Genomic DNA, 144,179 nt, shown 5'->3' on the forward strand with positions numbered 1-144,179 from the left:
GCAGAGATTGTTACTTTCTCAAATCTATTTTCCCCTTTCTGCTCAATAGCAAAATATTGATTTAATTCAGGACAGTGACGCGTTGCAATTATAGATTAAAGTTTTAAGACTCTTTTGCACCAGTTGTGATGATAAATTCTAGCAAATGTGATAGAAGTAAAATCCAGTGAAAATTTGCCTCCCTTCCTTGCCAGCTCCCTTTTTTTGTGGAACATGGAAGTCATGGCTGAAGTTTTGGCATTTGGGACTTTCAAACAATTTCAAAGATGGGCACTACATACTGAAAATAGTGGAACAGAGTTGAGCCCAATTATTCAGCCCACTACAGTTCTCAATAAAAATCTGCCACATGAATGAATGCATATAATAGCAATTATAGGTGACTTGTGTGGTAACAGTCCAATTGAACTAGACATTGCAAATGCCAGAGAAATACCAAGAGATGGTGCGAAAATTCTGAGAATTTTAATTGTGGAGGTAATCAGGGGCAGAGTGATGTTTGGATATTTATGGCGTATTAATCAGGACCCCACAGGAATGATGAGGGGGCAAGTGGAGACAAAGGTGACATGCTAGAGTCAACAGGAACTACAAACAAAAAGTGTACCACCAGTTCAAGACAGTAACTAAAAAATGATGTGTTGGTTCCAAATGAACCTGGACTAGCTATCATCTTAATCCCCTTCTTCGCAAAACTTTTATCATTACTTCTTTTTTCTTCTTTTCATGGCCATTTATTACTCAAAATTTTACCTTCTTCTTCTTCTTCTTCTTCTTCTTCTTCTTCAAGAACACCCTTTAACATTTCTTGTATCACAACTTTTTGGGAAATTTTTTTTTTCTGTAAGAAATACACTTTCTATTTTATAATGATACTCCCAAACTTGATTCACTTCCTGAAAATTCAAGTTGACAGAAAGCATCACTTTGCTTTGAAAGAGTGTAATAATGAACAAGACAGAAAAATGAGTCTCCCCAAGTAGCTAAGTAACATCTAGAGAACTACTTATGCATGAGGTAAAAATCAAGATCTAAGAATAATCACCACTTGCGGACAGGAAATATAGCATTTTGATAGTGAATACATTCACTAGAGCCATTTATCTTGGGTTCAAATACCAGGCAAATCACTTTATAAACAGGGAGTGATAATAACTATACCTACTTCATAAACTATTAATGAGAATTAGATAAATTATATAGCAAATGATTTAAAATAATAAGGACTTAATAAACATCAACTATTATCATAGACAGATGTTTCTATCTTCTCTGGTCTATCTTTGATAGACCAGAAGGAGCAGGTAGCATTTAAGAGTAATGACCCATACATCGTTAAAATGCTTCTCTAGTAGGGACGTCAGCTTCTTGAAGAGATAGATGGATAGACAGAGAGACGCAATCACCTGTGCATGCATATACATGTATCTCTGCACATCTGTCTAGAAATATTTTTAGAATGAACACAAACACACATTCTTAAAATTCTTCTGGCTTTCTCCTTTAGGAGGGAATATTCCAAAGTAAACAACTTGGCAGTTTTATAAAAAAGTAACATAAAATAATTATTTGTGACTTTTTTTTACTTTTTTAAAATATATTTTACTGATTATACCATTACAGTTGTTCTATTCCCCTCCACCTTGCATACCCCCTCCCCCACCCTTTCCCCCCTTTAGTTTATGACCACGTGTCTCAAATTCTTTAGATTCTATATTTCCCCTACTATTCTGGCCCTCTCCCCCTATCTATTTTTTACCTACCGTCTATGCTACTTATTCTCTGTACCTTCTCCCCTCTTCTCCTCCTCCTACTCCCCTGTTGCTAACCCTCCATGTGATCTTCCTTTCTATGGTTCCACTCCTGAGCTAGCTGTCCTCTTGGTTTGCTTTTGTTTTAGGTGCGGTTGTTAATACCTGTGAGTTTGCTGTCCTTGCACTGTTCATATTTTTGATCTTCTTTTTCTTAGATAAGTCCCTTTAACATTTCATATAATAGGGGCTTGGTGATGATGAACTCCTTGAATTTGATCTTATCTGAGAAGCACTTTATCTGCCCTTCCATTCTAAATGATAGCTTTGCTGATAGAGTAATCCTGGATGTAGGTCCTTGCCTTTCAGGACTTGGAATACTTCTTTATAGTCCCTTCATGCCTGCAAGATTTGTTTTGAGAAATCAGCTGACAGTCTTATGGATACTCCTTTGTAGGTAACTAGGTCTCCTTTTCTCTTGCTGCTTTTAAGATTCTCTCCTTATTTTTAATCTTAGCTAATGTAATTATGATGTGCTTTGGTGTATTCCTCCTTGGGTCCACCTTCTTTGGGGCTCTCTGAGCTTCCTGGACTTCCTGGAAATCTATTTCCTTTACCAGACTGGGGAAGTTCTCCTTCATTATTTATTCAAATAAGTTCTCAATTTCTTGTTCTTCCTCTTCTCCCTCTGGCATCCCTATCATTTGTGTGTTGGAACATTTAAAGAGGTCCTGGAGGTTCCTAAACCTCACCTCATTTTTTTGAATTCTTGTTTCTTCTTCCTTTTCTGTTTGGCTATTTGTGACTCTTTATTGGCTACATTTAAACACTGATATTGACAAAATAATGTGAAAATAAGAAAATAAAAGAAATGTGGAGAGTATTGCATATCTTTTCTTGATGGTGATTTCTGAAAAATAATTTATATGTTACTTCTTTGAAGCAGCCTTTCCAAATTCTTCAAAATTAAATTTAATTTGATTTCCCTGATATTGCTGTATTATGTGGTTGGATACTCATTCCAGCCTTCTTAATATTAATTTTTTAGAAGTCTATAATCCCTATTACATTATAAGTTCTGGTACATAGGATGGTTGTTTAATAATAATGATAATAATTATTATGAGTGATATTTTAAATTTTTTATTTAGTTTAAAAACATTCCCTACATACATTTTTCTCATTTTCCTTTTTTAACTTATAAAAGCCTTGTAATAGCTTGGCATTCTTGAAGCACCACATACAATATATTTTATTTAATAGGCTCTTAAAAATATTTTGGGGTCTAATTAAAATTAGAACTGGATTGTGTGAGTTAAATTAAAATGTTCCCAATTCCCTGAACTTTTATTACTTCTAAAGCAATTAAGAGAAATATTTTGAACGCTTTAACTTTGTTATTTGTATACCACCAATATATTCCTAAGACAAAAAATTAAAAAGGATTCATGTGACTATTAAAATGGCATATAATGACATCTAAACAAAACAGGTTCTGAAATGTTTGCTTATGTATGTGTTAGGGCAGAACACCTTGCTTTCCCTGTTTCTCTTTGATTGCTGACTCGAGTCCTGGTTGGCACTGTGTGAGCTCCACACTCAACGGTCGCTTTACGGAGGAGTGAGGAACTAGACCAACCTTCAACTGTATGACTCTACGAACCACTTCACCCAATACATTTAATTTTAAAAAAAGAAAAGAAAATCATTCTATTAGCAAACCAGGACCAAGTCCGTTTTCCCCATTCAGTAGTTTTTCCTTTAGAAGCCAGAGCTTTCTATAGCCTTTTGGATCCTGTTTACATTCTGATGTTTTTCTATTGGAAACGAACTGAAGCTATCAACCCACATTTCATTACACAGGTATCCTTCAATCACTAGTAAGTATAGCTGAATTATTATCTCATATGATAGCTACTCCACATGACAAGAGCTTCCTCACCCACTGTCTCCTCAAAGTCATCTGGTTTCATGGCCAAGACTCTTCTATTTTCATCAGCAATTTAAAAAAATCACAAATCAGAAAATAGTTCACCTCCTATTTAGTTCTTTAAGTCATCTGTAAGCAGTTTCTATACTATGTCAGAAAGAATTTCTTATTTTTACTGGATTCAAATCGCCAGTGTTTCTCTGGAATATAAAGACCATTCAAATTGAAATAGAGTGAAAGGGAGACTAATAGCAAAAACTAGATTTTTTCTTATTAAAACTAAAATTTGAGAAGAGCCCTAGAAGCTAAATATTATTAGCATGAGAGGTTAAGACCTCTGGAGAAAGAATAAAAACAGAATAGACTTGAGTAGCAGAAAGGGAAGCAATGCATTAAAACATGATTAATGGTATGTGCATGCAAAATATATGCAAGAAGAAGAAAAAGAAAGAAAAGAAATGGTCTTGGAATTCCATTTATAACTCAGACTTTTTTCCCATGGGCTTTGAGGACATACTAAATAAAAGGAAAACTCTGCCAATGGTAGTGGCTGTGTTCCCATAGGCCTCTGATAGGCCATATTCCATGTTAGGGAATTCCGCAGTAATAATGAACAAGATAGTCCTGCTCACAGCCTAATGGTGGAGACATATGTCCGCAACACAAAATTACAGAAATTAAAAAGACAGAAATGCTTAAGTTGATAAAATAGAAATACTTTTAAAACAGTTATGGGGTCACAAAAGTGACAATTCATATTAAGGGGATTAGAAAAATCATCATAAAAGAGTTAACACTTAATTTAAACTTGAAAAGAGTAGAAATTCGTTTGGTAGAAAAGTAGGGAAAGTGTATCCTCCGATGAAACAGTAAGTAGGCATGCAAATGAATGCCACGCTCAGGAAGCGGCTAGGAGTCCCCCACAGCTGGGAAGTGGGGCCAGAAGAGGTGGGAGATGATACCAAAAAGTAGGTTGGAACTCTATAGAACCAGAAAAGGCTTTATGCTAACTGTGACATGATCCCATTTGTGTTCTAGAAGGGCCCTCTCTGGCAGCTCTATAAAGAAATTATCAGAAAGACACAATGAAGAGCTTGAAGCCATTGCAATATTCTAGAATCTAACACAGATTCAAGGAGTCAGCAAATAGAAAAGGCATTAGATCAATCCTTCTGGCCTTAATAACTCCTGAGCTATGGAAGATACCAGGAAGCAGAAAATGAAGGTAGGAATATAACATAATTTTATAATTCTAGCTGTTAGATATACTAATTAGGAAAATAAGAAGTGAATGCCTGGTAAGGAGGGGCACCGTAGAAGGGGCTGACTTGCACTCCGTTGAAAATGTCGCATCACCAACATGAAGGCAACAGATGGGTCATAGGAGGGGCCCTAACATGTTACAAAGAGCCATATTTTTATAACTTTGTGAAAACACATTTTTTGCTAATTGACAGCTTGCTATCACAACAGTTTAACTGAATTCTGTTCTTTATTAAGTACATTATTAACTTCAGAAGCCTGGAGATGTGCAATATAATGAATAAGGGAGTCCTTTGCCAGCTTAGAGCTCAGGAAATTTCTGTTATTCAAACAGAATGTCTATTTTTCTTCCTCATTACTGAGCTCTAGGGATCTTTCTTACTACCCTTCACTGAGAGAAAAATAAAACATCTCATCGATCTACCAGAAGCCCCCGTCTCTGCTGCACTGAACCATTCTAGAAGGCCAGGCGCGCACAGCAGCTTTCAGCACAGGGAGGTAGCTCCTCCAGGGGCCCACCTAACTGGAACCTAACCGAGTTGAAGCATCAGACACCTGCCCACAGGAGCCATTTTCATGTACATGGGAAAGAGCTCTAGCAACTTTGTATTCAGAATTTTGTATTATTTTAGTATTTACAAAGGAACACAACATTTTATAAAGTCAGATCCAACAACACCTAGATTGGCCTTCACCGATACCCCCCCTGCTGTTCTGAGAGTGGCTTCTCCAACTCGGCGGAGGAAAAAGCAGCCTCTTGCCTCTCTTCCAGTTTGTGGTTGTGCCATACCATGGCAGACCTGGGTTTCTCCGTCACAACCCTTTAGTGACAGCAGCAGAGTTTGCGGACAAATGAGGGAAGCGCACACTGGCCTCGTCTAAGATGCTTAGGTCACTACAAGATGTGTAATGTGCCACAGTGGTTCCCACGGCAGCCCCGGATCTGGATGGAGTGCCTGTCTCCAGTCCCAGCCTTTTCTCTGCCAGATTTCCTGAGTCCTCCACAGTCTTACTGCCGTCTGACCTTAGACTATAACGCCTCAGTAATCAGGATCTCCTTCCTACTTTCCCCCAAAGGCTCCTTGGCCTCTCTGCAAATGTGAGTAACCTCTTTTTCCCCAGGAACCTTCAAGAGTAGTCGCTTTGAAGATCAGTCAGCCAGATGCTTTCTTCCTTCAGAGCTGACGTTCCATGCCTTACAAGCCTAAGGGGGAAATTTTACACCTCTTTATACCTTCCCTCCACAGAAATCGATGCCTGTTTATCCTATGTCAATATAATGAAATGGGCCATTAAGATGTCTTCTTCTCCCTGAACAAAGAAAGGAAGCTTCAATCGTATATCTTCCTGGATGTAAGGGCACGGGTGTTACAACCTTCAAAAAGCTTGATTTCATTCCCTTTCCCTTGTTCTCTCTCTCACCCTCACACCTTGCACCACTAAAATTTGGCTTCACTGAATTTTTTTTTCCAAAGGGATTGCATAGACATAAGTAAATTTAATTTAAAAATTTGCCCTGACTGGTGTAGCTCAGTGGATTGAGCGCGGGCCTATGAACCAGAATATTGTGGTTCGATTCCCAGTCAGGGCACATACCTGGGTTGCAGGCCAGTTCCCAGCAGGGAACCCACAGGAGGCAACCATACATTGATGTTTCTCTCCCTCTCTCCTTCCCTTCTCCTCTAAAGATAAATAAATAAGTAAAATCTTAAAAAAAATATTTAAAAAAAAATTCATCTAATACAAACTAGGGTAATCCACACCAAAGGCAACCCTATACAACTCTGGTACTTGTAAGATTCCTCTGAACTCCCAAAATATCACCTTGGCTTTACCACAGAGTGGAAGTCCCTGGTTCTGATTACACTGTGCACAGTGCAGTCAAACCTTAACTGCAATCTAAACTGAAAGTGGCTGCTTTAATCTAAACCTCGGGAGGGGTGTGAGCCATTAAGGCGTGTCCAGGATTTACCTTTGTTTCAGAAGAATAAATGTCTCATGTATTCGCTTGTCTTCTAATTCAATTAACCTAAATGATAGACGAGGTCATGTTTCAGCTAAATATGATTTTTTCACTATTGGTATTTCTTGAAAAAAACAAAACACCAAAATCTTACCATATTTGATTTTAAAAATGTTTCCAGAGGCAGTTTTCTTAATCTTCTCTTTCTCAATCTTTAAAAAACCAAGTTAGGATGGACTTTGTGTGTTATACTTAAAATTTGGGAGTAAGTAAACTCTTAAGTAAAGTATTAAAATGAAAAATGGCAAAAATCTCTAAGAAAGTTCTAAAAATGAGTAGGTGGGAGGAAATTAATTCTACAAATTATTAAACTGTCATCAAGTGAAACCAATCAGTGTAGCACTGCCAAAAATGATCATTAGTTGTATATTAGCTATTATTTCCAATGATAGTGTTATGATAGAAACTCTCTATACTGCGGTCCCACCCCCAACAGTTGAGGTAACTTAGATTTCTGAGTCTCTTGAGTCAGAATTTCCAGTTTACAGGATTGCACCTGTGACTTTATTCAAGGGTAAATGTTGAATGGTCCTGACCCAGGTCTTCTGCCAAGTGTCTCTAGGCTCCTTGGGCTGCTAGTCCTTATAGCCTCTAATGTGAGATTATTCTTCCTGGGGAAATTCACTTTTTTGAAGAACTCCTTTTTTGCCTCTATGCCAGTCCCTCAGCTCTGTTGTCTCATGATGAATCTGTTTGTCTTGGTTTTATGAGTTCTAGAAACTTCTCACTATTCAGTACCGGTGGTGGGGTCCTCCTGAATTTCTAGAGTTGGTATGTATCCTATATTTTATTTTTATTTATTTTTATTGTGCTTTTTTCCCTTACCATTTCCCTTATACCCCCAACCCACCACCTCCAGCCTGCAGTCACCACACTGTTGTCCATGTCCATGAGTCCTTTCTCCTTTTTGCTCAATCTCTCTATCCTCTAACCCTTCACCCACAGTGGTCAGCCTGCTCTCTACCTATGAGTCTGCCTCAGTTTTGCTTGTTAGTTCACTCTATTCATTAGATGCCATATATGAGTGAAATTATATGGTATTTGGCTTTCTCTGACTGGTTTATTTCACTTAGCATACTGTTCTCCAGATCTATCCATGCTATTGCAAAGGGTGAAATTGTCTTCTTTTTTGCAGTTGAATAGTTTTCCATTGTGTAAATCTCTCACAGTTGTTTTATCCACTCATCTGCTGATGGACTCTTAGGCTGCTTCCATATCTTGGTAACATTGGAAAATCAATAACATTGCAATGAGCATAGGGGTGCTTATGTTCTTTCAAATTAATGCTTTGTATTTCTTTGGATATATTCCCAGAAGTGGGATCACTGAGTGAAAAGGCAGATTCATTTGTAATTTTAAAAAGTTTTTGAGATAAATGTGTCCTGACATTTCAATGGGATCTAGGATGGAGAGGTTTTAAAATGTGGGTCTGGTCTACTTTCCTGAAGAACTCTTTAACGTCATCAGATTAATTCTTCCTCCTCCCTGTAATGAGTTCCTTCTTTGTTATTTACTTCTATTTTCTCCAGATAACTTTTGACATTTTATATTTAATTATTTAGCTTTATTTTATCCCCAATACCTAAAATATCCCAGTACCATTTATAAAATTATTTGCATCTTTTTAAAAAGGGAACTCATATATATTTTGATATAAAAATATGTCTAAACTACAGTAATTGAAAAAATAAACTTGGTGGTGTATTTGAAAAAAAAGGAAAAATTTTTATGTATAAGTTGCTATATATTGTGCAGTATATATAGTTATATATGGATAGAAACTTTATAGAAGGTTATAAATCAAACTGTTAATTGGAGAGGAAATCAGAGGCAAAGGAAGAATTTCCTCTGAGAACAATTTCACAATCAGGGGCAGTGTGATCTAAGAGAAGCAGCAGCTGGTAGGTGGTTGGCAGAAGAAAGGGCTTGGATCAGCTGACTCCAGAAATTTGCTCAAAAATATAACAACAAGTGCACATATGCACAAACTGAGTACTAGTAGAAAACAACAGCTAACATGAATTGAATTCTTACTATATGCCAGAAACTGTTTTAAGAGCTTTATATGAACTGACATTTAATCCTCATAACAACTCTGTGAGGGAGGCACTACTTTTCACAATGCTAGAAACAGGGAAACTGAAGCACAGGGCAGTTAGGTAAAGTTCCCAATGTCACGGGGCTACACCTGGCAGAGCCTGGACTCACCCACTCGACCTGGTATTCGAGCCCACCTTTCAACCCCGTGCTCTGCGGCACAGTCTAAATGACCCTCTGCGCAGCCTGCAGCCTCTCTCACACCCTTCTTACAATCACCAGAACCAAAAGCACAACCTGTATTCCAACAATGGAATGAAAAGCCTCTCTTGGATAAAGGCCAAAAAAACCCCAAAAGACAAAACCAAAACAAAACCCACCGTACAGATAAATACTATGTTATCTAACCATTTATCTAAAAGTTACTCTGGAAATGGAAAGGCACCAAATATATGAGAAAAATCTACAGCAGAGAAAGTATAAACTCCAAAAAATGGAAGAATTAACCCTCAAGGAAAGAGTTAAGAAAATAGAACAAAATATTTTAAAAGTATAATTAGTATTTTTAGAGAGATACAAGGGGTCATGTTCATACAACTCCACACAAATCAGAGTTCTTTGAAATTAAAAACATGATTAGTGAAATTATACACTGATTAACTATGTAACAGAATTAACATAAATGATCAAATTAGTGAACTGAAAGACTAAGGAATTCTTTCAAGATGTTCTGTAAATGCAAGGACATAAAAATATTAGGAAAAATGTTGAGACAGAGTCAGAAGTTCTGTGATAGAATAATGGCCCCACAAAGATGTCCACATCCCCAGAACCTGTCATAACGTTACCTTATATGGCAACATGGACTTTGCAGATGTGGTTAAATTAAAGGATTTTTGACATGAGGAAATTATCCTGGATTACCCATGAGGGTCAGGTGTAATCACAAGGATCCTGCTAACCAAAAGAGCAAGAAAGGGCTTAAAAACAACAGGAACGTATTATCTTACAGTTCTATAGTTCAGAAGTCTAAAATGGGTCTCATTGGGCTAAAATCAAGGAGTCAGGGCCACATTTCTTTCTGGAGAATTCTTTAGAAGGAAAATCCATTCTTTTACCTTTTCCAGCATCTAGAAACCATCCACATTTCTTGGCTCTTCACCTCTTTCCATCTTTAAATTCAGAAACAGTAGGTGGTATTCTTATACCTTCTCACTCTTAGTTCCTCTCCTGACTTCCTCTTCCACATTTAAGGACCTTCAGACCCCCCCTACCCCACCCCAGATTGTCCAAAATAATCTTCCTATTTTAAGGTCAGCAGATCTACAAGTTTAATTCTGCGATCTTCTCTTTTACCAAGTAAGTAACATAGTCACAGGTTCTAGAGAACCACCTCCAAATTCAAATGCCTATTGCCTTTACAATAGATCATTTCAGTCACCAAACTTCTGCCTTTAAACTTTCACGTTCTAGTACACCCTTGGAAGGGGTGGAGGTGGGGGGGGGTATTAGTGTAGGGAGACATAAACGTACTAGATATCCCAGTCTAGTGCACTCCTCTGGGTTACTTCAGCTTTTCATGGTCTTTGAGCTACTTTACAATTCTTTAAATTTTAGGAAACTAGACAACTGATAGTAATACAAATAAGTCTTATAGAAATGCAGATAGTGTCCAGAGGAATGCAATTGGTCAGATATCGACCAGTTTTGCCAGTTTTCTTCCATTTGTCAATTCTTAAGAAAACTACACATTTCTTTTCTTGTTGGATTATCCTTTGAACCAGTTATGATATTTTACTGTCTCTCTCATTAATTTATTTGTTAAATAAAATCTTTGACACTTTTAATTGACTCCAGAATTCCAAAATAGTTACATCAGACAGTCTACTTAGAGCACTTATTGTCTAGGTGGGAAGAAAAATTTCTGGTATTTCCCACACCACCATTTTCCCCAGAATCCTCTGCAGTTTTTAGAGATCACATTTTGATGTCTCCCGTAGAAGACATTTCTCCTGTGGATCTATCTACCTTCTAACCATCTATCCTCCTGTCCTGCTCTGTACTCACACTCTTTTGACAAGTTACATAGCTGTTTTCTAGGATCTCACTTCACTGCTCCCCTGGACTAAGGCTGCTGCTTTCTCAATCCCATGTTGTCTTCCTCTTGCTCCGTTGGCCACCTAGATATCAGGGTACATCCTCAATGGCAATTATATTTTCAACTTCTGAAAGTCTTCCATGCTCTCTAATTGTTCTTTTTTCTAACAAAATTTTATCGATTTTTCTTTGCACTCTCCCCCATGAAAATATCATGTAGAATTACTATTTTTAAGTTCTCCATCCTTTAATTTTCTCTATTTCTTCTTGAGTCAGTTTGTATAGTCATTATTTTGTCTCTATTGGTCCTCCTTTTCATTTAGTTCCTTTTCCTCAATTATCTGGTGATGTTTTGTTGTCGATTTATGTCTTTGAATGAGAAACTCAGTTGATTACCTAGCAGCTGATGTGGGTTCTTTCTCCTTGAGTGGCAGAGTCGATGCTCCTTGAGGGGCAGGACTCACATACCTGGGAGCACCCCGTTCACTGGGAAGCTTCCCTTTATGGTGCCTGGGCATGGGGCAGGCAGGCAAGCTGGAGTTTCCAGTTGCTAAAATAAGAATGGCCTTTCTCTGGCAGTGGCATTCTTTAGAGTTTTCTGCCTCCTGACAGGGCTGCCTCACTCAGACCTCTGTCTCAGACCGCTGTAGCCTCCCCAGGAACTCTCTCCCACCTGATATATCACTTTGTTTGAGGATATTTGCCTCAGGTTAACACTGCTTTTCTAATTCAATTGCTGGGGCCGCTATTCTAACTATATTGTTATCCCCTTTATTGGCTTAGCGCTCTGTCCAGTTCTTCGTATTTGTTCACTCTTATCTTTAGAATTTCAGTGGATCCCGTCTTATCTTCTCAGTGTTTTCCTTCTGTACATATTCAGGTTTCCTTAACTCTTGTCCATCCAAACCCATTGTCTTTCTTTCTTCTGGGTGCATCTCACAATTTCCGGTCTGTGGATGGTGACTTTTCTTACTTGCCAGTATTGATATGACTATACCTACACACATTCTGTAAAATTAAGGGTCTTGGGCTCAGTATTTAGATAGACATTCAGTTCAGTTCCCCCATTTATTTACTCTCTCTGAGGCCATTTAAGCTAATCATTTGCTGGGATAGTTTTAATCTTTTATTTTAAGTCACAGTGTTATTACCCTCTGAAAATGTTACATTGACCTTTTTATGTATCTTTTATATACACTTCAAATTCTATTTAAATTTTTATTTAATCAACTACCCTATACATTTCTTGTAAAAATTCAACTAATACCAGTAATACCAAGTCCTCCCTGTCATTCCAGTCTTATCCTAAAGATAATCGCGGTTCTCGGTTTTCAATGTTTGCTTGCAAAGCTTTTTCTATACATGTATAAAGCTACAGAAAATTACATAGAAATTATAGTTTAATCTAAATTTGTTTTTCTGTTGCATTTTTATTTAATAATGTCTTACAGTTTTACCCATGATCAGTAGATCTAGCTCATTCCTTTTCATTGCTGTGCAGTGTGGACTATGGTGTATTTAACCTTCAGTATTAGTTTTGTTTTCACAACAATTATCCTGTATGTTTCCAGTTGTACACGTGTGTGTGAGGATTTAACTGGTCAAGAACTCACATTGCTGCTTATAAGGGTATCCACCTTGAAAAGCCCCACTGAGGATTTTTTATCTACAGAAAAAGATTCTCTTTACTTTTGAGGAAGAAATCATTATATTTAATGATGTAGAGATGTAAAAGCTTTTTTAGGAAGACGCATGAATATGCTGTCTTTATATAGTGTATAATACATAAAACACTATATGTTTAGGGGGACTATATATAATACCATATTTAAAAACTAGAACAGCCCTGGCTGGTGTGGCTCAGTGGGTTGAGTGTCCACCAACAGTTGCCAGTTCAATTCCCAGTCAGGGCACATGCCTGGGTTGCAGGCCAGGTCCCTGGTTGGGCTTGTACAAGAGGCAACTGATTGATGTTTCTCTTGCACATCAATGTTTCTCTCCCTTTCTTTTTCCCTCTCTTCCCCTCTGTCTAAAAAATAAATAAAATCCTAAAATAAAATAACTAGAACAATATAGGACTACAATCTATAACACTGAGTTTCTCGTAGTGGTTAGTAGGTTCGTGGGTTTTATTTATACATTTTATGGTCAAAATAAAACTAAAAACAAGTAGGTCAAGGATTAAATCTTTTCTACTTAATTCCAATGTAGGAAGATTAGAGATCCCTGTTTGTAGAAAAAAGGAAAATGCTTACCCAAAACGCAGAAACTTACAACTCTGGTACTAAGAAACTGTATCAACCTGGAGAATACTCAATGAGAATAGAGCACTTAGGTGGAGAAAAAAAGCTTGCCAAGTAACTGGAAACCTGTTATAGGTACCTTCATGAATCTCATGAGAAGTCAGTAAATGGTCCCTTTTTCTAGGGCTATGACACTTCCCAGAAACTTTAAGTGTCCGGACCTCTATATCTACACATGGCTATTGCTCTATGTGGAGTTGTATTTCATGTGTGTAATTAATAAGCCACCAATGTCAGAGTTCATGATGCCCAACTTGCTCTACTTGGAGAGCAAAGATATCTTTAAAATGAGGCACTATTTCTCCCATCCAAGTACTAACCAGGCCCCACCCTGCTTAGTTTCCGAGATCAGATGAGATCGGGCGCGTTCAGGGTGGTATGGCCGTAGACTAAAATGAAGCACTATTTCTGCTTTTCTTTGTAGCACTATAGGTCCTCATAGATTCTTGAGTCAACTATTGCTATTTCTTTAGCATAACAGTCTTCAACTTTTTAAACATCTGACACCTTCTGACCACATTTTATTTTAATTTTGGAAAGACCCATCCTAGTAAAAGAGGATTTTTTTTTTTGTAATAGAAAAAAACTCCACTTCTTGCCCATTGGAGCTTAATCCACTAGTCAGTTCTTAAAAGAGGAACTGACAAGAATAGTAGCAAAATAAATTCCCAAGCTCAAAGGCCCCCCTATCAGAGAAAAGGCTGACCTCATTTCTGGACTGTTTTCTGACATAAGTTTTCTCAGCCATAGGATAGTTTAGAGAATTTTACATGACACACAACAGAACTGCATACCCCTGACATGTGACTCAGAGAGTCATGCTGTGACTTATTACTACACATACTTTTCTATTGTGTGTGATAGAAATGAAAAATCTCAAAATGAAACTTTGGAAAGTTGCTGGTGGTACAAAAAAAGGTGGCAGGGTTCTGGTAGAATTCAGTGATAAAGAAATTGCCTCTTACAAGTTTCAGAGGAGAGATGGCATTTTTCTGTTAAGAACTAGCAAATCACTAACTTAGAAGGGTGGAAGCTCAAATTCCCAGTCTTAAGAATATATTAGGAGTGTAATTTTAAGATTAAGATGTAAATCCACAAATATTCAGTGAAGGACACAGATAAGCCATGAAAAAAAATTACTGATGTTTCACTCAGTTAGCAATTCTTTCTGACAGGATGTTAAAGCTGCCTATGAGATTTCTTTGACTCTGACTCATTTGATTCATTTAGACATTGCCAGCAGAGCAAGCTACAACTAAGCAGATCCATCTTAACAAGCTCATTCCTGGACATCCTAATAAAGAAAAATAATTGAATTGCTGATTTTGATTTTTTTTAAAATTCACTCAGCATTTGAGTATTTGGCTTCACACAAAATAAACAGAAATAAATATATATTGCATCATCTTCTCCTCCAGAATGCATGGGGGGAAAACCTACTGAACTACCTCCATGTATCTTGTAGAATCATGTAATACTGAAGTATCTTCCTTGTGTTTAGTTTATTATAACCACACAAAGTTAAAATCTTAGTGTCTGGTTTAAGCAAGCCCGGGTTCTGGGCACAGAGATCTGCATGAATAGATGAATATGGGGATCTTAAGCACATCACAGTCAATGGATTTCTCAAAAGGTATCTGCCACTGCAAAGAGAAAATCTCCCACCTAGTGAGTGGCATAGAGAGCTGAAGCAGCAAGCTGGCGGCACAGAGATGTCTTATTCAACTTGAAAAGTTTTTTTTTAAATGAACCAACATATAAAAAACAAGAAATTTCACATAAGAATTTAGACTTGTAATTTTCTTGAAAATTTGCCAGGAGCTTCACCCCAAATCTACAGGAGCTAAGTGTCAGCAGCCTCGTCCATTGTTGACTTCTCGAAGCCTACCTCATGTACATCCCCTGCCTAACCTGCCAACACTCGGATTTGGGACCTAAGGCAGAGAGTAAAGCAGAAAACTTAGAATCAAAAAGACTCATATACTCATTCCATAGTTGGCACCAGGACAATATTCATTTGGATAAATATATTACCTGGATTTCACCCAAATCTACTGATATGGCAAACTGTGCATTATCCATTAAATGTTAGCTCTGCAGAGAAAACTTCTTCAAGTAATACATTATAGTACTTTATTACAGAGTGAACGGTCCCGTGTCCAGACTAGGGTGGGAAAGAAGGAGTTTATTATTAAGATTTTGCCTATGACTTATAACTCTAGATATTATCCAGTTAGAACCTCACAATAAGGTCAAAGGGTAGGTATTTTACAGGTTAGAAAAGCAAAGTTAATGGAACCAAAGCAACTCACTTGATATTAAATAATTACTAAGTGGTAGAGCCATATTCAAAGGCAGATCTTTGTGTTTTAAAAAATAATTTTATATTTTATCAAATTTACCAAGTTTTCTTATAGATATATCCTCCCTACCAAATGAGAAAAATATTATTAATCATTTGACTCTCAGTTATGCACTAAAGTATATTTTATAATGTTTATTATTAGCTCATAACAAATATTTCAAGCTTTAAATTGTAAAATTTTAGAGAAAGCCTTTTTTTTTTTTTTTTACCAATCTTCAGGTAAGAAGGTCTCCTTCCTTGTATTAGCTTAACAGCAGCCATAGCAGAGACCCTAATTAACAGTGGCTCAAACACACTAGAAATGTGTTTCCCTTCTCACAATAGTGTAGGAATAAGTCTAAAGCTATTATTGTAGTTTCAAGTGGTCAGGTCCCAGGTTCTTCTTATCTTGTTCCACTGCCCTAAATTGATGCTGTCATCCTCACAGTACAAGATGGTTTGTTACTCCCTCTACAATCCAGGCACAGGATGGAGAGGAAGGGAGGAAAACTTGCTTTTCCCTTGAAGGATATCCTGAAGTTGCCCAGGTTATTTTCACTTACATCTCATTAACGAGAATTTAACCAGATAGCCACGCTCCAGCATAAGGGAGTCTAGGAAAGATAGTCATTAGCTAGGGAGCCATGTGCCCAGCTAAAATTTTATTATGGAAACAGGAGGAAACCAATACTATTAGACAACTACTCATCTTGGGTGCAGCACTTATTTATTTATTATTTATTCATTCATTCATTCATGTTTAATCCTCAATAAAGGGTATGTTTATTGATTTGAGAGAGAGAGAGAGAGAGAGAAGAAAGAGAAAGAAACCATCAGTAAGTTGCTTCTCATAGGCACCTCAACTAGAGATCAGACCTGCAACTCAGGTATGTTCCCTGACTGGGAATCAAACCTGCAACATTCTGGTGCATGGGACAATGCTCCAACCAGCTGAGCCACCCAGCCAGAGCTGGGGCACAGCCTTTAAAACATACATGTAAGGTACCACCAAATCGCACTCTTCCTTCTGAAGTGAACACATCTCTGTTTCTTACAACATGACTTTGTCTATCTTCCTGTTTTTGTTTCACTGTCAAATCCTGTTTCTTTGAAAAGCCCTTTCTAGGTTACATCTTATGTCCACTTAACCACATCAAAGTTCTTGACACTCTGTTTTTCAGTGTTTCCCTCTCCCAATTCTGTATGTTTTATATATTGTACTCACTTGGGAATTACTATTCTCCTATGTGTCAACAAGTGTTAATCTACCTCTGGATTAATTCAAGACACATATTTCTAATATGCCCACGTGAAGATAGAATGATAATCTTAGGTGAGTATTTGTTTGTATGCAGTGATGTACTACTGTGAATAAAATAAGGCAAGACATTATGTTTATATCTCTTTGTTAGCATCAGGTACAGGGATGCATTGAACAAGTAGCAATCAGTAATAGCAGTGATCCTCACATTTAATTAGAATCACAGGGCATCCATTAGGCAGGCCCAATTGCAACAGTCATCACCAACAATTAATACCCTTTTGCAAATTGATCTGTAGGGTCAATCTCACCCTCATCAAAATCTCAGCAGGCTTTTTGTAGCTATTGACAACCTGACTCTGAAATTCGTATACAAATGCAGAGTACTCTAATAGCCAAGACAAGAGCAAATTTTGAAGGACAACCACTACCTGATTTCAGATCTCATTATCAAGCTATAGTACCAAGACAATGTGGTGTCAGAATAGATAAATAGGTCAAACTGAATAAAGAATCCAGAAATAGATCCGCACATATATGGATGACTGATTTTCCACAAAAGTGTAAAAGCAATTGAATGGAGAAAGGATAGTGTTTTCAGGAAACGGTGCCAAGACAACTGGATGTATAAATGCAGGAAAATCAACTTTGATTGGTACCTCACATCATATACAAAATTAACTCGAGATATATCATAGGCCTAAATGATCAAAAGCATGATTCATGAAAGATCTGATAAATTCAAATACATCAAAATTTAAAACTTTTGCTCTTCCAAGGACAGTTAAGAGAATAAAGAGACAAGCCAAACTGAGAACATATTTGTAAATTCTACATCTGGTAAAGCAGGGGTCCCCAACCTCTGGCTGCAGACCTGTTAGGAACCAGGCTACACAGCAGGAGGTAAGCTTGAATGTAATGCACATGAACCATCCCTAACCATTCCTCCACCCCATCCATGCAAGAATTGTCTTCTGTGAAACTGGTCCCTGGTTCTAAGAAGGTTGGGGACCACTGTGGCAAAGCACTTGTTTCTAGAATGTATAAAGAATCCTTAAAATTCAATAACAAGAAAACAAACAACCCACTTTAAAAGGTGATGGATGGACACAGCCCTCCGGAAAACCACCAGCAGCTCTGGCCCTAGCACCACAAAGTATATTTAGGACAAATGTAAGCAGTGGTTATAATACAAAAATTAGGAAAGAGACTTAATAAATACCCAACTAAATAAAAGTACAGAAGGTTTGGGATTCAGCATCACTTTCCAAGATGTAACAATAGGTGACTCAGATCCAATTTATATAAAAAACATCCTCCCCAGAGGGGCTGTCATTCAAGATGGCAAACTTAAGTCAGGAGATTGATTTAGAGGTAAATGAAATAGATTTAGCAGGCAAATCCCAAGAGGAAGTTGTTTCCTAGTTGAGAAGCACCAAGATGGAAGGGACTGTCAGCCTTTTGGTCTTTCACAACAAAGATGCTTTCCACCCAAGGGAACAGAATGCAGAGCCACGCTAAATTCAGCCTCCAAAAGAAACAAAGAAGATGGGGATTTTCCTTTTACACCTGATGTCACCAGGGAATTTCTGAGGTTTGAAGTTCCACTTAATGATTCAGGATCAGCAGTCTTGGTGTCAGTGTCGAAAGGAACCAGTCAAAATAGGTCATCAGGCAGACTTGGAAATCTTTGTCAAATCCACTATGAATGGAGTAGCAGCAGTAACTAAAGATGGAGGGCTTTGGGTGAATCAATGATCAACTGATAGCAGTGACTGGAGAATCACTGTTGGGCAAGACAAACGAAGATGTCATGGAAATCTTCAGAAAGGCCATGTTCACTTCAGGGAACAAGCAAGGAATGATTTAGCTCATTGTAAAGCTAGTAACCAAGTGGAATGAGCTGTTGTCACTTGGGAGGCCTTCTGGACCTGAGCTGCCCACTGAAGCAGTGTTGGATGACAGAGAAAAAAGAATTTCCCATTCCACCCTGGCCGGTGTGGTTCAGTGGATTGAGCATTGACCTGTGAACCAAAGGGTGGCCAGTTCGATTCCTAGTCAGGGCACATGCCTGAGTTGTGAGCCAGGTTCCCAGTAGGGGGTGTGTTAGAGACAACCACACATTGATGTTTCTCTCCCTTTCATTCTCCCTCCCATAGAAGATGACAGATTACCAGTGCTTACGCCACATCTCTCCAACCAGTCATCTTCCAGCTCACATGATGATGTGGGACTCATGAGGACAGACACTGGCCCCTGGGCTGAGGCTGAAGTCAGTAATTTAGCAGACTGCTCTTTGAGTTCCAATGTGTATCCCATTCTTCCTTTTCAGTGAGAAGTATTCGGGTGCCACATTATGTCAGAAAACACACAAAGCAATTTTCAGATGCCTATCAATTGGATTTCATTAAAACACAAAAATTGAAAACAGTGGATTTAGGATCCTGGTCAGGTAACTCAGTTGGAATATGCCAAGGTTGCAGGTTCAATCCCCAGTCAGGGCACATACAAGAATCAACCAGTGAATGATAAATAAGTGGAACAACAAGTCAGTGTTTCTCTCTCTCTTTTTCTCAAATCATTTAAAAAAATAGATTAGTATTTGATGAGACTAAAACTCAATACAGTGGATGGCCAGTAAGCAGGCTCTGCCCCCAGAGATGTGGAAGTTTCTCTGGGTCCGAAGAAGTCCAGCTCATTAGAGACTCTGCAGACAGCAATCACTTAGTGACTTTGGGGATATTCATTTCCATTGCCTACAAAGCACAGGAAAACAGAGGAAAGGGATGCGATAAAAGCTTCAGAGATGCCATGAACAAGTCTTATGATAAGCCCACAGCAGATGACAATGATGAAGGCATGGACATATTGGAAGAAGACAGAGAAGAAAGTTCAAGACCAGGGGAATAGGCTGTCTCTACAACCAGTGACAAGCCTTTACATTCTTTAAAGAGACAAATGAATGGAAACTAAGAGAAAGGCAATAAGATAGATCAGAGAAAGGATAAAACTGGAAAAGAGAGAAAGAGAAGGAAAATAAAAACCAAGAAGAAAATGCTGAAGGGCATGGGAGACATGTTCAGCCTTACCAAACTGAAGCCTGAGAAGAGATGAAAAACAAACAGATTTGAAAATGATTTGAGAAGCAACATTGCACAGTTGTTTTTTTAAAACAATAAATTTACTTTTATTGGAAATAAATAAAGAGTAGCAGGTGGGGGTTATACAAAAAATTTGAACAGACATGTTACCAAAGAGAATGGTAGTAAATAGGCTTGTGAAAAAAGGCTCAATACCATTAGTCATTAGGAAAATGCAAATCCAAACCACAATGTGAAATTATTATCAACCTATTGGAACAGTTAGACTTTAAAAGACTGCCATACCAAGTGTTAGCAAGGATTTAAAACAAGTGCTGGTAGGAATTTAAAATGGTCCAACAACTTTGGAAACAGTTGGACAATTTCTTAAAAAGGTAAGCATATACCTATCATATGATCTAGTCATTTCATGCTTGGATTTTTTTCAAAAGAAATGAGAACATATGCTTTACAAAGACCTGTACATGAGTGTTCATAGCAACTTCATTTGTAATAATGAAGTTGCAAACAACTTCAAACTGCAGACAACTCAGATGTCCATCAACAGATGAACAGCTAAACAAACTGCAGTATATCCACACAGCGGAAAACTACTGAGCAGTAAAAATGAATGACCTACTGATCCATGCAACACCTTGATGAATTTCAAAAAATTATGCTGAGTGAAGGAAGCCAGACCCTTCCAGCCCCCCAGAAAGGAGTACAGATTGTGAGTCCATTTATATAAAACTCTAGAAAGAGCAAACTTTTGCAGTGACAGAAAACAGGTCAGGGAGGCCTGGCGTGGGTTTGTGGGAGGGGCCGACCACAAAGGGGCAACAGAAGGAAACCTGGAGCGGTCGCACTGCCCAGCACTTCACTGTTGTGGAAGGGTCACTCACTCCATTTGTCAAAATTCAAAGATATGATAACTTCTATGACAATACAGCTTAAAATAAGGTTTTAATAGGCGACTTGATAGGTCAGTTTTTATGCCAGAAGTAACACAAAATCCATTTTTAATAAATAAGAACCTAAGATATTTGTTAATTTTACTCAGTTTTTCCTTGATGCTAGCCTATGGCATAATATCAAAGTATAATTCATGAAAGGCAAAGTTCGAGAGTTTTCAAAAAATGAGATTCAAGGATAATGATGATCTAGTTTTTTTCAAAGATAGAATTTCCAATACCTAGAAAAATGAGTAGACTGCTTATCTGTATGTAATTCCTCAACAAAAATCATTTCTTACAACAATATTTGTGATAAGCATTAAATAGCTGAGTGTTAAATGCAAGAACACAGACTGCAGATAGGATATATTACCTCATGCAGGATAAAGAGTGTAAGCAGGACACATCCAATCTCAGAGTTCCCTCAGAAAATAATGGTCTCCACCAAAAAACAAATAGATAGGTAAGTTCTGTCTCATAGGCTTATATTTTGGGACTCTTAAAAGACAAATTCTCCTTAGGACAACATATCAGATAAAAAAGATTAATATGTGCTCAGTTAAGTTTAAATCCTCATGTTTTAGTAGAAAATACATTATTGCTTACACTTGAGTTACCATCCGGGCTCTAGTATTCTGAAAGAAGTGATTCACCCCAGTATTTAGAAAATTACTCACTGAAAATCTGTCTCAGGCACTATAACAAATAACAGAGACACATCGGTGAACAAAAGGGATTCACACCGTCATGCACTTTCTCTATTATGGTTCTGAATCTCTACCAGGAAGCACGGGCACAGTAACTGTAGCCTTAAAAATTTCCAAAACAGAAATAACCAATTACCATCTTTATCCCTCTCTCCCTTACACACACACACACACACACACACACACACACATACATATTTTAGGTTGCCAAATACAGGATTTCTACTATAATTTGAATTTGAGACAAACAATCAATAAAATTTTCATATAGGTACATCCCAAATACTTCAGGGGAAATACTTAGAATGGAACAATTTATTCACTGTTTATTTGAAATTAAAATTTAGTTGAATATCCTAGTTGTTTTTTTGCTAAAGATAACTATATTTAAACATATAGTTTTATGCATGCGTATATGTTATATGTATGTATATTGGGCTTTCCAGATATACACACATGCATGTACCTAACTATATGGTATGTGTCATGTGTTATTTTTAAGCAATGTAACTTCTTGGAGAAAACTTCAAGATGAACTGTGTGTGTATAAAGTATTATCCTAGATAATTAAGCATAATAATCTCTTATTTAAAGTTCTCTCATATAAACCAATTAAGCGCTGTAGGCCAACTACCAAAAATGATTTTCACATAAAGTGGTTAAACTAGTACAGTTGGAAATAACAGGCTCTCAGACCAGTTTCCCGAGGTGACTGACAGTTCAAGAAAATAAAACATTATTAGCACTTATCACAGAGGGGTTCATACAAAAGTGGAATAAAATCACTAAGTCACTGCATAAAAAAAGCAAAGCATTCCCTGTTTTTTACACATCAAAAAGTAATGCCTTTTATGGTAAGAGAGGATCCAAGGAAATGATTGCTGCTCCTATGTCTCTACTCCCCACTCCAGGCTACTCGCCTCCTTTGACCAGCCAGTTACACCAACGCAGAGGTGGGTATTAGCATACAGGGGGTTCTGAGGGCAGAACGGAGAGGAGGCTTTCCCCTGGGGCTGGGCAAGGGCCTGAGACCTACAACAGACTTCCCCGGACCAGAATCAGAAAGCTCAAGTTTCAGGAAAAGCTTGTCCCCCATGGTGAGCCTTGACCAAGCTCACCATGGAGAAAGGTCTTTATGTGCCACACATTAATGTGTCCGATTCCCTCCTCTAGATAAGCCAAGCAAGTGCTGAGTGGATGTACTATGTCCTCCCTTCCTGAGACTAGACATAAGGAAAGATTGGGAGCCTGCGGGCCACTGCATTGCCAACCCATGCGGGACTGCCAACACCCATCACTCACCATACTGCCACAACTTGGGGTGTTGTATCAACCAGCCCAGAACACATCAGTCATGTAAAAATCCAGCTAAGGACCCTGCAGCCAGAGAGATGTCAGGACTATTACAACTTTCCAGGTGAATCAAAGAAACGCTGTTCAAGAAAATTCAAATGAAGTATATATACTCATGTACAAACAAACATTTTTTGGACCTAAAGCAAGCCATAATTTCCCAATGAAACAATTGGGCACATGAATTGAAGAAGAGGATGATCAATATAATGGCCAAAAAGAATGGCATAGAAGACCATAGAATACATAATTCAAGCACAGACATGTGGAATCATGAAAGGGCAGATATATAACAATCTGAGGACAGATTTAGTAGATATACCACCTAGTAGAAACTCCTGAAAAAGAAGCACATTATTAAACTGACCATAAGAAATACTTTATGTGAGTGGAAGGCAGGCCTGAATCTGCAAACTGAAAGGAATTGCTGAGTAGTAGGCATGATTCAAGAGAATAAGAACACCCACCTGGGTATATCCAGGTAATGTCCTGAACTCCTAAAATGAGATTTCACATTTTCAAGCAGAAAAATAAAGTGGTCTACATTAAAAAATGATAGCACAGGAAAAAGAATATAATTCATTATGATAATGGAAAAGTAGAGTAGAACATTTATATTAACAAGGATAAATGCCATGAATTGTTAAGATTGTTAAACCGGCACAAATAGGAAAAGAAAAAGCATTATTAAGAAATAACATAAAGTTAGAGCAAAATGAAGTATATCAATCATTACATTAAATATAAATGGGTTGATTTCTTCCACTTAAAGTGAGCAATTATCAGATTGGTGAAACTGCAAAACTCAACTGCAAACAACTTAAAACAAAACTGCAAAGAAAGGTTAAAGATACAGGGATAGACAAAAATACAAAGCAAGTGCAAACAGAAAGTAAGAGTGATAATATTAATTTCAGACATGGCTGATTTGCCATGTGGTAAGATTTGTATTTGGAAATTAATTCTAACAACGAATTAGAAAGTGGTCTGTGGAAAAAGCAAGACTAGAGAGAAGAAGAAATAATACTAAACAACCATGGCTTCAGTAGGTTAATTTGGTTCCTATCAAATTAAAATTGAGAACATTTATTTCAAAACTTTGGTACTTTCTAAGAAATTAGCAAAATCAAATAGTATCTAATTTAGTGTGGTTCTCAGCAGCCTTAGCATCACCTCAGAACATGTTAGAAATACAAATTTTAGGTTTCTACCCTACATTTAAAAAACTGTCTGTAGGACCCAGAAGTTTGCATTGAAATGAGGCCTCCAGGTGATTCTGATGAACATTAAACCCTCATTAAGATAATTAGGCTGCTTTCTCTGAAAATTAATTCCCCTCCAGATATACTGATTTATTTCTAATTTATTATTTTCTGTTTCCTGGCCTGCTAATGGAAGGTTAGAAGGTTGCATTTAAAAATGGATACCAATTATTTTCCACAAAAGCAATGCCATAGATTACAAAATATTTCCTCTCAAAAACAATACTTGCAAAGTTTAACATGTTTGAGAGTCCCTGAGTTACATTCCCAGAAAAAGTTTGCTGAGGCTGAAAATGTTTTATTTGTTAAAAAATTTTAAAGCCTCTTAAAATAAAAATAAGTCAAAAAGTTAAAAGCACTTAAGAATACCTATAGCTTCATGAAACATTTACAAAATTAATTATGTACTTGGCTAAAAATAAAGGCTTGCTCTGACCCATGTGACTCAGTTGGCTGGGCATCATCCCACAAAACAGAAGTTTGCCAGTTCAATTCTTGGTCAGGACACACATGTGGGTTGTGGGTTCACTCCCCATCAGGGTGCATACAAGAGGCAACCAATCAATGTTTCTCTCTCACACTGATGATATTCTCCATCTCTCTCTCCCTCCCTTCCCCTCTCTCTCAAAATAAAATTTTAAAAATAAAAGCTTAACAAATTGAAGTCCCAAAAAAGAAAAAGAACAAACTATTTTTTCAAGTTACCTTCCTTGATCATACATCAGTAAACTTAAACATAAATTATAAAAGTTTTCATTTTTGGAAGGTTAATCCACATAAAGAAATAAAACAGTGATATTATACACTATATAGAAAGCAATGATATGAAACAGCAAAAGCTATACCTAGGGTGAACTTGTCATAACGTCTTCACAACTGAAGAAAAAAAGAGGAAACAAGGAAAAGTCAGTACTCATCACCAGAAAGTAGGAAATGAATAACAAAAGCAACTAAGAAAGATTATTTAAACTACTAGCTGAATTAATAAACTAGAAAATGAAACGAGCCAAAAAAAGCAGAAATGACAAATAAATTCAAAAGTTAAAAATATTTTAAGACATTAAAACAGATAAACTGTAAACTTGATTAAAGGGAGAGACCACACAGCAAACATGCAACGCACATCAGAGGGCCCTTGGAAAAACACGCAGGATTAAAAAGGAAAAGGAAACAGACCACAGATACAGCTGTGATGAAAAGGATTATAAAAGATTACTGCTTGGAATTCTATGGCTACAAATTTGAAAACACAGAAATGAGTGATTTTCTAACAAAAAAATTACTTAAATTGCCAATCACTGTAGAAGATGTCTAAGTAGTGATTAAGAATCTATCGTGAAAAGACCCAAACACTGCATGGATTTAATGTTTAAGTAACAGATGATTCCAATGTTGTTTAAACATTGCCAGGCCATGAGGGAAAAAAAGGGAAAAAAAACCCTTAATTCATTTTATGAAGCCAGATTAATTTTAATTCCAAAGCCTGATAAGGAAAAAAAAGCCAGACCCATCTCACATAAAAATGCAGGTACAAGTATTTTAACTAAATTATTGGCAAATAAAATGCAGCTTGCTTCTGTCTTACTTACATCAGGTCCCCACAATAGACTCTGAGGTAGAAATACACAAGCCAAGATTTTGCAGGGAGTGCTCTGAGGAACAACACCTTGAAGGAAGTGAGGGGCGGAGATTGGAGTAGAGAACGAAGTTGAACTGCAATACTGTTACAACAGTGGGTTCAGCCTAAAGCACAGAGAGGCCTGAACCTGCTGCGGAAGGCAGGCGGTGCACTGAGAACACTGATTTGAGCCATGGGCTTTCCCAACACTCTCGACAGCTGGGAAATAAGTGGCTCCTGCTGATGGTGGTGGCATCCGAACAGCGTACCACAGCATCCACTAGACTCAAGTGACTAGACTTTCAAAGAACACAATACAAATAAGTAGCATATATTCTTGATTACAAATGAGGTTTGATATCAAGACATCTATCATTATAATCCCTTGCATTAACAAACTTAAAACATGCATTAAGATCACGTAATTAGATACTGAAAGGTATATGGTAAATATCTGAATACATCAGTCATTTCTGACATTAACATTGCAGATATGTGAATACATCATACTGATTTCTGGGTGGATGTTGTCTTTTTTTCCTTTTTTAGCTCCCTCTCTTCTTCTTCACCCACGTCAGCCCCAGTACAATAAGGACATAAAAAATAACTACAATATACTGGCTCTGAAGAGCCTGTCTATTTGCCCCCAGTTTGTTTCAGAAGGAAGGATCCTGCACAGCCAGGTTCCGTTTCACACAGACCGGTGTTGGAGAATTTTTTACTTTAATTAAACAAATCTATCTCCAGAGCCATTCTCTTGGTCTCCACTGAACACACAAATACTCCCTGAAGATAGTGAATCCCACAAGGATATATATAAAAATAAGTAAAAGGTAGGAAAATTGGAAAATCATCCAGCTGTGGCCTTATGTCCAAACAGAAAGTATGCATTTCAGTTGAACTATAGGTTTCCATTTAGAAATTCCCAACCAATTCACCTTCATCGATGGCAAATATTCCCTCAGCAGACACTTACTCCCCTGCCCATAAGAGATTTTTTTAAAGTATAAAATTATAAATATGAAAAACAATGTACAGAGTCTAATTCTCTTGCAGATATACAGCACATATCAGAAATTAATCTGTATGCTTACCTTTGCAGATTCCATCTGGTGGCTTTATAGATGGAGAATCTCAACCACTGGGAAAATTCAGCACTTCTAACACTGAAAAGCACATCTGGCTTCAGAGATTGCTGAAACTGTGTATATGGTTCATCTATAGGATTCTCCAGTGATTCTAGAAGTTTACCCATTCTAGAAGCATTTAGAACCACACTCACAGAAAGAGACTGAACATCTGGGGTGAGGTTTAGTATTCAGCTGCCGGAAATGTCTTCACACGCCCCAGGCCAGGTGTGGATCCTTAGGACCACTGGTTGCAGTTCGGCAGCAGAATTGGCTTCACCAGTTTCCCATACACAAGCCAGGGCAACCTCAAACCAAGAGAATCTTTAGAAGCTGCTCTCTCCCTGAATACATTTCTAGAAATGACTCTGACAAAGTATTTTATGGTCTGTCCAGAGTAGTTTATTTTCCCTTTGTGGGCAGAGCTTTGTGGAAACCCAAATGATAATAGAAGTTTTCTTGACATGCACTGAATCAAGGGTCAACTGAATTGCAAGTTTAATGTCTGCAACCTATGTCGGCCTCAAACACTGATATCTGAGTACTGGAGATTTATTATCCCTTTTCCTCTGGACAGCAGCTGGATGAGCACCACTAAGATTGTTCTCCTATTACTTCCTTTTCTCAGTTCTTTTCATTCTAACCATTCTCTCTTCAAATTTGTCCATTTTTCAGGCAGGTAAATCTCAGTTAGTATTCGATGGGAAAATTTTAGTAAATTATTGATAGCCAGATCCTTGACTTAGTTTGATATTACATGAAATAACCCAAAACAGACCTAAAACTGTGTCTGAACTATGTAATATTTGGGATAATTTTTAGATATTTTAAGAATCAAGAAGAAAACCAAGTTTTGTTTTTTGCTTAGTGTTTGCTTGTTTTTACATAGAAGCAAGAACTCGCAAAAGTAGATAGCACTCACTGATACCAAGCAGCTGGGGTAGTCATCCTATTGGACCCAGATTGACTGGACCAGCTCTTTACACCTTCTTTCAGCTCTTTATTCTTGATATGTAGCTCATGTGACAAAAGATACTTCTTCATGTGTTATTCTTTTACTGGCAGTAAGAACATTTCCAAAGAAATGTAAATAATTTTGAAGATCCACTGAACTTCAATTCTTTATAAGAAACAGATTTTTTTAAACATTGAGATAATTGATTTCATATTTTCCATTCATTTGGTGCTACTTTCCCAAGACTTTATTTTTTTTATTTTAATTCTCCACAAATTCTTTGCTGAAAAACTATAATTACACTTAACTACAGAGAAGTAGTTAGATACTGCATGCATAACTTTTATGTTTTAATTCAATCCTCTGTTAAATCAGAGTAATATGTCTCTATTCAACTAGTCTAAGGGCCAAGGTCAATTTGATTAAGCTGTAATGTTAAAACAACCCAAGCATATTACATTGAATGCTTCTTGCTGACATTACTGTAATTGGCAATGTGAGTTGGTTTTTTTTTTTAAGAAATAAAATAAAGGCCAAAGGCAATCCTGTTAAGTGACATTGAATTAAAGGAGAAGGATCTAGATGGAGGTTTAACAATAGTGATCTGCAAGCTTCTCAAACACGATTTGGCACTAAAGAGAATAATTATGATGTATTCTGGCTTCTACCTGCAGCCCCACCCTCGGAGTATTCTGTGGCTATTTCTGCACAGGAAGTAAGATCATTTAATCAGTCCTGATCACTCAAAACTCACCAATGAGTGAATTTTGTTTATTACTCAAATTGACCACTTTTCTTTCTACTTATAAAATGTTTTGCCTATGTTGTTTTCATTGAACACTCATTCCTTTCACTTACTCTACAAATATGGAGGATTTTTTTTGTTTGTTTAAAAAAATTTAAGCAGCACTGGGATTTGTATATAAGAGAAACTGGTGGACAGCTGCCTGCTGAGAACTGGGAATGGAGAGAAGCGAACACTTTTTCACTTAGTTGTATGATAATTGAAAGGAGGATTGTGAGAGTGATTGAGTTTATGGTATAGGGTGCTGAAATTAGAGATGGTTTAGCAGAACTAATAGATGAGCCCAAAATCAAGATTGTTGGAGCAGAATCATGTCACTCTCTGAAAAGGGACTACCTACCAGGATAGAACATAACTAAACTCCGAGTTTACAAACAGATAAAGGAAAGAGGAGGGCATGGAATATATGGTTCACGAGAACCACAGGGTTCTACTAAATACAGCTGGGTAAGGCACATCCTTTTGGCATGCATTGATTGCCCCATTAATGTTGCAGTTGAGTACCACACAGGGAGTCCTAAGTCTCAGTAGTGAGAAATACAGCCACTTGAGTCCCTATATAACATTATTCTGAGGATTGTCCACGAAACATGTGTTAAGGGGCCCTTTCACCACTCTAATTGTGATATGCATACAAACCTTTGTACAGTTTCTGATTCATGTTGCTTAATTGGTAATACGATAGAAAGCTTCCAAATGGAAGAGAAAATATGTGCTTTCTATGTTCTTTTTATAGTCAGGGTGAAAACTCCACTATTAAGATGCTAAGATTTTGCTGTTTTCCTGTCACTTTGCTGGAAGATTTCTCTTGCAATGTGTTCACACCTGCGGCCTAGAAAGTATGTCCTGTGCTCATACTTGCCTTTCCTTACCTCTTGAGAGGCAACCATTTAACCATTGTTATTGGTCCCCAATAACATGTAGGGGACCATGTTATTGGACTGAAGATCAGAAGTAATTACCAGTGCTAGAAATATTAGTTGTCTTTTTTAAGACTTTATTTATTTATTTTTAGAGAGAGGGGAAGGGAAGGAGAAAGAGAGGGAGAGAAATATCAATGTGTGGTTGCCTCTCATGCTCCCCTAACTGGGGACCTGGCCCACAATCCAGACATGTGCCATGACTGGGAATCAAATAGGCAACCCTTTGCTCGAAGTCCAGTGCTCAATCCACTGAGCCACACCAGCCAGGGCGAAATATTAGTTTTTTAAAAGAATATTTTATTTATTATGTTATTACAATTGTCCCAAGTTTTCTACCTTTGCCCCTCTCTGCCCTTTTTTCTCTTCCCTCCACCATTCCCCCTGCCCCGCCATGCACTTAGTTCATGTCCAGGGGTCGTGCATATAAGTTATTTGGCTATTCCATTTCCTATATCGTTCTTAACATCCCTCTATGTATTTTTTACCTACCAATTATGCTTTTTAATCCCTGCACTGTTTTCCCCTTCTTCCCTTTTCCTTCCTAGCTGATAGCCCTCCAAAACGATCTCCATATCTATGATTCCATTCCTGTCCTGCTTGTTTGCTTAGTTTGTTTGTTTGTTCAAGAGTCAATTGTTGACAGTTATGAATTTGTTGCCATTTTTATGTCCATAGTTTTGATCTTCTTCTTTTTCTTAAATAAGTCCCTTTAACATTTCATGTAATAATTGTTTGCTGATGATGAACTCCTTTAGTTTTACCTTTTCTGGGAAGCACTTGATCTTCCCTTCCATTCTAACTGACAGTTTTGCTGGATAGAGTAACCTAGGTTGTAGGTCCTTGCTTTTGATCACTTTGAATACTTCTTGCCTGTCCCTGCTTGCCTACAAAGTTTCTTTTGAGAAATCAGCTGACAGTCTCATGCATACTCCTTCATAGGTAACTCTGCTTTTCTCTTGCTGCTTTTAAGTTTCTTTATCTTTGACCTTTGTCATTTTAGTTATGACGTGTCTTGGTGTGGTCCTCTTTGTGTCTAACTTGTTTGGTACTCTCTGTGCTTCCTGGATTTGTATGTCTATTTTTTTTTTTCACTAAATGAGGGAAGTTTTCTTTTGTTATTTTTTCAAGTAAGTTTTCAATTTCTTCCTCTTCCTCTTCTTCTGGCATCCGTATCATTTGGATGTTGGCACATTTGGAGATATCCTAAAGTCTTCTTATACTATCCTCATTTTTTAAAATTCTTGCTTCTTCTTTCAGTTCTGGTTGAATGTTTATTTCTTCCTTATGTTTCAACTCATTGATTTGATTCCTGGCTTCATCCCCTCCACTGCTGTTTCTTTGTAGATTTTTCTTGATTTCACTGAGTGTAACCTTAATTTCTCTATGTTGTTGCTGTACTCAGTGAGTTCTTTGAACATTTTGATCAACAGTATTTTGAACTCTTCATCTTATAGGTTGGCTATTTCTGTTTCATTTAGTTTTTCTGTGTTTTGTTCTGTTCTTTCATTTAGGCCATATTTCTTTATCTCCTCAATTTGTCAGCCTTCCTGTGTTTGTTTCTGTATATTAGATAAAGCTGCTTTGACTTTCTGTAAAAGGCTCCTATCTGGATCATTGTGGCTTCTTTAAATCTGTGGTTGTTGGACTTCCATACAGTTCTATTTTCTGACAGTTTTGGGTGTTATTTGTTTTGAGACTTAGTTGTAAGTTTTTGTGGTTGCACGAGGAGATGAAGCCTGTCTACCTATATCTCCATCTTGACCAGAAGTCTGGTTTTATTAGTTTTGAAAGGCATAACTTCAAACAAGTCATTTTACACTCTAAGATCCATTTATAAAATGAAAGAGTTACTAATTCTCTAGTTACTCTCTAGGCATTCTCACATGCCTGGGTTGCAGGCCAGTTCCCAGCAGGGGACTCACGAGAGGCAACCATACATTGATATTTCTTTCCTTCTCTCCTTCCCTTCCCCTCTAAAGATAAATAAATAAAATTTATTAAAAAATAAATAAAAAATAAAAAACCCAACATGTAAAATGAGTCAAACAGGGCTTCTTTAAACTGAAGTGGGGAAACAACAGGTTGTATGTGGAGCCCTATCCATTTGATCCCATGCTTTCCCACTGAACTTTTGCTGTGTTAACCTCCAGGTCACTTCACTCAGGACACTGTGAACTCATTCTAAGAAGCACTACCAATCGAGGTGAACCTTTCCAAATCTAAATTCTACAATTCAGTTATGTTACTTCATTCTTCTCCACTCAGATGCACAGCATCTGGCTCAATTTCGATTAGTGTGTGAAATGTCAGAGAAATCGAAAGGCAGAAAGTAAAAAAGTGTTGCATAATATAAAAAATAAAAACACTTTTTTTCTACCTACCAGCAGGAAGTAGATTGCACATCTCTGTAGGAATGTTTGTTAAATTGGTTTGAATCCCACTATTAGATCTACAGGCATCACTTTCTGGATTTGGATCTGTGATGCTCTCCTTCAGTGCTAATGTGAAGATGACCTCTCCCCACAAATTTAGGCTTGCCCAGTTCCTTTGAGGAGGGCTCAGATCAATAAACCTAGGCTCACCTCCACCCGTCATTCCATCTTGCAGTATCATGAACTGTCATCCGGAATTGAGCGGCATAACCAATTCTACAGTGCCCCTATGTATCCATAAGGGCAGCTTCATGGCCAGCTAAATACAGGGCCAGGAGCAGTATAAGAAAGTTCTGGTGCAAAGAAAATAATTTAAAAAGTAATACCCTCACTTCTTGTCCATTAACTATATGCCAGATCCTTATGCTAAGAGCTTTAATTACTATGCACATAGTAGCAACAATCTTGCAAGGCAGGTTTTATTGCCTCCTACCTTTATTCGCAGATGAAAAAACCTGAGATTCAGTGTTTTTTTAGACACAGAGACAATATCTAGCACACCAAAAATGAGCCTCAGGCAACTGCAGTATCTCCTTTCTCCACACCCATTGGAACTATGCTTGGAATGCCAACCAGCTTGGCTAAGACCCGGAGATTTTTTCTGTTGCAACACTGGGTGACTGGTCTCCTGGTCTCTTCCTTGGTGCAGTTGACAAAATTGGCCACAGAGAGTCCATTTACCAAACATAGGCAATTTACTCATAAAATTATCTACTGTTTAAAATACCACTAGATGTTTAGAAAATATTTTAGATCACTGACTATAGTGGAAAGTAATTTACATTATGGAAGCAATCATTTAATCACTGCAATTAGCCAAATTATTACCTATTCAGCTAATTGTCTTTTAATGATATAATTTTAAAAATTAAACATTATGTTATTCTAGCCAATGACAAATTCTTATTTCATAATTTCCCAATGAAAAGTATAATTTACTATACTGTACAGTATAATTTTCTACAGAAATTAAGTTTCATTTTATTCTAAATTATAGGCTTTATCTTCCCTCAACTATCATAACCTGTACATCCAATGAGAGAACTTGGCCTTTCAGGAAAAATGTGGTTGTGGAGGCTAAAACAAAGGCAGTCAAGCTTTCTTCAAATGTTAAGAAAGTGCTGGCTTTCTGTACAAAAAAGATGATACCAACAGCCTAGCAGTGCTTCTCAACTAACTGCACATTAGAATCCTCTGTGGATCTTAAACAAACAAACAAAAAACCCTCTTGCCCAGGGTTCACCCTTAGAGATTCTGATTTAATCGGCCTGAGGAGTGACCATCATGCTTTAAAGATCTCCCCAGGAGATCCTAGTACGCAGCCAGGGTTGAGCACCACAGAAAAGGTAATTTAAGCCTGTGCTGCCTTGAGTTGCAGTTTTGTTTTGTTTTCAGGGGAGCTGCTGGTAGACAGAGTCAAGAAGCATTGTGGTGTGCATCTGGAAGCAAAAAAAACTAGTGTTACAAGAATGGACACAGGAGACCCAGACAGCCAAAATCACTGTAGGTTTGTAACTTAGAGAATGAGGAGTTTGCAGTGATAGAATGTTGAGACTTAAGTTAACAGGCTAAGATTCTAGATGGCCATACTCATCTGGCAGGTGTGCTAGTTTCATTTGTCAGGGGCTTGCAAAACAGTCAAGAATTTGAGCAGTTTATTTATCTGCTTTGGGACTGTGCACCTGGGTCTTAAAGCAAAAGGTAAATGAGTTAAGGGCTCTTTATAAAATGCTGAGCCAAAGTAAATCTTTGAGTAGAAGCAAAAGCCATAGCGAAGACACTGTGATTCCACTCACTGTATTCATTAAAGTGTGCAAATTCACACCTGACACTTACCAGACCCTAAGTAATGTGCTTCCCTTATCAAAAAGTTGAATGATGACTGGTTTCAGCTCCAGGGGCTCACAGTCCAGTACAGATATTCTGTACTTTCTGAATTACCTGGAGAAAGAATGGAGGCGCCTTGGCTACACAGGTTCAGGCCTCGGTGAGAGAGCAAACATGGCTGGGAGGTGTCTGCAGCCACTGCCGATGTTTCTATGAAGGAATTTCAAGGACCTTCATATTTTATACATGATAAACAGTTAAGAAACCCAGACAGTCCAAAAAGGGTGTGAAAACTGAGCACAGAGCTCAAAAGGAGGCACACACAAGTTTGTTCTTTTTAAACAACTTTATTGAGGCATAATTGACACACAGTCAACTGCAGATTTTTGAAGTATATAGTTTGATGCTTGATATTTCTGTGAAATAAGCAACACATTCAGGATAAAGAACATATCCATCACTTTCAAAAGTTTCCTCCATGAAATATACACAAAGACATGGAGGCTAAATAACATGTTACTAAAGCATGAATGGGTTAACAATGAGGTCAAGGAAGAAATCAAAAGACACCTTGAACAAATGAAAATAACAGCATAATTCAAAAATATTGGACACTGCAAAAAATTTATAGCATTATAGGCCTACCTCAAGAAACAAAAAAAATCTCAAATAATCTAACTTGACAATTAAAGAAACTAGAAAAAGAACAAAAATGAAGCCATAATTGAGTAAAAGAAAGGGAATAATAAAAGAGCAGAGCAGAAATAAGCAAAATAGAGCCTAAAAAAAAAGATACAAAACATCAAATGGAATAAGAGCTGTTCTCTGAAAAGATTAAAAGATCGACAAACCTTTAGCCAAACTCATCCATAAAAAAAAGTTGTCCTAAATAAATAAAATCTGAAATGAAAGAGAAGTAACAACTGATACCAAAGAAATACAAAGCATTGTAAGAAAATATTGTGAAAACTATATGCCAACAAGTTGCACTATTTGGATAAAATGGATAAACTTGGAGAAATATACACACTTCCAGAGTTGAATCACAAAAAAATCAGAATATCTAAATACACAGGTTACAACTAATAACACTGAAGCAGAAATGTAAAAACAAAACAAAACAAAAAAGAGCCTCCCAACAAAACAGAAGTCCTAGACAGAACGGCTTAGCAGACTCCCAAGCTCATTTTAGAAGGCCAGCACTAACCTAATTCCAAAACCAGATAAAGAATCTACAAAGAAAGAAAATTGCATGCCAATTTTCTTGATGGACATAGATGCTAAAATTCTCAACAAAATACTAGAAACCAAATTCAGTGATACCCTAAAAAGATCATATACCATGATCAAATGGGATTTATTTGGGGAATGCAAGGCTCTACAATATCTGCAAATCAATAAACATGACACACCATATAAACAAAATAAAGAATAAAAACCACATGATCATATCAATAGAAGCAGAAAAAGTATTTGATAAAATCTACTACTGATTTATAATAAAAACTCTCAGCAAAGTGGGAATAGAAGGAATATACCTCAATGTAATAAAGGCCATATATGACAAACCCACAGCCAACATTATACTTATTGGACAAAAATTAAAAGCATTTTCCTTGTTATCAGAACAAAACAGGGATATCTACTTTCACCACTCTTATTCAACATAGTACTGGAAGTCCTAGCCACAGCAATCAGACAAGAAATAAAAGGCATCTAAATTAGAAAGAAGAAGTAAAACTGTCAGTATTTGCAAATGACATGATATTGCATGTAGAGAACTGATGAATGAATTCAGTAAAGTAGCAGGATACAAAATAAATATCCAGCAATTATTTGCATTTCTAAATACCAATAATGAACTATCAGAAAGGGAAACTAAAAAAACAATCCCAGGTGGAAGCAAGGGAGGGAGGTGGATTTGACTGGGGTGGGGGAAGGGGGGGGAGTGGTGGAGTTAAAATGCAGACAACTGTAATTGGACAACAATTAAATAGCTTAAAAAATGAAAAATATAACAATCCCACTTACAATTGCATAAATAAAAAACCTAGGAATAAATTTAACCAAGGATGTAAAAGACCTGTACTGAGAAAACTATAAAACACTGAAGAAAAAAGTGATATCAGTTAAGTAGAAACATATAATGTGTTCATGAACTGAAAGAGTTAACATCATTAAAATATCCATAGTGTCCAAAGCAATCTATAGGCTCAACACAATTGCTATCAATATAATAATGGTATATTTCACACAACTAGAACAAAAATTCCAAAAATTTATATGGAGCCACAAAAGACACTGGGTAGGAACAACAATACTGAGAAAGAAGAACAAAGTTGGAGAAATAATGCTACCTGATATCTAACTATACTACAAGACCGTAGTTATCATCAAAACAGCATGGTACTGGGCCCTGGCTGGTGTAGCTCAGTAGATTGAGAGTGGACCTGTCAACCACATGATCGCGGTTCGATTCCCAGTCAGGGCACATGCCTGGGTTGCAGGCCAGTTCCCAGCAGGGGACTCATGAGAGGCAACCATACATTGATATTTCTCCCCTCCTCTCCTTCCCTTCCCCTCTAAACATAAATAAATAAAACCTTTGAAAAAGGAAAAGAAACATAACTCTTAAAAAAACAGCATGGTACTGGCATACATGTAGGTCAGTGGAACAAAATACAGAGCTCAGAGATAAATGCATACCTTTATCAATATGACAAAGGAGGCATGAACATACAATGGGGTAAAGATAGTCTCCTCCATGAAGGGTGTTGGGAACATTGGAGAGACATACAAAAAAATTAAACCACCTTCTTACACAATGCACAATAATAAACTTAAAATGGATTAAAGACTAAATGTTACACTTGAAACCATAAAAATCCTAGAAGAAGACATAGACAGTAAAATATGGGACATCTCTCACAGCAATATTTTTTCCAATATACCTTCATGGGAAAGGGAAAGAAAAGAAAAAAATTAAAAAATGAGACTACATTAAACTAAAAAGGTTTTGAACAGCCAAGGGAACAATCAACAGACAACCTACTGAATGGGAGACCATATTTGCTAAAAATATGTATGATAAGGGGTTAATATCCAAAGATTATTTAAAAATTTTATAAAACTCAACACAAATAAATAAATAAACACAAAAAACAAACAATCTAATTAAAAATCAGCAAAAGACCTGCACAGACACTTCTTCAAAGAGGACATACAGATGGGCAATAGACACATAAAAGATGCTCAATGGCAGTAATCATCAGAGAAATTCAAATTAAAACCACAATGAGGTATCACCTCACACCTGTCAGAATGACTATCATCGATACATCAACAAACAACGAATGCTGGCGAGGATGTGGAGAAAGGAGAACACTTTTGCATTGTTGGTGGGAATACAGATTGGTGCAGCCACTGTAGAAAGAAGTATGGAGAAACCTCAAAAAATTAAAAATGGATCTGCCTTTTGACCTAGTGATCCAACTGCTAGGAATATAGCCAAAGAAACCCAAAACACTAATTTGAAAGAACATATGCACCCCTACATTCATTGCAGCCTCATTTACAACAGCCAAGATTTGGAAGCAGCCCAAGTGCCCATCAGTAGATTAGTGGATAAAAAAGCTGTGGCACATTTACACAATAAAACACTACTCAGCTGTAAAAAAATAAAATTTTACCTTCTGCTACAGTATAGATGAATCTGGAGAGTTTTATGCTAAGTGAAATAAGTCAGACAGATAAAGGTAAATACCATATGATTTTACTTACAGGTGAAATCTAATGAACAAAATAAACTAACAAACAAAATAGAAACAAAGTTATAGATACAGAGAATAGACTGACAACTGTCAAAGAACATGGGTGGTGGGCAGCTGGATGAAAAGGGTGAAGAGATTAAGCAAAATTAAAAAGAAAACCCATAGACACAGGACCCAGACAAAGTATGGTAATTACCGGGGGGAAGGTGGGTGAGGGGACATAGAAGAGGGGAAAGAGGGGATAAGAAGTTTCCTCTTGCACCTTTGTAATATTAATTCTTCCCTCTATACCTCCCTCCATTCTGAAGCAACCACTTACTGGCTTCCTATGACTAGATTCGTTTGCCTTTTTAGAATTTTATGTAAATGGAATCATACAGTATATACTCTTTTTTTGTCTGAGTTTTTCAATCAGCATAATTACCTGGGGGGGACACAAAAAAGAAATTTATTTATATAAAATTGTGTATTTATTCTTACATCTTTAAATTTCAGTCACCTTCAAAGTATTCTACATTTGATGCAATACACCTATCAGGATGTTTTTTCCACTGCTCAAAACAGTTTTGAACTTGTCGATTTTGATGATTTTTTATTCTTTTTTTGATTCTGCCATTTTTTGTTTCACCCCTTCCACATTGGCAAAATGTTTCCCTTTGAGGACTTTTTTCATCTGGGAAACAAAAAGGTCATTGAGAGCAAGATCAGATGATTAGGGATGGTGTGGTACAGGGGTCATGCTACATTTTGGTCAAAACTGCTGAACACTGCCCACTGTGGGCAGGTGTGCTCATAAGTCAACTATCATAAAATGGCCAAATGCACTGAAAGAGTCTTCAAAAAAAATTTCACTGAAGGCAAATTCAGCCTCTCACAAGAACACCAGCTGGCACACTGATACAGATGGATTCCTAAAACACTCACCTAGCAGGTTTCTCCTTATAGGACAGGGGAAGCCTGTATTATAAGGAGCCCACCCTCCAGAAGATAACTCCAAGTTTTTTGGGGAAGAGGGCCTCATATTTGAAGATTCAACAATGTTAATGGGTGAATCAAACATTCACTCCTGTTTATTGCTGAATAGTAGTTCATTGTATGTGCAGACCATAATTTGTTTATCCAATTGCCTATTGGTGGATATTTTGGATATTACAAATGAAGCCGCTATGAATATTCATGTACATGTCTGTCTTTTATCTTGGATATATAAGCAGAAAATATCTATCTGTGGCAGGTGTAAGTTTATTTCATGTGCTTATTAGCCATCGCCTATCTTCTTTGGTGACATGACTGTTTAACTCTTTGACCTATCTCCTTTAATTAGATTGTTGTTTTCTTTACTATTTAGTTTTGCTAGTTCTACATAATACTCTGGTCACAGGTCATTTGTCAGGAATATTATTTACAAATATTTTCTCCCAGCTGCTGAATTATCTTTTTATTTTCTTAATGGTGTCTTTTAAAGATCAGAAGTTTTTAATTTTGATGAAGTCTAATTTATGGAATTTTTATTTTATGGATAAAATTTTGATGTCATACCACACTTTCGATTACTATAACTTCAGAGTGTAATCAGGTGGTATGGGGCTCCTACCATGGTTCTATTTCAAATTGTTCTGGCAATTCTAGATCCTTTGCATTTATTTGAAATCATTATTTCCTTAACACAGATGTTTAGTTGTATAAATTTTCCCCTTGAATATTACTTTAAATCTCACAAATTTTTATGTGTTACTGTTTTCAGTCAGTTCCCAAAACTTTCTCATGCTTGTTTTAATTTCTTCAGCCTATACATTAGTGATGCCAGGCAATATCTGCAGATTTTACAAGCATTTATTTCTGATTTCTATTTAACTCCATTGTGGTCAGAGAACATACTTTGTATGACCTGAATACTTCTAAATTTATTGAAACTTTTTTTCAGTTTTCACATTTTTATTGGGGGCCATAGGTGAGGGGATGTCCTTCTGGTCAGTGGAGGTGTTCACAGTTTCTTGTCACTCCAGGCTTGGGCCCTAGGGGTCCTGAGGGGGCTGGGCACATGGGGCATGTTTTCATCATCTCGGATGGGCACTGGGTAGCTGTAGGGAGTGACCTGTTGATCATGGCAGCATACCTGGTGTGGGGGAGAGACCCCTGATGGTGAAGGATGTGACCAGCACCGGCTCCTTGGCCCGGGCATTATTGAGGAAGACAGCGAGTCTCCTGGCCATCTTGGTCTCAGCTGTGGCGGCAGTGGCAGCTGTTGAAACATTTTTCTTTCCCTGAATATGATCTACCTTGATAAATGTTCTGTATGCAACTGGAAAAGAATATATATTCTGCCTTTGTTGGATGTACTAGCCAATAAATTTCTCTACATAAATGTCCATTTATTATTAGGTTTTATAACTGAGACCAGTTATAAAAACTTCTAAAGATTTTTGTGTCATCTTTTAGGAAAATATTTTTTTTCTTATAGCTTTCTTTGAATAAATTGTTTGTTTTGCAATTTTTTATGCTGACCAAGCATTATTCTTAGCTTCTAAACAGTGTGCTAAACAATGGGTTGGCATCAGAGAGCTAGATACTAGCCCACACAGAGTTTGAAATTACCGGGCTCTCTGATCTGGAAGAATATTACTAATTCTTAATTCTATGTACTTATAAAGATAGACTCAGTAATAATTTACTGATATGACTGTGAGACAATTTTTGTCAGTATATTAAAAATCAAGATTACAGTAACAGCCAGAATTGGGAGCAATATAAATGATGCAGGATGAATAAAATTGCTTCAATATATTATAATGTATTTATAAAAATGTATAATGTACAGTCATTAAAATTGTTCTAAATACTCTTCTAAGAGCTTCACATGAATTATGTCACTCAATCCCAACAATCTTACCTTGTGAATAATAGGTTATGAACCTATTATTTTCTTCATTTTACAGATGAAAAAACTGAAACAGAAAAGCTACATAGAGGACTCAAGATTCAAGCAGTCCAACTCCAGAGCAATGCATATCCTTATCCACCATTTTATGCACCCCAATATTTCATTATGTAGAAAAATTAGAGATATTTTAAGCAAAAATATTATGAAAAAATTCATTTAATATTTTCCTCTGCTTATTAAAACATGCACAAAAAGAAAGGGTACAGAGTACATTCAACTTATATAGCATGTTATGTGTAAGTGACACAATTGTAAGTGGTTTTAATTTTCTTCTTTGTGATTTTTTGTATTTTGTCTAAAAAAGAATGTGTAGTTTACAATCAGAGAATATTTTTAAAGTATTTAAAAGAATAACCCCTATGTTACATAAGTTCATCAATTTTGAAATGAGTTATTAGCAGGTGCCAATTTCATTCCTAAACTTATTCTTCATACAACTCAAAAAGATTACAAATATCTGAAAATAATCAAATTCTCTAACTTTATTCCAAAACATAAATTCATAATCAGGAAAGCCAGGTTTTATGCAAATTATTTCTGTCTGTCAGGTGTGATTTTCAAAGCTGCAATTGGAATCTACAAACCTACATTAAAAGACACATCCCATCTAATGCTAGGGTATCCCCTACATTCCACCTCAGGGCTGACTATCCCTTTTAGCTATTCAGGCCTAACTGTGATGAGGACGAAAAGACCAGAGTTCATCTATGAATACCAACTCCCCTTTCTCTTTCTTTTCCTCATACTGAAGGCCAAGGGGTAGGGCAGAGCCCTGATGAGCTTTGGGACTGGCCCTTCTCTGTAGTTCGGGTGGACCAGGCTAGGAGCTCCTTCGAACACGGAATCTCTCCTGTTCCACCCTGTTGTGTTTCCTCCATGACATACTGCTGCTAATGGTGCCCATCACCAAGGCTTCACCCTCCCCACAATATTGGTAATTTACTAAGGATTCTAAATTTTGGTACAAAACTCCACTTCTGAATCATTAGAAAGATCACATTCTCTGATACCTTAGAAACCTTCAGTACTCACTTGGCACAGTTACCTTCTAGATTGAGACTGGATACAAACACTTTCACAGTCTTGTCCTTGAAATACTTGTGAATTTTCCTAAAAAATTACTGGCCCAAATGCAATCATTTCCTTCTTCTGATGGGGAAGGTCTGTCTTATTTTTAATAAATGACCACTTTCATAGCCAATTATATAGTCCTCTTTCTGACTCAATGTATTTTTTTCTCAGAATTTTTTAACAAGAAAAAATTTCTTAAATGCTTCATTTTGAAATTTGAGGCTGCTGTTTCTGTCCTTTCATTTCTTTCCTTCTAAATTCAACATTATTTTTCAATATAAAGATATTAGTGATTATAGGAATCAATTATTATGCAAATTATTTCCTATATTATTATTTGGTGATAGTTATTCATCTATTTTCAAACATCATGAAACAAACATAGGACTTTTTTTGCACACAGATATCATTATCATATAGCATGGCACTGGAAACATGAGAGTGGTGGGATATACTTTGTTTCCAAAAAATGACACTACAGATCAAAATTATACAAAAAGCTGAATACAGAAAGAATATCATAGTACTCTAAAAAAATCAGAAGGACCTGTCAAGATGGAGGCATAGGTAAACAGGTTTTGCCTCCCCACATGACCATAGAAAGAATTACAACTAGACCTCAAAACAAGTAACACCCAGAACCATCAGAAAATCAAGCTATATAAAAATCCGACAACCAAGGGTTTAAAGAAGCCACATTCATCCAGAAAGGTAGGAGGGATGGAGAGTTGCAGAAACATGGTGTGGCACAGAGAGGCTGTGGCAGTGGAATGGGCAGTCCCATGTTCACATGTGGTAGATAAAAATCTGGAGGGAAACCTTGGGAGTGAGCAATCCCAGCCCCAGACCAGACCACACAGCTCAGGGATCCAGCACCAGGGAGACAAATCCCCATAACTTCTGGCTGTAGAAGTCAGTGGGGGTTGGGGCAACAGAAGAAACTGCCAGATTTTCAGAAGACTCTATTTAAAGGGCCTGAACAGACTTAGAATGAGTGTAGACCCAGCCCCTTTGGAATTTAGTACCAAGACAAGAGCAGGAAGGGCACCAGTCATCTACCGGAAGTAAGTGAAGTAACTGGAAACAGGGTGAGGGCGGGGCACTGTCCTCTCCCTGAAACCTCTCCCACACAGAGCCATAAAGCTGTGAAGTGGTTGTCCATCCTGGCAATTACCTAAGTCTCCACCCCACACAATTTACAGGTGCCTTTTCTATAATAGGCCACATTACTAAGACGGGTAGTCAAAGCAGCTCTACCCAATACACAGAAACAAACACAAGGAGGATGGCAAATTGAGGAGACAAAGAAATATGGCCCAAATGAAAGAATAGAACAAAACTCCCCAAAAGAACTAAGCAAAATGGAGATAACCAACCTATCAGATGGAGAGTTCAAAATACTGGTGATCAGGATGCTCAAAGAACTCACTGAGTACAGCAACAACATAAAAAAGACCTAGGAATAAATGAAGATTACACTAAGTGAAATAAAGAAAAATCTACAAAGAACCAGCAGTGGAGGGGATGAAGCCAGGAATCAAATCAATGAGTTGAAACATAAGGAAGAAATAAACATTCAACCAGAACTGAAAGAAGAAGCAAGAATTCAAAAAAATGAGGATAGTATAAGAGGACTCTAGGATATCTCCAAATGTGCCAATATCCGAATGATACGGATGCCAGAAGAAGAGCAAGAGCAAGAAATTGAAAACTTACTTGAAAAAATAACAAAAGAAAACTTCCCTCATTTAGTGAAAAAAAAATAGACATACAAATCCAGGAAGCACAGAGAGTACCAAACAAGTTAGACACAAAGAGGACCACACCAAGACACGTCATAACTAAAATGACAAAGGTCAAAGATAAAGAAACTTAAAAGCAGCAAGAGAAAAGCAGAGTTACCTATGAAGGAGTATGCATGAGACTGTCAGCTGATTTCTCAAAAGAAACTTTGTAGACAAGCAGGGACAGGCAAGAAGTATTCAAAGTGATCAAAAGCAAGGACCTACAACCTAGGTTACTCTATCCAGCAAAACTGTCAGTTAGAATGGAAGGGAAGATCAAGTGCTTCCCAGAAAAGGTAAAACTAAAGGAGTTCATCATCAGCAAACAATTATTACATGAAATGTTAAAGGGACTTATTTAAGAAAAAGAAGATCAAAACTATGGACATAAAAATGGCAACAAATTCATAACTGTCAACAATTGACTCTTGAACAAACAAACAAACTAAGCAAACAAGCAGGACAGGAATGGAATCATAGATATGGAGATCGTTTGGAGGGTTATCAGCTGGAAGAAGGAAGACGAAGAATGGGGGGGAGGCAGGAAAGGTCCAGGTATTAAGAAGCATAATTTGTAGGTACAAAATAGACAGGGGGATGTTAAGAATAGTGAAGGAAAAGGGGAAACCAGAGAACTTATATGCACGACCCATGGACATGAACTAAGGAGGGAATTACTAGAGGGAATGTGGGTCCCAGGTGGAGGGGGGCAAAGGGGAAAAACTGGGACAACTGTAATAACATAATCAACAAAATATTTTAAAAAGTAGGATTGTCATTTGGAAATATGTTAGGTATATCTATAAAGAAGCTAGATATTATAATTAGGACAAATGGATTGAAGCTAAAGTCATGTATTTTTAAAATATAACTAATATTTACATTAGCCATTATATGGAAGCTGTTTTATAAGTTCTTTGAAACATAAAAGAATGGAATTTGAATTTGATACCTTTCAGTTCGAGGTTCTTTTATTCTACATCAATATCATATGAAGGTTGTGTTTGCATTCTGTAAGTGGTTGGTGAACTGTTTAAATCTAATAGTTTAATTTTAGAGTATAACAGAGGATAGGCTTTCTCATCAAAGTGTATTCACCTCTAGGAAATAAGAATGTATTTAAACGAATTCTTTAACCAAACGAAAAGTAGGCAATTAGTCTATATGGTTTAATATTTTTTGTCAACTAGAGCACACAGCTTGATATTTAAAGTAAATATGGTTTGTGTTCACATATTGCCTGAGAAATTGAAAATGGGCAAAAGTTTAGCCCTTGATCTGAATTTGTATAAAGTACATTATTCAGCAACAAAGAGCTTTGTTTAAAGTGCTTAGAGCTGTTCTCAGGCCTGCAAATACCAGCTCTTGATAGATTTTTATTTCAAAAACTGTGCTGTAAAAACTCAGCTTCTAGGATATGTACTCACTAAAGACACACAGCTTTAAACAGGTTGCTCAGTTAATCTACACTCTTTTTAGCCCTGTTTTATAAAATCTAGTTTATGTCCTCAACATTAAAATAGGAGACAGCTCTTACTAATATGCAAATAACATAAATTTAAAAATAGGACAATACACATAAACTGTGTAAACATTATATTAGAGCAGCAAGAGTTAATAATCTTATCAACTTGTCCACGAATCTCATGTGAGACCCAATGCCCACATGGAATTGCTGCCATTCCATTTTTCTGACCTCAAAATGTGGCAGTTTCACAATGTCCAACCTGATATCCTGGTAAAATGGGAATGTGAAATGCTGACATATGATTTAAACTAATTGCTCAGAGTGCATTTTTCCAGGTTGAAGAAAATCATCATAGGATTGGATACACAATTTAAATGCAATATGATCTTTTCAGTTTATGACCAAAAGAAAAAAGATAGACAAAAAAACCCCAAAACAACAAACAGTAGTTTGAGGATTCTGCTGGGACTGGCAACTAAATGAGGAGAGCTGAGCCCCAACAGCAGGTCATTCTGACGTGAGCAATGAATGTCAGAATGTGATGCCACTTTAAAAGAGAAGGTAGGATAGACCCTAAAAGCAGTATTCAAACTTTTGAAAACCTGGGAGATCCATAAGCAAGAGAAATGAAAGCTTTTCCTGAGGCTATAAACTCAAAATGATAACAATTATGTTAGTAGGCAATGCTACTTCACTTACATCCCACTTTTACCCTCACTTTGAATCTTAAAAAATAATAAGTTTATTAAAAGGTTTTTGTGGGGATTTATTGAAATCACATCTATAAAGGACCTTCCCCCCTGAAAACCGCTGTAAAGTGTCTACTCACTTCACACTGTTTCCTGGCTTCTCAGGATCTGGTCACGAATCTTGTCAACTAAGGGAAAATTTCTCAAGGTCTTGAAATAGAGCCTAGGATGATTACTGGAATGGCAGCCAGCAAGTTTGTGCCCCTCAAAATGCAAAGGTTGCTACATTTTTCTTTATGACTCCACAAGAATATTCACCTTTGCTCTTCTTTCTTCCTCAACCAGCATGATTTCACAACCAAAGTAACTTAGCTTCCTCCCGGCATTGCTGGTGTGATCGATGTCACCAGTGATCTCTTCGGCTCCAGAGTCATCGTGCACTTAGCAGTGGCCGTGCCGCACTGGATACCCCATAGTGCTCTCCCTTCCATTTCTGTTCTTGGTTTCCTGGTTTACATCTACCTCATCCATTCATCTTCCTTTTCTCTGGTTCCCCTTTTAAGTGTTAAAGCTCCCCAGAGTTCTGTACTCATTTTCGTGATTTCTCCGTGACTCTTTTCAAACGCATGATTTTCATTACTACCTATACACATTCCTCTACCTGTACTATCATTTAGGTTGTCTGCTGTAGCCTTGAGCCTGTAAGTCCAACTGCCAAATGAGTAGTTCCACCTGAGTGCCCCAAAGACATCTCCAATTAAACGCAACTCCAAACTCCCCAAACCTCTGTGCTCCCATAGCAGTTTGCAGATGACTTATCCTAGCATTTATCGCACTAGAGGTTTAAAAATATATATTATTATTATTTCACTGAAGGCAGGGACTATTTCTTATTCAACTTGGAGTTCCTAGCTCCCGGCCAAGTACTGGCACATAGCATCCACTAACTATAGTGAGAAACTACACGTTTTACGGCGCTGCTGAACTTGACCCAGAGCACCTACACTCTGCCTGGAGTGTTTCCTTCTTTCCTTGGCTCCTTAGTATGTCTGGGCTGTGTTTTGGTTACTGGGTTGCTTTGTTTTCAAGGTTCTGATTGTTCTTGGGTGATTTCCTTAGGACTCCCTCCTGGTTGCTACGCTTCACAGTCTCAGATTTCCATCTGCAGCTAAATGGTCACATTTTTTTATCCACCTCTGGAATAGAACAGGACCTCAAAGAAGCTCAGTTGCAACCACACATATATTTATGGACTATAATAAGCAGGAAAGAAGTTTGGCAGGAATCTCCTTATCTCTGCTGAGAGGCAGTCCTCCTGCTTTGTTTTGCCAGCTGCTTCCTCAAAAACCATCTCACTTTCTCACTACTCATCACTCCAGTTTGAATGTTTATTCCATTAGTGACTGATCTATAAACTTTAAAAAATGAGAAAGTTTATTAACCTCAAAATAAATTAGGGAGTTGAAGTTGTTTCCTAGCTTTTGTGGGATAAAGTCTTTTTCTCATTGCTTTTCTTTTTAAACTTCAAAACAAATAGTCTTTAACTGATCTTTCTTTTAATGGAAGACTTCTACCAAAATCAAGATTTTGAAGAGACATCTAGATTATTGGCCTTTTACAAAAATGTTATAGTAAGCAGCCCTGGCTGGTGTAGCTCAGTGGATTGAGTGTGGGCCTGCGAACCAGAGGATCGCTGTTTGATTCCCCCAATCAGGGCACATGCCTGGGTTGCAGGCCGGTTCCCTGCAGGCCAACTCCCAGCAGGGGATGCACGAAAGGCAGCCATACATTGATGTTTCTCTCCCTCTCCTTCCCCTCTAAAGATAAATAAATAAATAAAATCTTTAAAAATGTTATAGTAAGCTAAGTTTATCTGGAAATGGTGAGAAGGTGTTCCAATTCATTGAATACTCTAGTTAATCAATCCAAAGGTATTTCTTAAATGCTTCCTGAATACTGTCCTTGACATCAAGAGGAAAGCAGGAGAATTTTACAGTGTAATTGGAGGCAAGGAGAAGCCTGAGACACTTGTAGTAATTTGTAAAACACTTAAAGTAATGGTAGCAAAGCAGATAAATCCTTACATGGGTTCTTGAAACTGAGTTTCAAGACCCTACATACACCCCCCTGTCAATTTGTTTTCCCATTCTCCAAGATTATTATTTAAATCTTTTGCACTCTCCCCCAACTTCTGATTTAATGCTGTGGCTGCCTCTGTCACAGCACCAATGTCACCTGTATTTCTATCACCTCCCCACAACTCCCTAATCTCATAGGGTGACTTTAGCTTACAGGAGAGAAAATAAGCAGAGAAACCCCCAGAAACTTCTTCATCCTTCTGATGCCCAAGATATCAATCCACCCCCATCCCTTTCACTCTATTCTAATACTATCAAAGTGTGAGGCTAAACCCTCCATGATGTGATGGATTTCTCCTGCCCCTCCCTTTTCAGAATTCATAAATACAGGTACCTATTCTTTCTTACTTTCTCTCTCTCTCCATTATAATTTCCCAACAGTTTTTAAACATCTTCAAGATTTTCATTTAAAAACTACTTCCCTCAACTCCCATGTCCCCACAGAGAGCACGCTATATTTCAAGCCTCTTTGCAGGCATATTTGGCAGAAGAGCTGTCTATGCACGCAGTCTCCACTGCCTCAATTCTTAGTCACTCCCTCAGAGTCCTGTGGGTATCAAATGCATTAGTTCTCTTATGCACGCATATAAATCAGTTGCAATAGAAGCTAGAAATTGCTTCTATTTTTTTTCTGAACTATATACTGAATATTTCCATTTGGATGTCTCGAAGTTACTGTGTTGGTTTTCTTCTGTTGTTGCTGTAACAAAGTACCACAAACTTAGTGGTTTAAAACAACTTAAATTTATAGTTCTGAAGGCTAGATATTTGACATGGATCTCAGTGGGCTAAAATCAAGATATAGATAGAACTGATTTCCTTTCTGGCTCGAGAGGACAATCTGTTTCCCAGCTTCTAGAGTCCACCTGCCTCCCCTGGGTCATGGTCCCTTCCCCACCTAAAGCCAGCCACATTGCATTTCTTTCTCTGACTCCCTTCAGTACTACCCCCACCCTCACTTTTTTAAAGATATAATTCACATACCACAAATTTCACTGCTTTAAAGTGTAAAATTCAGTAGTAGTTAGTATATTTACAGGTTGTACAAGCATCTGTAGTAATTCCAGACCTGTTTCATTACCCTAAAAAGACATCCTATACCCCTTAGCAGGTGTGTAGCATCCTATACCTCATTCCCTCCTTCCCAAAACCCTAGAAACCAATAATCTACTTTGGACCTCTATGAATTTGGTTATTATGGACATTTGATAAAAATGGAAACATATAATACGTGGCCTTTTGTGTCTACTACTTTCACTTAGTTCATCCATGTGATAGTATGTGTCAGTATTTCAACGTTCATTTGTGTGATAGCACGCGTCAGTACTTCATCTTTTTAAATTATATTTTATTATGTTATCACAGTTGCCTCAACTTTTCCCACTTTGCCTCCCTCCACCAGCAACCCTCACTCCCTCACACAATCCCTGCAACTTTGTTTATGTCAATGGGTCATGCATATAAGTTCTTCGACTACTCCATTTCCTATACTGTACTTTATATCCCCATGGCAATTCTGTAACTACCTATTTGTACTTCTTAATAACCACACCTCTTCACCCATTCCCCCACACCCTCCTCTCATCTGAAAACCATCAAAATGCTCTCCATATCCACAATTCTGTCTCTTTTCTTCTTACTTGCTTAGTCTATTTTTTAGATTAAATTGTTGACAGATATGTACTTATTGCCATTTTATTGTTCATGGTTTTGATCTTCTTTGTCTTAAATAAGCCCCTTTAACATTTCATATAATAATGTTTTGGTGATAATGAACTCCTTTAGTTTTCTCTTATCTGAAAAGATTTTATTTGCCTTTGATTCTAAATGATGTCTTTGCTGGGTAGAGCAGTCTTGGCTGTAGATTCCTGCTTTTCATGACTTTGAATATTTCTCACCAAAGCCTTCTAGCCTGCAATGTTTCTTTGGGGAAAACAGCTAACAGTCTCATGGGGACTCCCCTGAAGGTAACTAACTTCTTTTCTTTGACTGCTTTTAAGTTTCTCCTTTTATCTTTAAACTTCGGCTTTTGGATGATGATGTATCTTGGAGTGGGCCTCTTTGCATCCATCTTGTTCGAGACTCTCTGTGCCCTCCGAGACCCTTATTTGAGATTCTATTTCCATCACCAACTTAAGAAGGTTTTCTTTCATTATTTTTTCAAATAGATTTCCAATGTCTTACTCTTTCTCTTCTCCTTCTGGCACCCCTATGATGCAAATGTTGGACTTCTTGAAGCTGTCCTACAGGCTGCTTACACTATCCTCATTTGGGGGGATTTCTTCTTCTTATTGTTCTGATTATTTGTTTTTTGCTTCCTTATGTTCCAAATCATTGATTTGATTCTTGACTTCACCTACTCTACTGTTGTTTCCCTGTAAAGTGTTCTTTATTTCAATTAGTGTATCCTTCATTTCTGACTGGATCTTTTTTATGCTGTTGAGGTCCTCACTAAGTTCTTTGAGCATCCTTATAACTAGTGTTTTGAACTCTTCATCTGACTGATTGCTTATCTCCATTTTGTTCAGTTATTTTTCTGAAATTTTCTGTTCTTTCCTTTGTGTCCACATTTTAGGAGCATCCTGTGTTTGTTTCTATGTATTAGGTAGAGCTGCTATGACTCCCCATCTTGATAGTGTGGCCTAATACAGTAGGTGTCCCATAGGGTCCTGTAGCACAGCTTCCCCTATCACCCAAGCTATGTTCTCTAGGTATTCCTTCTATGTGGGCTGAGTACACTCTCTTCTTGTAGTTGAGCCTTGATTGCTGTAGGCAGGTCAATGGGTTTAATTTACCCAGGCCAGTGAGCTGCAAGGACTGGCTGTGACCACTGACCACCAATCCCCACGCTCTGTGGAGGATCTGCTATGCAGGAGCAGGGTGGGGATGCTCCCACCTGATAATAGCTGTCCACTGGGTGTGCAGGCTCTGGGGTTTTCTCAGTGGTGCAGGTCAACTTCAGCCACCAAGTTTGTTCTGCCTGTGGCCACCCAGCATGAGCTACAAAGCAATCAGCATATGGCTGCTACTTGTGCTGGGCTTTGAGGTCCTCAGGCAAAGCCGGCTGTTAATCTGGACCTGCTGATGCAGGCCCCAGTGCTTGGCCTGGGGCCATCTAGCAAGAGGTACATGGGCTGGGGGCTTGCTAAGGCCAGCCGTTGCTTGTTTGAGAGGATTTATGAAGATGTAAAGCATGAGCCCAGACAAGCCATTCACATGGAAAAACCACTCTTAACAGCTTGTAGGGGTCCATGAACTGAGTGAGGAGGAACCTTGGGAATCACCAGAGCAGGGCAAACAGTGTGAGCCAGGTTGATAGAGTCTCAGATATGGTACCTGCCTGCTAGCTCTATGGCTCTGTGGGGGGAGGATTCAGAAAAGGAACAATGGTCTTTCTGTCTGGGAGAAAGTTGTCCTCCAGCTCTAGCCCTAATGCCAGACACTTCATTTACTTCCTGTATGCCATTGGTACCTTTTAAGCTACTACCCAGGTGCTAGAGCTCAGAGGGGTTAGTCTGGGTAAGTCTGTGGGCATGTCCTTTATTAGAAACTGACTGTCTCCACTGGTTTTCACAGCCAGCACTTATATAGACTTATCTTCCTGTGCCGGGAAGCCTGATACTGGGTTGGGACCCCTCACTCCTGAGATATCCCTCCTCAATTTTTATCTAGCACATGTGGGTTTGGCACCAGTCTGTTCTGCATCTCTGCCCCTTCTACTAGTCTGGATAGGTGTGGTTTTTTAATTCCACAGTTATTGGACTTCCATTCAACTCAATTTCTCATGGTTCTGAGTGATGGCTATTTTACATTTTAGTTGTAATTTTGATGTGGTTTGTGAGGAGGTGGACTGTGTCTACCTATGCCTCCATCTTGACCGGAAGTCTAGAATCAGTACTTCATTTTTTTTATGGCTGAAAATATTCCAATGTATGGATATAATCACATATTGTCTATCCATTCATCAGTTGATGAATATTTAACTATTTAGCTATAATGAATAATGCTATTAGGAACATTCATGTACAAGTTTTTGTATAAATATGTGTTTTCATTTTGGAGGGGCAAGAATCTGATAGAATCATATTGTAACAAAATTATATTTAACCTTTGAAGGAAGAGTCAATCCATTTTCCAAAGTAGCTAAACCATTTTACATTCCCAGTAGTAGTGTATAAGGATTCCAATTTTTTTAAATCCTCACTAACTCTTATTTCTCTGTTTGTCTTTTCTTCTTTTTAAAAAAATTTCTATAGCCATCTTAGTCACTATGATGTGGTATCTCACTGTGGTTTTTCATTTGCATTTTCCTAAGGACTAATAATGTTGGGTATATTTTCATATGTCCTTGAATATAACTATAACTTCTTTGCAGAAATATCTACTCAAATCTTATGCTTTTCTTAATTTAAACTTCTCACCTTTTTGTTGCTGAACTTTTACAGTTATTTTTATATTCTGGATACTAAATCCTTCACAGATATATGCTGTGAAAATATTTTCTTTCATACTATGGGTTGTCTTTTTACTTTTTTGGATAGCGTGCTTTAGATACACAAAGTTTTGAATTTTTATGAAGTCCAAAATACCTATTTTTTCTGTGGTTACTTATACTTTTGGTTTCCTATGTAAAGAGCCATTGCCTAGTCAAAGGTCACAAAGATTTACACCTGTTTTCTTCTAAAAACCTTATAGTCTACCCTCTTACATTAAGGTCTTTTATCTATTTTGAGTTAATTTTTATATTGTGGGAGAAAGGGGTTCAAATTCATTCTTTTGCCCACTGATATCAAGTTGTCCCCATTGCTGTTTCTTTGAGAAGACTATCTCTTTCTCATTGAATGGTCCTGGTGCCCTTGTCAAAAGCCAATTGACCACAGATATATAAGTTAATTTCTGAACTCTCAACTCTATGCCACTGGTACATATGATTATGTTTATGTCAGTGCCACACTGTTTTTGAATACTGCTTCTGTAAAGTAGAGTTTGAAATTAGGCAATGAGTTCTCTAACTTTGCTCTTTCTCAAGATTGTCTTGATTATTTTGGTTCCTTGAAATTCTGCGTGAATTTTAGGATCAGTTTGTTCATTTCTGTAAGAAAGGCAATTGGAATTTTGATAGGGATTACATAGTATCTGTAGACTAATTTGGGTGGTGCTGCCTTAGCAATATTGACTTAACAATATCAAGTCTTCCAATCCAAGAACACAGAGTGTCTCACCATTTATTTAGGCATTCTTTCATTTCTTTCAGCAGTCTTAAAGTCTTCAGTGTACAAGTTTTTTGCCTCTTTTGTTAAATTTATCTCTTAGTACATGCATTTTAGTCTTTTATGCTATTATAAATGAAATTGTTTCTAATTTAATTTTCAGATTGCTTATTTTAATGTGTGAGATACAATACTTTTGTATATTGATCTTGTACAGTGCAAATTTGCTGAAATTAACTATACTAGCTTTTGTGAATTCTTTCAAGTTTTCTCTATATAAGATTATATCATCTGCAAATAGAGAGTTTTAGTTCTTTTCATTCTGGATGTCTGTTGTCTTCCCTTACCCATTGAATAGAAGTGATAAGATCAGAAATCGTTTGCTGGCTCCTGATCTTAGGAGGACTTCAGTCTTTTGGCATTAAATATAATATCATTTGGGGGGCGGTTACAGATGCCCTATGTTAGTTTGAGGAAATCCCCTAATGCCCCTAGCTTTCTGAATATTTTTTCATGAACCATTTATTATTAGATTTGTTCAAATGCTTTTCTTCTTGTTAAAATGATCATTTTTTTCTTTTCCTTTATTCTATAATATAATATCATTGATTCATTTTTGTATGTTGAAACAACACTGAATTTCTGGAATAAATCCTACTTGGTCATGGTGTATAATGCTTTTTATATATTGTTGTATTTGGTTTACTGGTATTTTGTTGAAGATTCATATAGGATATTGATCCATAGTTTTTTCTTTTTACAATGCCCTTTCCTGGCTTTGGTATCAGGTTAATAATGGCCTCATAAAATGCATTAGGAAGTGCTCCCTTCACTTCTATTTTTTGAAAGAGTTTGTGAAGGACTGGTACTATTCTTTATGAACTTGCCAAAATTCATTATTGAAGTCATATGCCCTTGGCCTTTTTTTGATGGAGAGTTTTTATTATTAATTAAAACTCCTTACTTGTTTTAGACCAATACATAGTTTATACTTTTTCATGAGTCAGTGTTGGAAATTTGTGTCCCCTCTTTCATTCCTGATTTTAGTAATTTGAATATGCTCTCTTTATATCATGGTCAGTATAGTTAAATGTCTGTCAATTTTGTTGACCTCTACAAAAAAATCCAACTGTTGGATTAATTTTCTACATTATTTTTCTATTCTCTATTTTGTTCATTTCATCTTTTTATTACTTTCAGTCTTCTGGTTGCTATAAGTTTATTTTGCTTTTTTCTTATATCTCTAGGTAGAAGTTTATGTTATTGATATGATGTATTTCTTCTTTTTAAAATGTAGATGCTTATAGCTATAAATTTCCCTCTGACCACTATTTTTCCTGTATCCCATAAATTTTGGCATGTTGTGTTTTAACTTCTATTAATCTCAAAATATTTTCTAATTTCCCTTGTGGTTTCTTTTTTAAATCATTGGTTCTTTAGATGTGTGCTTTTTAATTTTCACATATGTGTCAATTTTCAAAATTTCCATCTGTTTTTGATTTATAATTTCCTTTCATTGTGGTTGAAAGGAAATATTCTAATTTCAGTCCTTATAAATTTATTGAGATTTGTTTAATGGCTTAACATATGGTTTATTCTGGTGAATATTCCATGAGCACTTAGAAGAATATGTATTCTGCTATCACTGGGTGGAGTGTTCTATAGATGTTTGTTGGGTCCAGTTGTTCAGATCTATTTCTTTGCTATTTTCTATTTGCCTATTCATTATAACAAGTGAGAAATTGAGGTCTTCCACTATTATTGTTGAATTATGTGTTTCTCTGTTTAATTTGGTCAGTGTTTGCTTTATGTACATTGAATCTGTTAGGTCCATATATGTTTACAAATTCTCCTTGACCTATAATGGGGTATTGTCCTAGTTAACCCAATATAAGTTGAAATATCATAAGACAAAAGTGCATTTAGTGTGCCTAACCTACCAAACACAACTTAGCCTAACATAACCTAAACATGCTGAAAGCATTTACATCGGTCTACAGTTGAAAAATCATCTAACATAAAGCCTAGTTTATAATAAAGTATTGAATAGTTTATATAACTTAAGTAATTATAGCTTGCCATATTCATGCTAGGCAATTATCTTTAGTTTCAACTCAAGAGTAATTGCCTTTATCTCATCTTCCCACCAGAAGCAGGAGACATATGATCTTTTGTAGACATGAGGAAACATGAAAACACAAAACACAATATCCAGAAATGCTGGCAGTAGAGTTTACTGTAGGGTATCACATGCTTAACCTCGTGATTGCATGGCTCACTGAGAGCTGCGGCTCACAGCTACCACCAAGTATCACAAGAGACCATCATAACAAATATTACTACCTGGGAAAAAATAAATTTGAATACAACTTCTATTGATGCATATTACTTTTGCACATTATAAAGTCAAAAAATCTTCAGTCAAACCATTATAAGTCAGGGACTGCCTGGATATTCATTATATTTTCCTGGTAGATTGAACCTTTATCATTACAAAGTGTCCATCTTTGTTTCTAGGAATATTTTTTTACTTTAAGCCTACTTTGTCTAATATTAGTATATCCACTATAGCGCTCATTTGGTTACTATTTGCAGGTATCTCTTTTCCATCCTTTCACTTTCAACTTATTTGTGTCTTTCTGTCTGAGTTTCTTGAAGACAGAAACTAGATGTATCTTGTTTTTTTAAAAATCCATCTGCCAATCTTTGGTTTTTAACTGGAGAATTTAATACCTCTACATTTAATAAAATTACTGATAATATTTACATCTTCTGCTTTGCTATTTGCTTTCTATATGTCTTATGCCTTTTGTGTTTCTCAGTTCCTCCATTACGGACTTCTTTGTGTTCCCTAGGGTGCCATTTTAATTGCCTTGTACTAGTTACAGTATTTTACTATATATTTATGTGTTATTTTCTTAGTGATTTCCCTGGAGATTACTGTTAATATCTTAAGGTCAGCCAATTAATAATTTTGATTTTCCCTGGCTGGCGTAGCTCAGTGGATTGAGCGCGGGCCTGCGAACCACACAATCGCGGTTCGATTCCCAGTCAGGGCACATGCCTGGGTTGCAGGCCAGTTCCTGGTTCCCGGCAGGGGGCGCACGAGAGGCAACCATACATTGATATTTCTCTCTCTCTCTCCTTCCTTTCTCCTCTAAAGATAAATAAATAAAATCTAGAAAAAAAATAATCTTGATTTCATCTGCAACTTTAATTCCTTTTGTCATGTAACATAATTTATTAACAGTTTCCAAAGATTAGAATGTGGACATATTTAAGGGACCATTATTATGTCTATCATAAGTACCTAAAAGTCAGTATGTCCAAGAGCTTTTCATTAAATATGTGCCCACAAACACACATCAGTCCCCCACCATATATACACACACTAATAAATCCCACAAAGGCTTGATGATACAAAAGTAAAGCTATTTTAAAAATATAAACTCTAGCAGTTTGATTCCCAGTCAGGGCACATGCCTGAGTTGCAGGCCAGTTCCCAGCAGGGGACTCACGAGAAGCAACCATACATTGATATTTCTCTCCTTCTCTCCTTCCATTCTCCTCTAAAGATAAATAAATAAAATCTTTAAAAAAATATAAACTCTAAAAACAAGCAATATGGTGCTAGACCTGGAGTCTCCTATTAAATTATATTCTGAAAATCTTACTCTTAAGTCCAATTATACAAAGTATGTTTGACTGAGAGCTGCCGTATTGTCACCTTTGAATGCTAGCATATGTAGGGAATGCTAAAACTGTTCAGAAAATAATGTCTTTGATTTCTTAGATCACATCCTGGAAACGTGCAGTGCCTTAGGACATCATTGCAAACCACAATTATCACAGCACAACTCAGCAGTCACAGACTACACGAGCTTGCTTTCAGGGATCTGTCAAAACTGCTGCACCAGCACTTTGCCTTTCAGTGTTCTGCTGTGCTCTGGGCTTACGACAACGACCCAGGCAGTACAAAGAGGCAGGCAGAGCAGCTCTCACAAGCCTTAGGGTGCGAAGGCAGCCACAAACGTCTATCAACAGAAAATGGTTTTCACACCAGTTACCGCACAAGTATTTAATGCTATCCGTGCTGAGAACAGCATTAATGTAGTGAGAAGTACGACAGGTTTTAGTCAGAAAGTTGGTACTCAATCCTGCCTTCATCATTAACCAGTTTCAAGGCCTTGGAAAATGCATTTGACCTCTTTACACCTCTGTAGAATGTTAAACCACAGAAGTAGGTGAAACATTTCACTACTAAGCTCTCCTGTTAATAATATTTAATCATGGGCCTGGTTCTTCATGTAGAATGATATTTAGACAATAAAAAATTCACTAACTGAGCAATCATTTTTCATTTTTTGTTTTGTTAAAATTTTGGACAAATCCCTAAGAGTAAAAAATGGTGGTGACACAAATGGGGAAGCCATGTGAGGCAGAGAACAAGCAGGTGATCGGGCTGCTGGAGGGAGAGGTCAATTTCCTCAGGTAATTAAGCAACATTTTAGTGTTCTATTTCTATGGAACAGAATCCTATAAAATTGAGCACATTAGGGGAAAAAGCCAAGCAAGAGTACCTATCACTTTGTCTAGGCGTTTTGAAATATTGAAAATAGTTCATGGTACCCCATTACCACCTTTGTAATTATTTAGAGATTTCAAGCTACACCCCACTGTACAACATGATCCCTGAGGTCCCTAGAAAAGGTGTAGTCCACAATAAATTTTCATTGAATGTGCTTTGGGATCATTGACTTCTGTAATGAAATTAGGAAAATTTTTTTTGAAAGGGAGCAGTTATCCCTGTAGACATAACATGACATGTAAGAAGGCAAAAAAAATAAATTATACAATTCAAGGGAAAATATATCTTTCTTTCAGTATACCTATTAAAAATATTTTCTGTTGGTGGTATAAATTCATTTACATTATACGTTCTCACTGGGGTACTACTGCATTCAACAGGAAAAACATTGTTTCTTGGGAAGGGTTTTAAAAAACCTTAATATTACAGTGGATATGGCCCTCCAAAGCTCAGCCCTACCAACTAACATTTTATTCCTTAGTATTCAATCCCTTTTGTTGGTTTGAGGGTTTTGGGGGGTATCACATGAGAAGCATTGAAATTGAATCCAAGAAGAGTACTCAGAACACATGCTTAAATCAGTTCTAAAAAACTGTGGTTCTAAAGCCTGAAAATCGAGGACTTGCTCTTGCTCCGTCTCAATCCCATTGTGAGAGGCGGCGGCCTGAACACCGCTGTGGGCTGCGGTCGAACCGGTGTATGTTTTTATGTTTGTTCTTCATGCTTTTGTGTGTGAGTTGGACTTGAGGAATTAAATAAAAGCCGTTTGTATTTTAATATTTAATTCAACAAAAAGTATTTTATACATTACTAATTTTGTCAGGTGCTGGAAAAAATGGCAGCAATATCTGCATGAATAGCTAACAGCCAATATAAAAATTATACTCTCAGCTCAAGCAAAAGTCTAAAGTTAAGTTTATTATAAATAACTAAGAAATTAATTTAATTCTCTTTAATTGTTTTACTTTTGCTGAAAAAAATAACACTTTGAGTGACTTAAAATTCAGTGACATATTAGGACCATTATTATGTATTTATATATATTGTTAGATTATGTCCCCTCTCTAGAATGTAGTTCTTTTAGACTTCTTTGCATTCAGCAGCTCTCTGTCTTTTTAAAACTTTGCTTTTCTTAGTTAGCCTGATTTTTTTTTTCAATTTAAATATGGACATGATTGTCACAACTTTCTATGCCCTAACTGGAGCAGAATGCCGCTTATTTTAATTTTGCCACATTGATAAATAGAAAAATACTATACAAGGATTTTATATATTTGGATTAAACCTCTAAGGAAGGAGGGGCTTATCAGCATCTGAGATGAGGCTGACTTCTCTATCCAAAGATACCAGGCAATTTACTACGACAGGGGTCTCAGGAAAGGAGTCAGGGGTCTACAGGAAAGTAGCCAAAAAGAAATGTGTAGAAATGGGCCACAGCACTGGAGTCAATGCTGATTCTCAGACTGTGGGGCTACTGCCCTTCAACTTGTTCTCATATAAAGCCAGTTGATCCTCATCTTTGAACTAAAATTCCTCACGGTTCCTTTTAGGTCAAAAGCATATGCAAAGACTCATTAGAGCCTTTTCTCTTAGTCTAGTAAGAGATGTTAGCTAAAATAGAGCAAAATGCCAGAGTAGATCAAAGATCGGAGAGGAATGCTCGTCTGAAGTCCTGGTGTGGTGAGCCTGTGTGCAGCACAGGCTGCAGAGGCACAGAACCAAGCGGAGCACGTATCCTTCTGCAGACGCATGTTCTGATCAACAGTCATGCCCCTGAACTGGGGCGTTCTTGCTCACCACGTAAAGAATGCAATGAATTAGCTGAAAAATTAGTATAAAAATCTGAATAGAAAAAATATATATATAACCACTTTGTTATGTAATAAGATTTGATTTATTATATTGAATGTTTCTTCCTGCCTTCATCCTAAAGCTTTAAAATACTTCTTTGGAAACCACCGATCATTTCTCGAAGCTTTTCTTCAAGGCCAAGGGCCAGAGTAAAGACCCTTAAGCTACTTCCCTCACTTTTGGCAAACAGAGGCCAGTGAAACCTCCAATTTGTTCAGGGTCCAAAATACAAAAAAGTGGTTTTGAACTTAATCAAGATATTCAAGGCTTTTTGCATCAGTAAGAGAGGCAAAACAGCTTGTTTTAATGTATCTAATGTTACACAGTTGGAGCTAATGTTAAGGAACTGTCCTGACACCTGGTCTTCCCTAGCAAAAGGTTTGTGCTTGTGTGACAGCTGGCCATGGTAAAGATTAAGCTGACCCTGGTATGTCAGTTTTGCAGAACATTGTAAACTAGGAGGCACACTATCCAGTTTTCATGAAGTAGACAGCAAAAGCAAAACCTATCTGAGTCTACTCAGATTTTGAGAAGCTGGTGGACATAGCCCAACACCTCTGTGTTCCTATTTACCCGTTAGACAGCCAACATAGAGAATAGTTAAGGTACCCAAAATGCCAGTAATAAAAGACTGGGAAATGCCAGCCATGCCTCCTCCAATTCTTTTTTTGGTTTCATCATTATGACCTCTTGATACATTTGAATAACAGGATTCACTCCTCAATGGTCCATTTCAGAAATGCAGCATCACCTGTTAAAATGCAGCTCTATCTAGTTCTACTCACCAAATTCCCTATTGTGACTTAGCTGATGTCCACACATCAAGGCAGAGTGTGACAGAGAATACAACTGACTACATCTTAATTCTTCTTCAGTAACAGAAGCCCCAAATGTTAGCTAGGCGTACAGACACCCAAAACAAAACTAGATTTCTCTTGTAGCTTAGAGTGTCAATGTCAATAATTTCTTACTGATGAAATGTGGGTACAACTTTGGGAAGATACCTTTAAAGAGAATCAGTGAGCCCTTTTCCTTCTCTTTTCTTTTTCTTTCTTGTATCTGATGGCTAGGATGCAAACATGTTGGCAGAAAGTGGAGCAAACATCGTGGACCACAAAATAGAACCTGCATACTGAGGATAGATGAAGCCTGGAAATGTGATAATTGTGGAGCTGCTGATCATCCCAAGACCTCACTTGTGCATGAAATAGAAAAAAAATCCAACCTGTTGAAGCCACTGTCATTTTGGATATCTGACACTCACAACAACCCTAATTAGAATTTGGTACCTAGAAGCTTGGTAATGCAGGTAACAGAACTAAACATGTGACTTAATGAAAGTGACCAAACGGTGAATAATAAACAAACTAGAAAAAAAACCTGATGATCCTTGTTATTCTGTGGCAAATATGTGATAGTAAAGTGACCATAGAAACCTAGAGCAGGCAGGGGAAATAGTAAGAAAAATTCAGAATGTAGGTATTGAATGTTTCTTGCTGCCTTCAGCAAAGTCTTACAAGGAAAAGATAAACTTGGGCTAGAATTGAATGGTGAAAAGCAGAAAAAAATAAATACAGCTTAGCTAAGAGAGGCATACTTGCCTGCAGCTTGCAAACTAACTTGACAACATCTCTAATAATGCAGGGTTTACAGAGCTAAGGAAAGTGATACGCTCTGAATCAATAGTCATAGCGAGAAATTAAGACTGTGGCCCCAAGATTTTTTTCAAGCTAGTTTAATTAAAAATTATCTGCTAGACAAAGGGAGACAGTCAAGCAGCAAATAACAGAATAAAAGTATTTTTTTACCCAAATCTATTCTTTTATGTACCCTTTAGATAGCCACTATTTGTTGAGAGGGTAGGACAGGAGAAGCACAGAGGCCAGTATTTATAAGATCAGTCTTAAGGTTTAAAATTTATATCTAGACAACACTGGCTATTGTTTGTTGGGAACTGCCCTGCCTGGTTTCAGGAGCTGTAAACCCCCCATAGCTAAGGCTGAGTGAATGACCTTCAGACCATAAGCCGCTAAAGAGACAGAGCTTATCTCCCTGGTAAAAGCGCCACTTCTGCTCCTTTTTTCATAACTGGCCCCAAATGCTTGATCAGTTAGCCAATGACGGGTAAGATTCCCCAAGGGGGGAACCACCTAAGACAGGCATGATCACGTGGAAGCCCCAGGGAAGGACTTGGGAGGCTATGGAGAAAGAGGATGATGGACCACCGCCCCTCAGTTTTGACAAAGCCTGACTCCCTTGAGTCCACGAGAAGTCTCCAAAAATTCCTTGGCCATCTGCTTCTTCTGCCTGACTTAAGCCTGAAACAATGACAGAGGGAGGTGCAGCCCTGTGCTGGAAAGGGCAGGCTCCCCAGGTGATCAGGCCTGAGAAGAGATATGTAAAATTCTGTGAAGCCTGCTTTGTTAAGAATGCTCTTAGTTAAATGATAAAGGCCCAAGCAGGAAATGAGTTTGTTTCCCAAAGTTTTGTAGCCTTTTAGCTGATAAACCCTGACTCAAAAGAAGCCCTAATAGTTCTTTGTATGCTATCTGCTGTTTGATCCTTACTGCCTGACAGTGATTAATGAGCTGTACCTGTATTCCTGCACAAATTAAACCAAATAAAAGCCTGTCTAGGCAAAGGACAGCACACTCTCCCCTTGAGAGAGTTGCCAGGCCGCTCTAAGGGGCTCCCAAGTTAGGGAGTAGCTGTGCTGTCCCTTTTCTTCCACAGGACTCAGTAGTCCATGTGAATTTGTCTCATGTCTCATCCATGACACTGCCGGTGCCCACATCAGTTGTTAATTGCCAGTGAAACTGACTGAAAGTAAATAAGTTGGAAGCCAACCAAGTGATAAGAAGAAGTATATTGCCAAAGAAAATACAAACTTAGAGAATCCAAAACTGTTTAATCTTCAAAGCAATCCTGGAGTACTCAAACCCATACCAAGAAGAAGTTGGGTACATTTAGCAGCTTCCCAATGGGATGAACTCTTCAGTGTCCACTCCATCTTGGCCCTGGAGGATGCGGCACAAAGAAGCTCTTGCTAGAGGGCAAAGCCAGAAGGTACGCAGGACAGTGGGCACAGGGGATCCTCCCGAAAAGGAGACCCTCCCATCAAGGCTGCAATATGAGCCAGTCAAGGAATTGAGTGTTAGGGAATGAGTCTTTCTGACCCCAGTGCACTAAACTAGGTGTTTTGGGGAGCAGATAACGGTTACATCCAGACCCAATGGAGAGGGCTGAATTTCTCCTGGCGATCCTGGACTTTGAACTGGATAATCTAAATGGAAGAGAAGTATGGGATTTGAGGGGTTTCTCCCTTAGACAGAGGGGATTCTGTTCTGTGTGAAGATAAGGGTGTGCACAGACATTTGGGTGGCCAAAGAGAAGCACTGTGGCTGAAGTACGTGCAGTGTATTAGTTTTCTATTGCTTCTTTAACAACTTGCCATCAAGTTAGTGGCTGAAGAGGAAAAATTTTTAAAAGTTTACATTCCTATAAGTCAGAAGTCCAACATGGTCCTCAGTGAGCTAAGATTAAGATATTGGCTGGGCTGTGTTCCTTTCTTGAAGGTCTAGGGTAGCATTTGTTCCTTTTTCCATTCCAGTTTCAAGGGGCCACCTGCATTTTTTTGGCTGATGATTCCTTTCTTCTTCTTCAAAGGCAGAAATGGGTTGAGTGTTTTGCTTTTTTTTTTTCACATGACATTTCTCTGACCCCCTTTGGTAGTCACATCAGCCTTTGGGGAAAAGTTCTCTGCTTTTAAGAATCCATGTAATTAGGTTGGGTGCACCTGAATAACCCAGGATAATCTTCCTATCTTAAAGGCCTTATTGCAGTCCCCTTTCCATAAAAAGTAATATATTCACAGGAATATTCTGGGAATTAGGATGTGGAGATTTGAGGGGGAGGCAATTACACTGCCTACCACAACTAGTTATATTTTCATATCCGTTTTCCTCTTCTTCAAAGTAGAACTTCTATGTTATTTACTGAAAACATAAAGCATCTCTGACCAGAATAAAGATCATGTTTCCCAGCTCTCTATGATATGTTTGATGTGACTAAATTCTACCAGGGGTTGTAAGTGGAAGTGGTATATGCAGTTTCTGGAAGTTGCCTTAAAGAGATGACATTTCTTTCTCTTTTTCATCCTTCTTGTTGGACAAAATGCACACACAAGGAATACAGCGGGATCAGGTATCTTGGACCATGGCATAGCAGCTGCATAATGAGGGTGACCAGGCAATGTGATAGGAGACTGTGTCCCATTTGGTCATGGAGCTACTATATTAACCCTGTGTTTTTAATGTCGTGTAGAACATTTATTTTCTTTTCTTAGCTTTTGTTATTTGGGGGGTTTGATGCTCAGTCAAACCTACGCCTATCAAATATAGAGGATGCAATCATATTGCCAATTCAAAGTATAGAAAATAAGATAAATGGGTAGGAAATGAGAAAATGGGATTTGGGATTTTTCCAAGCTTTGGCCAACTAGAGAAAGAAGTCATGGGTACAGCCATGAGGGCGGGGCTTTCACGAAGGTGTAGCCAGAGGGACACAACAAAAGTATAGGGTTCAAATAGAGCAGTCTTATCCACTATGGCAGACTCTGATCAGTATTTTATTCCACAAACTTTGAAAAGTCAAATGTTAATTGTGAAAGTTAAAATTTATCAGTTTTCATAAAGAAGAATAAAAGGACCCCCAAATTTCAGTGTCTTAAAATAACAAAGACTTCTCATTTACTGCACGTATTCAGTATGGGTCAGTAGGGAACATTGCTCATTTTAATAATTCAGACACCCAGGCTGAAAGAAGCTCATCTTTCTCACAGCGGCAAGAAAAAGGGAATCTGGTGAATCATTCATTGCTCTTAAAAATGGTGCTCAGTATAGCAGCACTATTCACTATAGCCAAGAGTTGGATACAACCCAAATATCCATTGATGGATGAACGAATAAACAAAATGTAGGATATTCATCCAATAAAATATTATTCAGCCTCAAAAAAGGAAGGAAATCTTATTCCATGCTACAAGGTGGATGAACCTTGAGGGCATTATGCTAAGTAAAATAGCAGTCATAAAACACAAGTACTGTATGATTCCACTTCTGCTCACATTTAATTAACTATTAATTAATTACATAGCTATGTAGGTTACATAGCTATGCCTAACTTTAAAAGTTATGTAGGGAGGGAGGGAAAGTCCATAAGAAGTAAAATAGATATATTTGGTAATAGTAATGAAATATTTCTTCCTGCATAAAAAAATGTTTCACTTACTCCCTTTCCAGGAAAGATAATTAAAAAGTCTCAGTGATGTTAGCAAGTTCAAACCCAGGATCTCTGGGTGAAGCACAGTATCTGTACATCACAGAATAATGTGCAGGAACCCTCTACAAAAGATCCACGTGCAATTCCTCTTGATTCATAAACCCTTCCCTCACCTTTCCAAATACACACATACACACACACACACACACTCACACACACACAATCCAGTGGTGGAGTAAGGTCAGATACTTTTAATAAATGCCCACATTAGTAACAGAAGAATGGGGAACACATGGCCTTTTGCAATTCTAATATTAAACTGGGCAGAAATTCTAGGCCCCCCTCAGCCAAAAGATGGAGAATGTTCTATTCCCTGAACAGCTCCATGGGGATTTTCTAAGAGGGACTTCCCTGCCTGTTGATCTCCATGGTCCTTGGGTTTTCCCTTTGGGAGACTTCTTCTTTCCAATATCCTTCTGGACCTTGTCTGAAGTAGGTATTGAAAACTCTGTCTGCCTTAGAGGTTGAGCAGTTTTCTTGGCGTAATTCTTGTCACTGATGGTACGGAATCCAAGGGTCATTTTAAGTCTCAAATAGCCACAATTGCATTTAATCCTGGTTGGTGCCCCTTTTAGCAGTAAAACTGTCTTCAAATCTTAAACTTGCTTGACTTCGTACCTATTCCCACATTTATTTTCTAGGCGTATTTCTTTGGTATACTTCTGTGCTCTCTTGCCCCAGTGCCTCTCTCAATCTCTCTCTCCCTGTCCTTCCCAACCTTCCTCCCTAATTGTAGCTTCCATGAGCCTGGCAGGGAGAATAACACCTTTTCAAACCCTGAACCACTTTAAGTTGTTTTGAGCCATTTGGTCCAATTGAAAGGAATTTCAGGTCAGTACACCTTAATCCTTGTTTATCGATCTGATCCTAGCTGCAAAGCTGAGTTTTAACAGGCCTATGTTATTAAAAGTATCAATTTTATCTTTTACTATTTGTGTTGAGAAGTAGTTGTCCTTTCCAACCTGATAGGTCCTTAAATTTGTCAATTCTCTTGTCTCTTTTTTCTTACAAACTGACCAATTTTTCTCCAAACAACAATTCTTTATTGTAATATCTTGCCAAATGCAACTAATAGCAACCAATTAAACAGTAATCATTATTTGTTTTCCATCTCTTCCCTAAAGTTAGTTATGCCCTTTACCTTCCAATTTGTGACAGGTAACACTTTTACCAGATGTTTCACCGTTAGAAAACCAGGATTTCCATTCTCCCAGTCTTTAGTAATAGTTTCCTTGATTCCCTCTGACCAGCTGTTAAGCCAATGCCACAGATTTTAGGGTATATTTGATTGTTAAAGCAGTACTCTGCTGTTAACTTCTAAGTTTCGTATCACATCAGAATAAGATAACCTTGTGGTAAAAAAATTTTCCCAAATATCACCTTTTTAAAAAATATATTTTATTGATTATAACATTACAGTTGTTCTATCCCCTCCTTCATTCCCCTCCACCCTGTACACCCCTCCCCCACCATTCCCCCCCCTTTAGTTTATGACCACATGTCTCAAGTTCCTTAGATTCTATATTTCCCCTACTATTCTTGCCCTCACCTCTATCTATTTTCTACCTACCATCTATGCTACTTACTTTCTGTACCTTCGCCCCTTCTCCTCCTCCCACTCCCCTGTTGCTAACCCTCCATGTGTTCTTCATTTCTATGGTTCTGCTCCTGATCCAGCTGTCCCCTTGGTTTGCTTTTGTTTTAGGTGTGGTTGTTAATAACTGTGAGTTTGCTGTCCTTTCACTGTTAATATTTTTTATCTTCTTTTTCTTAGATAAGTCCCTTTAACATTTCATATAATAAGGGCTTGGTGATGATGAACTCCTTGAATTTGATCTTATCTGAGAAGCACTTTATTGGTCCTTCCATTCTAAATGAAAGCTTTGCTGGATAGAGCAATCTTGGATGTAGGTCTTTGGATTTGATGACTTGGAATACTTCTTTCCAGCTCCTTCTTGCAGGTAAGGTCTCTTTTGAGAAATGAGCTGACAGTCTGATGGGAACTCCTTTGTAGGTGACTGTCTCCTTCTCTCTTGCTGCTTCTAGGATTCTCTCCTTCATTTTAATCTTGGGTCATGTAATTATGATGTGCCTTGGTGTGTTTCTTCTTGGGTCCAACTTCTTTGGGACTCTCTGAGCTTCCTGGATTTCCTGTAAGTCTATTTCCTTTGCCAGACTGGGGAAGTTCTCCTTTATTATTTGTTCAAATAAGTTTTCCACTTGTGGCTGTTCCTTTTCCCCTTCTGGTACCCCTATAATTTGGATGTTGGAACGTTTAAAGATGTCCTGGAGGTTCCTAAGCCTCTCCTCATTTTTTTGAATTCTTGTTTCACATTTTTTGTTTGGTCATTTCTTCCTTCCTTCTGGTCCACTCCCTTGATTTGAGTCCCAGTTTCCTTTCCATCACTATTGGTTTCCTGTGCATTTCCCTTCATTACAATTAGTTTAGCCTTCATATATTCCTCTAATTTGTGACTAAAATTAACCAATTCGTGAGCATCCTGATCACCAGTGTTTTGAACTGTGCATCTGAGAAGTTCGCTATTTCTTTTTCGCTTAGAGTTATCAGCTCTGAGGCTTTGAGTTCTTCTTAAGCCATATTTTGGACTGTTCGTGCCTGTTACATATGAGGAGCAGAGCCCTAGGTTTTCACCAGGGCAGGGCAACGCAGTCGCTGGGTTGTGACGCTGTACGTGGGGGCGGGTCCAAGAAGGATAATGGCAGTCCCCTCTGCTGCTTCCCACTGCTGGGGCCTGCGCGTCTGTCTCACTGCTCACGAATCTGTGACCGCAGTCAACCTGCTGCCTTACGCCCTCACTGGGTCTGCCCGCTGCTACCCCGGCTGCCTGGGGGCTTGGGGTCAGGGGATCCTTCCTGCCCGACCCTGCTCCGCTGCTGGCTCCGCCCCTCTTACTGGTCCAGTTGAACGGTTTGTTGTTGTCAGACTTCTATATAGTTCAATTTTCTGTTCTTTGGCTGTGTCTTTGTTTACTAAACCTTTGTTGTATTCAAACTTGGTTGTGGGAGAAGGCACAGTGTTTCCACCTACGCCTCCATCTTGGCGGAAGTCCTAAAATTCCAAATATCAGCTTCTAAAAAAGGTCTATTTTCACTTGTGCCCTCCTTCCGTTGGAAGAGTCTTCAAAGGCTCTGTTCGCCATGATCACTCAGGGATACACACAGACAGTCCCCATCACAATGTCCATCTCCACAATCACAGCTTCAGGGGAAACAGAGGGTCCCTCTTAATGCTGAAACTATTTGGTAAGCAACACTAATAGAACTTCTATAGTTCTGAGTTCAGATGCAGGAAACAGAACCCACTGTATCTAATTTAAAGAGGAAGAGATAGATTCAAGGATTCAATGGCTTATGGATAGCTTAGAGGGCTCAATAAATAGACGCTAGGTTGTACTTTCAAAAAACTCTCCCAAAGTCACATTCCAGAACCAGTTAGCAAAGGACCTGTACCTCTCCTACAGTCAGGAATCTGCAAGTGTCAGGACTCCATGAGAATAAACACACTCTCTCAATCAGGAAGTCACCACTGCTGCCAGTTCTAGAGCACACCACACCTGCTATAGTCTATGTGTACAGAGTGAATGTGGGTTCCTGTCTCTCCACACCCACAGAGCTGGTGCCTCGGATCTCTGCTGATATTGTCACAGGGAAATGGAAAGCACCAGGCAAAGCCGATGCAGCTAAATGTGGCCTTCTCCTAATCGTTACTTGCCAAATCTGATACTGGTACATTCAAGTGGTTAAGTCCAAATTGTGCCCAGAACCCGAGCTATAGTGGGATATGGGGTTTAGACTCCAGTATCTACAGTACAGGAAGGCACATGACAGCAAAGATGGACCATCCTTTCCATGTGGTAGTAGGCCACAGATAGGGCAGCACAATCTACAGCAACCATAGTACTAGGATAAAATTTTTTATCTTCCTAATCAGGCCATTAGGGTGCAGAAAAAGTTAAAGTTTTCTTGTGCTTTCTTTCATAATCCATGGAGGAATAGAAAATACTTTCTTCAAACAAAATAGGTTAAGTACTATGATTTAAGACTATGGGTATTGCCATAGTTTGTCATCTTCAATTTTCACACCAATTCTGTGTGGTAGTGGGTCAGTTAAGGATTGCATTCAGCTGCCTATAACAGACACCCATCCATAATGGTTGATCAAGTATGGTGTTCATGTTCTGTATGTAATAAGTTGTCTGGAGCTGGGCAAACCAGAGCCAGCACAGGGACCAAGGCACCTATCTTTCTTGCTCTTCCCCTAAACTTGTAGCCCTCATCCTCATGCACATGAGACAGCTGTCTACTGCCAGACATTATTACCAACTTTCAGGATGGAAGAAAGAGAAGAACGAGGGCAAAAAGTAGCTGTGGGGCTACCCTACTGTAGGTGGTATTTACTCCCTTGTGACTTTGGTGCACATTCATCCATCAAAACAGTGTCACATAGCAACCTCTGTCTGCTGGGGAACTGGAGAACTTAATGTTTTTTTTTGCTCTGGCCAGGCCTATTGCCCCAAATCAGAATTCTGTTAACAAGAAAGAAAGTTAGTGTGAATATTGGGCAGGTAACTAACAGTGTTTGCCTCAGATAAACACTACTACCTTCATTTTACAACAAGGAAAACAGGGTTCAAAAAAGTTAAGTAATTTGACCATATCTCAATGATTGAGATTTGAATTCAAGCCTTATGACTGGAAATTCAGGGCTTTTTGAGAAACATTTATTTAAAAAAATAGTTAAAACCTTACAAAATTTTTGACATACAAAGAGACAAGTCAGATGCTTCAGAACACAAACAAAAAGCCAGTTGCTAAATATTCTAAAGAGGAGAAGTGGGAATAGGAACAAGAAAGGGGGAATAGATCAGATATTCTGTGAGAATAGCACAATCCCATGCTTTAAAACCCACAGCAATAACAAGAAAACCTTCTGTGCTTCAAAGTAGGCTGAAAGATTGTAACACATTTTCAGGCCTTTTCTATCTACTACTGGGTAAATTTGTATTGCCTTGTGAATAGAATTCTTTATGATCTGGCAAAACTCACTTTATTGCCTATATTCATTCTTACCTCGTGCTTGAGAATTATAATAGTTATTAACCAAGTTAACCTAAAAATCATCTCCAATTGTTATATGATATTTTCCAGAATGATTCATTTGATTTTCATTTCCCCAAACTTGAACTCTTTTTTTTTTTTTTTTTTGCTTTTTGCTTTCATTGAGAAAAGGAAATATTCCTATCTGGCCTAAAAGGCAGGGCCATTGTGATAATGACAGGACAAGGATGCTGGATATTTCTTACAAATTCCCAAGACTCCTGAGGTTTGAAGAAAATACAGAAGACTTCAGAAATGGGAGGCCAGGCCCCCCAGCTTCTAAAGCGGGATGTGTGCTCTGTGGCAGTGTGCTGGAATGGCAGTTGTCCTCAAGACTGTTTTGTTCAGTCTGAAAACTCTGCAACAACACCCAACTAGTGTTTGGCACCTTGCAGCTTGTGGCTTTTCCCCTAAGAGAGTGGGATGTATCCTTACCTTGCTGTGTCCTTGCCTTGAACCTGGGGGAGTCCCTCCGTTCACTTCTGCCTCCTTAAACATGGCTGGCTTTTGGCACTGGACATGCTAACTCCCTGGCAGACAGGGATGGGTGACCAAATGTAGCCCAATTCCTGGTTCTAGCTACTGAGCATGGCCAATTCTTCCCCAAATAGTTATCTGGGAGCTACAAAGAGCAAATTACACTCCTGTGAGTTTAAACATCAGAAATAAGGAGATAATAACATAGAGATTGAACCTGAAAAGAACTGGGGATGGGAAAAAGTATGTGTAAAACATTTTTGAGAAAAAGAACCTGCATATATTAAAGTTGATTGAAAGCTGGGAAAAACAAAAACCGGGTTCCTGTTGGAAGACCAGAGAACACCCCGGCCCCCTTGTCATTGCATTGTTAGTGCAATGACAAGACATGCAGGGAAATAACACAGCCTTGCAATGGTTTGGCTTGTGGGGCTTTGGACAGATTAGGTGCCTGTTGAGGATGTGGGGCCAGGGAATTTATTTATTTATCAATTTTTTAAATTTTTATTTATTTATTAAGAGAGGAAAAGGGAGGAAAAAAAGGGGGAGAGATCAATATGTGAAAGATACAGCGATCTGCCTCTCACACACCCTCACCTGGGCACATGGCCTGCAACCCAGGCATGTGCCCTGACTGAGAATTGAACCACTGACCTTTTGATTTGCAGACCAGCACTCAATCCACTGAGCCACACCAGCCAGGGTAAGGGAATTTGTTCTTGTGGGGGGCTCCAGGGGCCACATGCTGCCTAGGAAGATGGGAGGAGGTGCTTTCCTAAGGAGGCGTATAGTTTTTAATCACTCTCCAGGGTCCTTGCAAGTTGAGAAGAGGAAGAAGAATGTGACTTGGCCAAGCAAACCTGGAAGTGAGGAGAGATGAAGCACAAGCACAAGGTTAGGACTGTGGAACAGGGTAGAGGTTCACCCACAGAACCATGCTCCTGCTTTGAAAGTGTGTTAATTAATCAACAAGCTTTCACAGATATACATTAGAATTGAAGTACCAGTAGTCAGTAAATATCTGTTGCGAGCTAATGCCTAGTCCAGAATTCTCAAATTCTAGTACCAAAAAAATCACATGAAACAGTTATCTGAAATGCAGACTCCGAGGTCCAGCCATACAGATTCTAATTCCCTGGGTGGGGCATAGGAATCTGCATGATTATGTAGTTTGCAATGGTTCTTAGCCTATCCTAGTGACTTTGTAAAAAAGGAATGTGGATTCTTCAAAAGTCAGCATTCAATCAAATTAGAGATTTGATTGATCAAATAGAATATTCTTTTGTCACCTTTCATTTGTTGTTTTTGATATTGTTTTGTTACACCCTTAAGTTTATCCACTTCTCAAATTCTTTGGGTTATTTACTAAACAGTAACATAACTTGGAATCACAGAACTATCAGAAACAATAGATACATTTTAAAACCAACTTTCCAGTAATTTGCCATTACTTAGAGCAAAATCCTAAGTGAGCCTCCTTAAAAGAGGGAAGGAGGGACAAATCAAGAATGAGGCATTTGCCAGTGATCATTTCTTCTCAAGATTTTCTTTCAGGATTTGAAGATTAAGGACCTTTCTTCCAGAGGAAAAATTTTCTGGAACCCCAAAGATTCAGAAGATTCAATAGAGCAATGGAGTAGCTTTAAAGTTTTTCACCAAGACCCATCCTAGAAATACATTTCAAGTCACAACCTAGAAAACGCACACACACAAACACACCACCTATATGTACATGTGTCTGGTGTGTGTTTGTGTGGGAATGCATGGAAAAATGGAAACACTTTATAAAATACTATGTGAAATGCACTCTGATAGTTTCTATGTCCTGCCTTCCTTCTCTCTCTCTCTCTCTCTCTCTCTTCCTTAATGATAGGATAGCATAAATGGTTCTGCCATGCTGTTTGAAAAATGCTGAGGTAGTAGTGTAGGAATCTAATCTCTTTGAGGAGGAAAGAATGGGAGAGGAGTTGGGATTGGAAAAGACGCTTGTTCAGGAATTTGTCCTTCTTTCTTCCTCAGGCAGTAATTCCATTCATTCTTCCACTGCCTATCTTGGCTGAGATAGTATCCACATCCTGTAGAGAAGAATTCCGTCTTAGAGGCTGATATGTCCAAGCAGGAAAAATACTCAGGGGAATGAATATATTGCTTAAAAAAAAATGAGTCTTTACTTCTTACCAGGTTGGCCCCCTCACTGTCTTGCATGTGGCATGTTCATTTTTCCTCAGGTACCTTTATCTTCTAACCTGGAATGCTAGCTAACACCAAATCATCCTCTTTGCCTCCCCCTCTTATCTTTACAGCTGCCAGAAGTCTGCACCTCTTTTCCCACGCCTTGAAGGCTCCTGAAGGTACAGGGAGAAAGCTCCATTCCCCAGTGTCCTCCTGAGGCAGGTGCAATCCATTTCAAAGGAAAGAGAACCAATGCTGTTATTTATTTTACAACTGAAGATGTTATTTTCATCACTTATAAATTAACTGAGATTCAAATGATCCAAGATCCTCACAATCCACTTTCTTTATCTAACTAGCAAGCTTCATTTTCACTGCAGCCAGTTTACTCTGTGCTGTAAAAACATTCACAGTTTTGTTTACTTCTATTGATTGAGTTTACCCTCTAAAAAAGTATCAACTAGGGAAGCCAATTTCGTGAGTCACTCACTTTTCATCCCAGAAGGGAAAAACTCACCCCAGCCCCACTTCTGCTGTGACACCTTTTCATCTCCATAATGAAAAACAAGAACTCAACCCAGATTTCACTTGCTACATGGTTTCCTTCCCACACACATACTATCAAAAAATGTCCTCACTAGCTTTTTTGAAACCATCAAGCAGTTTGCAAATTAATTCTCTTCTAAGACAACTTCATTATAAACATTAGTTTTATGAAAAATTATTGACCTTGATGTTTCTATCCAGTTCTAAAACAAAGAAATGTTATTACGCCAGTTCTTTTGAGTGAATTGTGATCCACTGAAAGCAAAGAATCTATAGGCACTAATTTGAAAAGGTTCTCATATTGGGCAACATGAGCATTAAAAAAATAGCAATAATGGCAATAGATGGAAGCACACCAAATATATAAAATCCATGACTTCCTTAAGAGATTATAAAAAAGAAAGTCATTGACCACTTCTCGAGTTTGCTAGGATACTAATTGATTATTCTGAAATTAACAAAGAAAGAAAGCATTCAAATTAATTACTTTATGAAATTGTTTTATACATATTTTTAGCCTCTGTGTGACCAAAGGGGATTTGGCAATATTTGTAGCATACGGCTTCAGTATACTTTTCTGGGATGTAAACTTTTCCCTGCTAATATGATTATGAAACTAACCTTGCCTAATTTTGCCCTTTCTATAATTTCACATGAATAAAATTATTTAGCATCGTCTTTTGTATTTGACTTCTTTCAGGCAACACTTTGTCTTTGACATTTATCAATGTAGGAATATTTTGTTCCTCTTTAGTGCTGAGTATTTCATTGGATGTGTTTACCACAGTTTGTTTACCCATTCAGTAGTGCTTTTTCTGTAGCTGTTGAAATGATAATATTGTTTTTTCCCCATTATTCTATTAATATGGTGAACTACACTGGATGGTTTTCAGATGTTAAACCAACTTTGCATTCTCAGGATAAGCCTCACTGGTCATGATATAGTAACCTTTTAAATGATGTTGTATTTGATTTACTAAAATTCTGTTCAAGATTTTTATGTCTATGTTTATGAAAGATATTGGTCTTAACTCTTTTCTTTTTAAAAAAAATATTTTATTGTTGTTCAATTACAGTTGTCTGCATTTCCCCTCCACCCCTGCCTCCCTCACCTCCCTCCCTTACTTCCACCCTCCCCCTTGGTTTTGTCCACCTGTCCTTTATAGTAGTTCCTAAAAACCCTTCCTCCTTTTATCCCCTCCCACCTCCACCCTGGTTTCTGTCAAATTGTTCTTAATTTCAATGTCTCTTGTTATATTTTGCTTGCTTTTTTCTTTTGTTGATTATGTTCTAGTTAACTCTTTTTTTTGTTTGTTTGTTTTTGAGAAAGAAAAAGCCATGCAGTGGCTTTTGGTATCAAGGAAAAACTGATCTCATTAAATAAATTTGAAAGTGTTTTCATAATGTCTGTCTAATGCCTGGCAGAACGTTAAAATGCATCAAACTATACATATTTAGATTATGTATATTAAAATATATGCTTCAAATATAAAATAATATGTTCTAATCTTGTTCATTCTTTTTCTAATTTCCATAGCAAATATATCCTATTCATCTTCAAGCCTAGCTTGAAACAGCCTGGATTAGTGAGTGATTTGTAATCACAGATTTTAAGAAATAAGAGCTAAGCAATTTTAGGGATTACTGTCACTAGCTATCTAGAGGGGAAAACCAAGACACTTAGAGGTTGCTAGGCTTCCAGAATAGAGCACCTTCGCACTCTAAGAAGTCTCCATCATACACCATTCATTTCAAGCCTTTAGGAGGAGCAAACTTAGAACGTCTGGTCTGTGTATATTCTTAAAAGTTAGCATGTTGTCCCTTACTCTTCTTCCTCCCTATTATGGCCCACCGACACTGACACAATCCAGAGAGGGCGCAGCAAAACAATGAAATTCCAGGATCGTGTGACTTTAGGTTACTAGTTCAACTGGGCATGCTCAGTCGCCAGGCAGATTTTTTTCCGTGAAGTGGAAACTACAACAGCGGGTACAGAGCGCGCACAGGTGGGCGTGCCCTCATGGAATTTAGAACGTTGCCTCAGCCAATGGGGCCTCGCGGCCATCTGCCGGAGGTTCTCATTGGAGGAGCGGGAAGGCAAGAGAGTAGAGGGGCCCTGGAGGGAGCAGCCGAGGTGCGGGTCGGAGAAGCCGTACCCCTAGAGAGAGCGGCTGCAGCAGCGGCAACACCCAGCGGCGATATCGACAGTTCTAACCCGTTGCTTTACTTTTTAGCTGCGCGAATATAATCACTATGCCGAAGAGAAAGGTAAGTCTTAAGATTTCAAAGGCCTTCAAATTGTGCTTACAGCAAACCTTGTCATTGCAATGGCTTTCGCGGAATGCGCTCAGTGATTAGTGGGAGATTGCGAATCTTTTTGCTTCCACGCTTGTTTTCAGATGCTTGTTGTATACATTTCTCCTTTCTTCTCTTTCTCTCACCGTCCCCATCGATCTCTCAATGTTACTTTCTGTCAAACAGCTCGGCTTCCCCTCTTTTTGAACTCATTCTCTGTGGAATGATTTCCATCTTCAGTAAGAAGCAAAGGCGATTTACATTCCCCCTTCTAGGAGGAGAGTTTTCTCTGGAAACTGCCTGGTTGTTGTCATTAGTGCAGAAGGAAAGAACAAGGAGGGGGGAAAAGCGAGCACATGCATAAGGAGATCGAAAAAGATAAGAAAGTGGGACAGATGTTGGGATTATTACCACGTGGACCGTGCCCACGTCTTGGCGCGCCTGCGGTGGTTCTTGAGTCTAAGGAAGAGGGAAAGCCATGTTTAAAATAGCGCTCACCCCCCCTGCTAGTCTCCGCTACAGACCCGTATGTACCAACTCTTCTGTCAATCAAGGTTGGGGACGGCGCAGGCGGGGCCGGGCGGCTGGACTTGCCCTGCAGTTCGCGGCAGTTCTCGGCGAGATCCGCGTAGTTGGCAACATGCAAGGCGGGTGGTGCCTAGCGCCTAGGTCACCCCCTGTGATTACCAAGGTCAGGGGCTACCAAATCCGCCCTGGCGACCCAAACCCACACTCAGTCGGGAAAGGCGGGGTACACCCTCTCCAGCACCCCACGGTGCGTAGAGGAAACTGGGGTCACATTAGTCTCATCTTTTCCTTGAGGACTATAATGTCCCCTTCCGCGCAGGCCTCGGACATCAAGTATCTTGCACAGGGGAGGTTATTTCTCTCGGAGTCTCAGGGAAGGAAGGGAGGGTTTCCTTCCACCCGGAGAAAACAGGTGTGTGGTGGCTGTTCCTAAGAAAATGCTTTTGCACGCTCCCACTGCCTATCCCAGTGTTTCCAACAGTGTCAACCAGTGAGAGTATTAAATTTGAGGCAGAATGGTAAATAATATCCTGCTTTATGGGTTGAAGGCTGTGGACTGATTATTGTGTTTAAGTGAATGCATTACTTAAAAATATTGAAGTTTAAAGGTACAGAAGATTTTACTTTATCTGTTATTGAAAGTTTGCTGGAAACTTGTCTCTTTAAAAACATATTAATTAATTACACCAGTTTGTTTTTAATCTTAGAGTTTATTTTGCACATACTTTGTGCCTCTTCTTGTGAGAATAGTTAGACTTACAGTATTTCATTTAATCCTCAAACACCTTGAGGAGTGTTATCACCATTGAACTGGGCTTAGAGACGTCAATTACTCAACGTCTCACCAACAAATAGCTAGTACCAAGGATTTAATTAGATGCTATAGATCCAAAGTTCTTAAATTCAAACACTCGTTTTATCTAGTGCTGGGTGGGTCAAGAGAAATTTAGGAAATCTAAAGATACTCCCAACCTAAAAAGATGGATGGCTTATTGAGAGTGCGAATACTTGAGATTCATTATTTAAACTTAATTTTATGAAAGTATTGTTTTTAAAACCCTGTCCTACTAATCTGAGGATGTTAATATGATGTCACTACTTTCAGCATTTTATCCAATCGTTAATGACAAGGTTTGGAATTTAATAGAGTCAAGGGAACTAATATCAAGAAATGGTTTACAGGGTTAGTTGGTATCATCTTCTTTCCTGGGAATTAACAAATTCAGATGAATAGTAGGTTAGATATGCACAAACCCTTTATGTATAATGGACTCTGACATGGTAGAATCCTTCTTGTTCAAGAGCCAGAGTTGGTGAAACCATTACCTATTCCATTCCCTCACTGTCCACCTTCTATTCAGGGACACCTTCTCTTTAAGGAAATAGAGGGGACGAAAAGAAGAGCAGTAGAAGAACTGGCTTTGATTATTGTTTTATTTCTCTGGAAGGCAGAGAGCCCTCATGAAGTCAGGCATTCTGGGACTAGAGTTGTCTGTGTATAGGCACCTGTGTGTCATCCCTCAGGACATCAGAGTGTTCTTCAGAGATGACAAACCTCTCCTTGAGTAATAGGAAGGCTTTTTTGTTTATACTTAGAGCTAAAAAGCCTGGACAGGAGCAGCTACCTTGGCCATCCCATCCATCAGTTAAAACTTAGAGCTGCCTAGATGCAAAAACAGGAACTGGACAAAATCATGAAATCTTGGAGTTCACTGGAACTTATATTGGAAGCCATTGTCATTAGGTAAAATAAAACCTGCCTAGATGCAAAGACAAGAACTGGACAAAATCTGTGCATAACTTTTAGAGATCTGAAAATGCAGAATAATTGTCAAAAATATTTACATAGTACTATTACTGAATATGTTTTACTAAAGGATGGCCTGTTCAACAGTACTTTTATTTTAAAAGTTCCCCACAATACTTCTTGCATTCTTGGCCTCTTTTTTTACCTTTTCCCAGAAATCAATAAAAATTATTTAATGAGCATATGCTTAAGCTTCTGCAGAGTAAGAAAGGGCATTAATAATAAAACTTCTGGAATAAAAATATAATGAATAAAATTATAACACTAAAAACATCTAGAATCCTAGTACTGCTTTAATGCCATAGGGATACACAGTTTGTTCTCAAGGAGCTTATATTCAATGAGGTAGTAAGAGTAGTAGATACAACACAGTTGAACAATATTAAGCCTGTATATATGTTCCAGAATATATAGTACAGATTCTAAAAGCTGTAGGATAGATAAGGAAAAAGGTTGAATTTGGACTGGTCTTGACAATGTGGGTAGAACTCATATACAAAGAAAAAAACAGTCATTCTCTGTTACTAAGTATTTGAATGTCTCTTCTGATTGTATTTTAACATGACCAGGCCTCAGTTACACAAGTCAAAGCTCATAATATCCACATCAACGTAAAATATTCTTATGACATTTCTTAATCACATCTATGTTTTATCTGTATCTTTGGATGTGATAGCTACATTAAATCAAATGTTTTTTTATTACTGATATATTTTTGAAGCAGTATGTCACTCAGCAGTGAAGGGTTCTCCAGTTACCATTAAACCCCTTTCTGAGTTTGTGAGATTTAAATAAATAAAGTTGACTTTCCTATATATTTATTACCTAATGGGTGGGGGGGTGATGGGTCACTACCCATTAATAGTGAGTGGAATAGGAGGGAAAATGATAATATGCATGGACCGAGGTGGTGGTGGGACAGTGTGTGACTCAGCTCTAGACTATTCTGCTCAAACATCCAGGAATGCCTGCAGGGGTCACGTTGTTTGGTGATGATCTGATGTCCTACAAAAGAGCCATCGGCCAGTGAGGCCTAGAGTCATAGTCCTCGCATGATCAGCAACAGCAGACACATTTTCACATCCTTTTTATTTTTCCAGTTTCTCATTCAAAACTTAAAAGCACCTGATGTGTCATATCAGAGACAATTTTCCATGAACTTGGGATATAAACACTAGTGAGTGTTTCTATACTTTAAATGAAGGTGTAAGGGGGAAAAAGGCTGTCTGTCTCCTGATTTGAAATATGAAGTTAGGTTTGATCTTTTTTCTTAAAATGGAAAGGCTCAGTAGTGCTTGGCTTGGCACAGGGGATGCTTAACTATTAATACTCAAGATTTCTGATTAATCTTTCATAAGGATATCACAAGTTATAATATCAGAGACAGACTCTGTAAATGAAAATACACATACATTTAACTATGTGAAAATGAACATTTCAATATGGCAAAAGAAACTTAAAATGTAAAAACTAATGGAAAACCAGGAAAAATATTTGTACCAAATAGTACTGAAAAATGTTTGCTATTTTTAAAAAATAAAATCTCATAAGCCCTCATGGAAAAGATGTATATCCTTATATGAAAATAACAGAATCAAATAGATGAAAGAATAATGAGACATAATTTTTAAAAACCTGTCTGGCCTGGTTTTTAAAAATGATTGAAAGTACCATTGTCCATTGCTGAGTGATAATGACACTCCAGTAACTCACAAGTAGTGTGGTTGGGAGTATAATTTCCTTAAGAAGAAGAAAAAAAAGAAGGAGAAGAAGGAAAAGAAGAAGAGGAAGAGAAGGAACGGGAGGAGGAGGAGGGAGAAGAAGAAAGAGGAAAGAAGAAGAGCTTCATTGAGGTCTAATCTATTTACCATAAAATTCAGTCATCTATTCAGAGTACACAAATCAATGATTTTTAATAAATTATAGAGTTGTATAACATTACTATAATCTAGTTTTAAACCATCTCCATCACTCCAAAAAGCTCTCTTACATTGTTTACACCCAGTCCCTATTCCCACCCCAGTCTCAGGCAACCACTCTACATAGCTTTGTCTTCTCTGGAAATTATATATAAAAGGAATCAAACAATATGTAGTTCTTTTGTGTCTGATTTCTTTCATTCAGCATAATGTTTTTGAATTCTACGCGTGTTATAGCACATATTGGTACTTCATTCTTTTATTGGTACTTATATTATTATTATTGCCTAATAATACTCCATTGAATGAATATACCTCTTTTTGTTTATCCTTTCACAGATTGATGGGAGTTTGTATTATTGCAGTTTTCAGTTATTGTAAATAATGCTGCCATAGATATTTATATATAAGTATTTCATGGACATGTTTTCATTTCCTTTGGGAAATTCCCTAAAGGGAGAACAAGTGGGTAGTATGAAAGTGTCTTTAGTATTTTCAGAAACTTGCAAAGTATTTCCTAAGTGATTGTATCATCAGTGCATGAGAGTTCCAGTTTTTCCACATTTTTTCTTCATACCTGGGATTGTTAGGCTTTTAGCTATAGTCATTCTGGTGAATTTAACTTACACTTCCATAATAACTAATGATAATGAGCATCTTTCCATGTGCTTATTAGCACAATGTGTATCTCTGGTGAAATGTCTATTCATATTTTTTGCCTATTTTTAAATTGGACTGTTTGTCTTATTATTGAGTTATAAGAGTTCTTTATATTTTCTGGCTACAAGTCGATTATCAAATATATGATCTATAGATATTTTCTTCCAGTCTGTGGCTTTTTTAAATTAAAAAAACCCTGCCTTATGATGTTTCTTAAAGAACAGATATTTTAAATCCTTACCTAATCCAAGGTCACAGATATTTTCTTCTGGAACTTTTATCTCATATTTAGGTCTGTGATCCATTTTGAGTTAATTCTGGATATAGCATGCCATAAAGGTTTATTTTTTTTTGGCATGTGTATGTATATCCAGTTACCCCAGCGCCAATTGTTACAAAGATAATTCTTTTTCCACTGAATTGTCTAGGTACCAAAGATTTATTTGGGGGCTCTAAGTTGTGTTCCATTCTTTATATATAGTCTATTCTTATACTAATACACATTATTTTGGTTTTATAGTAAGATCTGAAAACTAGTAATGTCAGTTCTCCACTTTGTTCTTTTTTCAAAATTGTCTTGGCTATTGCATCTTTCACATTTTCATATACATTTTAGGACCAGCTTGTAAATTTCTACAGAAATGCCTGTCATGATTTTGATGGGGATAGAATCAAATTTATAAATCAGTTTGGAAAGAATTGCCATCCTGGCTATACTGAGTTTCCTATTCTGACAGATAGTATGCCATCTGTAAGTACTGAGTTTGATTGAGTTAATATTGATATGGAACCTATATTTGAGTAAAAACTCCAGAAAGGCAGAGTTGTTCGTTTTATTCATTCATTCACTCATTGCATGTTAAATAAACATTTTTAATAACTATTTTTTTAAAGATTTTATTTATCTTTAGAGGGGAAGGAAAGGAGAGAAGGAGAGAAATATCAATGTATGGTTGCCTCTCGTGAGTCCCCTGCTGGGAACTGGCCTGCAACCCAGGCATGTGCCCTGACTGGGAATCGAACCGCAATCGTGTGGTTCGCAGGCCTGCTCTCAATCCACTGAGCTAAACCAGCCAGGGCTAAATAAACATTTCTTGAGCATGACCTTTTTGCAAGGTACCCATCACCTGGGGAAAGTAAGTAAATTATTATCCTTTTGAAATGAATGAACAAATGCCCTTATTGTAAGGATCTTTCAGTCTGAGAGGGTAGGTAATCTACACATGCAAGTATTTATAATTCATAACAAGAGGTGATAATAAGCCACACAAAAAAAGGTATGAGCATTTAAAACTTTAGCCAGAGTACATGTCCAAAGGGAAAAAAACACTGACAAAAATTTTTTGGTTAAATGATTGGGAGTTATAGCCTTTTTTAAAAAAATAATAAAAGGATCAGTGCTAGTTTGTTACTAAAGGTCAGCTGTCACTGTCTTTCTGTGAAGTATGGCTTTCTTTGCAATATGAGGAAGTTCAATTCCAGGCCCGTTCCTATAGGGAGATTAGATTGTAAGCAGTAACCATCCTCCCTCATTAGTAGAGATTCAGTGACTCCTTGGTCCCTGTGCCTTTCTGTTAATGACCCTCTTGTGTTTTAAAGGCGGTTGTCTGGCTTCATGTTTCTAAGTTAGCACACCTTATTTGATTGATTACCTAATTTCGAATCAATTTTGTAATCCTAATTCTACTTGAACATGAAGTCTTTGATAGGTTTGATCTTTTTTTTTAAACCCTCATAGTTCTTAGCACAGGTACTGTAACTATTTGCTAAATAAGTACATGAATGAATGATTTTCCAGAGGGAAAAGTCTAAGTTTAATTATTTCACATACTTGTTGAGGAGATAATCCAATTTGGTCTGGCTTTACTGTTTATGAGCTATGATTTAGGGCAGGTTATTTAACTTCTTCCTAAGCTTCTAAGTTTCTAAACCTCTGAGACTCAGTTTCCTCATTGTAAAACTAGGAGAGAATTATATTCTACCTCATTAGGTTGTTGGAGGAATTAAATGAAATATCAAATGCAGAGTTCATACCAATGTCTTGCATGTGTAAAGGAGTCAATGGATGTTCATTATTGTGATGATGATATTTTTAATTATTAAAGAGAACTGCCATGAAATAAGATGCTTGTAGTAAGCACCAAGCTCAGATAGGACAAACGGCACACACAGTGGGTTGGAAGCAAGCCTGTCTCATCCTGGATGTTGGGTTAACGTTCAGCAACCCAATAACAAATGTAGTACTTTTTAAAGAAAACCCTGTGCATTTTTACATGGTTTATTTTTCTTATAAAAATGTGTTTAAAAATATCTTTATGTAACATTAAAATTCTCTTGGTAAATCAGTTATCAAGTGACCCTCTTTTCTTGTATTTTCCTCCTAAAACACTCTTTTTGTTTACACCAAAATAAAATACATTCATCTTTTCTGCACGGTACAGTTTGGAAATGATGACTGAAATAAACAACGTTTAAGCCATCTGCTTTCACAGTACCTAGTATGTTGAAATGGGAGGTTAGTGTCCTGAGTAATTTAAAAATCAGTGTTGAAGATAACAAACCAAATCAAAACGTTGAATTGTTTTTTCACTGGCAGCTTATTTATTGTACATTTCATTTTCTTCTCATAAAAGTTCAGTCAAATCATTTATGGTTCCTAGTCAAGATTTTTACTGAGTCTAACATTCTTATATCTGTGGAACTGCCCAGAAACAGGGCCACTGAGATATGCCTAAGGCAAATGCACATTCAGCTCCACATAAAGTAAGTGATATGCATATTTAGAAATAGGGAAATAGAAGAAACAATTTTAAATTTCAAAATTTATTCTAAAATTTTATATTTTAAGAGAAACATAGCAGTAACAACATATAAAAACATTTGTTACTATTAAAATGTAAATGGCTACCATTTATTCAATGCCTGGCTGTACCAAACTGAGCTATATGCTTTATATTCATTAGGCACCTTAGTTTTAATAAGAATGTATGAAGTTATTAGAAATATATATGGGAAGTATTCTGGTATAATTTCATATTATTTCATTTCACTCTCACAACAGTTCTATGAGGTTTTCCTTTTCTCACAGATAATGATGTGACAGCCACAATATATAACATTTAGGTAGCTTTCTATGACTCAGGCACTGTTCTGAGCACTTGGCATTAATGAACTGAATCCTCCCAGTACTCTTCACACTGCCATTTTGCAGAAGGCCCCAGCGATAGGAATGGCGGAGCTGGGATAGCAGTCCTGGCAGTCTGGCCACAGAGCTTGCGCTCTTTACCATGCAGCCCTCGGCCTTTCTCATACACAGTGCGAATATTGGAATTTTGTAAGATGAGGAATTTCCACTGGGCCACACAACTAGAAAGTGATAAAATCAAGAATTCTAACCCAGTCCTTTTTTACTTGAGATTTTTGCCCTTAACCATTCCACAATATGTCTCATCAGTGTTTATTTCTAGTAATTTGATGTGCTTTTACTTAAAGAAAGGTGCCCAATGAATGAAACAAGGAAGAATCAAAAGTTAAATAAACTTGTGAGTGTGTATTTGTTTAAAATGTTGTCTTTATTAAGACATAGGCTGATGCCATTGCTTCTAGGTGCTAGCCGGGTAAAGTTACCCAGCAAGTCACAATTATCTGCAATCATGCCCCAAGGCAGGAGGCAGGGTCTGGCCTCAGCTTCCGGGAGAGGCACATTATTATGTAGTCTTCTGGGTATTTCAGTAATTGATGATGTAGGGTCATATACAAGGTATTTCCTTACCCAGGTATCGATGGCTTTGAGTACCAAGAGTCTGACATTTCGTATTTCCTCAAATTTCACCATGAACTGTTGGTTTTACTATTGCTGAGATATATTGTCTTCATTTTTTATATAGAGAGAGTAATAAGAATATTCCCCTATGGCCAGAAACATGTAAATATACTTGCATATTATACAGTGTATTGAGAGATTAAAGTGTAAATATTAAGCCACCATTACTTAGCCATTGGATTTAAAATATCAGCAGATACTGGTTTTTGGAGCTCATCAAATAAGAATAAAAGCTTTATAGCTAGGAAAATCTATTGGCCCTAGGACTGGATGAATTTTATTTCAGTGTTTTGTATTACCAATTGATTAATTTTTAATAATAAAGGTTATTTGTAAAGATATAAAGTGATATTATTGTAAAATTGTATCTTGATTATTTTGAGCCCGTATAAAGATAAAAACAAAGTCTACCCTATGAAGTGGTCGGTTTTTTTTTTGAGTACTTTATTTGGCTTGCATTATTTAAAAGGTAAGTTATTACCCTAAACTGTTAATTCAGTATTTAGAGATTTCTTTTTTGTTTGTTTGTTTTTAAAACATTTTTATTTAATCTTTATTGTATTTTTCCCATTATCATTTAGTGCCCTTATAGCCCCCTCCCCCCCCAGCAGTTGCCACACTGTTGTCCTTGTCCATGAGTCCTTTTACCTTTTTGCTCAGTCCCTCCAGCCCCTAACTTTTCTGCATCCTACTAGCTGTCAGCCTGTTCTTTATCTATGAGTCTGTCTCTGTTTTGCTTGTTAGTTCAATTTGTTCATTAGATTCCACATATGAGTGAAATCATAAGGTATTTGTCTTCCTCTACCTGGCTTATTTCACTCAGCATAATGTTCTCTAGGTCTGTCCATACTGTCACAAGAGGTAAATTTTTTTTTATTTTTGTATCCAAGTACTATTCCATTTGTGTAAATGACTGATAGTTGTTTTATCTACTCATCGATTGATGGACACTTAGGCTGCTTCCATATCTTGACCATTGTAAATACTGTTTCAATGAACATAGGGGTGCTGATGTTCTTTTGAATTAGTGTTTTGGTTTTCTTTGCATATATCCCCAGAAGTTGAATTGCTGGTTCAAAGGGCAGATCCATTTTTACTTTTTTGAGTTTTCTCCTTACTGCTTTCCACAAGTGCTGGTGAGGATGTGGAGAAAGGGGAACCCTTTTGCTTTGTTGGTGGGAGAAGTGTTTTTTTCAATTTCTTTTTCTTTTCTTTCCTTCTAATTTTTTTTCTATTTTTGAATGTAAGCTATGGATTTTTAAAAAAATACTGGACAGAATTAGGTAAAGTCTCTTTTGTGGGGAGTTGTGAGTGTTTGGCATGGTGTATGTGGGAGATAAATGTTCTATAGAGTTGAGGTGATCAAAGTGTGGAGCTTTAAAGACTTCTTCTGAAGTTTCATATATATGCCATATAATAGATTTATATATTTATTTATTTATAGAGAGAAGGGAAAGGAGGGAGAGAGGGAGAGAAACATCAATGTGTAGTTGCCTCTCACAGGCCCCCTACTGGATACCTGGCCCACCACCCAGGCATGTGCTCTGACTGAGAATTGAACCAGCAACCCTTTGCAGGCTGGCACTTAATCCACTGAGCCACAACAGCCAGGATTGATATAATAGATTTTTTTAAAACTATATTTTTTTCTGTCTACTTCTTAATGCTTTCTTTTACCTATTTTCTTGATATAATTTTTAATTTTACTGTTTCTCCCTTTTTATTGTTCAATTATAGTTGTCCCCATTTTTCCCCCATTACTCTCCCCAGCCCTACCCATCCCCACTTCCCACAATCAATCCTCTCCCCCATTGTCTTTGTCCAGGTGTCCTTTATACACATTCCTTGACCTGACATTTCCCCTTATTTCCCTCATTATCCCCCTCTCCCCACACATCTAGTCACTGTGAGTTGGTTCTTTATTTCCAAGTCTCTGGTTCTATTTTGCTCACTTGTTTGTTTTGTTGATTGGGTTCCACTTATAGGTGAGATCGTATGGTATTTGCCTTTCACCGCCTGGCTTATTTCACTTAGCATAAAACTCTCCAATTCCATCCATGCTGTCACAAGGGGTAGGAGTTCTTTCTTCCTTTCTGCTGCATAGTATTCCATTGTGTAAATGTACCATAGTTTTTTGATCCACTCATTTACTGGTGGGCACTTAGGCTGTTTCCAGCACTTGGCTATTGTGAATAGTCCTGCTACGAACACTGGGGTGCATAGGTTCTTTTGGATTGGTGTTTCAGGGCTCTTAGGGTATAATCCCAGCAGTGGAATCACTGGATCAAAAGGCAGTTCCATTTTTAGTTTTCTGAGGAAATTCCATACTGTTTTCAACAGTGGCTGCACCAGTCTGCATTCCCACCATCAGTGCACTTTTCTCCACAACCTCGCCAGTGCTTGTTGTTTGTTGATTTGTTCATGGTGGCCATTCTGACTGGTGTGAAGTGGCATCTGATTGTGGTTTTAATCTTCATCTCTCTGATGGCTACTAGTGTTGATCCTTTTATATGTCTCTGGGCCCTCTATATGTCCTCCTTTGAAAAGTGCCTTTGCCCATTTTTTAATTGGATTGTTTGTCTTTCTGGTGTAGAGTCATGTGAGTTCTTTATATATTTTAGAGATCAAACCCTTTTCCAAGGTATCATTGGAAAATACATTTTCCCGTATGGGTGGTCCCCTTTTCATTTTGCTGATGTTTTTTTTTTAGCCATACAGAAGCTTTTTATTTTAATGTAGTTCAATTTGTGTATTCTTTTCTTTATATCCCTTGCTCTAGGGAACATATCGGTAAAAATACTGCTGCATGGAATATCTGAGATTTTCCTGCTTATGTTCTTCTCTAGGATTTTTATGCTGTTGTAACTTATATTTAAGTCTTTTATCCATCTTGAGTATAGTTTAGTGTATGGTGTAAGAGTTTCATTTTTTGCACGTAGCTGTCCAGGTCTCCCAACACCATTTGTTGAAGAGGCTATTTTTACTCCATTTTATGCTCCTGCCCTCTTTGTCGCATATTAATTGACCATGGAGACATGTGTTTATTTCTGGGCTCACTATTCTGTTCCACTGATCTATGTGTCTGTTCTTATGCCAGTACCAGACTGTTTTCATTAGAGTGGCGTTTTCCCCGTTTAGTGGTCACATGTCAGTCACATCAGAGCCAGCTGATTAGTTTTATAAAAATACAAGGAACATCATAACTGTGTTTACCATTTGCTAGAAGTTAATTCAGCTCCAAGCCAAAGTAACTATCAGGTAACATCGTTTAAAAGCACAAGTGTAAAAGTTGGAAGGCTTGAGTTTTAGTGTGGACTCTGTGCTCTTTCCCGGAGGAAAGTAACATGACCTCTTTGAACCTCTATTCTTCATCTGTACAGTGAAAATGTTGAGACTGCCCTGTGTATCTCGGTGCTATTGAGAAGATCAAATACAAGATCAATGTGCAAGGACATTGGAAAACATAAAGTACTATAAAAAAAATATAGAAATGATTTGGTGTTTCATCTTTAGTTTTAATAGTGAGACAAAAATACTTATATCTGTGTATGTGACGATTTAAAAACCCAGAATAGTACATTTATCTTCATCTCTATGTATAGTATTTTTAATAAGAAATTGCTTATTGTTAGTCCAAGAAGTTCACAAATGAGAGGGGAGAAAAAACACGCTATTACATTTTATGTGCTCCTTGCCTACATGTACAAATTCAAATATTTCCCAAACCAGAAGACCTGCATCATTTTTGAAAACAGGAAAATTTAGAGTGGTATAGTACAGAAGACAATGAACTCTGAGCTAGCCTACCCGAGTCTGGATCCCAGGCCTTCCACTTATCAGCAAGATTGACAGCTGGGTAACCTTGGACAAGTTACTTAATCTCTCTGGTCTCAATTCCTCATTTATAAGGTAGACATGATGCTATTTTACCAACCTCACAGGGTTGTGATAAGGATGAATTCATTTAGATTATTGCCTTGCATATAGTGCAGTATGCATATTTATTAAGATAATGATTATTCTTCTGGGTACTTCTTTTGTCCTTTTCCAAGACCTCCGTACCTAGAATTCCCTGTGATACTCATATGACACTTCTGCAGTGTGATTAATAAGTATACAAGCAGCCAAGTGAGTCAGGCAAGCAAGATCTTCATGTCCATCTTCTTAATTTTATTCTTGAGAAACTTAGGCCTGAGGACATGAGCTATAAGGCTGAATAGAATGTAGGCTCTGACCTCAGTCAGGGGCTTCCTCCATGATCCCATTCCATACAAAACCACAGCACATGGAGAAAGATAATTCATGAAGGAGGAAAGTCATTCTAAAGAGTCATATAAAGTAGTTTGAATTATTTATTTCATATTGATATACTCCCAGTATTGAGTTATGTATATTTATGCTGATAAAATTTCACAGAACCTAGCTAAACATGGCTTTTTGTTTACTTTCAGTTTCCTTTTTCAGTGTGAGCTATTTTCCCTAAAAGTATCCCTCAGAAATGAGAGAGTTGCTGTTTATTTCAATTCACCAAAGTCCTTAAAAATATTTTATAACCTGGCCCGCAACTCAGGTCTATGCCCTGATTGGGAAGCAAACCTGTGATCCTTCAGTTCACAGGCTGGTGCTCAATCTACTAAGCCACATCAGCCAGGGCCATTCAAAGTATTTTAAAGTAGGAGTATTAACTCATTTACTTTTATCTTGACCATTGTTGGTTACCACCCTGCCTGGTTTCAGAAACTGTAGTTTCCCATGGCTAGGGTTGAGTGAGAGAGTTGGGACCATAAGCCACTAAGGAGACAAAGTTTATCCCCATGGCAGGGGCACCGCCTCTGCCCCCTTTACTTCACTCTGCTTGGCCCTGACCCTGGCTGAGCTTGGCCAGTTCGCCAATGACAGGTAAGATTCCTCAAGGGAGGGATGACCAAAGACAGTCATGGTCATGGAGGGGCCCTCAGGGAAGGACTTGGGGGGCTATAGAGAAAGAGGGTGATGAACCCTTGCCCCTCGGCTTTGACGTAGCCTGAGTCCTCATTCTGTCTACAAGAAGTCTCCTAATCTAATCTCTTGGCTGCCTTACTTCCCCTGCCTGATTTAAGTCTGAAACAATGCCAGAGGGCGGTGCAGCCCCAAGCAGGAATAGGTGGTTCCCCAGGTAGATCAAGCCTAAGAAAGAATGCATAAAATCCCATGAAACCTACTTTAAGAATGCTTTCAATGTTCTGATAAGGGTCCAAGCATGAAATTAATTTGTTTCCCAAAGTTTTATAGCTCTTTAGCTAACTGACCCTGACTCAGAATAAACACTCATACTTCTGTATATGTTGTCTATTGTTTGATCCTTACTGCCTGACAATGATTAATGAGCTTTACCTGTATTCCTGTGCAAACTGATGCCAATAAAAGCCCATGGAGGAAAAAGCTCCTGGTTCTTTTCCTTTGAGAGATGTGCCACCTTTCCTCCCCAAGCAGATCATGTCTTGGTAGACTTATTCTCATCTGCAGTGGATGGGGGGCTCTTTGGGCAAAGCCCCCCCACAACCACAAAATATTACTCTTGGAAGATAGTAACCCTACATGACTTTAATAAGTGCAATTTGGGTTTATAGAAGTTGATGGAATTAATCAACATAAGAAAAGGAAGAGGTAGCAAAGACATTTAATATTCATTTGATTATTAATCCTCTGCATGTGATCTCTCAATTCCAGGAATTAGATTATTTTTAAAAGCAATACAGTATTGGAAGATCCTAAAATACACCTTCAAGATGAATTAAAAACAGTAATACTAATGTTAAATAATGTTAAACAGTCCTGATGGCTTTGAATAAAAATTTTAGTGTATATTTCATGTGTTATAGGAATATTTGAGTTTATGAGAACTGTTATTTGAAAAACTTCATAATACTTTCTAGACATTTGTGGAGAGAAATTAACATTGCATTACTCATATAGTTAAGTTAGGTGTTAATCTTTGCAGATGTAGTTATAGACACATTTCAGTCTTCTCTGGATGGGTTATTTGGCTTTTTTTGTCCAAAAATGGTTGTCTTCTGCTAACAATCTCACTACCCAACTGCTTTCTTTTCTTCAGCCTTGCATTTGTAACAGAAATTGAAAAAGAACTTTAAAAGAAATTGTAAATAATAAAAAAAATTAAACATTGGCCAGCAAATTAGAGAAGAATCACCACCAAGTAATACATTCTCCAGGTTAAAAGAAGTGATTGTTGGTTATAGCTACTGCCAGCTCTTCTGCATTAGCATGGATAACCCAGGAGTTGAGACTGGATTTGTTCTGTGGCTGCTGGCAAATGGTTACAATAATTCAACTCCTTCACTTAAGTTATGAAGCAATAGCCTTTGTCACTAAAAATCTTAGAACCTGTAAAAATCGAAGAGCCTGTATTTACCAGCAAAGACTTTTTGGAACTTCAGTAGGAGATCCAGCACTTGTTGCTAAGAATCTCGAACTCTCCTCTTCCTTGTGGCGGAGAAACTTGGCACCGGGGTAGTAGACTTATGCTTCCCAGCTTCCTGCCACGTGCTCAGTATTGGATGAGGGACCCCCCCAACAAACAGAAATTATTTGTAAAAAGTTATATATTTGTCACCTTCAAAACATTCTCCTCACCTATCAAGACTTTTTTTTCACTGCTCAAAACAATTTTTAACTCATCGATTTTGATGCCTTTTAGTGCTTCTGCCATTTTTTGTTTCACCTTTCACGTCAGTAAAACCATTTCTTTCTGATGACTTTTTCATCCAGGGAAACAAAAAAAGTTGCTCAGGGTGAGATCCAGTGAATAAAGAGGGTAGGGCACAGGGGTCATGCCATTTTTGGTCAAAAAACTGCTGAACATTTGGTGCAGTGTGGGCAGGTGCACCCATGAATCACCTATCATGAAATGGGAAAACATGTTGAAAGAGTCTTCAAAAAAATTACCAAAGCCGAATGCAGCCTTTCACAACAACTCCTGCTGGTACACGGACACAGATGTGTTTCTAGAACACCCACCTAGCAGGGGAAGCCTGTACTACAAGAGGCCTACCCTCCAGAAGATAATTCCAGTTTTTTTTTTGGGGGGGGGTCCTCCCTTGTATTTCCCTCCGCAGTGACAAATCTACAGGCTATTACCATCTGGAAGTGTTTCCAAGCAACTGTTGGAAGGGCATAAGAATTTTCTTATCTTCTCTGATGCCTAAGTTTGGAGGGGGGAAAATGGACTTATGACCCGACAGTGCTCTCTGTAAGGTGGTAACTGCCATTTGTTGAAAGAGAAGGTAAACATCTAGGTAATATTTTCCTGTTGATTGCATATGGATGGTTTATGGAGTCAAAATTCCAAATTTCTTTTCTTGGTTTCCTGATGAGGATTGCTGGTCCTGTTGTAATCTTAAGGAAAATACAGATGTGCCCTTCATTACACTCTAGTGTCCTCAGATGCAGGACCCAGACATCTTTGTGTAAAGAAAGAAAGGGTCTAATCTAGTACAGTTAGTCAGCTGCTGAGAATTCCATGCTCCCTCTACCCACCCTCCTCCCACACTGGGCCAGGGTTTACAGTGCCCTTGGCTTGCAGTCTTGCCTTACTCCAGTTCCTTCACATAAGCACAAATGAAATGATTATGAATTATACGTCTTGAACAGAAAATGAAGAGGCAACATATGAACCAGATGTATAAGCCATTTAAGAACCACAGAAAATGCTATGAGTAAACCTAGTCATTGAATTTGCCTCCACAATAACTATTAGGTATATGTGGAACTTCTCAATTAACCACCTTGTCTCCTAACCTCTCTTTCATATTATTCATTTCTTTGTTTCTCCTTTTTGCATTCTGGGCTAATTTCTCAGCAGGCATTATTAACCTGGGCTTTGCTTCCAGCCCCACCCCCCAATATTGGTAATATATATATTTTAAATTAAAACAGAAAAATCCAAGAAATAAGATAGCATTCCTATTTACTCACTGCTTAGAATTTACAAATTTGAATACTTTATAGTATTTTTTCAGATATTTTTAATAAATAAAATAAAACATTACAGATAAAGTTCAAGTGTGAAACACCCCCTTGGTTTCTTTCTCTTGTCAGCCTCCCTGGATACAACCATTATGAATTTGGTTTGTATCATTCCAGTCCAGAATTTTATGCATTTTTTATATATATGTCATATATAAATCCATAATATTGATTTGTTCATTTTTAAAGTTTGTGAAAGTGGAATCATACATGTGTTCTTGTTTTCATCCTTCTGTTACTTGACATTATAATGAATGAGTATAATCTGTTGAGGTATGTTGTGATGCTTAATGTATCTGGATTGTTTCTAATGATTTAATTTGTGGTTTCTATATATCATGTGATTTCCCCTGCTCTTTTCTTTTCTTTTTTTCCTGCCTTTTATTTGTAAAATTTGCTTACTTCTGTTCTTCCTGGCTAGTAAATTTACAGATCCTATTTCTCATCTTAAAAATTTTAATGACTATCTCCTAAATTTTATTTTACAAAGTCTAAAATTTTTCTGTGTCTGTATTGTCTTTCAGAACAAAACCAGGAGCTTTAACTTCTGATCTATTCTCTTCTTATGTTTTGTGGTGGTTTGTTGAGAAGTGTGATTTCTAATATGGTAGCCAGACATATGGTAGTCAGTCAGTTTCATAAGGCTATTAACTACATAAAAAGGATAGACTGAATTTTTAAAACTATAGTTTTAATCAATTTAAATTTAAAAACTGGTATTACATTCAGTACTTGGAGAATTTTAAATACGTTTGAAACAACCTGGATATATAAAGCCACTATAAACTTCATGAACTCTGAATAAAGGTCAGGTTTTCCTAGTGAAGACTTAGCGTGTGAGTGGAGATGTGCTGAGTGTGTAATGCATGTCAGAATTTGAAGCTATAGTGGAAAAAAGTTTGTGTAATAGCTCAATAATTTGTGTATTGATTACAGGTTGAACTGATAAAACTTTAGATATATTCACCTAAATAAAATATTATTTAAAAGTAATCTCATGTTTCTTTTTACTTTTCTAATGTGGCTATTAGAAAATCTAGAATTACTTGTTATATTTCTGCAGTGATACAGGATTTCTATTGAAAGTTTTTTTAAATTTAAACACATAAAATAGGTATTATTACCTATAGGTTCATTAGATTGACTAACATATTGTATACATTTCTTCTCATATACTCTCCTTCCATCTGGATCCATGTTTTTAATGGCTGAATTTGATCCTTTAGTAACAGGACCATATTGAAAGAAAAGCTCTGCTGGTCTTTATAGCATTCTGCTGTGATTCTTAGCTGGGTATAGAAGTCTAGTTTGATAGTCTTTCTCAGCCCCTCAAACATTACTCCATTATTTTCTTGCTTTTGTAGTTGCTGGTGAGAAGTAATTTTTTGTAGACAATCCATCTCTTAACTCTGATAACGTTTAAGTATTTTCCCATTTTCCTTGGCATTCTGCAGGGTTGGTTTTTTTTTTAAATCCTCACCAGAAAGGATGTTTGTTGATTTTAGAGAGGGGCTGCGGAGAGAAAGAGAGACATAAACATCAATGTGAGAAACCTCAATCGGTTGTCTCCGTTACATACCCCTACTGGGGATCAAACCTGCAGCCTGTTGGTGTACCAGGTGATGCTCCAACCAACTGAGCCACATGAGCCACGTGGCCACAGAAGCATGGTATAGTTTTATTATAGTATTTCCAGTGTGGTTTCCAGTATGTTTCTTGGTATGAGCTTTCCATCTGGAGATTCATGACTTCAATTTGGGTATAGTCTTGGCTTTACTTATGTCTTTGCCTTCTCCTAGTACCTCTGTTCTCTGCTTCCAAAATAACTATTAGGTATATGTGGAACTTCTCAATTAACCACCATGTCTCCTTGTGGGATGCCCCATCCCGCGGAGCTCTCCCAGCCATGGGTGAGAAATAAGTCGTCCCAGACACAATCTGTCATTCCTGAGGGAAAAGGGGTGGCGATTCCCTCTAGTGGAGAATGCCCCAAGCCCTTCTCCAGCACAGCTTTTATTGTGCAGGGGTATGCGCAGGGGTATACAGTATATATGCAAAGCTCATCAGTCAATGTCTAAAGGCCATAGTTACAGAAAACAGATATTATCAATAGGTAACAATTGAGGAAACACAGAGATCTGCCTCAGGTCAGGGTCTGTTCAATATGGTGACGCCAGAGGGTCGTTGGGCTGTGGTTCTGAGATAAGGGGTTCACTCCCTTACTTAGGCTTTGAACTTAAACATCTGGTTTATATCAACAGGGCCATATGGAGCAAAGCGAGCCTTAAGGGGTGTAATGCATTCTGAGGCCTGATCTCCCACAGGAACCATTGGTGCTAGTACCGGGTCATGCCTGCCTCCAGCATTCCCAGCGTTCCCTAGTAGGCCTACAGGCCTCTTTCAAGGCCTTGCTTGTGCTGAGCTACAGTCTCCGATACCATACAAAGTAGTCCCCAACATCTCCTAACCTCTGTTTGGTATTATTCATTTCTTTATTTCTCTTTGTTGCATTCTAGGCTGATTTCTCAGCAGTCAGTGACAATACATTATTTCTTTGACTGTCCCTGGTCTAGTGTTTATGTTTCAGGTTTTTCTTATTTCAGTGATTCTACTTCTATTTTCAAAATTTGTAATAAAAAAATTCAACTCCCTATTGATTTTTGCCAAAGTTCAGGCCTTCTTGGCTGACCTCTGTCCTCATTGGGTCACCAGGTGTTCAGGGGTCCACCTGCCTGCTGACTTGCCCTCAAATCGGCTTTCCAAGGTGCTCTAGACTCCCAGAACCCCTGTTGTGCCTTTCTTCCAGCCACCGTATATGTCCCCAATTTTGTGCTAATTCTCAACTTAGGACCCATGCCGCTTGGGTGCTGAAAGATATTTGAACAAGACCTTTTCACTTGACCATGGTTCTCTGCCCTCCTGACCATTCTGGGTTCAGACTGGATTATAAATCTGCCCTGTCATGGGGAGTGGGGTAAGAACCCCTGTGCCTTGGAAGTCCCTGCCCCTTCATCTTAGTCACCTCATCCTTCCTATCAGCCTGCTAGAATGTTGAAATGTGTCTGAGATCAACCATGGACACCCTCAAGCTTTGTTTCCCCCTTTTCTTGTTTTTATTCTTCACAGTCCTTTGGGGCAGAAAACTAGAGACTTGTCTTTTTATGCCTTCATACCATGCCCTCCTTGCTTTCTCCAGCCTCGTGGCTAAATGTTAGTGTTAGACAGGGTGTGAGATAAGATAGTCTGAAATGGTTGGCCTTTCTGGATAGTATACCTGTTAACCTGTGCCACAAAAACAGGCAACAAGGTTGCAGGGACTCTGGATGTAAGGGGATGTGCTCAAGTCCAAGGCTCTGTTGAATGTAATTTTATATTTGATAATTCAGGAGTCACGTTAAGAGCTTATATCTTTCGTTGCATAACATCTACATAATAATTTTCAGTCTATGAAATGCTGTCCCCATCATCTTGCTTGATCACAAACATGACCCTTTGAATTACATGTCATTATCGTCTGTCATTCACAGGTGAAGAGACAGCCGTGGTGATCAAGGCGCTGCCCTAGATCACACAACTCCTAGAAAGAAAGCCAAGATGTAAGCCAGTGTCCTGGCCTGCATTGGTGCCACAGTACCGCACTGTTCCCAGGGAAAGATTAGTTGGGTTGTTCCTGACTGTAAATTTGTTACACACTTGTTAACAGAAAGCCCTTGTGGAGAGATTGCCAGAGAAACCAGCTTTGCCTAGAGTTGCAATTCTTTACATCTGTAGTCTATGTTCATTCATCTGAAAGCATCAATATTTTCAGTTATACCTAAAAATATTTTTTATGTGGCATCTTATCAAGTTTCTCTTTTTCAACAAATTGCATCCAATTCAAACATCAGGCCCATGTTTAGAGAGTGATCTCTCGGTACTACTGCTGCCACTAATCTACTGCATGGAAGAAAATCAAAAATAATGTCTTTAAGTCATTTCTTAGGTTTAATGTTATTTAACATCAGCAACCGCTATGTGCTGCTTCTTTAATTGCCTGTTGGTAACAGGTAGAGGGTGCTTCAGATGAATCTACTGTGGCCTGGCAGGTAGGAAAGACAGCCCGGCACTCCTTGACAATAGAGGGTCTGGTTTGTGGCCAGCAGAGTCGAGTTTGTAGTGAAGAAGTGAGCACAGGCAAACGGCCCATCTAGGGGTTGTCCTCATATGGTCAGACTTTTTGAGATTTCACCCTCTCTAATTCAGCTGAGTGAGCACTACATCTGTAAACCAGACAATCCTGTGCAAGAGAGTGGAGAACAGAAAAGAGAAGCTCTGTTCCCCTCATGAGAGAGAAGGTTCCATGGAGGAGGGGAAAGAGTTGATCTGGGAAACAGAAGAGAATGCCATAGATCTGAGAAGTCTAGAGACGGATGAACTGGGTAACAGGAGACCTGCGTGAGGATGAAAAGAAGGTTTGCTGTGTCCTTTGACTTGAAGAAAAGCTTTTTTGTCTTTCTCAAAGACTTTACATTCTCTGACCTGTGTTTTACATATTATTTTTATGTTTTCTTATTTTAAGATTATTTTATGTGTACTTCTATGTAGTCACATAGCCTATTTCAATTCCATTGCACTAATAATTACATAGTTTACTTAAATATTTCCAGTAAGTCATTTTGTAATTCCACATTAGAAACAGTACAAATAGGCCCTGGCTGGTGTAGCTCAGTGGATTGTAGCTCAGTTCGATTCCTAGTCAGGGCACATGCCTGGGTTGCAGGCCAGTTCCCAGCGGGGGATACATGAGAGGCAATCATACATTGATGTTTCTCTCCTTCTTTCCTTCCCTTCCCCTCTAAAGATAAATAAATAAAATCTTTTTTAAAAAAAGAAACAGTACAAATAAAACTATTTTTGCAGAGTCTTCCTTTGAGTTCTGGTTCTAAAATTGGAGTTGCTGGGTCATTATATGATTAATCCTGTATGCTTTTTTCATATTGCCAGGTTGCTGTTTGATTTACAGTATCACCTGCCCCACCAAACATTGATTATCATGCTCTTACATTATTTTCTCATTTTATCAGATAAGGCATTACCACACAGATGTTTTATTTTGCTACGGCAAACATTGTGCCCAACATTGGTTTGCTAATTGTATTTTTTCCTTATGGGAATTCTATTCATATCTTGTGATAAATAGCTTCATTTTCTAATTAGTTTAATTGTTTTAATCTTACTTATTATCGTTAGCCAATAAAAATATATTGGGGTAATTGGTATTTCATGTAAATCTAAGTATATTTTCCCCACTGTATGCAAGCCCGTAGCAGAGGTGGGTTTGAGCTGTCAGGAGAGTGGGTAGGTGCTCAGGGGCTGGGTTACAATCTGGAAACGAATCAGCTAGGCTGGCGGGGCGCTTGGCTGTCCCGTGAGGCTGGGAGTGTGGTAGAGGTGCAGAAGCTGATAATGGGAAAATAACGATAAATAGCAAGTCAGGTCATACCAAGAAATGGGCCGAAATCAAAGCCAGGCAGCCATGGAATGAAAATATGCTTTTGCAATTGCCTGGGCTTTTCCATCATCTTGCCCTCTCACCTCAGAGCATCAGAGCGACTGGATCCCAGGCATTAACTGCTGGGTTCTTGTTCTTTCCACCACATGGAATCGCCAAAGAACGGAAACCGCTCAGGGTGAATGTGCATTGAGCACAGGGACTGAACACTTCTTGCAGCACTCCTGGTTTAGAAGGAGAACAGTTCTGCTCATAAGTGCAGTGTGCGTGTGCATGTGTAAAGCATACCCTCTTACAGACTGACTTTTTCCCCACAAAATATTTGTTGGTTTTTGTGGTCCAGAGAATTTAAATAGCTTAAAAAATCTCCCCCTAATGTGTGTTTTCCAGCATAAATACAATTCACTGAAATATTTTTTCTAGTCTCCAGAGAATACAGAGGGCAAGGATGGATCCAAAGTAACTAAACAGGAGGTAAGTGTATCTTTGACATCCTGTATTTAATTATTCAACTGAAATTTTTAATATTGTTATGATTGTCTGCATCTAAATGAGTACTATTTTTATACAAGGCTGTTCAGAGTACACAAGCCAGAGATAACAGTGTCACTGTATGGTCTCCCTTGACCTAGGTCTGTTTCAGTCATGTTCACAGGCGAGGCATTTTCTGCTCACTATGTTGTTTGTGTTTCTACCTGTCAGTCCTGCTGTCTGTTAAAGCAGATACTGAGATTCCTTCAGGGCCAAAATTGAGATAATAGGTAAATTCATCATGGAGAACAGTCTGCCTTTCACAGCAAGAAAATGCAAGGCTATTGATTTAATGAATTCTCTGCTGTGGCAAGTGAATTAATAGATTTTCTAGGTTCTGAATATTTGCCTAAGAGGAATCATCTCTAAAGTCAAAAACTATGGAAGATACTCAAGATGTCAAAATATTAAAGTTGGATTTTTTAAATCAGAAAAATTCTTAGGGCTTAGGATAATTAATTAGGCAATAATTCAAAGAAGCTCTGTATTAAAATATAGAAACCTCCAAAAAAACTAGGTACTTGGAAGAGATGCTTGCATTTGACCCTTTGTGGTAATATCATAAACTTCTAAAGGGAGATGGATAAAAAAGTAGCAAGTGAGATGGTAACTATGGTGACAGCCATTCACTTTTGCAGTGTACATTGCATTGAAAAACTGAAGCTCTTACTGTTGAACTTATAAACTAAAATGGGTCGGGAGAGTGATAAAATAATATCTATTTACAAATTCCTTGATTGGGTGATTCATATTGTGGATAATAATTCAGAGTTTATCATGATAGTAAAATCCCTGCATAGGATTTGTACAAGGAAATTCATTCTGCCTAATGGAAAACCTTTGATAGAATCTATAAAGAAATCATTTAAAAGCAAAACAAAACTGCCTATAACCAAGGCCCCAGCATCCATTTTGCTGGCATTCAGTGTCTAATCATTTGGGAGGTGAAGTTTGTGAATCAAAATCAAGTTACTATACAAATGCTAGAACCAGCCAAAAAGTGACGAACGTTTGAATTTTTGAATATAGAAAAATACAGTTTGTAGAACCGTTGGCTAAGTGTATCGAACCTTAATGTTTTTAGATTTGGGCACAAAATGCATTTGGGTGTCTTCTCAGGGACTGCCATTGAAATTGATCTGTCAGAAAACCTAGAAAGCATCGCACACAATAGGTCTTGGATAGTGAGAACAGTCCTTCCAGTCTTTCTTTACTAAAAGCAGTCAGGCTATTAGTAATATGTGCAAAAGAATACAGCTGTATCACACATATTATTTTAGGCCCAGATTTTTTTATGATCTATATTATAGGCATACCTCATTTTATTGTGATTTGCTTTATTGTGCTTTGCAGGTCTTGCATTTTTTTTACAAATTGAAGGTTTTTGGCAACTGCAGAAGGCTCAGATCATGATTAGCATTTTTTAGCAATAAAGTATTTTTTATTAAGGTATGTACTTTGTTTTTATAGGCATAATGCTATTAATAGACTGCAGTATAGTGTAAACCCAACTTTTATATGCACTGGGAAACTGAAACATTCATGTGACTCACTTTATTACTGTATTCCCTTTATTGAGGTGTTCTGAAAGGCATGCCTATATTTTTATTTTTTATTATTTTTAATATTTTACTTTTATTATTATGTGAATTATATTATTGCTAACAAAAATCTTTTCTAGATAAGACTCTACCTCTCATTTAAACCAAAAGTTAAAATTCACAGTATTCCTTCAGGACATCAACACAATTATTTGAGAAGAGAAAAGGTCAGTGGGTTAGCTGGTGGTTTAGGGTAAGAACTATAGTGTCAGACACTATATTGATTGGCTTCCACCCCCACTGAATCAGTTGAATTTCCTAGTCTTGCCATTGGTGGTGCACAGCCTTGACTACAGCGAAGATGTCACAGAGAATTGGAAGCCTCCATCCCTGCTGTGATATTCGAAGGGTGTGGCACAGAGTTTAGTATTTGGGGAAAAATGACCAAAACAATATATCATAGTCACTACACTCAGCAGTTTACAAACCCCTTTCACATGCATTATTTTTATCTGACCCTTACAATAACCCTGCAATGAGGGCAAAGCAGATTCATTCCATTATAGAAATGCATCGAGCAACTACAATGAAGCAAGCACCGTTCTGGACTCTGCTAGAGCCCACAGTGAGCACAAGCAAAAATCTCTGCCTTCATGGTGCTTCCATTTTAGCAGGGAAGAGAGAGAGTGTGAAATAAAATAATCAGATATTTGCTATAAAGAAAAATAAAATAAGGAAAAGGAATAGTGAATGTCAGAGTACTGCGTTTGACAATACACAGAGGTTATTATCTTCATTTCTACTAATGCAAACAGCATCCTCAGAGAGATACATGATTTTCTCCCACATCACACCTTATAAATTGGAGAACCAGGAAAGATAACTGAATGTCCTGATTCAGAGTGCTCGGTCCTCTTGCTCATTCTGTGGTAATCATAAAAACCTGATCATCCAGTGTTTTTTCTCTGCCAAGGCTCTGATTTACCTCTTTCCCTACCTCCCAGTTTTGGAAAGAAAGTCATTTCTATTTAGTTCCTCATTTCTTTTGGGGAATTAAAAAAGGCTTGAATTTTTGGTTTTGTTTGGAGTTAAATACATGGTCAGGCTCAGGAGCATTAAGAAATAGCATAAAAATAAACATACTTCCAAATTCCAGTGTAATGACCATGTTTCAGGCAGTATTCAGCAAAGTCCAGTCATTCTACTTGAATCTAGCTATCTCTACTTGAATCTAGAACCATTCTTTTGGCCACTTTTCCTGAGGATTTACATTCAAGAAATAGAAATTTTTGCTATATTTATTTTCATAGTGGTCCTGCCCAACAGCCTGAGTCTCAAAGGAATACTGCAAATTCTGGTGGAGGGGAAAAATTGGAATCTAGTGTATTTTATCTCTAACAAATATAGCCCAATCATCTGCAGACTCTAGGGCTCTGAAATCTGATGAAGCTCTCTAGGAAGGTGCACACACTTGCATGGGTACCCAGTCTTGAGACTGAGTAAAGGTTCATCTCAGTTTCCACTGTTTACACTGAAAAAGAAAGTCTCTTCTGAAGGTTACTAAGGAAAATTTAAGAAAAATTCTTCTTTTTTCTTTTGCAGCATAGAAAGAAGAAGAGCTGGTAAATTGTAGGCAGAAAGTCATAAAATGATTTTACAGTAGAAGACGTGCTTTTCAGAGGTTTGTTGCCTTAGACAACCCAGAGAAGCAAATTGTGCTTTTGCATTAGTTTCTGAGTCTTTTGATTTAGCAACTCGTGTACTGGGCCTAAATTATAAAATGGTAGTGAGTTTCTTGCATCAGAACAGCTTTCAGGCCCCACAGAGCAGCACTGTGGTTGGGATGTCTCTCTTGAAATCCCTAAGGGCCCTCTGACATCACCCTGCCTCTTCATATGTTTGGCTGTTTTCACTGGGAGGAAAGGAGCAAGAGCGTGAGTTGGGGGATTTCTCACATGATTTGGCCTCACTTCAGTGTTTTTCAGGGCAGCTAGCTGATGGATAGGGAGGCAGTCATGAATAATGATTAACATATTTGGCCCCTTTTCAGGCCCCAAAATGAATAGTACTTGAGTATAGGCATATACTCAAGTATATGCCTATCTCTCTCATCGGAGATATTGAGGGTTTGGTTCTAGACCACCACAATAACACAAATATCACAATAACGTCACCTGAATTGTTTTGTTTTCCAGTGCATATAAAAGTTATTAACAGGATACTGTAGTATATTAAGTGTACAATAACATTATGTCTAAAAAGCAATGTATATAACTGAATTGAAAAAGACTTTATTGCTAAAATATGCTAACTATCCCTGGAGTCTTCAGCAAGTCATAATCTTTTTGCTGGTGGAGGGTCTTGCCTTGCTGTTGATGAAAAACACAGTCATGTACCAAGTGCACTAAAATGAGATAGCGACCTTAGCACCTCTCCTAGATTTGCGCTTGCTGTGCATTTCTGGTGCTTTCCCGTTCTGTTCAGCTTCACATTTACTGAGGGGCCTAGTTGGCATTAGAACTACAGGAATCAAGGGCCACAGACACGAGACAGATGAGGCGAACGATGAGGTAAGGCCAACATGGTTCATGAAAGTGACACTGACTGGAGAGGGACTCCGATAAGGTCTGTTCAGTGCCTCTTTGGCATAGAGTTTGCCACTTTTCCTCTCAAAGAGTCTCTTTCTGAACACACCCATGCTGCCTGCACTTTACTTGTGAGACGGTATGGGTAGTTCTTGAGGCTGCAAAGAATCATCAAAGCTGAGCTCTATTTGGAAATTGTTGGGCACTCATTGCTCCTCGTGGCTCTGACTCCATGATGAAGAAGCACAAGTCACCTACCTGCTGCCCTCTTTAACTTGATAATGTTGCCTTTTCTTCAGTGATACCCAATTCCTGCAGCGAACCATCCTGAGAAAGCTGTCATCGAACTTGGGCTCTGGTTCCCAGTGACTTGTGGTGCATCTTCGTGATAATCCTAACAGCCGCCGTGTTCCCTGTGGAGCGTCTGGTGCAGGCACTCCTCTCATTGTGTGCCAGGCAGTAACTCTTTCCCTCTGCAGTGAATATATCGCGGCCACCGCTTAACCTGCAGGCTCCTCCTCATCTCGGCCCACACTGCTAGCTGGCCTCATGTCCAGCTCTGGTCTTTCCCTGAGAACCCAGGCTTAAAATTATTCACGAAGGCTCTAGCCCTTCATTTCCTTCTGTAGTTTAAAGAAAGATGAAGTTAGCTTCCTGTGGCTATTTTCAGCAAGAAATTTCTTAGATCTGGAGATGGCAAGAAATGTTTCTTTCCGTTTGGCCTGACCGGCTGACCTAAACCAAGCCAAGCACTGCTTTAAGAACTTCATGATTCCTTGCACTCATGGCATGGGCTGTTACTGACCATTTAGGTTGACCCCTTAACAAAATTATTCAAAGCATTTAAGCTATTGTAATGAGGCAAAGTATGGATAAGGCAGCAAGAATAAGGGAAAAGTTTGAGTTCATTTTTTGAACAAGCGGTGTTGAGTATCTACAATGTGTTCGATGGCGTACTATTTCTCTGGAGTTAGAGCAGTGAATAAAACAGACAAAAAAGTATGTAGTATATACTTTTTGTACTCTTAGAATGTGAAAGCAATTGTACTCTTAGAATGTGAAGTCCATTGGGGAGCCATCTTTTGCTGGTGGTAAGTAGAATACCAAATCTGTTTGCTTATTCCTGACATGCCCAGAAGAGTTCTGTTATTTTAAATTTCCATTGCCATCTCATTTGCTAACCTGCACCATCACTGAAGAAGTAAAGATTTCCTGGAAAACCTCAATCTCAACACCGTTCCTCTCTAAATTCTCCAAATTACCAAATTACAAGAAAAGATTAGTGAACTTTTTACTCTATTTAAATTTTTTAACATATGCATTTATTAATTAGAGAAACAAATGTTTGTTTTGTGATAGGTGAAAGAAAATGTTTCTCATTAACTGACTAAAACTTGTAGTCATTCCCTTTTCTAACAAGGCAGGGAACTCCTGCTCTTTTGGTTTCTACACAATTATTCAACTTTCTTGTAATAACTATAAGCTTCAGTGCCAATTGTAAGGAACAGGAGTCAGACTGGAAACTAGTTCTTTTTTTTTTAAGATTTTATTTATTTATCTTTAGAGGGGAAGGGAAGGAGAGAGGGAGAGAAATATCAATGTATGGTTGCTTCTCATGAGTCCCCTGCTGGGAACTGGCCTGCAACCCAGGCCTGTGCCCTGACTGGGAATCGAACCACGATTGTGTGGTTCCAAGGCCCGCACTCAATCCACTTAGCTACACCAGCCAGGGCGAAACTAGTTCTTAAATAGCACTTCAGTGTTCCCACTGTCAGTTTTATCACAGAAGCAGAGATTGTGTTTTGGAGCCTGAATTCATCTCCTTTTCTTTTGCTGGTTGCCACAGCCTTAACTGGGAGAGGCCACTTCTTTAATAGGGTGCCTGCACCTCTTCAGAAGCACTTACTCTTAAACATTAGGTGCCCAGGGTTACTTGGGATGTTTCACTATATTCACCTAGAGAGGGTGATGGAAGCCATACATTACATTCTCTCAACAAATATATTAAGAAAGAATTTTTAAAAATCGATTTGGTTGTATATAATCACCCCCAAATACGTATTTTTTCCATTTTCTTTGTAGCCTCCAAGACGGTCTGCCAGATTGTCAGCGGTGAGTACTTTAGAACCCCTTCGGTGTTAGTTTCTGTGAGTACATGTTCCCTCTGCCCGGAGAGAAGCAGCAGAAGGAAGATTAGTGCTTCCCTTGAGTTTTTTGTTTGTTTGTGTTTTGGATATCATGTGGTCACAATATATAGAAAATGCGACCTTTGTTGCAGAGCAGTCCCCTTGATCAGATGTGTCAGTGAAAACCAGTGGCCATCCCCATGACCAAGGCTATAAAGTACAGAAGTTTCTTTGATATTGCTAGATCTCTGAAACAAAAGAAGTACATTAAGCAAACTCATAGCCTTCCCATTTTACCTATGATGTGTTAAAGAGGATAAGAATTCTGATTCTGTCTACAACTCATACTTCAGAATCTTCTGAAAGTTCTCTGACTCTGTGTGCTTTAGCCTCATTTCAGAACTAGAAAATTTTTGAAAAAAGTAATGATTCCTCTTTGCCCCTTAAAGTCTCCTTCCGTGGGCCAGGCCCAGGGAAGAGATGAAGGTCAGATCATGAAAGCAGAGATGGGCAGGTGTGCCACGTCATGGTGATGAGTGTGCTCCCGCTCTTGTGACCACACTGCGCTCCTGGCTGGTTGTTGCACTCCTTCCTGCTGCCCTGCTGAGTGATGTCCAGTCTTCACTCTGCCAACACAGGTCAGCCTGGCTGTCTGGTGGAGGCTTTGGGTAAAAAAAATACCAGCAGCCCACACTGCCCACTGAGATGTAACGGAAAGGCACGGACCTCTTGGCTGACAACTTATAGCCCTATTCTAGATAGTACAGGAGCTGCAAGCTCCTTTGACCTTTGGGGAAGCATGGATTTCATCCTCAGCCAACGCCCAGGCCTGCCACACCTCATGAAATCGAAGCAGAAATGAATTTTAGGACCAGCCACAAATTCAGAAGTGTAACTGGGTTTAAGTTGAGTGAGCCAGTATTTCCCATGAGTCCCAGCCTAAGGAGGCGCTATCAGAGTCAGCAGGAAGATTAAGAGCAGAGAGGTGGTGCACTGGTGTGTGTACACAGAACATCCAGATTCTCCCCAAAGCTTTCATAGATGGTGTGCTCTAATAGTAACTTTAACCAGGGTTCAGAAGTTATTTTTAACTTTTTTGAGGCTGTTAACTATATAACCTATAGTTATATAGGTTTTACTGAAAGCCATTGCATTCCATGGAGCTCTAGTCCATTGGGGGAGTAGACCTTATAAGTCAAATACTCCTCAAATTTTAAAACAAGGCTTTTCCTGAGCACTAGGAAAGGCTTTTCCAGCAACATAAGCACCTTTCCCTGAGGTCATTGCTTGTGGTGCTGACTCAGAGCCTCCTTGAGGCCAGTGGGGATCACAGGCTATGAAACATCATCATCTCCAGTCCCATCGGCACACTTACGTGAATGCTGAGTCGGAAGAGAAAGAGCTGTCTTACAGTGATAATATAAAAGGAAATGATTTGCTGTAAACTGAGAAAATAAGCAAATGTTAATACACTATGTCAAAGCTCGAAATAAAACTTTAAAAATCCTGAAAGAATTGTAGCCATGCAAGCTGTCATAATTGGGGAGCAGCCTGCAGATCTGAAGTGGCAGGGTTAATAGAAGTATTCCTTGCTTTCCAAGCTCAGTTTTCTTTTTCTGTTTGAAAGGTCATGTCTAACAGCCAGTCTTCAGATATTGAAGTGACAACAATGTTACTTTACCCCCCTGATGAAAAGGGCCAGATTCAGTATGAACCTGAAACACCTAGAGGCTTTGGGGAAAAACATGTATTTTTCTCCACAGGGGAGAACCTGGCCAGTGTTTTCTATTTAAAAACCATTCTCCCCTAGTGTCAGGAGAGATGTATACTTATTTTTTCCTAGCTCCGTGACAGAAATGTTTGCCTTACTATAGCCATGGAAAACCGTCTTTCCCAGCGTCCCAATGTCCCACCCGTGCTCAGTGCCCTGGGCAGCGGGCCAGGGCCGAAGCCCTGTGTGGAGGGTACTGTGGCCACAGGGCAGGCAGGCACTGCTCACAGGAATGGGCAGGAGAACCATACCAGGCAACAGAAAAAATACTTGTCTAGTGGGCCCTTTGGTTACTTAAATCTGTGAAAAATCGTAAACTTTTGGGAGCTAACAGTGAATATTTTGTCATTATAATCATGTTCTTAATAAAGAGCTTTAAGGACGAAATGAGCCCAGCACCTGGGTGGGCAGGAGATTCTTCTCACCTTGAGCTGACATTGGAGATGATGAAAGCAGGAAGACAGTTAGCTCCAGAACTTGAAAGCTACATCAGAGGCGAAAGGATTTGGAAATAATTTTGAAGCACCTCACAGGCAGCAGCCTTTGTTTACTAGATGGGCTTTGCCTGTGATTATGCTGTGATTTCTCCACCGTTGGGAAGGCTAGTGTGACCGAATTCATTGAGTCATTTGGCCGAGAGCCTGAGTCATCCCTCTTGCTGCTGCGCCATGATAAGAGAAAGTGCAGAGACACAGAGACAGAAGCCTAAACCTGCTCCCAGAGAGCTATTCTGGACTGGGGCATAACGAGTCGGCTTTTAAATCGCACCTGCCGTTCACTTGAGAACCAAGGATGAAAATAGTTTTGAAGTGCAGAGATCTGTATGCTGTTATAGGGTGCTGAACATAGAATGAAATATTTTTAAATGAACAAAATCATAGTCAAAGTGGACTGTTTGTCTTCATAGCCTTTTTGTGTTCTTTGTGGTGCTGAGGGTCATCTTTGTTGGTTTTTGTATAATGTATTTTATCGTTCCAGAAGCCTGCTCCACCGAAACCTGAACCTAAACCAAGAAAGACATCTGCTAAGGTAAGAGGTGCTCCCACCCCCACTCTTTCTTTTTAAACAATGAATAAATTATAATAACATATCCAAAAGTCATCCAAGGAAAGATCACATTTAATGATTCAGGCTCAATGTACTGTCTAGAAGGCTGTTACCCCTGCTACAGGCTTTCTCAAAAGGCGTGAAGCACAGCTTTATGCTTTACCAGGGGTGTGTTTTTCATTTGGTCCATCAAGTGAAGAAAGTCGGAGCATGTTGCTCTGAGAAGCCTCATGTCCAAGGGGGGTTGGTGGCTTCCTTGGGAACATGCTGTTCACTCAAGGCACAGAAGGGGTAAGCCATGGGCAGCACTGTTGCCGACAGCTTGAGAGCTTGGGGAAGGGGCTTCTGTCTTTGTGTCACTGGTCTTAGGAGGCCTGCTGATAACTAATAATAATCATGTAATAATTAATACTAACAAATAACTAATATCAGCACGAACTCATATGACCTTTTTACTATGCCAGACCCTGTTCTGATTGCTTTTCTCATATAACCTCACAATTCCCTTGTGCATTGTTTGCAATTATGTGAGTAGGTGGTTCTGAAGCAGCTCTCACTTCTGTAGCGTGGTCTGAAAATTACGATCTGGGTCTTCATTTTCAGTTTGTCTCTCAGCCTTCTAGTCAGTCGACTGCTCAAGCCCATGTCCCCACAGGGGGTGTCGCACTCGCTGGGTTGCCCCCAGCTTCTGCCTCATCCTTCACCGACGGCTGCTGTTCTCTCCACTTCTCCGAGAGAGGAGGCTCACCGAACTCATACATGAGGGAGATCATCGTGTTTTCCCAGAAGGGAAGGTCCGATGGACTCTCTAAACAGCCTGTTACATTTCAGAGACTCAGTAGCTGATTCCCAGCAAAATTAGGTTCCCCCTACAAGCCACCATGTTGGTCCTGGCTCCTGTTTAGACGGAGGCTGACTGATGTTAGGTAACATCACACCATGTCTAACATGCTCTATGCTCTGATCCTGTTAGAAAGAACCTGGAACAAAGATTAACAAAGGTGCTAAAGCGAAGAAGGAGGAGAAGCAGGAAGCTGGAAAGGAAGGTACTGCACCATCTGAAAATGGTGAAACTAAAGTTGAAGAGGTACTTTGCATAAATACCTCCCACTGATTGAATCAGTGTCTTAAGAAATTGCTGGATCTTTCAGCTGGTGATAGCATGTTCTTAATGTCTCTTTTCATTGCCTGTAATGTTATTGCAGATCTACATCTCTCGCTCAACTGTTAGTGTCTCAGCCTGCAGAGGTACCCCACCCAGCACACTGTCAGTAAAAGGGCAGATTGAAACAGTGAGAGTTAAGGGTACAGTAGAAAATTCTGCATGTTTGCAGTGACTAGAATCAGATAGCGTTGTGGTGGTGTTTATTATGAACAGTGGGAGCTTGCAGCAAAAGCTTCTGTGGCTGTTTGAAAAGCAGAAAGCAGTAAATATAGCAAAGTGTTTGTGTAATATATATAGCTGCCTTGTCTGTTTTACACCCAGAGTTGAAATAGGTTTTCTGGTAGAGCTGCTAAAAAACAGGTGTTTTCAAGTGTGTGTGTTGGTGGGGTGAATTTTTATTTGGCTTATGATAGTTTTAATAGTAACCATATCTTTTTTTCCCTTTCTTTCTCACAGGCACAGAAAACTGAATCTGTAGATAACAAGGGAGAGTGAATTGTCATGACAAATTGGGGTTGATTTTATGTACCTCTTGGGACAACTTTTAAAAGCTATTTTTACCACGTATTTTGTAAATGCTAATTTTTTAGAACTCTACTAGTTGGCATACAAAACTATATAAGAATGGACATTTCACCTTCTCATAATAAAATCTTTTTGGAAATTTCCATCACCCTCTAGTAAAGTAAATTGACTATTGGAAGCTGTGTGTAAAATTGATTCAGCATTCCATGCATTTGCTTTAAAAATTTAGTCCTGTGCATACTGCGGTGTTTGTACTGTGCATATCTGAATTTCTCACACAGTTTTCTAGAGCAATAATCAGTGGTGCTTTTGTACCTAGGTTTATGTGATTTCACTGAAACATGGATAGTTGTGGCCACCTGCTGACTATTTGTGGTTTAAAATAAAAGGTTTTCTTGCTTGCAGAATACCTGCCTCTTACTAGTGTTTTTACTAAATTTAGACAGCATTTTATTTTATTGTTGCAGGAGATGTAAAGAATTTCAGCAGTCTGTGCCATGATGGTATCTCTAATAAGTCGAATACAATTGTTTCTTAATTTTATGGCATTTAAAAATGTTATTAATAAAGTCATCTGTGGGTGCCAGTGGAGAATTACACCTAATACACTTCATACCAGAAGTGGCCCACAAGGATTACCACATGTAAAACAATAAAAACCTCTTTTTTGAAGTCTTTATAAACAGTGTTTTGCTAAATCAGAACTAGTGAAAAACCATAAACCTTGAAAATTTCCCTCTTTCAAAATTATACTGAGTCAGATTTGTACTAGAACACTTTCCCATTCGTTGAAGACTTAACAGCTTTGGAAACTTTACCCAACATGACCACATTTCAGCCTTGAGTCAGCCTAAGAAAGTGGTTGGCCTAGAGGTCCTTCCTAGGCTGAGAAATGGGGACGTGAAGAGTATGTGCCTTGCTTCAGGTCCACAGGAAGAAGAAAAAACAGAGCTGGAGCCTGACCTTTTGAATCTTGTACACAGTGTCTATCTTAGTCTGTTCTAACTGCTGTAACAAAATGTCACAGACCAGGTAGCATATAAACAACAGAAATTTCTTTCTCACAGTTCTGGAAGCTGCAAGTCAGATCAGGATGTCATTCAGGTGAGGGCCCTCTTCCAGGCCGCAAACTTCTGATTGTATCCTCAGATTGCAGAAGGAGCTAGGGAGCTCTCTGGGACCTCTTTTATATGGGCACTGACCCCATTCACCCAAGTTCCACCCTTGTGACTTAGGCACCTCCCAAAAGCCTACCTTTTAATACCATCGTGTTTGGATGGTAAGATTTCCATGTGAATGTTGGAGAGACATTCAGTCCATAGCAATGTCCTTCTGTTTATGGAAGGATATAGCCGTGCTAGGAACAGAGGAGCTATCTTATGAATGTAATTTTTTTTTGCTCATTTACATTCCTGAGAAGTTTGGTAACTGCATGAGTACCTAGGAAAGCTGAATTCTGGGAATTCCTCTTAAGTGAAGACTTGAGTTTTTCAGATGGAGAACAGTGCCTGTGCTGCTTAGGGAGGCTTGCAAAAAGGCTGTTTTTCCCCAGGACCTTAGATGCTTTGCTTTTGTGATTATCAACCAAAACAGGGTCCACCCCATCATTTTTATATTTTGTGTCATTGTCCCTAGTCTGTCTTTAATCTACTGCAGGTAACAACTGTTTTATACAGAATAATCTCATTCAAAGTTTCCTTGGCTTCTGATTCAGAAATGCACCTTAATTCATGAGTGTTAGATAAACTGAAAACCACTTTTATCCCAAAGAAAAAGTAGCTGGTATCCTGTGAACACTTTGTAAAAATGTTTTCAACACTTTTTAGTACAGAGTTGAAGTACACTGCTGGCTAGCTTCCAATTCAGAAGTGGAATATAAAATCCCTAGATTTACTTTTTAAAAAATTATGAAGGTGCCTTTGCTGGTGTTGCTCAGTTGATTGAAGCATCATCCTGTAACTGAAGGGCTTTGGTTCAGTTCCTGGTCAGGGCACGTGCCTGGGACCCCATCTGGGCATATGATCCCCAGTCCAAGTGCGTACAGGAGGCAACCGGTCAATGTTTCTCTTTCACATCCATGTTCCTCTCCCTTCCTCTCTCCCTCTTCCTCTAAAAGCAATGAAAGAATGTCCCTGGGTGAGGATAAAAAAATTATAAAGCTGCTATAGGTGATTCTTTTTAAATAACAAACACTACAATAATATATAAAGGGAAAACTCAAAAGTTCCAGAGATACACATTGCACAACATTTTCTCTATGACTATGAATATGTGTGTATATATGCACAAACATACAAATATAATTTTTAAAGGAAGAAAATATACAACCTACTTAGAATTTACTCAACCAATAAAGTGTAAATGCAGACAGATTTCAAATATTGCAATGCTGCCATTGATACTGAAGTAAACATGCTAATAAACAAAGCTTTGCCTACTTACATATTTCTACTCATAATTTTCTAGAAGTGGGGTGTCTGAAGTGGAATGTCAAAAAGAGTGTATGTGGTAATATTAATCAAAGTCACTATTTAAAGCCCCATAATAAGTACTTTACATATATTAATTTGGGAGAAAATTTGTGAATTCTTCAATTATTTTAACATAATGTTCCCATCCCCTAATAAAAATATGTCCAGCCTTGGCTGGTGTGGTTCAGTTGGTTTGAGTATCATCCCATAACCAAAGGCTTGTGAGTTCAACTCCCAGTCAGGACACATGGGTAGGTTGCTGGTTCAATCCCTGCTCAGTTGAGGTGCACACAATCCCTGGTCTGGGTGCACATGGGAGGCAGCCAATTGATGTTTCCCTCTCCCTTCCTCTCTCTCTAAAAGCAATGAAAAAAATGTCCTCAGGTAAGGATTTTTTAAAAAGCCCAATTTTACAATGTCAAATACAGGTTCAAGTTCATTTAAAACTGCACAGAGATTATACATCTTTCCTTTGTGGGAGAAGAGAAAGTCTTTGAAAGCTAAGGTTTAAGATGATACCTGCGTGTAAATTTCATGATTTTGAATGGTTTCTTAGGTAAAACACCAAAAGCAAAAACAACCAAATAAAATACAGATAAATTAGACAACATCAAAATTAAAAACTTTAACAAAGAGACAACCCACAGAATGGGATGAACTACTTGCAAATCATATATCTGACAAGGGTCTCATATCCATAATATATGACATGCTTAAAATTCAAAAATAAACAATTAAAAAATTTAATAGGCAAAAAAACTTCATAGACATTTCTTCAAAAACATAGCCAATATGTAAATAAAGGGATGCTCAACACCCTAAGTCATTAGGGAAGTGCAAATCAAAACCATAATGAGATAACACTAGAATGAGTATTTTTTTAAGTGGAAAATTATTAGAGAGGATGTGAAGAAATTGGAGCCTTTGCTTATTGATGGTGGGAATGCAAAATGGTGCAACCTATTTAGAGAACAGTTTGAAAGCTCCTCGAAAAGTTAAACTTAGAATTACCATATGCCCCTGTAATCCCACCCTGAGATGTATACCCAAAAGAACTGAATACATACGTTAATACAAAAACGTGTACATGAATGTCTATAGGAGCATTTTTATAATAGCCAAAAAGTGGCAAAGATCCAAGTGTTCATTAACTGATGAACTGTATTATGGATCAACATAATGCAGTATATCCATATAGTGAAATATTATATAGTCATAAAAATTAATAAAGTACTAATATATTATGAGGTCTTTCTAGAAAGTATCCAGCCATGTAATATGATAAATAGAGACATTTATGGAAGATCCAAGAAATATTGTATGTAGAACAATGACACCTCAGTCCCCTTCAAAGTAGGTGGTACCTCAGGACTTCACACAGTTCTCCCAATCACCATCAGCTGCCCCAGTGTATTTTCCTGAATTTCATTGACAATCTCTTCCATTTTAAAGGTGATCTTAGTTTTGGGAAAAACCAGAAGTCGCAGGGCACCAACTCTGGGCTGAAGCAGGGCTGAGTCACCTGGGTGATTTGATGTTTCACCAAGAAACTGTGTAAGAGGAGATTCGTGAGCAGGCAGGTTGCCGTGATGAAGCTGTCAATCACCAGTTGCCCATAACTGAGGCCTTCTGAATCATCTGAATAGTTTCCCTGGAGAAATGTTCAAGCTTAAAGCAAAATTTGATGTTGTTGCTTTACTTGCTCAGTCATTTTGAATGTGACAGCCACACAGTACACATGCTCACTTAACAGAGTCTGTCACCCTCACTGATTAGTACAGTGAAGTTGTCATTGTTCATGCATGTGCATTCCAGCCCACTCTCCTTGGCTGTCAGGTTACACCGATGTCACACAAATGGTTCTCATTACATAAACAATGACTGCATTTTTTCCTGACATACCTCATAAGCTACCACATGAATGAACCTTGAAAACATGCTAAGTGAAAGAAAGCAGTCATACAGACACAAAAAAACCGCATTATATGATTCCATGTATATGAGGTATCCAAAATGGGCAAATTCACAGTGGCAGAAGATTTATGGTTGTCAGAGGAGGGGAAAGAGAACAGTTGAGAGTGAATAGGTACCGAGTTTCTGTTCAGAGATGATAAAAAGGTTCTGGAATTAGTGGGGATGGTTGCATAAACTCATGAATATACTAAAAACATTTACGAGGCTGCTGAAAGCACAGGACTTAGAATCAGGAGGCTTAAGTTTAAATCTCAGCACTATTTCTCACTAATCGTGTAAATGCAGACAGTTCATTTAACATCTGCCTCTTCATTTTCTCATCCTTATGAGAGAAATGTCTGTTTGACAAAGTTGTTCAGATTGAATGAGGTAGTCACTGTGAAATCACCCAGTGCAGTGCCTAAGTAGAAAACAGTAGGTTTTCCACAAATGCCAATTGAACTGAAATTGGATGTTTATAAATGAGCTCTGTAGGCATGTTCCGATGAACGTATATCATGTATGTTTGTCATAGGCAGTTAGCCTTGGGTCAGTGTGTCCCCTTTGAACGGTGCAAAAGGAAGAGTTGTGCTTTGTTAGGAAGGCAAGACAGTGTAATGACTAAGCTTGTGAACTGTAACCATTCTGCCTGGATTCAAATCCTGTCTTTGTCTCTAGGACCAAGGACAAGTTACTCAGTTTCTCTAAACTCCACATATCTTAGAGTCCCCATCTATACATAAGAATAAAAATAGTACTTACTGTATAGGGTGTTATAAGTGTGGAATGGCACAAAGTAAGTGTCATTAATTTGTTAGTAACACCAATAAATGTGTATTTATAAAAGCCATCACTGAATCCTGACCTTTTCCACAGAAAACCCTTCATATACCATTTAATAGATTCCATTTTGAGAAAGATGTTAGCCACAAATAAACCTGCAGGAAACTAAATAAATCAACTTATTGAATAGCACTTTTAAGTATTATTCACTGGGTTGCTAAACAGTACCAGTGAAACAAATGACAATTTAACCTTTGCATAGTGAATGTTTAGTTGTACTTTCAGGAAATAATTGGTCCTGAGAATTTCTTGGGCCTCTTACACAGAGGTCTTTTTGACTACTAGAGTCCAGTGTGTCACAGAAATGACCTGTGAAATTTGAATGACTTGACAGTTAAAACAGAATTTTTGAGGGGAGTAGGTGATGGGAGGAAGGTGGCCACAGATTTGGGAATCACGGAACTTGGATACACCTTTGTGGGTGTCTGATGTCATTTCTTTCTTAGAACTGAGTCTCCTTTAAATTCCAAAAGAATTACTTCCCCCGCCCCCCCCCACCCCCCCGGGAAAATGTTGAGGTCTTCTAAGAGTAGGCTCTAAATCAGGATAAGGTGATTTTAAAATATGCTTTTACTCTTGATAGAATTCAATTTGAGAAATGGGTAACGACTAGTACTCTTAAAAACTGGTTTACTCAGCAGATTACAAGGTCCCACACGCTGCATTTAACCAGCCACTGGTAAGCGGCTACTGTGTTATGAGTGTTATAGAAAGGAACCCATGGGAAGCCCAGATACTGTTACCAAAACAGGCCTCCTCCTGGGGTTCCCTCTGTACTAGGTTAGTCTTGCCTGCTACCAGGTAGGAACTGTGGCTCTCAATGCCAGAGTTTGGTAAAAAGGAAAGGAACTATTTATTCAAAAGTTATACAGGTTTAGAATAATGGCGGAATGTCACTGTTAAATCTCAGAGTCCCTTTGAGGACACCCACAAACACATACACACAGTGCTGCCTTCCCCCTTTGCCCAGTCAGGCGAGTCAGGGGTGTCATATCTCAGGAAAAGAAATATAAGTCCATAGCCTAGCTAGACTCCTGGTTCCTGCCAGTAATCTGTGCTTGGCTAGGCAGGTCTCTCAGAGTCCCCAGCACCATCAACTACATGGCTCTGATCTCCAGTTCTTAATCCAAAACCATGTGGCACATCTTCATGGCCCACCAGCGGGAGTACTTTCACTCCTTTTCTTCCCATGTGGCCTCACATTGTCTACCCACATAGTCCAGCATTGCCTCTCCTCCCTCATGAAGGCCCACCTTTAGTTTAAATTGCAGTCTGGAACTTCCTCCGTAACCCCATTTCCCACTCTCCTCACAGTCAGCTACACCTGCCAACACTCCCAAATTGTCTGCCTTCCTTGGCTGCAATAGTTAGTCCGGGCAGGTATGGCCCTTTGGCGTGGAGCGAACCATCTCCAACCTCTCATGCAGTCACTGTAACCAGGGGAGCTGCCTCCCATCTACAACGTGGTCAAAGTCATGCCCACCTCCCTAGCTAGTTTGCTGTTGATATGCAAAATAAGTCTCAATGTCCCTGCTCCATGTCTTCCATCCTCCAGCCAGACTTTTCAGGGGAGATATCCTATATTTCTGGATACCCCAATCCTGGACTTCATTACAAATTCCCCTTTGGGGGGGGGGCCTGTGGCCTCCCGCCTACACCCCATTACATAAGCACATTGCTGGAGAAGTAATAGCAACCTGAAGAATAGACACAATTTTTGGCTTTGTTCTTATAATCCAGGCCTTTGGCCATGTGCACTTCTGCATTTTTTTATTTTTTTTACAGAACGCTTAATACTGATCCATCAAAACTGAGACACAGTAAAGTCCTCAAGTGTCTATAATGTGCCCCATGGTGGAGAGAAGCAAATGAAAACTTGACTGATAATTCTCTGACACAACGAGTTGCTTTTCCTCTTGTGTTCACGTAACACCTTTCTTGACCTAGATTTTGTACTTATTTTATTCTGTCTGATACTGTGTAATGGTGTTTCTTTTTCTATTTCCTCAAGTAAAATTTGAGCTTCTGTGCGCAGGGAGTTCTTCATCCTTATATTCTCCAAAATACCTACCTGGTGCCTGGTACATAGTGGTTACTCAATGAATGTTTATTGAATGTTTAGGTGAACTCGTGGTAAGTCCAGGTTGTTTTCCCAACTATCAGAGTACTACTGACCTCTGAGGGAGGCAAAAAGTAAAACACATAAAAGAGGAAAAAAGACTCCAGGGTACAAATTAAGTGTTAAATGTGTTCATTTCAGACTAAAGGCTCTAAAAGACCAGGGAACAGAACCATCTTGAGCAGCTGGGAAAGGTTTAATGGTGGCAAAGCACAGATGCTGCCCATTCTGAAGGTGGTATGAATGAGTCAAAATGCAGCTGGAGGATCTGTCAGGCAAGGTAGCAGTCTCGAAGGGCTGGAGGAAGCATGTGGAGTCAAATATACGTGGCGCGAGTTCATCTTGTAAAACCATGTTTTAGATACCTGAGCAAATTGTTTCACTTTCGTGCTTCCATTTCTTTTGTAAAATGATTGGGTTGGATTTCATTAATGGTTTGTAAAAACCCTTTTTAAATGCAACAGGATACCAGTCATTCTTTCTTGGAGGAGAAATGTAATGGAGGGTCGCTGCAGGAGGGGCATGTGACCCACTCTCTTGGTTATTACCTCACCCTTTGAGGCAACTCCGAAGGGTCATTTGCTGAACCTATGGAACACGATTTGAAGACTTGTGAATCAGGGGACCCCTAAAGGTTGGGGTGACAGGATGGCTCCTTCCAACTATCATTGTGCACAGTTTGCCCAGAAAGATGAGACACTATACCTGGAGTAGAAAGCTGGTAGTGGGAAGCAGTGGGAACAGACTGCGAACAAAATGCTCAGGACCATGCCTGGTCCACGGTAAGCCCTCAGGAAATGTATGTAAATGTATGTGGGAATGTGGTATCATAGGAGAGGAAAGTGAAATGCACATGGTCGTAGAAGCCTTGAATGGTGGTCACCAGTGTTTGGACTTCATTCAACAAGAAACACAGGGCCTCCATGACTCTTCCTCAGGAGAGATAGGATAAGCATGATATCCAGGGAAGAGGAGTCTGGCAACCAACTGGGCCCTTCAATGAACCTATGTTTTCCCTTTAATTAGAATGTAGTCTGCATATTGCATATTAGAGAATTATTGTTAGCTTTCTAACATATAATTAGGATTATTTTTAGGAAATGTGTGCTGAAGTTTTTTAGGGATGAAGTGTTATGATAGCTGTGACTTGTTTTCAAATAATTATATATATATGTATACATATAATGTATAATATATGCAACATAGGTAAACACATACCCAACTGCATCAGCAGTCCCCAACCTTTCTGGCACCAGGAGCCGTTTTCGTGGAAGGCAGCTTTTCCACTGCTGGTGTAGGGAGGGGGACACAGGAGGCAGAGCCACTCACCTCCTGCTGTGTGGCCCGTTCCGCAGATAGAACAAATATGGCAATATGGTCACTGTTCGATCTTGTGGTAGGCATACAGGGTTCCTTAGAGTATACTTTTCCATATGCTTGCATATTCTCATAGTAAAAAGTTAGGGAAAACGTGTTTTTCTTTGATTCTCTACAAGAGGGCAGTTAGTAATGATAATCATACGCATTAGGAGCCTCTGAGCCAGGCTCTGTCGTAAAGAATGTGGCCTGGCCAAGGGAAGGTCTAGCCATTCATTATCCACAGCTCCTGAAAAGTAATGTTTACTTTAATTTTTTTTTAATTTATTGATTTGAGAGAAGGGGGAAGAGAGAGAGATAGGAACACTGAAAAGTAATCTTTAAATCCTTGGAATTTCCCAGGTGCTAAATGAGTCTTTGTTATTTATGTTATTCAACTGTGGACAGAGGTGGAGGGTGGGGTTTGGGGTAGGGGGACTGGAGACTTTGTTTACACGTCTAGGCAATCCTTCAGTCAGTCTGGCCTATGTAATGAAGCCCCAGCCAAAACTCTGGATTCCAAAACTCTGGTGCACATCCCAGGTTGGCAGAACTCCATGGGTACTGTCACACATCAATATCCGAAGGGTAACTCGTCCTGAGGACAATGGAAGCTTTGCCTTTGGAATCCCCCTAAACTCTGCTCTATGTGTCTCTTCCTTTAGTTCCTTCTCATTTGTATTCTTTCCCTGTAATAAGCCATGAGTGTAATAGCTTTCAGTGAAAACTGTGACTCCTTCCAATTTTATGGCATTAACCTCAGGGTGGTTTTTGAGAACTCCCTAAACTTGCAATTGGTGTCAGGAGTGACGACATTCTTGGGGCCCGTGCCCTTAGACTTTGCATTTGGCTAACATCAGGCATGGCATTCTCCTTTTGTGTGAATATTTAATATTCATAACATGAGCATTAATAAGCTGGATGGGACCTACTGTTTTGCCTGTTTTGCAGAAGAGGAAACTTTAGAACAGATAACTAACTTGCCAAAGGTTATATAGTCAGTAAATGGTGGAAATGGAATTTAAGGGCTGGCAGACTGCTCCAGAGCTGGTGCATCTTGCTGATAAGAAAGCATGCTTATTTCAGTGATGTAAGTGAAAAGAATTCCAAGGTAGGCTGGTCCGAGGAAGAATGTGAGTTAAGTTCTGTCTCCTTCATTCTCTACCTGCAGTTCTGTATAATAATGAAACTTCAGAGTGAAGACCCTGAGGCATAAGAAGACACTGTGCCCTGAGAGAAAGATTCAGTGATGTTTAAGGCCATTAAGTGGACTAATTAATTTTATAAAGAAGTCCAAGAGTTCTAACAGAAAGGGCTTTTTCATAAACTGTTCCCTTATACAAATAACAAAACCACCACATTCTCCAGCCATTCCTGTTAAAAGGAAGCCAGTGGAATGGAAAAAATGCTGAGAGAGAGAGAGAGAGAGAAAGTCTCACACCCCCCTGCACTAATTGATAATTGACAATAATCCAAATCTAAATAAGATGTGTTTCAGAATTCAAAAATAAGAGTAGTAATAATTTCAATACCCTAAAGAAATAATTTAAGGAAAGGTCTATGTAACAGTGATGCTTCTGTTATACTCTTTTTTTACAAAAAATCTAATTTTAACCGTCCACAAATTTCAAGACTTTGCAAGCACTTTGGTAATTTTCTAAACCAACTACCTGACTCTACATTCAATTTTATTTTATTATTATTTTTTAAATATTTTATTTATTTATTTAGAGAGAGGGGAAGCGAGGGTTAAAGAGAGGAAAAGAAGCATTAATGCATGGTTCCCCTACACGTGTTCCTGACTGGGGACTTGGCCCACAACCCAGCCATGTGCCCTGACTGGGAATCAAAATGGCAACCCTTCGGTTCACAGGCCGTTGCTCAATCCACTGAGTTACACCAGCCAGGGCTGAATCTACCTTAAATTTTAATCAAATCATCACAAATGTTTCCAGATAAATGGTACTATACAGGTGCAAGCAAAAACCATGACTTTCTGTAGTAGTCACTAAATTTGTGCATTTGCTATTTAAGTGTGTGCATTGATACGTTGACAGTGCCCCTACACAGGTTGTGAAGATGCTATTCTTCTCTTGTCATCCTAGAAAGCCTGGAGGTAAGCAGGGGTAGAGGTGGCCAGGGAGGGAAGGTAGGCAATGCCAAGAGCAGATTGAAACAAGGGAAGTATAAGAGATTAAACCTCTGTTTTATGTAGCTGCTTTATTCTGCTAAACTGAGCCTAGAGGCCAAAAGAAACTTTAAGAGGCTTTAATTTGTGCCTTTCTATGGACTTCCTTAAGTGTCTTATATTTCACCTAAAACAAAAAGGAGAAAAACCAACTCTGAACATTGTGTCTTGAAATTATGCTTTGTATGTTTTGTACTGGTGTCTACTTTAGCCATTTTCTGATTTTTTTCTATCACTAAAAAAAACAAGGTTCTAAAACACAATTATGCCCATTCCTTAAAACCTTATGTAGTAAACAAGGCCAAAAAAGAAAGAAAAGAAAGAAGGAAGGAAAGAAAAAAAAACCCAAATTAAAAAAAGGAAGTAAGGAAAAAACCACCCCCAAAGGATGATACGTAGCAGAGTTTGCACAGTTCCTCATCTATAAAATAAGAGTGAAAAAAGGTGCCTGCCTCACAGGGTTGTTATGAGAATTAAATGAATTAATATTTTTAAAGTGCTTAGAACAGTATCTGGCACATTGGAAGCTATGTGACTTTAACAAAATATTAAAACACAAGCAAAAAAAACTTTACAGGCACAAGTGGAATAGAGTGAGTGAACATTAGAAAACCTGCCTTTGTCCTCCTTGCAAGTAATTAAGTACCGTGAGGCAGTTCTGGAGGCAGAGAGAATTGAGATATAGTGGGAGTAAAGTGTTCCAGCAAGTCTGAGCTCAGTGTGTTATCCCTTGGTTTATTTTCATTATATGAGTTTTTTGGGTCCTGCATACTTTGAAGTTTGCCTCAAGGGAAAAAGTTGAATTGGGACTCTTTGTGACTAGAATCTTTGGCCTGGAAGGTTGGCGCCTTCAACTGTTTCTCATGCCAAGCCTTTGAGATTCTGTTCCCGTTCCAAATGCAGACAGGAGCTTCCTTGCAAGTTTTTCTGAAAGGAATGAATGAGACTAAACTCCAACAGATTTCTGCCTTTATGGACTTTTAGCCTAATTAGTTTGGTGAATTAGTGCCACGGCTGGAATGCAGAGTGCAGCAGGCCCCCAGTTCTGGGGGTGGAGACACACGAGGCCCCACAGACCATGAAGCAGGACCAGTCCTACAGCAGCTGGTCAGGGACACTCAAGAAACGCTGCAGTGAAAAAACTGCAGAAAAGCTTCTCGCATCTTTTGGCCGATTCCACAGGACTGCAGAGTTTGAACTTCGAGCCATGCAAAATTATATTTATACTCAGAAAAGGCTTTGTAATACCAAACCTCGTAAGCACAAGGTATCACATAATTTACACTTTGGGGCCTGAAAAAGAGAAAGAAAATTTAAGGTGGTTCTGAGTAGCTCTTTTCCATATCCAAAGGGAAGGGGGAAATAGCTGAAAATGGAAAACACCGTTGAGCAGCAACATGAGGGATCCAGGTAAAAGGCAAAGAAGAACGCTTCCAGGCCTTCCCAAACAATTGTACTGGACCCAATCGGACTCATCCATCCCCTTTCTATAACAAGTATTTGTTGCCATCCCTTTGATTATCCTGAAATAAAGCTCGTACAGAATATAACCTACAAGCATAGTTTCAAAAATCCAACATACTGTTCTAACTGCAAAATGAAGAACAGTTTTTAAGAGAAATTAATAACAAACTATGTATTTCAATATGTAAATGTTTGGGCATGACTTCACAAGAAGAAATAACAGAATGGATAGATGCACAAAATAAGTTCAGATTTAAGAAAAATAAAACATTCAGTGAATTATCAACATATTTTTTATACTTGAAACTTTATTTATTTTGTTGTTGTTCTATTACAGTTGTCCCAGTTTTCCCCCATTGCTCTCCCCGGCCCCACCTCCTGCTCCCACAGTCAGTCGCCACCCTGTTGTCCGTGTCATGGGTCATTCATACATGTTACCTGACTAGTCTCTTTCCCTTCTTTCCTCCCCTATACTTGAAACTTTAAACTAGGGGATAAATACTTTTATAGGTATTCATGGAATCACTGAGATGCAACAGCTGTAGTTGCAGTGAAGACACAAACTCTTCAAACTGTTGCTGTTGGTGATACGATTTTCTGAAATGGAGCACAACACTTGTTCAAGTTGCCAACTAAGCACAGCATTTAAACCTGTGCAAACAGTATTCAGAATATTCAGTGTGTGTGTATGTGAAAACAGAGTTAGGTTCTAGGCTTGGAAATTTATAAACAGGATTATTTAAAAATCTACATGAATGACCAGTGGGACAGGTGAAAGTCATGAGAGACTTAAGACAATGCTGTTCACACACTGTAGCATGTCTAGCATCCCTGCTCTCTGTCCAGGAAGCCCCTCCTGACCTCCCTCTCCCGCCTCCTCACTTCTGGTCATGGTGGCAGCCAATGACTCCACAGAAGAACAGGCGGCAGCCTCTCAGGGCACAGTGCAGCCCCCATTAAGAAATACTTGTCTAGAACCTTGGTCACCTCTCCAGTGAGGTCAGGGTGGAAGTCTGGGTGTGAGGCCAGGCCCCAAGGGATGCTGTGTCTGTGCTCTTGTCTGGGGAATGATGGAATGGAAGGGTCCCAGTCACAGACTTCCTCCTCTGTGTTTCTCCATTCTAACTTTTTAAATTTTAATTTCTTTTATTTTTTAAATCAAATGTTTTAAAAATCAAGTAGTATAAAATAGTGACCTGCTGCATACTTTTCCATCAAACCTTCTCCCTGAAGGTGCATACTTTCAAGTATTTCCTCCAGTATTTTTCACCTGTAATTCTAAATAAGGTGCTTTTTGTCCCCCCATGGGCTTGATTTGTAAAGTTAAGTTTTAATTGTTTATTTACATAATAGTATACATTACATTATTATATTCTTTTGCTATTATAAATATTACACATTGGGTTACAAATAAGGAATATAAACTTTAAGGTAATGAAACTCTTGAGAAGGGAATGGAGTTAACAAAAAAGAGGACAGTAAAGGTATGTTCTGACAAGAACAAAGACGGAAAATTATTTTTGGTGAATGGAAGTGATTTAAATTAAGGCCAACAGGAGTTTATATTAATGGTGGTGGGAAATGGCAAAGGTGTGGATTGATATTCTATGTGAAAGGATATTGAATATCTTTAATGATAGAGACACTGTCATTGGTTTTCCAGGTGGTCAAGGAGAAACAGAGGAACAATTTAAAGAGACTAGCCTTCAGCAGCAATATGGTATGAGAGAAGGAGTAAGATTTAGCAATAACTTAGTAATGGATATAATATGGAAGGGAGTTTATGAAGTTATCAAATCAAGTACCATTGAAAAATTATGAAGAAAAAGAGAGTAAACAGTTTTTGTGGTGGGTAACTATTTCATTGTCCAATTGAGTAAGAAGTAATGGCAATGAATTCCTATTAGAAATTATAATAGATAGCATACAGATTATATCCATAACTGTCATCAAGAGGTATTTAAATTACCAGTCTTGCATTTCTTTTCCTTTTTAACCTAAGAAGGAAAATACTCCACAGTTATAAATAAATAATGTAAAGAAGTAGCCTATTCTTTTTTTGGCTAATTTTTTTCCACTTAATCTTTATTGTATTTTTTCCCATTACCATTTATCCCCCTTATACTATACTCACCCCAGCAATCACAACACTATTGTCCGTGTCCACACGTCCTTTCTACTTTTTGTTCAGTCTCTCCACCCCTAACCTCCCCTGCCACTAGCTGTCATTCTGCTTTCCCTATGGGTCTGTCCCCATTTTCCTTGTTAGCTCAGTTTGTTTATTAGATTCCACATCTGAGTGAAATTATATGGTGTTTGTCTTTCTCTGATTGGCTTATTTCACTTAGCATAATGTTCTCCAGGTCCATCCATAGTGTTGAAAAGCAAAGGGTAAAACTTTCTTCTTTTTTACAGCCGAGTATTTTTGAAACCAAGGACTAAGTTCTTTGCTTATCTCACTTGCCACATAGACACTATCCAAATGTTGTATGGGCCAAGAACAGTACCTCCTCCCAAGGCCTCCTTCCCATGAAAAGACTAGATTTAATGTCTATTATTGGACTCGAAATTGGGAGAGAAGTAAAACTGTCTTCATTGAGAGATAACAAGATCCCATATATAGAAAATCTTAACACATGCAAAACAACCATCGAACTTAAAAACATTCAACAAGATCTTAGGATACAGGACTAATATACAAGATATACAATATACAAAAATCAATTGTATTTCTCTATACTAGCACTGAAAAATCTGAAATGTTCTAAAACTGGATTTCAGTGGTGGTTGTAAAACTTGGTAAATTTATTTAAAAAATCATCACATTGTACACTTAAAATGAGTCTATTTTATGGTATGTAAATTATACTTCAATAAAGCTTATTTTTTAAATTGGGAGATGCCCAAGAGGAATAAAAGATATCTTTTTCAACAAAAGGAGGGTTTTGCTCATTATTTATTCCTAATTTCTATGTTGTAATCTCCTGTGTCAAATACTCTATCCCCGAGGGGTAGAAGCCAAATTGGGAAATTCCTAGGCCCTATCTGGAGAAGTCATGATGTGTGACCACCACTGTCTTAAATATCAGCACTGACACCAGAGGGCAGAACTTTGAAAACTGGCTTATACCACTGTTAACCTGGAAGAGCACCAACGAGCCTGGTCACAAAGAAACAGATGGAGGTGAAGTGAAAAGTCAAGTCAGGTAGTCAAGGACACTTCGGGGAGGGTCAGGATCCCTGTTCTCTAGGGTTAGATGGGTCATAGCCTAAGGGGACAAGAGGCTCTAGTTGTTTGGAAGGAAACTACCTCTTTGACTTCCAAGAGCCAGTCACCTCCTTGTAGGGGGATGGGAGGTTCTGGCTTTGATAACCCAAACAAATAGAACACTCAGAACTCTCAACACAACTCTTAACAACTCTCAACTTCTGTGCAGACAAAGATAAAAACACAATTATCACTACAGAAATTTCAGTTGCATGATTCCCACCAAGAGTCCCCTGCCTTTGGCTTTTCAAAGCCCTACCCACTTGTAATTCAAATCACATTTGTAAACGTACAACATTCCCAGTAACAACTGCAAGAATATTTAATACTTGTATGAATAATTTGTATTTCCTGTCTTGAAATATGAAAACCATCAGTGGAACAAATTTAAATTCTGGGCTCAGAAGCAGAGTTTTCAGATAGAATCTTCCATGCTTTGGTGATTGAAATAAACAGGTGCTCAGCAGGAAAAAAACTTTTTTCCTTTTTTAAAAATACAACAGTGCAACTCATAAACTGATTCTGAGGCATTTTGCCTCTAGCCTTTTTTATTTCAGTATTGGTTTGTCAGTTTTTTAATCTATTATTTTTTTAGAAATATTGATATACTCATGAAAAATACTGCACTCCTTTGTTACCCATCATAGTGGGAAACTATGTCAGCCAAACACCCTGGTTCAAAGAGGGGACAAGAGCCTCTAGTCTTGAGGCTCTACAGATAGGCTTTACTATCTGTAAAGAATAGTAATAATAGGCATAATAAGAGCTACATACATGTACGAGGCCTTGATAGACACTTGTGCTGATATTCTGCAAAGAAGGTTTAGTGAGGAAACTAAAGCAACTTGCCTGGGGTCACCTGAGGCAGCTCAATGGATTTGCAGTGCCAGAAACTGTGCTATGCATCTTATACACATTATAACCTTTCATAGATAATAAATGTATTCATTTATTTATTACATGTAAGTGCTATGTTAAATGTATTATAAAAACTTCATAGTAAATCTGAGAAGAAACTATTCTAATTTCATAGATGGTGAAACAGGGATTTCTGTCTTCTGTGTAGCATCTGGAGAGTCTCTGATGATGGAGATGTGTATATCAAGTCCTGCAAGGGTGTCGATGTGAAAATGAATTATTATCATTTCCAGAAAAAGCTAGTTAAATAAACCGACTTTTGTCAAGAAGTCATTATCATCATGGATAACCAACATCTGCCATTCCCATAAAGAAGCCACCCAATTTTCATTAACAACACTGAGTTGTAAAAATTCCTCATACATGGCAAGTTAATGGCCACTTTGGATTCAAAATATGGGCTCAATAAGAGAAACAGCAAAAGCAGACAGTTCTTATAGCTTCTATGCAAAGCCTGCATTAAAAAAGGTAATTTATATGAAAGGCAGCCTGAATAAATTTCAGGATGATATCCATATATTAAATTAGGCTTTTTTAATTAAATAAAGGAAGTTTCAGACTAACCAAACACAATTTTGTTTTGTTTCAAATTTCCTTCTTTTATGTTAGCATTTGCTTTAGAATACCCAGTTACTTACTCATCATTACTGGCTTCTGAAATTCAGTGAATTGGTTTAAAAAGAGAGTGGTAGTAAAAATACCTCTGTTCATGATGCTTTTGTGTCTGCATCCACAATGTCTTCTTCACAGGGTCCAAGAGCTAAAGAGTAATTTGGGGTTGTGGCCTTTCAGGCCCAGGCAAATTATCACTGTGCTGGGGTCATCAGAGGGCCAAATTGCTTTTCCTGAATTAGCATGTGAAAGCAACATGGGCAAATTAACTGTGTATGACTAAACTCCACTTTATGTGCTACTGGGTGACATCTCCAAAAATGGAACTCATTGGGGGATTCTGTACAGGTTCATTTCACTTTCTGGTCATTGGTCTGCATAATAATAAAACTCACAGATATTTAGTACTTGCTACATACCAAGCTTTGGAGCTTTTGGCTATCATTTTATTCTCAAAATAAGCCTATGAGATAATTGCTTTATCAAGATTCATAATAGAACAAAAGGAACCGTTCTCAGTATTTTAAGCAAGGTGATATGTAATACAGGGAATTGGGTGTTCACAAAGTTGTTAGATGGGCTGGAAGAATAAGTTCCAGAGTCCCAGGGGCATCCAACCTTTTGGTGTCTCTGGGCCACACTGGAAGAAGAGTTGCCTAGGGCCACACATTAAGTACATTACAGCACCTAATCACACACACACACACACACACACACAAATTTCATAATGTTTTAAGTAAATTTATGATTTTATGATGTTGGGCCACATTCATAGCCATCCTGAGCCACATGAGACATGTGGCGAGCGAAGGTCACACACCCCTGTTTAGACTTGGCTCCCAGAAGTAATCACCAGAGAAATACAGAACTAGCCCACTAAGAGAGCAACTACCTTCAAGGTCACTGAAGCTTATAAATTCACAAACATGTCTCAGGAAACTGGCTTCAGGAAGCTGCTTCTACTGCCACAGCCTTTGACACCCAGGAAGCTGGAACCCCGCTGAAGATGCAATCTCACACCTGCAGGATCTTTGCGTGCCACCAGTGGTGGGGGGCTGAAATGCAAGGGTGGCTTCATGTTTGCCTTCCAAATTACAAACAAACCTGTCTAAATGACAGGACCTAAATTACATGCAAACCTCTAGCTGCAAAGTGGTTTGAGATATGCAAACTTTTAGCTTTTCAACCTCTACAGGAAAGAAAGGATCCAAAGGAGGGAGGTGGAATATAAGATAAATCAGGCAATCCACATTATTTCTTTCATGTGAGTACTTAGTCCTCATGCCCCCTGTTGATAGATAAGGAAACTGAGGCACAGAGAATTAAATAAATAGCCCAGGGTCACACCAAAGTGGTCTGCTCTAGATCTTGTACTCTTAACCACTGGACTTACTGCCTCCCTACAGCCAGGTTATGGTCTTTTGTCCACATAGGCTGAACGAAAATCCCAGCAGCATCATCATTGTTCACCAAAGGTGAAACTATGTTCAATGATAAAAAACTTCAATAAGGTAGATCAGGAAAGACCCAAAGCTATAGTACACTACTGGATTCTCCCTACCTTTATAACACTAATAGAGAGATCCAGCAAAGCCCTTGAATTTTACTTTTTCAGAATCTCTGGCTATTGATTCAGATACTATTAAATGCTACTGAGATGGTATTTCTGTCTGGAGAACCAGGAATATTCAGGAATCCAACCCCAGATAAATCCCCATTAATCATTAAATCCAAATCCAAATCTCAGAATTTACTACTCAAATATGGGGAGGAGCCTCTTCTGGAGAGAAAGGAATCAGACCTCCAGAGAACAATATAAATGTCTTTCATTCCCAAGCCCAGAGTTTGTGTGGCAGAGACAATGCTGAGTGTTCCCAAAGCCCATTCTACTTTTTACTTGGGCCCTTTTGCAGGAAGGTTGGAGTCATTCGAATTTTGGCCAACGGAAGGTGGGAAGTAGTGATGCACAGTACTTCCAGGCTCGGCCACCCTTCTTGATGGTCATGCTATATGTTGACACTGGTCGTGTCACAAGACAGAAGGAGCCTGAGCTTCTCCTGAATTACTGTGAACCACATTGGCCTGTGATGTAAGCAAGCAATACATTTTATTGATTTCAAGATCCGTGTCTGTGTGCTACAGCATTTTGGCTGACAAATACAGCTGACCAAAATCTTCCACAAAGGATTTGTAAGGGAGTGTGGAAAAAAGGCATTACTCCTGGGTTGCCTCAGTTTCATGACATTTTGTCTACTTTATCATCCACATCAGACTCTTTCATAAAAAATCATTCAAGAGTTGCCATTCCCTTTGCTCTGCTTCTGCTTTTCAGACAGGGCAACAAAGCTGGACACAGTGCTAGCAAAGAGAAAAAAAGCTAAATGGAGACAGAGAAAAGGGGCTCTCCCTGAAATTGCTGGACCTTTAAATGCCTTTGGTAGTTCCATCCATGGAAAACAGTGGCTCCTTCCATTGACTGAAATCAGATCACTGGGATCTGCCCTCGTCCCTGAGGTGGAAGCAAGCAGGAAGGACAGCAGGGAGAAAGAAGGCTTGTGCTGACTTTGCTGGGGATCTCTGGTGATCACTGGGACAGATGGCATTGGTAAGGGTTCCCTTCTGTGCACTGAAAACAGACCAAGAGGCTAAAGCAGATTTCACTTCCCTAAGAAGAAAACACTAAGCTCTTTAAGAGCACTATTTACATACAATAGCTAATATGTTCGTTGTACATCACTTTCAGCTGTTCATTAAACTATATCCCCTGAGGATCTTTTATGTCAATGCTGTGGAAATTAGTCTTTGTTACTTTATGTAATTAAAAACAATAAAGCTAAGTGCCTGTTATACTCTTTTGTAATTTGAAACAGGGACTCTCAACCTCAGATCCTATTTCTAGGCTCCTTGTTTTGGCCTCCAAGGTAATAATGGGAATCTATGCATTATTTTCATCATAGCAAAAAACAAATTAGAGAAACAGGACATTTAACTTAAAGCTGAATGAGCTATCTAAAGTGTCAAGCTTTTATTTTTTGACTGAGATCACATTACCTTAGTACAATAATTATCTCAGAGGATAATTGATTGATAATTGATTATGTCATGCTATTTGGACACTCTAGATAACAGATATTTAATATCTTTGATTAATATAAATGGGTTAACCACCCAGTAAAACTTTCATAAAGAACAACTTTTAAGAAATAAGCTCCATATAGGTGTCTTTCTTAGCAGTTTAGGACTCTAGCCCCCAAATGGAAACAATCCAAATGTCCATCAACTCATGAATGGATAATGAAAATATGATATAGCCATACAATGACTATTATTCAGCCATAAAAAGAATAATGACATGTTATTCAGCCATAAAAAGAATGAAATGCTCATACGTAGTACAACATGGATGAACCTCAAAAACCATTACATCTGGTGAAAGAAGCCAGTCACAGAACATACAATATCAGATTTCATATATATGAAATGTCTATCAGACACAAATCTGTAGAGACAGAAGATTATTAGTGGTTATTTAGGGCTGAGATGGAGAATAAAGAGTGACTTATTCACAGATATGGGATTTCTTTTTTTAAGTGATGAAAATTAGATTATGGTGATTGCTGCTGGTGATTTTCTGCCTAAACGCTAAAAATCACTGAGTTGTACCCTTAAACAGGTGAATTTTATGGTATGTAAGTTATATTATTTCTGTGAGCTGTTAGTTTTTCAGAATCATAAATTGAACTCCATAATTTTCCAGCTTACTTTACCCCAAATTTGCCTGAATTAATGGAATCTTACAGCCCTGGGAGTAGGTTGGGTTCTGGCTAAACAACAACAAAAGCAACAATAATATGTCATCTCTCAGGAGAAAATGCTAGAACCTCAGCCCTCTCTCCCCACATACACCAGGTCTTCTTAATCATGGCAGGAAGCTGTGAGATAAGACTGTGGCCCAAGAAAAGCTGTTTGTTTCTCCCATTGCTCTGCTCCCACTAACGACCGTCTTCACACATTTTCAACTGCACGCAGAGGAAGAGGCCCGTGGCCCTTCAGCCGCACCAGGCCAGTCCTCCTCCTTGGCGGTTGTCCCTTGGCGGCCCGTCTCACCGCACTCGGTCTGCACACATGCCACTCTTTCCTTTTCCTCTCTGAGGCATTTAACAATCTTTACCAAAGTCATCCAAAGGCACAAAAGCATTCTCCTAATTGTAAAACGAAAGTCAATTGTAAAAATTTCAAACAATATATAACAGTAATACAATTACTACCTAGAGGTAAACTTTGTTAACAATTTGGCATACCTCTTTCTAATATATAATATATACACATATTTTTTTACCCAGTTGATATCACACTGTAAATTCACTTTTATACACTGCAGGACTCATGTAACGAGTCTCCTTGTTGGCAGTAGCAACTAAAAAGCCTCAAGTCAAAAGCATTAAGCATTACAGCATTCATGTCATGGAGAAAACTCACTCCTAGCTTAATTTTATGTTTCTCTATTCAGATATCTTCTGTCCTAGTTTTCATGTTCTTATTTCTGTATTTAATCTTGTTTTATTATTTAAATTTCCATAAACCACTTTAAAGGCTTTCCAAAATAAATCACTTTTCCCATAATAACCATTTTAAGTGTACACTTCAGTATTATTAGATATTCGCATTGTAATCTTGCAGAACTGAGACTCTATTTCCATTCATGTCAACTCCCATTTCCCCCTCCCTCTACCTTCTGGTAATCATCATTCTACTTTCTGTTTCTATGAATTTTACTACTTTAGATACCTCATATCATGGTCTTATAACAGCATTTGTCTTTTTTGTGACTGGCTTATTTCACTTAGCATAACATCCTCAAGGTTTACCCATGCTGTAGCATACTGCAGAATTTACTTCCTTTTAAAGCCAAATAATATTTCATTCTATGTATATGTACCATTTGTACATTTGTCCACTGATGAACATTGGGCTATTGTGAACAAAGCTGCTATGAACATGGATGTGCAAATATCTCTCTTGAGACTCCGTTTTCAATTCTTCTCGACATACAGCCAGTGGGATTGCTGGATTATACAGTAGTAGCTGCTGTTTTAATTTTCGAGCAACTACCGTACTGTTTTCCATCATGATTGCACATTAGACAACCCTACCAGCTGTGCTCAAGGGTTCTAATCTCCTCACCTCCCCACCAACACTGGTTATTTTCTGTTTTTTGGATAATAGTCATCCTAATAGATGTGAGGTGATTTTGTGGTTTTGAGTTGCATTGACCAATTAGTGATGTGGAGCAGCTTTTTATATGCTTTTGGCCATTTGCATACCATTTTTAAAGAAATGATATTCACGTCTTTTGCCCATTTTTGTTTTCAGGTTGTGGTGTGTATGAGTTCTTTTATAATATCCAGAAATATCAAATTCTGGATAACCCCTTATCAGATAAGTGATTTGTAAAGAATTGCCCCCATTCCATGGATTGCCTTTTCATTCTGTTAACATGTCTTTTGAGGTAAAAATGTTTGTAAGTTTGATGTAGTCTCATTTGTCTATTTCTTTTTTTTATTGCTTGTGTTTTGGTGACATAATCAAAAAATCAAAATGAAATCTTATGGTGTAAAGCTTTTTTTCCTTAGGAGTTTTATAATTTGGGGTCTTATGTTTAAGCATTTAATTTTCCTTGAGTTAATTTTGTATATGGCATATGACATAAGTGTTTAACTTCATTCTTTTGCATGTGGATATTAAGTTTTCCTAACACCATTTGTTAAAGAGACTGTCCTTTTCCCACTGAATGGTCTTGGCATCCTTGTCAAAGATCATTTATCTGATCATGTACACAAGGGTTATTCCTGGGCTCTCTACTATATTCCACTGGTCTACATGTCTGTCTTCATGCCAGTACTGCAATGTCTTGATAACTGTAACTTTGTAATGTGTTTTGAAATCAGAAAATGTGATACTTCTACCTATTTTGGTTTTTTTTGAAGATTATTTTGCCTATTTGGAGACCCTTGAGATTCCATACCAATTTTAGGATGAATTTTTTTCTATTTCTGAAAAAAATGCCATTTGCATTTTGACAGGGATTGAATTAAAGTTGTACATCACTTTGAGTAGTATTGACATCTTAATAATATAATCTTCCAATCCATTAACACAAGATGTCTTTCCATTTATTTGCTTCTTCTTTAATTTATTTCAGCAGCGTTTTGTAGTTTTCAGTGTATATGTCTTTCACTTTTTTTAGTTTGGTTTATTCCTAACTATTTTATGCTTTTTGGTGTTAATTGTATTTGTAATCATTTTCTTAATTTCTTTTCAGATTGTTTAGTCTTAGTATATAGAAACACAACTGACTTTTATGTGTTGATTTTTGTATCTTGAAAGTTCCTGAAATTTTTTATGACTTCTAGCAATTATTTTTGTCTAATCTTTAAAGTTTTCTAAATAGAGGACCATCTCATATGCAAACATATGATTTTATTTCTTCTTTCCTGATCTTGAAGCAATAGTTTTTTAAGTAGTATATTTTTCCTGTTTTATTGATATATAATTGACATATAACATTGTATTTCTTTCAGGTGTATAACAATCATTTGATATATCTATATATTGTGAAATGTATTTGCCAAGTTAAATTTAGTTAAATCCATAGCTTCATGTACTTAGAAATTTTTTTCTTGAAATAAGTACTTTAAAAATTTAATCTCTCAGCAACTTATAAATATATAATACAGTATTGTTAACTATAGTCACCATGTTGTACATTATAGCCCCAAAACTTATCTATAACTTATTTATACTGTATAACTGGAAGTTTTTACCTTTTGATCACCCCATTTTCTCAACCCCAACCCCAAACTTTGGCAACTACCAATCTATCTTCTTTGTCAACAACTTTGGTTTTCTGAGATTCCACATTTAAGTGAGATCATATAGTATTTATTTTTCACTGTCTGGCTTATTTCACTTGTCTGATTGCTTATTTTTCTGTCTCATTGTTGTGGCTAGGACTTCCAATACCGTGCTGAATAAAAGTGGTGAAAGCTGAAACCCTCATCTTGTTCCTGATTTGGGGGGAACACTTTAAGCTTTTGCCTGTTGAGTACGATGTTGGCTGTTGGTTTCTTGTATAGGGCTTTTATTATGTTGAGTTTTGCTCCCTCTATTACCACTTTGCTGTGTGTTTTTATCATAAATGGGTCCTGTACTTTATCAAATGCTTTTTCATCCTCCATTGATATTTTCACTTGATCTTTGTCTACATTTTGGTTTTTGGTATATTATATTTATTGATTTACAGATATTGTATCATCCTTGCATCTCTGGACGAATCCCACAAGATCAGTGTTTATGATTTTTTAATGTATTGCTGAATCCTGATAGTCAATATTTTGTTGCGGATTTTAGCACCTGTTTATCACATATTGGCCTATAGTTTTCTTTCTTTGTTGTGTCTTTACCTTGTTTTGGAGTTAGGATGATACTGGTCTCATAAAAAGCATTTGGAAGTCTTTCTTCTTGAATTTTTTGGAATGGATTGAGAAGGATAGGAGTTAGTTCTTTAAATGTTTGATAAAATTCACCTGTAAAGGCATCTGGTCCAGGGTTTTTATGTGATGGGAGTTTTTTGATTACTACTTCAATTTCACTAGTTGTTACTGGTCTGTTCAGGTTTTCTGCTTTTTCTTGATTCAGTTTTGGAAGATGGTATGTTTCTAGAAATTTGTCCATTTCCCCCAGGTTGTCCAGTTTCTTGGCATAAAGTTGTTCATAGTAACAACTATATTTCTGTGGTATCAGTTGTAACTTCTCCTCTTTAATTTCTGATTTTATTTATTTGGGTCCTCTCTCTTTTTTTCTTGATGAGTCTGATTAAAATCTTGTCTATTTTGTTTATCTTTTCAGTGAACTAGCTAGTGGATTTATCTATCTTTTGAGTTGTTCTTTTAGTTTCTTTGTCATTTAATTATGCTCTGATCTTGATTATTTCCTTCCTTCTACTAGCTCTGGGCTTTGTTGTTGCTCCTCTAGTTCTTATAGATGTAGAATTAGGTTGTTTATTTGAGATTTTTCTATCTTCATTAGGTAGGGCTGTATTTCTACGAATTTGCCTCTCAGGACTGCCTTCGCTGTGGCCCATAGGTTTTGAGTTGTTGTGTGTTCATTTTCACTTGTTTCCAAATACTTTTTGATTTCTTCCTTGATCTCATTGTTGAGCCATTCATAATTTAATAACATATTACTCAGTCTCCATGAATTTGAATACTTTTGAGGGTTTTTTAAGGAAAAAAACTGGTTTATAGTTTCAATCCATTGTGATCTGAGCACATGTTTGATATGATTTCAATTTTCTTGAATTTATTGAGACTTGTTTTGTGTCCTACCATGGGGTCTGTCTTTGAAAATGTTCAATGTGCACTTGAAAAGAATGTGTATTTTTCTTCTTTGGTGTGAAAGGTTCCCAATTAAGTCCATTTGATCTACAGTGTTATTCAATGCCACAGTATCCTTATTGATTATTTGTTTGAAATATCTATCCACTCTTGACAGCGGGATGTTAAAATCCCATGTAATGACTATACTGTTGTCAATAGCTTTCTTGAAAACCTCCAAGATTTTCTTTATATATTTAGGTATTTCTATATTGAGTGCACATATATTTATGAGGATTATATCATTCTGTTGGACTATTTCCTTGAGTATTATGTGGTGAACTTCTTTGTCCCTTTTTATGGCTTTTGTTTTGAGGTCTATTTTTTCTGGTATAAGTATTGCTACCTCAGCTTTCTTTTCATGTCCATCTGCATGGAATATTTTTTCCATCCCTTCAATTTCAACCACTGTAGATCTTTTGTTCTGAAGTGGGTCTCTTGTAGATGGCATATATGCAGGTTGTGTTTTCTTATTCATTCAGCTACCCTATGTCTCTTGAGTGAAGCATTTAATCCATTTACATTTAAGGTTATTATTAATAGGTACTTATTCATTGCCATTTTTACCATACCTGTGTTGTTTCTCTCTCTCTCTCTCATTTCTTCTTTTTATAGCAGTCTCTTATAGTCCTGGCTTGATGGAGGTATACTTCTTTAGTTTTCTTTTTTTCTGGGAAGGCATTTATCTTGCTATCCATTTTTAATGAGAGCCTTGCTGGATAGAGTAGTCTTGGTTATAGGTCCTTGCTTTTCATTACTTGGAATATTTCATGCCAGCCCCTCCTGGCTTGTAGTGTTTCTGTTGAGAAATCATCTGATGGCCTTATCAGAGTTCCCTTATATGTTACTAGTTTTTTCTCCTTTGCTGCCTTTCAGATTCCTTGTGTCTTTAAAATTTGTTCTTTTAATTATGCTGTGTCTTGGAGTAGGCCTCTCTGAGTTCATCTTGATTGGGGCCCTTGTGCTTCCTGAACTTGCATGACTTTTTCCTTCACCAAGTTAGGTAAGTTTTCTGCCATTGTTTTTTCAACAGGGTTTCTACTCCTTGCTCCTTTCCTTCTTCTGATATTCTTATGATGTGAATGTTGTTAATGTTTTATGTTGTCCTGAAGACCCATAAACTATCCTTATTCTTCCTATTTTTTCATTTTGCTTCTGTGAGTTGGTATGTCATTCTTCCTTGTCTTCCAGATTGCTGATTTGGTCCTCTGTTTCATTTAGCCTGATTTTAATTCCTTCTATTGTATTTTTCATTTCAGATATTGTATTCTTCATTTCTTCCTGGTTCTTATTCAGTTTCTGTGTCCATTTCATAGTGCTGTAGTTCCCTGTAGCTCCTACATAGTTCCTTGTAGTTCCCAATGAGTTCCTTGAGCATCCTAATAACCATTATTTTGAATTTTATGTCTGATATTGCTTGCCTCAAATTCATTTACCTTTTTTTCTGGGAACTCCTCCTTTCCTTTCAATTGGTGGGTTATTTGTCTGTCTCTCCATTTTACATGACTATTTTTGTCTGTTTCTGCATCTTTGGTTGCTGGGTTTTGCCTGCTTCTCTTCATGGGATGAACTTCTGTGGTAGGAGTTCTGTGGGACTCCATGGTGCACTATCTTTGATCTCCTAATCAATATGCTCTAGAGTTGCCATTTATTCACTTTATGTGTGCTCTCTTGTCATACTTAAGCTTTGGTTATTGATGGCTCATTTGTTGTTTGGTTCTCCCTTTTGGATGGCTGACTGGGAGTCACAGTCTCTGCCACATCTTGTATGCTGCTGTACAGGTACTGGATAATAAAGCAATACTACCCAGAAAACTAAACATACACCAGCAAAAATACCCACCCTACCACATCAGCAATATTAACAGCAATTGAGCAAAGATTAATAAAGGTAGAGAGAGACTAAGAATATTATAAGATAAGAAAAGGGGTATATGAGATGACGAAATGATTTTGAGAGATGACTAAAGGGGTATATGAGAGAGAAATGATTTTGAGGAGGAAGAGGAAGGAGAAATAATAAAAGTTGGGACTAAAACCCAGGCAAAGAAAGGGAGAAAATAAAATTTAAAACACAAGTAACACAAGGAAGGGCAATGGCAAAATAGAGTACGAAAAGGGAAGAGTATAATATGAGATTTAAAGTAAAATTTAAAAAGTGGTGTACCAAAGGGAACAAAATTGCAGAAAAACTATAACAGCGTCAATAACAACAGCTGAGCAAAAATTAATGAAGCTGGAAAGAGAATAAGAATATTGTACAAAAGGGAAAAGACAATATGAAATGTCCACACTAAGGAAAAATTATTTTGAGAGGGTAGAGGGAGGAGAAATAATGAGAGTAAGAAATAGAATGCAGGCTAAGAAAGGAAAAAAAATCCAAACTCAAATAAGCATGAGCAGGAGGAAGGCAAAACAGGAGGAAGACAGGGGGTGTAAGATAAGACTATGAGATTTGAAATAAAAAAATGAAGAAATAGGGATACAGTTGATGAAGAACAGTAATAACCATAATATCCATGCCAAACAAGCCATCATTTATAAAGGTGGAAAGAAAATAAGAATGCTATAAGAAGGAGAAAATGAATGTGAACTGACTGAAGGAAGGAAGAATGATTTTGAGAAGACGGAGCAGAAACAGTAAAAGCAAGGGATAGTTTTGGGGGTGGGGAGATATGATTTACAATGAAAATGAGAAAGGGCAGGAAGAAGGCAAAATGTAGTAAGACATGGTGAGGGTGCAATGTAAGATTTGAAATAAAAATAAAATTAAAAAATGTAAAAATAGAAATACAAAGAACGAGAATAAGAGACAAAGAACAATGAATTAGTTGGAATAAAACTGACACAAAAGGAGAAGTCTTAAAAGGCTATGTGAAAGAAAAAAATAACCCAAATTCTGAAGAGGAATGAGGTGGAATTCATCTCAGCAGAGTTCGGTGTCTGCCTTCTGTCTTCTCTTTCTGGATCCGCCTCTGGTCTTTTATTAGCTCGAGGTCCCGGGGTGGGTCATCCCAACTTCTGGCAGCACCACCTGTGTCACCTCCACCTGCCTCTAGAGGAGGCTTCTGTTGTGATCGGGAGAGTGGGGCCCCTTGGCCTCCCCTGGGAGGCACTGTGAAGTCTTCTAGAAAAGTGTGGGTGTGTTCCCCCATCCTTGTATCATTCATCTTGGTCTGTTCCAGCTTATTTCCAAGAATGTATAGTTTCTGCTAAATTATCTGTTTCGAGGGAGGGGTCAGTCCGTGTAAGAAGGTCAGCTCTTTCCTGCTTAGTGGTGCTGGCAGCTCTGTGTGTGAGACACGGCTGGGCAGGGCCCTGATTCCCCCTTGCTGCACCGATTTCTGATCTCTGTGCCTTACTGGCCTCAGTGGAATAGGGCCATAGGAACCAGTGTATTTTGTTTCTCTGAGAGAAGTCCAAAATGGGCCCTTTAGGCATTTCTCTTTCTGTCTTTCTCTTGCACATAGGCACCATGCAGGAGGTTCTTGAACCTCTCCCACGTGCAATACTACAGGAGGTTGGGACTGAGGTCCTTCCCTTCCTGAACATTCAGTCTCCCCCAGAGGGCTGGTTGCTCTATCTGGCTGTAAATCATCTCAAGTTCTCAACTCCTGTCCACCAGATCTCAGCCCAGTGCCCTCATAGCAGACACAGTCCCCAACTCTTCAGTCTGCACAGTCTCTAGCCTGCTAGCTGTGCCAGGCTGGAACTGAGAAATCCCTTTGTTGCCCAGCTGCATTCAGTGGGAGCAAGTAAGTCCTCAATCCTTTCCCCTTGCTGGCAGGACCGCTGTGTATGGGGTCCCTGCCCAGCACACCTCAGCTCCCTTTAAAAAGTCTCTGGGCACTCCCACTGCAGCACTGACTCACTAGTGGCTTTCCTCACACACCACCTCTCCAAAAAGCCAAAAGTCTCTCACAGTCAAGGCTGGCCATAGCCTGTCTCTGCAGGTGCAGGTAGAATCGCTCTCTCTCTCTGACATTCTCCTGAATGGCATTAGCTGCCAGAACTACAGGTGTGCTGTTCACTGTGTGTGTACGTGTAGCCTGGATTTCCCCAACTTTATGTATAAAGTCACTCCCAGCTGGGGTCTAGGGTTCTCTGCCCTGGGAGGGGAGGGAGCTGCAGAGCTGAGATCTTTGTTTGGGATCTCTGTGTCTGCAGGCACCACCCCCGAGATACTTTCCCTTCAACTTATGAAACCTCCTTACCACCTGTTGGGAAGCATCTTCTGTACTCCTTGGCTTCCAAACTTTGTATCAGCTATGATTGCGTTGGATAATCAGTTTATTTCACAAGATCAGCCAAATATCTGAGTTGGGGACAAGAGCAAGTCAACTGTTTCCAACTACTTGGCCGCCATCTTCTCTCAAGACTTTAGTTTTCCATGCGATAGATTACTAGAACTGGCTCCACTGAGTTCAAATTACACCTCACTTGCAAAATCTTGTCAAATTTTATAGCAATCTTGTCCAATCTTGTGACAGGGGTATCATTATTCCTCGTTTACAAGTGGAGAAATGGAAAATTAGAGAAAATAAGTACTTGGCTAAAGTGTTCTGGTGCATTACAGAGCTCAGATTCACCCCTAGACTTCCGGGCACCTGGATTCAGTATTGCTAAGATCTGCTCTGTGCCTGGGCAGTTACATGGTGTTGTCCTCACTAATGCAAAAGTCAGCTTTAGGCAACAGTCTTCACAGATGACCTTGGATACTGTGCTGTCTTAACCTAAAAGAAGTAAAACTTCTCTTTGCTAAAGGACCATTCAGTCTAATATAAGAAAAGATATAGCCAAGCAATTAAACACAGTTATGTCACAATCAATTCTAAATAGGCATCAACCTAACCTAAATTTAGATAATCATGCAATATTTCAAAAGTACCTTTTTTCATTTTCTTAGCCCCTGAAGAAAATACACATTTCTTTAGCTCGGTCTAATTTATTCTCTCAACATTTGTTGAGTCCCTACTGTAATTTATGGCACAATCTCCCTTGAAATCCTTCTTCCTCTATTTTGGACATTTTTAATAATCCAAATTAAGATTATTTTAGGGTAAAGGTACATTTGAACTCTCTCTCACACATACACAAAAGGTATAAAAATATTCTAGCATTCTCTACATCCTGGATCTATTTTTCCTAATTTATTGAATATTACTTTTTGTTTTATTCTTTTCTTTTGCTTAAATTTGAGATGAATTTAATAGTATTAAGATTTTACATGACTGCAACTGGTTACTTCCACAAATTTTTTTTTAGGTCCACTAAATTTATTTTATTTTATTTTTTTAATTTAATTCTTTTTTTATTTAATTCTTGTTCAAGTACAGTTTTCTGTCTTACAAATATTTTTTAAAAATAAAGATTAGTTTACAATTCAGATTTAGGAGTGGTTTGAAACAGAGCCAGGGGTGCACATTTAGTAAGGCCCATCAAAGCAATTGTGAAATAGAGAGAATATCATGCTGCTTTTCAAAGCTAGCTCATCCTTCTACCAAGGATGAATTTTCAAAAGATACATATTAGTATGTCTCAAGAGCAATGCATCTCACCTAGTCAAAAATGTTGATAGTTTAGAATCACAGCACCCTTTAGGGGAGGGATAGATTTCTTGATAATCTTGTGTGTTTAAGAAAAGAATATATTTAATGAATTCACACACACAAGTAACATCTTATCGCTGATTGGGGAAACTTAGTGGAAATGCAAAAATGAAATAACATTAATGTGGCTACGTTGGAAAGGATCTGCAGGAGAGACTCCTGTCTTAATGTTTTGAAATGTAAAGTGACCATCAGGGACTTAGCCTCCCTTCACGGAGTGGGTTTTCAGATAAACAAGTAGGGGAAATTTGCACTAATTCTATAGGAGCATAATTAAAAATAATTAGAAAAAAATCTACATATTTTATAAAAGAACTTCAAGAAAACAGAAAGAAGTGCTTTTGCATTTTTGGAAAATGGTGAGCATGTAGCACAGGCTTGGAATCTGAAGTCCCAAGTGAGGCAAGCTTCCTTCCTTGTGTATCCCTGCCAATTTACTTAAAAAAAAAAAAAAAAGAATAAGAAGAAAAAGAAGAATACACAAAGGACTGTTTCCAGGGAAGAGCAATTAGGTGCTTCATGACTCAGCAGCCATCAATAAGTATGCTAGTTAAAGCAACAAAAGAGGATTGTAATATACATACTGGAAATCTAGGAAAATATTAAAGGGGATAGATAGGTAAGATAGATGATTGATTGAGAGACAGAAGATAGATAGATAGATAGATAGATAGATAGATAGATAGATAGATAAACTTAAGGTAAAATAAAAAAGTTGTCAGTACAGTCCTTCTGGTTTTTGCTACAGGCCAAATATCCGTACATCTACAAACATTTATTTCTTGCTCACATTACGTGAAGCTGTAGGTCAACTGTGCTTGTGCTGAGGTTGGCTGGGTTCTATGACTCTTCTCATCCTGGGAGCCCTGCTAAAGCAGCAGCCACTACCTGGGGCATGCAGTGCCCATCCTTGACAATTTCAGTGTCTTTATTGTTTATGTTAAAGTTGTGTATTTCTTCCGTAGAAATGATTTTTGCCTTCTTGACATTCAAATGTGGTCTTACTTGGGCACTCTCTTCTTTGAATTTCATCAGAAGTCCTTTTAAAGCATTTCTGTTTTCCAACAGTAAGATGGTGCCATTTACATATCTTAAATTGTTGGTATTTCTTCCACCAATTTTCACTCCTTCTTCCTCTGAGTTAAGCCCAGTTTTTTGTATGATGCGTTTTGCATACTGATTAAACACACATGGGGATAAAATTAACCCTTGTTTGACATCTTTGCCCATAGGAAACCATTCCGTCTCTCCACATTCTGCCCTGACAGTGCATTCCTTTTCTCAATACAGGGTGTGCAACAAGACAATTGAGTGCTGAGGCATGCCCATTTTTCTCAGAGCAACCCATTGCTTTTCATGATCAATGTAGTCAAAGGCTTTACTGTCCTGTTGTCTATAAAACATAGACCAGCCTTCTTCTGGAATTCTTTGGAACACTCCACTATCCAGTGAATTTTTGCAATGAAAATGACAGCTGCCCTTTTAAGCTGTCCTATCTCAGGCACATCATGAGAAGGCAGGGGTTTTTGGAAAATACAATAATGCTGGGGAAAATAGAAGGCAGCAGGAAAAGAGGAAAACCACATATGAGATGGACTGACTCAATAAAAGAAGTTATTGGCATGAGTCTCAGGGAGCTGAGCCAGGCTATTGAGGACAGGACATGGTTGACATACTCATTCATAGAGGCACCAGGAGTCTGAGCTGACTCAATGGCATGTAGCACAAGACTCTTAGTGGAGAGCAGAAGTTGGGGGACAGAGCTACCCCACACAAAGTCATCATAATTTTTTGTTGGGACCTAGCATACTTCTCATCTGTTCACACTCCATTGGCCAAACCAAGTCCGAAGTCAGTAGGGTAAGGAAACACAGCAAAGGTGAAGAGGCATGAAAAACTATGAACAAATAAAATAGCCTATACACCTAAGAATTAGAAAACAAGTGTATGTATTTAAAAGAAAATATTGTGATTATTAAACACATAAGCAATTTAAACAGAAAACTATTTCCAGTCAGTGGTGGACCCAAATTATATGAAATCTTAAACACATGCAATTTTTGTGATTGCCTTTAGGAAAATATGATCAAATACTACTATTACAAAATTAGAGGCCAGGAAGCTTAATTACCTTTAAGGTAAATTCAATTTTGCCTTCAGTTTATGTAATGTAAAAAATATATATAATTCTATTCATCAGTAAGATTATAGCAAAACCACTTAGCCTCAATTTGAAAATGTGTATTAACAGAGTCCCTTAAAAATAAAATACCATAATTTTCAATAGATAAATGATTATTTATTCATTTCAACTTAAGACTACAATAAGAAAGTCTTTTGTCCTCCCTATACGCTTAGGTCATACACTAAAAGGGAAGTGGGAATTCCGTGGAGGGCCTCATCTGAAGAAACCCATAGATTCACATCTTTATTTATTGAACAAATCCAAATTGGAAGCCATTGTTTAATGCATCATGACCTCCTCATGATGCTGTGGTAATGAGTACCCTTACTTTGGAGAAAAATATTTGGCCTCTATCCCAGAAGATAGCTGATGCAGAGATGCCTGGTGTTTACTAAAAACTTACATATTGTTTTTAGCTTAAAAAAGTAATTTGGATGGAGGTAGAAGGGGGTAAATATTGATGGGAAAAAAACAATAAAAATTACAATTTAAAATAAATAAAAAATAAATAAATCGCCCACCCCCATAGATAAATAATTTATTTCTTATGAATTTTCTATATTACTGGATGTTATTGAGAATAATGGGGGGAATGGTAGATAGTATGGTCTTCAAGTCTGATGAGCTCAAACTAAACAATGAGAAGAGCTATATAGTGGGGTGTATGGTGGTAGGCCCAGATCCAGTTAGCAGATTAAGGCATAAAAATAAGTTGAAAGGTGCAGACCAAAAAGTCTTTACATTCTACCCTTCTTTTGGTGTGCTGGGCAGAATAAGGTCCCCAAAGAAATCTATCCCCTCATCCCAAAAACCTGTAAACACGTTACATTACACAGCAAAGGGGACTTTGTGGATATGATTATGGTTACAAACCTTGAGATGGAAAAGTTATCCTGAAATATCCAGATGGACCCCATTTAATCACATGAATCATTAAAAGTAGAAACTATTTTCCAGTTGTGGTCAGTGAGGCTTGTGAGAGAGATTCGCCCTGTTGTGCTGGCCTCCAAAAGCCCTGCTGACACACTGATTTTTAATCTGGTGAGATCCTTACTGGACTTCTGACCTACAGAACTGCAAGATAACAAATCTCTGCTGCTTTAAGCCACTACGTTTGTGGCAGTTTGTTGCTACAGCAAGAAAAATCTGACATACTTGGGGGAGCAGGGGAGTGAGTCACCCGATGATACATGCAGCTGGGTTCTTAACTCCCTGGTGTGAATGCTCCCAAAAGATTGAACTCCCTGAACCTCAGCAAGTCCTCATCTTTTGACACCCGACTTTCTGAGCCTCTCCCAGGTACACACACTGCCTCACTGCCACAGCCCACCAGGCAGCACTTCCAACCAGAAATCTCTTCTAGTTTATCTTTTCCAGTTTCCTCAGTTTGTGCTCTCAAAGTGACATTTCAGATCCTCTCAGTTTACTTATTCTGCACGAAGTAAAGTGGGAGAGCACGCTTTGACGACCCTGTGGGTCACAGTCTCCAGTGCGATTAAGCTGTTTGCAGTGGGGAGAACTGATTTGGGAAGTACATTCATTTTCTACTGTATTTAACAGTGTGATTTGTTCATACTGCTGAAACTGAGAGCCTCTAATGTTAAGTTCTTCTATGGCCCTTGAAATTTGGACATATTTGAACTGTTACACTGCATTCTGATTAAATCCACTTAAATGTTGTTGCAACAAATGCATACCTGTATTT

General features: G+C 38.2%; 1 protein-coding gene and 2 pseudogenes across 4 annotated transcripts; 2 read left to right on the plus strand and 1 right to left on the minus strand.

Moving 5' to 3' along the window:
• The first annotated feature begins 17,068 nt into the window (after positions 1 to 17,068).
• Positions 17,069 to 20,123, plus strand: LOC118982310 (partitioning defective 3 homolog; annotated as a pseudogene).
• Positions 20,124 to 39,818: 19,695 nt separating this feature from the next.
• Positions 39,819 to 40,058, minus strand: LOC118982368 (NADH dehydrogenase [ubiquinone] 1 alpha subcomplex subunit 3-like; annotated as a pseudogene).
• A 35,195-nt stretch (positions 40,059 to 75,253) lies between these two features.
• Positions 75,254 to 109,460, plus strand: HMGN3 (high mobility group nucleosomal binding domain 3). Of its 4 annotated transcripts, none has more exons than XM_037039386.1 (7): positions 75,271 to 75,482; positions 98,186 to 98,236; positions 104,502 to 104,531; positions 107,295 to 107,345; positions 108,337 to 108,450; positions 108,569 to 108,668; positions 108,985 to 109,100. In XM_037039386.1, the coding sequence occupies exons 1-7, from the start codon at positions 75,468 to 75,470 to the stop codon at positions 108,996 to 108,998; spliced, it is 375 nt and encodes a 124-aa protein (XP_036895281.1). In that variant the 5' UTR covers positions 75,271 to 75,467; the 3' UTR covers positions 108,999 to 109,100. The 4 variants fall into 4 exon arrangements, with proteins under 4 accessions (XP_036895280.1, XP_036895281.1, XP_036895282.1 ...); XM_037039387.1 differs by having other exon boundaries at positions 75,279 to 75,482; positions 108,569 to 108,611; XM_037039385.1 differs by lacking the exon at positions 108,985 to 109,100 and having other exon boundaries at positions 75,254 to 75,482; positions 108,569 to 108,978.
• The last annotated feature ends 34,719 nt before the right edge of the window (positions 109,461 to 144,179 follow it).

Source organism: Sturnira hondurensis, unplaced genomic scaffold, assembly GCF_014824575.4.
Source record: "Sturnira hondurensis isolate 20B ecotype Veracruz unplaced genomic scaffold, ASM1482457v3 Scaffold0025370, whole genome shotgun sequence".
In the NCBI taxonomy this organism is placed as follows: Eukaryota; Metazoa; Chordata; class Mammalia; order Chiroptera; family Phyllostomidae; genus Sturnira; species Sturnira hondurensis.

Coding starts and splice junctions, on each gene's coding strand:
- HMGN3 (XM_037039385.1), top strand. Junction 98,237..104,501: donor CCAAAGTAACTAAACAGGAG/GTAAGTGTATCT, acceptor TTTTCTTTGTAG/CCTCCAAGACGGTCTGCCAG. Junction 108,451..108,568: donor GTGAAACTAAAGTTGAAGAG/GTACTTTGCATA, acceptor ATGTTATTGCAG/ATCTACATCTCTCGCTCAAC.